Consider the following 144179-nt stretch of genomic DNA (forward strand, 5'->3'; position numbering starts at 1 on the left):
AAAATGAAGGGAGAAGGGGTGCTGTTGGACAGGGTGAGCAGGGAAGGGGTGCTGCTGGACACAGGGGAGGTAAAAGGAAGGGAGAAGGCCTACTGCTGGACAAGGGGAACAGGGAAGAGCTGCTGCTGGACAGGGAGTAGGTAAAATTAAGCGAGAAGGGCTGCTGCTGGACAGGAAGAGCAGGGAAGGGGTGCTGCTGGACAGGGGGAAGGTAAAAGGAAGGGAGAAGTCCTACAGCTGGACAGGGGGAGCAGGGAAGAGCTGCTGCTGGACAGGGGGGAGGTAAAAAGGAGAATGGGTGCTTCTGGACAGGGGAGGAGGGTAAAAGGAAGGGAGAAGGCCTACTGCTGGACAGGGGGAGCAGGGAAGAGGTGCTGCTTGACAGGGAGTAGGTAAAACAAAGGGAGAAGGGCTGCTGCTGGACAGGGGGAGCAGTGAAGGGGTGCTGCTGGACAGGGGAGGTAAAATGAAGGGAGAAGGGGTGCTGTTGGACAGGGTGAGCAGGGAAGGGGTGCTGCTGGACACAGGGGAGGTAAAAGGAAGGGAGAAGGCCTACTTCTGGACAAGGGGAACAGGGAAGAGCTGCTGCTGGACGGAGGGAGGTAAAAGGGAGAATGGGTGCTGCTGGACAGGGGAGGGGGTAAAAGGAAGGGAGAAGGCCTACTGCTGGACAGGGGGAGCAGGGAAGAGGTGCTGCTGGACAGGGAGTAGGTAAAATTAAGCGAGAAGGGCTGCTGCTGGACAGGGGGAACAGGGAAGAGCTGCTGCTGGACAGGGGGGAGGTAAAAGGGAGAATGGGTGCTTCTGGACAGGGGAAGGGGGTAAATGGAAGGGAGAAGACCTACTGCTGGACAGGGGGAGCAGGGAAGAGGTGCTGCTGGACATGGGGAGTTAAAAGAAAGGGCAAAGGGGTGCTGCTGGACAGGGGAGGGGATAAAAGGAAGGGAGAAGGCCTACTACTGGATAGGGGAGCAGGGAAGAGGTACTGCTGGACAGGGGGAAAGGGGTGCTTCTGGATAGGGGGAGCAGGGAAGGGGTGCTGCTGGACACAGGGGAGGTAAAAGGAAGGGAGAAGGGGTGCTGCTGGACAGGGGAGGGGATAAAAGGAAGGGAGAAGGCCTACTACTGGATAGGGGAGCAGGGAAGAGGTACTGCTGGACAGGGGGTAGGTAAAATTAAGGGAGAAGGACTGCTGCTGGACAGGGGGAGCAGGGAAGGGGTGCTGCTGGTCAGGGGGGAGGTAAAATGAAGGGATAAGGGGTGCTGCTGGACAGGGGGAGCAGGCAAGGTGGTGCGCAGCTGAGGAAAGAGAGAGACAGAAAGAAAGAAAGACAGAGAGACAGCGGCCAAGGAGAGAGAGAGACAGAAAGAAAGACAGACAGATAGAAAGTGGCCAAGGAGAGAGAGAAAGAAAGAAAGAAAGACACACACACACATCTATTCTAGCACCCGTTAATGTAACGGGCTTAAAGACTAGTTATAATATATTATAATACTAGTCTTTAAGCCCGTTACATTAACGGATGCTAGAATAGATGTGTCTGTCTGTCTTTCTTTCTGTCTCTCTCTCTCTCTCCTTGGCTGCTGTCTGTCTTTCTTTCTGTCTGTCTCTCTCTCTCTCTCTCTTTGGCCGCTGTCTGTCTTTCTTTCTTTCTTTCTGTGTTTCTCCTTGACCACTGTCTTGTGTGTGTGTGTGTGTGTCTTTCTGTCTCTCTCTCTCTTCTTCGCCGCTGTCTGTCTGTCTTTCTATCTCCCTCTGTCGCTCTCTGTGTGTGTCTATCTTTCTGTCTCTCTCTCCTTGGCTGCTGTCTGTGTGTCTTTCCGTCTCTCTCTCTCGTTGGCCGCTGTCTGTCTGTCTTTCTGTCTCTCTCTCTCTCTTCTTGGCTGCTATCTGTGTGTCTGTCTGTCTTTTTGTCTCTTTTCCTCCCTCCCGTTCCCCGCCTGTGCCTCACTCCCCTTCCTTTGGATGCCCCACCCCCACCCCACCCCCTCTCTGCAGCAGTGCCACCAGCCTCCAGCGCCATGGCAGAAAATAAACAAATCCTCATCCTTGACCCGCCCAACAAACTCAAATTCAGAGGTATGGGGTGTTGGTTCACCGTCAGGCGTGCAGAGAGCCCGGCTCCTGCGAGCTGCAACAGTGTTCTTACCCAGAGGGGAGAATGGAGGCAGAGGAGAAGGCCGTGCGACCAGGGAGCAGCAATGGTTGTGGCCTTCCCTCCCCTAGCTCCGTAGCTCGGTCGCCGCCGCCTGCTTCTCTCCTCGATGTCAGCTCCGAATGTGCGCACGTGCTGCATGCACTCTGAACATGCACACGTGCCACACCCCTTAACATTCTGCTGGCCACGGAACTACGGATCACGCAGGTAGGAGTGCACATGCGCGCGTAGGGTTTTATTATTAGTGATTTACATATTTTTATTAAAATGAATGTGTACAAAGAACCAAAAATGTCTGAACACAGTCCTGGAAAATATATAATTAAGTAACCAGGACCACTGCCAGTGAACATAGACCCAGATATGTAATGCTGCACTGAATATCTGGTGATGCCTAAACGTTATGCAGATATAGGCAATATTCAATATCATATCTATCTATCTAGCTAATAGGGCATAGTTAAGAGAGCTATTTATGTGGTCCTATATGCCTAGTTAGCCATAGGGGTAATTGTACTGAATACTGGTGATGCCTGAATCATTCTCAGCTCCTTCCCAACTCTGTTCCTTAGATTGATCTGGTACTAGCTAGCTACTACTAATAATAATTTCTATAACACTGCCAGATGTACACAGCCTATGACTTGGCTGCCCTGGGTAGGCCCACTTTTACCATATGAAGCTAAGCAGCATCAGGTCTGGCTAGTAGAGAATGACACAGGGATAATTTTTTCCCCATCTCCGCGGGAACTCATTTTCCTGTCCCTGCCCCATTCCTGTAAGCTCCATCCTCATCTGCACAAACCTCAAACACTTTAAAATAATAAGTGTTCGAGGCTTGTGCAGTTAAGGCAGAGCTTACAGGAATGGGGCAAGAACAGGGACAGCGACAAAACTCACGGGGACAGGGCGGGGAAATTGAGTTTCTGGATGGGAGACCACCTGGGAATACCAGGCGCTATAGACTGAGGGGCCCTATGTTGGGCAGCAGCGACACAGTGGAGCTACACACTTATGCAGGAGAAGGCAATGGCAAACTACTGCTGTGAAACATCACAGAGTAGATTCTTCACTTATCCATCCATCTACTAAATGTATACAGTGTGACTCTATATAATCAATCACCATAAACTGATAAAGGTGTATCTACATACTGGAAATAAATATATAAAATATATTAAAATAAAGTCACTAAAAGAGCAGATATCAATATTAAAAAAGGATGTAATTAAACCAAAGACAACTAACCCAGCAAACGTCAATATTAAAAAGGATATAAATAACTAGAATAATAGTAATAAGAACACTGCAGTACCTTAGAGATCTTTGGGTATGAAATAACCTGGTGTATGGACCACTCTAGAAAACTGTATTTATCTAAAAATGGAAAAGGTACATCTACTGAACGGTAGAACAAAAAAATATATATATATAAACTATGCCATTATAGAATTAAAAAAGAGTGAAACATATATCTATAGTACCACAATTCAATGTACATAAATCACAGAGATGAAAAAACAAAAATCATTTGTCAAAACGTCGTTGTATGAATGCTTGCACAACCAGTTGAAAACACGCATAGAAAAAGTGACTAAAGTGCCACAGCCCAAACGGTGCTGAAAGTAAAAAGCAAATAAAAACACAGTAAAAGTGGCTATAGAGCCACAGCCCGAACGGTGCTGTGATTGAAAATCGAAGGCAAATAAAAAGCACAGTTGAGGATAATACATGAAAAATATATAAGTGACTGTAGTACCCCAAACGCTACTGAAAGTGAAACTAAAAGGCAAAGTTGCAAACGATACTAAAAATAAAAAGCAAAGTAGAAAATGAAAATAAAGATAAAAAGAGGGACGCTTACCAAGACGCCGTCATGCGAATGCTGGCTGTAAAGTGAAATTGAAAATTGTACAGGTCGCAAAAAGGCAGTGAATAAAAAGCAGAAAAAACGTGATGACGTAAGAAACGTGATGACGTCATCAGTATCTAAAGAGAAACGTGCCATGAAGCAAAAAGATGCTATAAAGTCCTCAAAAGAGGTAAAAACAAAAAACAGAAGGAAAATTAAACATAAAAAAAGCAAATCAAATTCAAATCAATGTAAGAACATAAGAAAAAATATATATTGTATATATAAAATTGACAAAAAAGCACAAACATAAGAAAAAATGAAAATAAAAATAAAAATAAAAACAGATAAAAATGAAAAATGGCAAAATATAAAGAATAAAATGGCAAAATATAAAGAATAAAACCAATAAAAATAAAAATAATATGTAAAAATACAACTGCAAAAATACTCATCATAAAAAATATATATATATATAGGGGGCTCACATACAAGATCTCAAATCTAATTCCATGTTAAGACCTTGTGGACTGATGGTATTAAAATTGTGTATAAAGCGTTGTTCCTCCTTTATAAGGAAATTGTCCGAATTACCACCTCTCCATCTGGTTTTAACAACTTTTAAAACAAAAAACTTTAAATCCGTAATGCAGTGTCCTATGTTCAATTAATCTAGTTTTAATCATACGTTTTGTTTTTCCAATGTACCATTTATTACAAGGACAAATGATAGCATAAATCACTTGTGATGTCTGACAATCACTATATTCTGTCAAATTTATTTTGACCCCCGTCACTGGATGTTCATAACTAGTCACCGTCATACTATGCTTACATACAGAACAATGTCCGCAAGGTATGTGTCCTACGGGACCATCACTAACAACTGGGGCTCCTGGTAACGCAGATGGTACTAAAATGTCCCTTAAGTTTCTATTTCTTGAATATGCTATTACTGGTTTGATCCTTTCAAAACAAGCATGGGGCTGTAAAATGTGCCAATTTTTCCTAATGATATACTGAATATCACTAGAGAGGTATGAAAACCTCAAAGTACATACCAATTCAGGTTTTGATCTAACTGCAGCTTGATGTAACAGGTCATCTCTATGTTTTGTAAGAGCTTTTTGATAACATTCATCAACGCACTTTTCAGGATATCCCCTGGCTATAAAATTGTGTCGCATAGCCGGTGCCTGTTTCTCAAATTCTTCAATGTCTGTGCAAAGTCTGCGTAATCTTAAAAACTGTGAAAAAGGAAGATTCTTCTTAAGACTCCTATTGTGGAAACTTGTAAAATGCAGATAGGAGTTCCTATCAGTGTCTTTTCTAAAAATGGTGGTTTTTAAACCATAAACCGTTTTAAAAATTCTCATATCTAAAAAAGAAATGGATTCACTATTATGTTCAATCTTGAATCTCAGATTTTCATCACACGTGTTCAACCATTGGTGAAAATTATTGAGTTCTTCATTTGTTCCCCTCCACAATATAAAAATGTCATCAATGTATCTTTTGTACAGCACAACATTATTCTGAAAAGGATGTGTTTGTAAAAAAACATCCTCAAACTCTGCAACATAGAGGTTGGCAATGTCCGGAGCCATGGAAGATCCCATGGCTGTCCCCTTAATCTGTTGAAAAAATTGATTTTGAAAACAGAAATAATTATTCGTCAATGCTATGCTTGCTAATGTGAGTATAAAATGATTGGGTATCCTTTTATGTGTTTCTCTTTTCCTAAGTGTTCTTTCAATGATTTCCAATGCAGACAGTTGTGGAATATTTGTATATAGTGATTCGATGTCCATAGTGACTAATATAATATCATTCAGCAAACCTTCATATTCATCAATAATATTAATCATATGTGAAGAATCTCTAACATATGATTTAATACAAGGAATAAACGGTCTTAGAAAAAAATCTACAAATTTTGATAAAGGTTCTAAAATTGAACCATTTCCAGAAATGATAGGGCGACCTGGAGGATTAGTATTAGATTTGTGTATCTTCGGTAACATATAGATGGTGGGAATAATAGGATAATCAACAGTCAAAAAAGAACTCTCTTTCATGGTGATATAACCTGCTTCTTTCGCTATTTTAACTAGAGAATCGATCTCTATTTTAAGTTGTTCAGTAGGATCCATTTGCAGTAGTGCATAGTATATTTGGTCAAAGATTTGTCTTTCTACCTCAGAAATATATGACAAACGATCCATAATGACAATCCCACCACCTTTATCAGCGGGTTTGATAACAATGTTAGTATTTTCTTTTAGTTCTTTAACAGCAGATTGTTCTGTTTTTGAAAGATTAAAGAATATTTTCTTTTTGTGCTCTTTTTCTAAAATGGCAATATCATGACTGACACATGATTGAAATGCTTCAATAAGTGGGTCTGTAGGACCCGGAGGAAACCAATTTGATGCAGGTTTAAAAACAGACATATCTATATAAGAAGGACTATTTGAAAAAAAGTGCATAATCTGGAGTTTTCTCTGAAATCTAAAAAGATCAATTTTCGTTTGAAATGAATCATATGGACTTGATGGGACAAAAGATAGACCTTTACGCAAAACATCTGTTTGAACTTGAGAAAGACTAAAATGGGAGATATTAAATATAGGAATTTCATCTCTCTGATTTTGAGGTGGCATGAGTTGAGGATTATTTAATAACTCACGCTGCCTCTGCTTCTTCCTCTGCCTCTTCCTCTTCCTCTTCCATTGATTGATTATTTTGTTGTTATATCTAGATTGTGCTCTATTTTAAATTTATTTGCTATATATGGTTTATTTTAAATTTATATATGTTTTTATATGATACATTTATATGATATAAGTTATTTATACTTTTTTATGTTTGGTGTATTAAAATATATGGTGGTGTGCATTGGTTAATCAATATTGCTGTTTCTTTTATAATATATTTTTAGTAATTTGAATGTGTTAATATATATTTTGATAGTGTTTATATGTTTTCATATATGTTCATATGATTTTATACATTGCCTATAGACTCCTGACGCAGGCCGTAGGGCCGAAACATGTACATGTCGGGTCGAGTATTTTTGGAAGAATAAGGATTACCTGATTATTCAGATGAGTTGAAAGACATCTTTATTCATTGCACCTTTTCTTTATTGGACAATTCCACTTGTCCCTATTATTCTATCTGTTGTGGATTTGTTTCCCCTGTGTTTTGCGCGTACAGTGTGACTCTACACATTATATGCAGGCACTTTTTCTGTCCCTAGTGGGCTCACAATCTACCCCCCCCCCTCCTTTTAAAAAATTGGTTTCTACCGCGTCCCGGAGTGCTAAATGCTCCGACACTGCTCTGAGCATCAGAGCAGCATTTAGCGCTCCGAGCCAACCACAGCTTAATAAAAGGGGGGATACGTTTTTATACCTAGGGCAATGGAGGGTTCACAAGTTCACAAGAAACTGCATTGGGAGTCAAACTCAGTTCATTAGGATCAAAGGCTGCTGAACTAACTATTAGGCCACTCCTCCACTCCAGCACAGTGCAGTAAGAAGTCAAGAGTCAATATTCAGCAACACTATCTGGTTACAGGGCACTGAGCATGATTTAACTGAGCAAAAGCCTCTTCTGTCTCATTAAATGACTTTAACTGTTGACTGCCAAGGAAGCTATCTAGCTAGATCAGTACAGCTGGAAATTATCCTCTGTTAAGTAGTTCTTTAATAGAAATTATTGTGTTATTACTCAGCTGGCAGCAGTTAGCATTTCTTTAAATTCTGATTACTGCTGGCTAAATTAGACCCAGATATTCCACGCCAGAGGCCATATCCTGGCATCGGCATTGGATATCTAGGCCATTAGCGGTCTGGAAGTTATTTAATGCTGGTATCCACATATTGGAAAGATCAAAAACAGGACTGCTTTTTGTGCAGTCCTTTCTGCTTGGTTAGATTTGAATATCCATGGTACCCCCAAATCTTCTGGTTCTACCCTGGCTCAGCTTGGCACTGTCTAGATTGTCCAAAAAACAAAACTTGGGATTATAAATTAACACCATGTGGGTAATACGTGAAATATAAAATACAAAAAAAATTACCCACTACTATCTATTGTAACACTGCTTACTCCAAGTGTAAAAAGTGCTCAGGACCAATTGGATGGTAAAAAGATCACGAGCGGGTTTGATACCCCATAGGCTTTGCCTTTTTTCTTCAATCACTGCACTTTGATCACTTAAGAGGTCAGAGAACGATCCAAACTTCAACAAGTATATTAATGATTGTACTCATCTCAAAAAGGTGTCCAAAGTACAGTGATTGAATAAAAAAGGCACAGTCTATGGGATATCAAACCCTGCTCGTGATCTTTTTACCATCCATTTGGTCCTGAGCACTTTTTACACTTGGAATAAGCACTGTCTAGATCAGGGGTGGGCAACTCCAGTCAGGTTTTCAGGATTTCCCCAATGAATATGCATTGAAAGCAGTGCATGCATATAGATCTCCTGCACATTCAATGGGGAAATCCTGAAAACCCGACTGGATTCCAGCTCTCGAGGACCGGAGTTGCCCACCCCTGGGATGTCCAAGTACTGATAATCAAAACCCTTTTCCTGCATTTCTAGCGAGACGTTTCTCCTGCTGTGCATCCAGAATTCCAAGGGGTGTGCTGGGAGGTGTGTTATGGGCATGTTTTGGGCATATTTAACTTGGACGTCTTGCGGTGATAATTGAACCTTTTCCAGGATGTCCGAGACAGAACTTAGATGTATGGAGCTAGACCTGTTTTAGAAACGTCAAAATGCCACAAAGCGACCCAAACTGGCCAGATGACCACTGAATATATTAAGGCAGGGGTCTCAAAGTCCCTCCTCGAGGGCCGGAATCCAGTCGGCTTTTCAAGATTTCACCAATGAATATGCATGAGATCTATTTGCATGCATTGCTTTCATTGTATGCTAATAGATCTCATGCATATTCATTGGGGAAATCCTGAAAACCCGACTTGATTCTGGCCTTTGAGGAGGGACTTTGAGACCCCTGTATTAAGGCATGACCACCCCCCATACAAACACACTCCCCCATTGCTCACTAACCACCTCCCAACCCCTAAAAATCTGAATGAAAGAGTAGATACCTGTCTCTAGAAATTCAGCATTTAGTATAGAGATGAGTAGTAGAGCATCACACAGATGTCTTAAGAAACCTGGTGGATGGGCTAGTGAATCATAGAGAGGAGAACCCAGGTTCATAAGCTACTCTAACCACTACATTTATGGTGGAAAGTGTGAGGCTACCAAAACCCACCAAAATCCTACTATACTGCTATATAGGGCACCTTTAGCCTTGAGGGCTATTGAGATGGTAGACAGGTGGGTCTAGTAGGTTTGGGGGAGTTTTGAAGGGCTCAGCATAAATTATAAGGGACATATAAAATGTACTTCTGGCACTCTTTATGTGAAGTTCATAGCAGCATCCCTAAGGTGTCCTACTGCTCTATTGGCATGTCTTTGTGACCAGTCCATCACAATAATACCCCCTCCCATATCCAAATGGTCTGGATTTGGACGTTTTCAACTTGGACGTTTCTTTGGTCGGAAATGAGGTATACAGTTAGGTATCCTAAAGGTTGGGCATCCGGTTGGCCTAGATTTCCAAGTAGATGATTCTCAAAAAAATAAAAATGGGGGGGGGGGGGGGGAACGTCTATTGGTTCGACTTTCAAAAATAGATGTTTCTGTGCTTCTGACTTTGGACGTTTAGAAGGAAACATCCAAATCAAACCCAGATGCCCTTTTCGAAAATGCTCCTCCACTTCTGTAGAATGGAGATGTGCCACTTATTCCAGTGAAGCTTTGGAGCTACGCTCCCATCGCTATCCCTTCGCACTGAGGGTCTAAGTCTTGTAAAATTCTGATAGTTATTTACCTTATACACATTATTGTGTTGGTTATTGATTTAACTTTTGCTGGGGACACTGTTTCACTACCACTCTTGGGAACCTTTGACCTTTTTGCTTTTTTGTGGGTCTCTTTATAAGGTTCTTTGGCAATTCTGTTTTTGGAGTTTGTTGCCACTTATTCCAGTGACATACTGTGGGATTTATAAAACTGTGATAATGAATTTTTTAGCCCTCAGTTTTAAATCTATGTTCCACTATAAAAATTGGGCAGTCTTGAATATAACATCTTTACAATTTTGACATAATTTAACATATAAAACAAAAATGGTAAATCTGAAAATAGCTGTAATATACTACCATACCATAAACTGCATATTGTTAAACCTAGGACTTGATCTGTGGATCACAGGGGGCCTCATGCCTATAGCAACACTCATTATTGTACCTTTAAGATGCAGCAATTCATATGAAAATTACACTAGCCATACCTGGAATATAAGCAACATAATGTTATAAACTGGAACACTATGGAAGTCAAATGCCATCTTCATTTAAGGATAACGATGAATACTTATTGAGGCCTACTTGGTAATTTAGGCAATTTAATCACCTCAGCGTTTGAGCTGCAGTCTTCCAGCCTAATCACAGAGTGTGACTGACTCATAATGCTCTTTCTGAAAGGTGAGACAATGAGAGATAATGTGGCAGGCACATAGCCACATTCTGGATCATTCTTTCTGATCTTCATTTTGCCTGCCAATGTTAAAATTGCAGAGCTGACAAATCCCTGGCAAAAAAATAGTCATTAAAGGGAATGCACAGCATCAGGAACACCAAGGGGTACTCATTACATTATCAAAACATGATGGTTTAGGCAAAGCTGTTCAGGCTGTCCTAAAATTAATTATTGCTGTCTTTGCATGCACTGTGTGAGATGTAATCATTGTCCCCTCTGATTTGTGTATCTGCATGAGTATACAGACTTTAGAATATTGCTCCTGCCAGATGTGTCTATCTTCAGCGATCATTTTCATTTTGTAATGCTGAAAATATTATTGGTAAGGAAAACAGAGGAAGAGTACATACCTCTCAAAGGAATCAATAATTCTACAGGGTTAATAAGAAATAGAAACATGATGGCAGATAAAGGCCCAATGGCCCATCTAGTCTGCCCATCCACAGTAACCAGTAGGTTGATACTGAGCCAATAGTGGTCATAAGAGTTGCCATACTGGGACCAAAGGTCCATCAAGCCCAGTATCCTGTTTTCAAAAGTGCCCAACCCAGGTCATAAGTACCTGACAAGATCCCAAGGAGAAAAACAGAATTATACTGCTTATCCTAGAAATAAATAGTAGATTTCACCAAACCATCTTAAAAATGTCTTACAGACTTTTAGAAATTGTCCAAACCTTTTTTAAACCCTGCTAGGTTAACCACTTTCACTACATTCTCCGGCAATGAATTCCAAAGTTTAATTACCCATTGAATGAAGAAATATTTTATCTAGTTTGTTTTAAATCTACTACTTAGCAATTTCATTGGATGCCCGCTAGTTTTAGTATTTTTGGCATGAGTAAACTAATGATTCACATCTACCCTTTCCATTTCACTCCTTCCCAGCCCTCTTTCCCCCCCCTCCCCCGGTGTGCACGTGCACATTTCCTTCTCCCGTAGCTCTTTAACTTCCCTGGTACGTGCAGAATATCCAACTTGCTGCCCTCGCTGGCCTTGGTTCTCCCTCTGCTGTCACTTCCTGGTCCTTCGACCAGGAAGTGATGTTAGAGGTTGAACCAAGACCGGCGCAAGCAGCAAGTTGGAGCTGCTGATCACACAGGTGAAGAGCTAGAGGTATGAAGGAAGGGAAAGTGTGCACACGGTGGGGGAAGGGTAGGAAGGAGCAGGGAGTGGAGAGAAGGAGAGGTGCAGGCACCCACAGCAAGATGGCACACAGGGCGGTCCGCCCCCTGCCCCTCCTTACTACGTCACTGATGCTTAGAAAGCGGTGCACAAAAGTTCTAATTAGTGCCAGTTACTGCTATGAATTGCTTGTTAATTGGCAACTATCATTACGGATTGGCTTGTAAACTAATTCAATTGCATATGCAAATCTGGAATATATACAGTTTATAGGTATACAGAAGCTGGGGGTAAGTCCATACATTAGGCTGATAAATCTAGGCAAATGAATGTCAGGCCAATGAATGTCAGGCCTAAATCTTTATAATCTGCACAAAGCAGCAGTAGCAATGCTGCAGCGGTAAATCAAGTTTCAAGTTTATTATTAATAAACCAAAGTGCATTCAATTCCTATGGACATCGATGCATTTATCACAGCAACATCACTACTATATCTCTGTAAAAGGGGCCCTTAATGGGATGATTTAATTGACAAACGTACAATAATCTTTATTCCCAAAGTATACATTAAATGTTGAAACTTTTTAATTTTTAAGGCTAGGACCATCAGAGGTAAACTCCCACAAATTAATATGCACTAAAACCTTGGTTTGCCAACATAATTTGTTCCGGAAACATGCTTTTAATCCAAAGCACTCGTATATCAAAACAAATTTCCCCATAAGATATAATGGAAACTCAAACAATTTGTTCCACAACCCAAAAACTTTAATACAAAATACTAAACAAATTAACCTTCCCGCAGCATCAGAGAAAGAAGAACCATCAGCTCAGTTGTGATGACGTGATGCACGTATAATATATGTGCTTATACTGTACGTACTTGTACATACTCGCATTGCAAGACCTCACTTGGTTATCAAGTTAAAATTTAATAAAATATTTTGCTCATCTTGCAAAACACTCGCACACCAAGTTACTCGCAATCCAAGGTTTTACTGTACTTATTACAGGTGATTTCCACCAACCATCATCATCAGTCCAACATAGCCATAGTTATTTTAAAGTCCAACCAAGAAAATATACAATTTAGACTTTTTATCTTTGAACTCTTAAATTCAAACTTATCTGAAAAGCTTCCAGCAGGCATAAGACAAAACGACCACTACATGAATCTTTGTTTTGTCCTACACAGTTGTTTCAGGGAATAAAGTTGCCTAAAATATATCAATATTGTCAAGACATTCCTAGTAATTCAAAATACATTTGTTTTATATGCTTTCTGGAAGTTTTTCAGATGTCTACATTTACGAGTTAAAAGTTAAAAGAGTTCAATGTTTAAAAAATGAGAGGTTAGATATTAAATGTTAGATGTCAAGAAGTAGATTGTGGTTATGCATATTGTATTACTGATGCCTTTACTTTGAATGGTTCTCATAAAAAGCTCAATTATAAGATGTTAACGTCAACCTCTTTCCCATTTCTGATATTTCCTTCATTCCTTGTATAGGCTCTTTTCTTCTCTTCAGGAGTCTTCTTTCCTCTTTTCCTTCCCTTATGCGTTCTCCTGTCTTTGCCAGTCTCTACTCCCTATTACAGTTTATCCCTCTTCATTGCCCTTATTCTCTTCCTGCATGCAAGAAGGGAATAGGCTGCAAACTCAAGTCTATGTACACGAATGCAAGGAGCCTTAGAAATAAGATGGGTGAATTAGAAGCTGTGGCACAAAAGGATGACATCGACATCATCGGCATCATGGAAACATGGTGGACTGATGAAAATGTCTGGGACACGGTGCTACTGGGATACAAACTATACCGCAGAGACAGAGTGGCTCAAAAAGGAGGAGGCATTGCCATATATGTCAACGAGGGAATTGAATCTACTGGAGAGAACATGCCATAATGGATGGATAAGTTAGAGTCTCTATGGGTCAAAATTCTTGAAACAAATGGACCAGAAATGAGGATAGGCATCTACTACTGACCCCAGGGCAGTCCAAAGAAATTGATGATGAAATGACGGATGAGATTAAATGCAACTGCAAGGGAGGCAACACAATTATCATGGGCGACCAATTATCCAGGGATAGAATGGAACCTCAGCACCTCCAGCTTTGCTAGAGAGACCAAGTTCCTGAAAACTGTAGGCGATTGCTTCCTGGAACAACTTGTCAAGGAAAACATGAGAGGAAACGCAATTCTGGACTTAGTTCTAAATGGGCTACAAGGACTGGCACATGATGTAGAAGTAGAAGGGATGCTGGGAAACAGCAATCACAATATGATACGCTTCAACCTGGAAATAGGGGCGAAACGTCAGACCAGAATGACGGCCACAGCTCTAAACTTCCGAAAAGGAAATTACGAAGGGATGAGACGCATGGTGGGGAAGAAAATTAAGAAGAGGATAAATACTATAAAGACACTGGAGCAAGCTTGATCTCTTTTTAAGGATACGGTCACCGAGGTGCAAAATCTATATATACCACGTATCAACAAGGGATCAAAGAGGAAAAAGAATAAAGAACCGGTGTGGCTTCCTTAACCTCACTGTAGAGGTTAAGGAAGCGATCAAAGGAAAAAAAACCTTGTTTAAGGAATGGAAAAGATCAAAAGCGGATGAAAACTGGAATAAGCACAAACAACATCAACGCAAGTGCCATAAGGCGGTAAAAGTAGCAAAAATAGACTATGAGGAAAAAATAGCCAAGGCGGCGAAAAACTTCAAGCCATTATTTCGATATATTAAAGGGAAACGACCTGCGAAGGAAGCAGTTGGAATGTTGGATGACCAAGGAATAAAGGGAGCGCTAAAGGAGGACAAAGCAATCACCGATAGACTGAACACATTTTTTGCATATGTATTTACCAAAGAAGATATACACAGCATACCGGTACCCATCAGGCTCTCTACTGGAAGCGAAAACAGGAAACTGATAGGGTTTACGGTCAGTCCAGAAGAGATATACAGGCAGATCGATAGGCCTAAGAGTGATAAATCCCCGGGACCGGATGGCATCCATCTGAGGGTCATCAAGGAACTGAAAGGGACTATAGTTTAACTGCTTCAACTAATAGCCAATCTGTCAATCAAAACAGGAAAGATTCCGGAGGACTGGAGGGTGGCGAAAGTTATGTCGATCTTCAAAAAAGGTTAGAGGGGATACCCGGGAAACTATAGACCGGTGAGTCTGACCTTGGTACCTGGAAAGATGGTAGAGGCGCTGATAAAGGACCGCATCATTGATCACCTTGACGGACACGGTCTGATGAGGACCATCCAACACAGTTTCAGCAAAGACAGATCTTGTTTGACAAACTTGCTGCAATTCTTCGAGAGAGTAAACAGGCAGATAGACAAAGGCGACCCAGTCGACATTGTATATCTGGACTTTCAGAAGGCGTTCAACAAGGTTCCGCATGAACGACTACTTCGGAAAATTGCGAGCTATGGAATCGAGGGAGAAATACGTGGATTAAAAATTAGCTGGAGCATAGGAAACAGAGAGTGGGGGTAAATGGGCAATACTCAGATTGGAAGAGCGTCACCAATGGGGTGTCGCAGGGCTCGGTGCTTGGACCCATACTCTTCAATATCTTTATAAACAATCTGGACATAGGTACGACGAGCGAGGTGATTAAATTTGCGGATGACACGAAGTTATTCAGAGTAGTGATGATGCAGGGGGATTACGAAGATCTACAACGTGACATAATTAGGCTCAAGGAATGGGCATCGACATGGCAGATGAGGTTCAACGTGGATAAGTGTAAAGTGATGCATATCGGTAACAAAAATCTCAAGCACGAGTACAGGATGTCCAGGGCAGTACTTGGAGAGACCTTCCAGGAAAGGGACTTGGGAGTTCTGATCGACAAGTCGATTAAGCCGTCCATGCAATGTGCGGCGGCGGTGAAAAGAACGAACAAAATGCTAGGAGTGATAAAGAAGGGGATCATGAACAGATCGGAGAAAGTTATCATGTCGCTATACCGGGTCATGGTACGCCCTTACCTGGAGTACTGCGTACAGCACTGGTCGCCGTACATGAAGAAGGACACGGTACTACTCGAGAGGATCCAGAGAAGAGCAACTAAAATGGTTAAGGGGTTGGAGGAGCTGCCGTACATTGAAAGATTAGAGAAATTGGGCCTCTTCTCCCTCGAACAGAGGAGATTGAGAGGGGACATGATCGAAACATTCAACGTACTGAAGGGGATAGACTTAGTAGATAAGGACAGGTTGTTCACCCTCTCCAAGGTAGGGAGAATGAGAGGGCACTCTTTAAAGTTGAACGGGGATAGATTCCGTACAAACGTAAAGAAGTTCTTCTTCACCCAGAGAGTGGTGGAACACTAGAATGCTCTCCCGGAGGCTGTTATTGAGGAAAGCACCCTCCAGGAATTCAATACAAAGTTAGACAAATTCCTACTGAACAAGGACGTATGCTGGTAGGGCTAATCTCAGTTAGGGCGCTGGTCTTTGACCAAAGGGCGGCCGCGTGAGCAGACTGCTGGGCATGATGGACCACTGGGCTGACCCAGCAATGGCATTTCTTATGTTCTTATGTTTTCTTTCTGTTTTTCTTCCTCTTTAAATCTCCCCTTTTTTCCATCTAACAACATTATTCTCCTGCAGCTCTTTCTCTCCATTTATCTTCCCCCGCTTCTTCCTTTAATAGTCTGCCTCTCTTTTTCGCTTCTTTCTCTCTCCTCAGTTTTAAGCTCTCCCCTCCTCTTCCTTCTCCCTCTCCTATAATCACTCCTTTCTGCAGTTTCCCTTTTCCTTTCAATCTGTCTCCTTTTCCCCTCCTTCCATGCAATAATGGTTTTGGTTTATTCAGTGCATTTTTTTTCTTGGCAAAAATGGCACCAGTACTCAAATACCCAGGCCAGTAGCACTTAGGACTGGATTCAGCAAATGGTGCCTACACCAGCGGCTGTCTTAAAAATGCCGCCAATCGCATGTCAGTTAAGTGATGGCACCATTTGCAGAACTGGAAAAAACGAACAAGGCACCTCCTTATTTATACTTGTATTGTTAAATGTCCCCACAATCCCACTTTGTAACTATCCACTACTGTATCCACAATTGTATACTGTCTAGAACCGAAAAGGTTCATCATCTACTTTGTACTTTTCCACTATTGTATACAGTCTTGAACTGAACATAGAAACATAGAAAATGACGGCCCACCAAGTCTGCCCATTCCAAATACCCACCCCCCTGAATTCACTCCCTTAGAGATCCTACGTGAGTATCCCATTTTCTCTTAAAATCTGACACGCTGCTGTCCTCAATCACCTGCAGTGGGAGTTTGTTCCAATGATCCACCACTCTTTCGGTGAAGAAGTACTTTCTGGAGTCGCTATGAAACTTCCCTCCCCTGATTTTCAGCGGATGCCCTCTGGTGGTCGAGGGTCCCATGAGACAGAAGATATCATCTTCCAACTCGATACGTCCCGTGATGTACTTAAACGTTTCAATCATGTCTCCTCTCTCTCTTCGTTCCTCAAGTGAGTACAGCCGCAATTTATTCAGTCTTTCTTCATATGTGAGATCCTTGAGCCCCAAGACCATCCTGGTGGCCATTCGCTGGACCGACTCGATTCTCAGCACATCCTTCCGGTAGTGTGGTCTCCAGAATTGAACACAATACTCCAAATGAGGCCTCACCATGGATCTGTATAACGGCATCATGACTTCAGGTCTTCTGCTGACAAAACCCCTATGGATACGACCCATCATTTGTCTTGCCCTGGAGGAAGCCTTCTCCACTTGATTGGCAGCCTTCATGTCATCACTAATGATCACCCCTAGATCACGTTCCGCAGTGGTCCTGACCAAGGTCTCACCATTTAGTACATAAGTTCTGCGTGGGTTTCTCTTACCCAGGTGCATTACCTTACATTTTTTAGCATTGAAGCCTAGCTGCCAAGTTGCTGACCATCGTTCCAGTAGCAGTAGGTCCTGCATCATATTATCAGGTAAAATGTTTTTACCTACTATGTTGCAAAGTTTGGCGTCGTCGGCGAACAGTGATACCCTTCCTCTAAGTTCTTGCGTCATATCTCTTATGAACAAGTTGAAAAGAATCAGGTCCAAGACCGAGCCCTGCGGCACTCCACTGATCACGTCTGAACAGGTATGACGGGATATAAATAAAACTTTATTATTATTATTATTATAGCAAATTGTAACCAGTAAATGGTATATTATTATTAGACCCTAGCATGTATCAAGTTTGGATAAAAACTTATATCGTAAAGTTGTGCAAAAATTATGTATGTTAAACCTGTAACCCATTCTGAGCTCCTTGGGGACAAATGAATTACATAAATAAATAAACATAGGCACTGGTAATGTAGGCTGGGGTTCTGAAGGCTTATGTTTGATGAGAATTGCATCTAGGCATCTAGTGCGCCTAAGGCAGAGGTGGGCAACTCCGGTCCTCGAGAGCTGGAATCCAGTCGGATTTTCAGGATTTCTCCAATGAATATGCATGAGATCTATTTGCATGCACTGCTTTCAATACATATTCATTGGGGAAATTCTGAAAACCCGACTGGATTCCAGCCTTTGAGGACCGGAGTTGCCCACCCCTGGCCTTAGGCCATTTCTGACATAAACGAAGCCTAGTTTCACCTAGACATGATTACTGTGTCCTTTTTGGAGGTGCCTAAGGGCATTTACATTTTTTTTACAATGATATTTTAATCGGTTTTAAATAACACTGTCAATTACTGTGCCGATGTGCCGATTAACACCAGTTGAAGTGATTTGTTAGGTGGTAGAAAGGTGCCTATCGCCATCTAACTTGTGGCGCCATTTAGAGAATTTGGGCCTTCTGGGCAGAACTTGAGCTCTTTTATTAATACTCGGGGAGCATGGTTCATTTTTAATCTAGCAATAGAACAGATGCTGGTACTCAGCAGCTCCCATGGATAAAAATGAAAAATAAGTAAGGAAAGAAATGCCAATATAAGGGGAAAAAAAGCAAAAGAAAAGCTAGGAAGCAGGAGACATCAAATTGCCCCAGGTTATCTGCCCCAGGGTTACAGCACACTATAATCTTTCTGGTAAAGGTATGTTTTCAGCAGTGATTTGAATTTAGGGAACAAGTGGTCTGCACACAATGTTAAGGGGCTGCATAAAAGAATGCACTTTTTTTTTCATCCTCCAATCTCTCCTCTACTTCTGATTAGTTCCATCCTGGCTTGTGGGAAAAAATTGTAATCTTTCACTTAGAAGCTCTCTAGAGATAGACATTATCTTTCCTTGACTGTGAAGCTAACAGATTTTTAGGTCTTTCACGTATTGTAGATTTGCCCTGTTTGTCGAGATAGAAGGCTACAACTACAGGATACTATGGCTTTCAGTTGCTCAGATCTGAACATATTGGAGCTCCTCTTTACTTCAGTTTCCTAGAATACTTTCAAAATGATGGAATAGCTGACGTTGTTTATGAGTTCCCTCTAGTGGTCATCCCCTACTGTTGCTTGCTGCAGTGGGAAAGTAGTGACGGACTACATTTCTTGTTCATAAATCCCATCTGATAAAGCAGTGTGTCACAAACATTTTGAAGTCACTGCACACTAAATGTGGGGCATATGGAAGTGCACAGATGTTGACACAATGATGTCACGTCAACGTCCAAACATGCATGGATGTCCTCCTATTACCGCTGGTGGGGTTCGGGGGGGTGGGGGGTGGGGGGGTGCTGGAGAGGGAGAGGTGTGGAGAACAGGAGAGGCGCCGGCACCGGCTAACTGCCTATAGGCTATGGTAGTATAATTTAATACTGAGTAAGAATGCCAAGACTCAGCATGTTTAGGTGTGTATTATTATGCAGAGCATAATAAATCACAGAAAGCATTGCCTCAGTACCTGAAGGACAAGAGAAATGAAGTGCATGTGCCACATTTGGTTACAGCAGGAGGGATATGAATAAGTTCTGATAAAGAGATCACGGGTCAGTTTAAAAACTTTTATCGGTCTTTATATTTTTTGGAACAACCTTCAGTGCTATCACGGCAGGAGAGATGAGCCATCTATCCTGCAGCGATCCACCTCTCCCCCCGCCCAACAATGATCAGGGCAGGAGGGAGCCCAAGCCCTCCTGCCCAGCCGAAACCCCACCCGGCCGATCCAATCGGGCCAGGAGACAGCCCAAGCCCTCCTGGCCCGGCAACTCCCCAACCCCCGACAAAGATCGGAGCAAGAGGGAGCCCAAGCCCTCCTGCCCAGGCGGCACCCCCTACCCCCCCCCCCCACTAAGATACAGGCCGGAGGGATGCAAGGCCCTCCTATCCTTGACGCACCCCTCTCCCACGAATGCTCCCCTGAACCTCCGATCGGCCCCCCTGCTGACCCGTGAGACCCCCCGCTGACCCCTCGACCCCCCCAACCCCCAATCCCCCTTCCCGTACCGTAAAATCGTTGGCTGGACAGACGGGTGCCAAGCCCATCCGTCCAGCAGGCCAGCCATCCCAGGAATGGCTGGCCTTAGGGCCTGATTGGCCCAGGTGGCTCAAACCGTGCCCACAGGTGGGGCCTGAGGTGCCTGGTCAACCGGAATAGGCCCAGTAGCCTTAGGCCCCTCCTGTGGGCGAGGCCTTAGGCACATAGGCCCAAGTCAGGGGTTGGGAAGTCATTGGGGCAAGAGGGCTTGGGCTCCCTCTTGCCCCAATCGTAGTCGGGGGTTGGGGAGTCGCCAGGCAGGAGTGCTTGTATTCTCTCCTGCCAGGATCGTTGTTGGGGGGGGGGGGGGTGTGTGGATTCTGTAACCGGTGTTATTTTTGACAGACACCAGTTACAGAATCCAGCTTTTAGGTGATGGACTGGCTCCTCCGCCTAAAAGCCCTTGTTTTGGGTGTTTGGGACTTAGGCTTTTTTTAGGTTGATTATATGGTATAAGTTTAGACGTAGTGGTGGTCTGGGCGTTTAAACCCTCCTTTTGGACATTTTTTTTGATAATGGACATTTTCCCTGCTTCTACTTTCAATGTTTAAGGTCTTAGGCCAAAAGGGGACTTAGACGTTTTTTTAAATTATGCCCCTCTCTCTCTATATAGATGAAAGGTCACTTGGACACACAAAGTCAGAGGCGTGAAGAAAGTACAAGTTTTATTCACAGCATGCATGCTGGACCCCTGAGCTCCAAGCTGGCTCAGAAGTGCCGAAACCAGGAAGTTACAGAGATATTTATTCATTTTTCTGGCTATACAACTGAATTCTAGAAAAAGCTTTTCACGTGTTACTTTTCTTAACACTCATTGGTTCTAAGCTCACACTAGCAGGTCACTAGCAGGACACCTATCTAACTCTTACAGTTAAATGTACAGAAGGGCAGGGTACATCATGGCTCAAACTCTTATCTATTCAGCTTACAATGTGGTAAGGTAGGGACATACATTTTAGGCAGATGCAGTCAATAGATTAAACACTGTTTTCAGCTATGTAGACCAGAGCAATATTTTAAACAACAGTTAACCATTTCATGACCCTACATTCCCCCCTTTCAGGCTGGCGTACCTAAGGAGCCAAGCCTGACAAAATAAAGTTAGGGGTCAGGAAAGTCGGGGTCCCCAGTGAGTAAGGGACGATACTGGGAGAGGGCCAATGCAGCAGTGGAACGTTTGACAACCGAGTCCATAGTTCAGTGGAGCAGCTTTATGGCTATGGGGACCATACAGGGCAGGCAGCAAAGGAGCAGAGAAGACAGGGCGGCAACCAGCAAGATGATATTCAGTGCTGAACCAGAGGGCAACCAGGAGCTGAAGGTACCAGAGATCCAGTCTGCAGTAAGGTCACGTCAGGGAACATGAGCCAGTTTGGTGATACGATCCACATCGTTCTCAATCACTTTACTCAAGTTCAAGGCAGCAGTTGGAGAGGTTGAATTTACCACAGACACCACCTTCTGTCTAGAGCTAGGCAGTTCTGATAGATAGCAGTGTGCATTTTAGCATTCGAAGCTCAGGTGGTCTCATTAGTTATCAGTTTGAATATAGCTTGTAGACAAATAATGCAGTTCAGCATATAGATTGGGGTCCGATAGCCCCAGGTGTCATCCTCGGTCCATGTGGCAGGTCCATAAGCAGCAATGATCCGTTCTGCAGGCCAGTCATCACCCCATTCACCTATTTTAAGGGAATTGGTGGAAGTAGACCGCTTTTGGCGACCTCTGGTGTTGAATACAGGGGCTCCCAGGTGTTCACCATCGGGAAGAACCTGGGACGAATCATGCAAAGCACACATGTACCAGTCTAGTTAGCAGGCAATCAAGAGTAGGCAAACAGATCACAGAGCCAGTATCAACTATCAGGAGCTGACCATCATTCATAGGAAGTTCCATTAAGCAGTGTCTGAAGGGCTGAAGACAGTGGGAAGCAACAATGGAGGTTCACAAGGCCCATCGTGAAGGTCGTGGACCTAACGTAAAAGTGAGGGTCTGTGAAGTCAGGTTTAACATGTCCAGCTGCTTTGCCTCCCATAGCCACTGTTCTCCCATACCAGTCCCTCCTCATACAAAATAATTGCTAACATTAAGAGTCTGACCTATAGTTTCAGCAAACTATATAAACAGATTTCTAGTGATTACAGGATATTAGTATCTACTTTCATAATTTCATAAAACTGGGGAAACACCACAGAGTGATAGACAGGAGCACATGAGTGAGATACAATTCGGACATATACATCAGTACCTGAGTCTCACCTTTTACCATCAATATACAATGCCATGCAGTCTCTGGCCTTCTGGACTTGGACATTGGCATTCCAGTTATATGGGTCAGTGATAGTGAAAACCATGGGATTACAGTAGCCTGTAGTACACAAGGGGCCGGAGCTAGGACCTATAGTAAGGGAGGCAGACGGGGTATTCTTTCTCATAAAGGACAGGCTCCACCATTAGTGAAGGTTTCCTCATAGGGGCAGTTCTTAAAGGCATCAGGTTATACAGACCTATATACTTAGCACATTTGGTATAATAATGCTGTCAATCTAGGGAGCCACACAAAACTGAATTAGGGGTAGTACCATGACCTTGAGAAACATCAAATAGCACACATGTATCACAATACAAAGACACCGGGTGAGTGGGGTCTACAATAAGAGTCTAGTTGATAAGTGGACCCTCAACATCATCAATGCAGATTTCCGCCCACTTTTAAACTTTATCACCAGTAGGTTGGAAACAGAAAATACCCTCAAATGTTTGACACTTTCTGTACTTAACTCCTTCATGCAAACAAACATCAGGCAAAGGGGCTGCACTTGTTAAGTACAAAATACAGAAGAAAGAAACATAAGTGAGGGCAACACAAATATCATATCTATATATACTAACATAGGAAGCTCATTTTTCTTTCAGGCACAACTTAGAAAACTTCAAACAGTTATACTCAAGACACTTGCTAAAGGCAGTGTGAACCACAGGCAGTCAATTACCGTATTTTCACGCATATAACGCGCGCGTTATACGCGTTTTTACCTACCGCGCATACCCCTCGCGCGTTATATGCGTGAGCGCGGTATACCAAAGTTTTAAAACATAGTTCCCACCCCGCCCGACGCCCGATTCACCCCCCCAGCAGGACCGCTCGCACCCCCACCCCGAACGACCGCTCGCGCGCTCCCATCCGCACCCGCATCCACGATCGGAGCAAGAGGGAGCCCAAGCCCTCTTGCCCGGCCGACTCCCCGACGTCCGATACATCCCCCCCCCCCCCCCGGCAGGACCACTCGCACCCCCACCCCGAACGACCGCTCGCACGCGCTCCCACCCACACCCGCATCCACGATCGGAGCAAGAGGGAGCCCAAGCCCTCTTGCCCGGCCGACTCCCCGACGTCCGATACATCCCCCCCCCCCGACGTCCGATACATCCCTCCCCCCACCCCGAACGACCGCCGACTTCCCGACAATATCGGGCCAGAAGGGAGCCCAAACCCTCCTGGCCACGGCGACCCCCTAACCCCACCCCGCACTACATTACGGGCAGGAGGGATCCCAGGCCCTCCTGCCCTCGACGCAAACCCCCCTCCCTCCCAAGAACCTCCGACCGCCTCCCAGCCGACCCGCGATCCCCCTGGCGACCCCCACGACCCCCCCACCCCCCTTCCCCGTACCTTTAGTAGTTGGCCGGACAGACGGGAGCCAAACCCGCCTGTCCGGCAGGCAGCCAACGAAGGAATGAGGCCGGATTGGCCCATCCATCCTAAAGCTCCGCCTACTGGTGGGGCCTAAGGCGCGTGGGCCAATCAGAATAGGCCCTGGAGCCTTAGGTCCCACCTGGGGGCGCGGCCTGAGGCACATGGGCCCAACCCGACCATGTGCCTCAGGCCGCGCCCCCAGGGCCTATTCTGATTGGCCCACGCGCCTTAGGCCCCACCAGTAGGCGGAGCTTTAGGATGGATGGGCCAATCCGGCCTCATTCCTTCGTTGGCTGCCTGCCGGACAGGCGGGTTTGGCTCCCGTCTGTCCGGCCAACTACTAAAGGTACGGGGAAGGGGGGTGGGGGGGTCGTGGGGGTCGCCAGGGGGATCGCGGGTCGGCTGGGGGGCGGTCGGAGGTTCTTGGGGGGGAGGGGGGTTTGCGTCGAGGGCAGGAGGGCCTGGGATCCCTCCTGCCCGTAATGTAGTGCGGGGTGGGGTTAGGGGGTCGCCGTGGCCAGGAGGGTTTGGGCTCCCTTCTGGCCCAACTACCAAAGGTACGGGGAAGGGGGGTGGGGGGGTCGTGGGGGTCACCAGGGGGATCGCGGGTCGGCTGGGGGGCGGTCGGAGGTTCTTGGGGGGGAGGTGGGTTTGGCGTCGAGGGCAGGAGGGCCTGGGATCCCTCCTGCCCGTAATGTAGTGCGGGGTGGGGTTAGGGGGTCGCCGTGGCCAGGAGGATTTGGGCTCCCTCCTGGCCCGATATTGTTGGGGAGTCGGCGGTCCTTCGGGGGGGGGGGAGGGATGTATCGGACGTCGGGGGGGGCATCAGGCTTTCAGGATGGGGACAGACCTTCAAGGGGGGACAGTGCACGGAAGTCAGGGGGGGTGAACGGAGAGTCGGGACAGCGCACGGAAAGTCAGGGCGGGCGAAAGGAGCGTCGGGCAGCATGCGCGGTATACCCGTGAGCGCGGTATATCAAAGTTTTTGTGCAAATCATCGTGATTTCTGCGCGCTATATCCGTGTGCGCGTTTTATACGGGTGCGTGTTATTTGCGTGAAAATACGGTAAACTCAAACACTTATAAAGAATTATATTCAGAACACCTGCTAAGTACAGTGGTAAATATTCAGAACTTTTGAGGTCTTAGAAAGCTTCAGCTGAAGATCCGTGTTGTAGTGGAACCAAGTTTCATGTCCGGACACCTTGACAACTGTAAGAGAAGAAATTAGGACAGTAAAAGGACCTATCCACCTAGGTTTCAGGGGGTCTGACTTCCAAGTTTTAGCCATACTATATTTACAGGGACATACCCATGGACTTGTGTAGCTATCGATAGTGGGGCCCTTTCCAGGACCCATTTGTGGAGCTCTTAAAGGGCTTTAGCTAAAGACTGGACCTGACTCTGGAGGATATCTGATCCCAGAGTAGCAAAGGAACCAGGATCTGGGTTCACAATGGGTGGTGGCCGGCCGGACATGAGCTCAAATGGGGCTTAGATGGGATGCATCTAATCTGAAAAAGAACAGAAGGCAGCAGGACAGGCCAGGACAGATTAGTTTCTTCAATTCATTTTGTGAGAAGGGTCTTAAGAGTTCTGTTTATTCTTTCGACCTGACCAGAGCTCTCAGGATGGTAAGCAGCATATAATTTCTATTCAATTTGGAGGGCCTGAGCAATTTGTTGGACAACATCGGCAATGAAAGCAGGGCCATTGTCACTGCCTATAAAAACAGGGAGACCAAAGCACGGAATTATTCAGGAGGTGTTTGGTTACGTCTCTGGCGCGTTCAGTGCAAGTAAGGAAGGCTTTGACCCATCTAGTCAGGGTGTCTGTGAAGACTAGGAAGTGACTGAGGGAACGGGAAATGGGCATGTGGGTAAAATCTACAGACAGAACCTGCATCGGATTTGTTCCAATAGGTTGGTATCCAAGAGGTGGCAGTCATCTGATTGGGAATTTTATTCTAGAACCGTCAACACACTGTCGGACCATATTCCGGACTAGCTGATCAAGGTGATTGATAAAGAAATGTCTCTTGAGAGTCAATTTTCATAGCGGGTTCTCCAGAGTGTGCCAGATCATGGCATCTTTTGACAATCGTGAGGGCCAGGTGTTGAGGAATGAATATGAGGGTACCCGCTGTGCTTGCGTTTGAAGTATCAGTGTGTGGGTCTGGATTGGCACTTGAATTGGCGCATTTTGTATCCACCCCCCTTTCAGGACAGACTGGCCCAAAATAATGCATGCCCAAGTCTGTTCCTGAGAAGCGTACTGGGGTGTAAGGGAATCCAGAAAAGGAATGATTGTATACAGAGGAGCCGAAAGAGGGGGCAGAGACTGGCAGCTCGGGCTGTGCGGTCGGCAAGGGCATTGCCACGAGAGACAAGGTCCATCACGCGTCTGTAAGCATGGCAGTGCATAACAGAAACACGTGAGGGTAGTTGTACGGCCTCAAGAAGGTCAAGAATGAGGGGAGCATGATGGATCAGGCGGCCGGAGGCTATAATGAAACCTCGATGTTTCCAGATGGCCCTATGGGAATGCAAGTTAAGGAAAGCATATTTGGAGTCAGTATATATATATTGCAAGACTGAGAGGCAGAGTGGCGCAGGGCAAAAGTGAGAGCATAAAGCTCAGCTTCTTGGGCAGAAGGGCCAGAAGGCAGGGGCCTGAGTCAGAAGTTTTTGGAGGCAGCGAAAAGACCGCTCCTGAAGTTGGGTCCAGACAAAAGGGGCTGAGTCAGCGCCTTTGGTGGAATCATACAGAGGACGAGCAATAGTAGAGAAATCAGGGATCCAGATGGGACAGTATCCTGCAATACTGAGAAAGGTGCTCAGAGCCTTGCAGTTATCAGGGACAGGGAGACTACAGACAGCCTGGACCTCGGTGTAGGAAAGGACCTGGTACCCTTGGAGATTTGAAATCCAAGGTAGGTGACACGAGGAAGGCATACTTGAAATCAATGTAAATATGGCCACAGGAAAATTTAAAAGTCAGACCCACTATCTGAAAGACTCAGATAAATAATAATAACAGTTTATATACCGCAATACCGTGAAGAGCTATGTGGTTTACAAAAGATTAGAGAAGGTACAAAATAATTGAACTTAAGATGTGTACTAACACATAAGAATTGTTCTCAATCCCTATTCTATATCAGGTTCCTACCCCAAAGAGCTGACTTATAAAATTAAGCTAAATGCAGTTCTGGATCCACCCACTAAGCAGGGTAGTCTGACACAAGCGCTCTCTAAAGCAGCAGTCCCTTCACTATCAGCTGACTGGCAAAAATATTTACTTCAATACAAAAGCATTCCTAAAAATTACATTGTTATACCTAAACTTACATTTTTATATACAGAAATACAAAACAAAGATTGGAATATACAGTAAAACTTTGGATTGCAAATAACTTGGTTTGCAAGTGTTCTATAAGACAAGCAATGATTAAATTTTAACTTGCTATACCAGCAACGTCTTGCAATACACGTACATACAGTATAGAAGCATCACATTTTCACAACTGAGCCAATGGTTCCTCTCTATATGACGCTGCAGGAATGCAGTGACTGTTCCAAACGAGCAAGGGCTTGCAATACAAGTATGTATATTTTTGTACACTAGTGCCCTGGAATACAAGCATACTTCTGGAACAAATTATGTCCCAAACCAAAGTTTTACTGTACTCACAAGTTTAAACATTGTTCATTTTTATTTTTTTTTACAATCAACATGGGTCTCAGTAGAGACTTACTCCCCCTTCCTACAGAATTTCACAAAGGAGAGAGAGTTGCTTAAAGATCAAAGAGATCAAATTACAGATGTAGTCCTTTTCAGAACTTTTAAATTTAGACAAATAACTACTAAATTTGGACAAAGAACTTCTTTTTAGCATGGAATATAAGTTCCAGAAATCATATTTTTCGTTTATATGCATTTCTGAATATGCATATACATTTTATAACATAGCCAAAAACTTCAAATGCAAAACCACTTATCTGTTTCAGGAGAAACCACATTGGAAGTGCTACACACTTCATGGCCCTTATCAGCACAAAAGGAAAAGTACTCTTCTCTCATGCTGTGAACAACTGACAGTTTAAACTTCACTGATACATTTGAACAGACAGAAGTCATAAAGAACCCGGGATACTGCAGGACTTGGGAATCAGATGAAGGGAAGAATTTGGCAAGGTCTGAAGCAAGGGCAGTGCTGAATAGAGAGGGGCTAATTTTAAAGCCCTGGGGTAGAAGGGTCAAGGTTACTTAGGAGGTTTGTCCAGTGGAAGGGTTTTCCCATTGGAATGCAAAAATTGGCTGACTGGAAGAGGCACTGACAGCAAACGAATGCATAAAAACCTGACGAGTTATGTCCTCTTCCAGGGAGCCAGAGGGGGCCAGCCCACACCAAATATCTAACTGGCACAGACAAATAAGGGTTGATTTGTTAAGTATAATCAAAGACAAATTCCTTTTTTAAAATTAGCTAACATATCAAGGGATCCCCACAGGTAGACAGACATCCCCCCATTGTGCAATGGAGGACAAAAACACTTCCCTGAATTCCTGGCCCCGCCCGTCTCCGGACTAGGGAAACGCAGTACTAACAGGTCCACACTCGCTTCGTCCTCAAGGACGTCTCAGACACTCAAACACACAAAACACAACAGATTTCAGTTCAGTTACTCAACCAGAAAATAACAGTTCCTAGAATCCCTTTCTCACAACTTTTCAGCGACAGATCACGTGGCTTACTAGGCAGGAGACGAGAGACAGGATAGGGATGATCAATCCCCACTTACCAGATAGTGGCCACTCCAGGTACAGATACAGATACAGATACAGATACAGATTCTTGTACTTTAAACTGAGACTAGATAAGTCAGTTGAAGCGGTCCAACGTCCTGAGGTCTGCCAACCCCCCAAAAGGAAGGCAGCCGGCTAAGCAGACATATCAGCCGTAGGACCAGAAACAAGTGACCAATCGAGTAACCAGTGGTCAAGAGACCTTCAAGTCCCTGTTCGGAAGCCAAATGAAAGGTCACTTGGACACACAAAGTCAGAGGCGTGAAGAAAGTACAAGTTTTATTCACAGCATGCATGCTGGACCCCTGAGCTCCAAGCTGGCTCAGAAGTGCCGAAACCAGGAAGTTACAGAGATATTTATTCATTTTTCTGGCTATACAACTGAATTCTAGAAAAAGCTTTTCACGTGTTACTTTTCTTAACACTCATTGGTTCTAAGCTCACACTAGCAGGTCACTAGCAGGACACCTATCTAACTCTTACAGTTAAATGTACAGAAGGGCAGGGTACATCATGGCTCAAACTCTTATCTATTCAGCTTACAATGTGGTAAGGTAGGGACATACATTTTAGGCAGATGCAGTCAATAGATTAAACACTGTTTTCAGCTATGTAGACCAGAGCAATATTTTAAACAACAGTTAACCATTTCATGACCCTACATAGATACATATATATCATATTATGCCATCATGTTTCTATGTTTCTATATATACATTATCTATAATGAAAAAATGTTGATTTTTATTTCCTGCTACCAAATCAGCCTTTGTTCATCTTCTGAATTGCTTCCAAGGTATGGGCTGAGATATGGCTTTAATCCATTACTCAGCTGTGCGAGTGTGTGGCACAGTGGTTAGAGTTACAGCCTCAGCACCTGACATTTTGAGTTCAAATACCATGCTCCTCCTTGTGACCTGGACAAGTCACTTAATCCTCCATTGCCCCAGGTACATTAGATAGAGTATGAGCCCACCAGGACAGATAGGGAAAAATGCTTGAGTACCTGAAAGTAAACCACTTAAGCTATATAAATATCCTTTTGGTGTTTCCCTACTAGATCTGACACCTGTCCTTGCCTCATCTATCTGCTTTCAGTGTACCCATGAGAAAGGATATGCCTTTGTTGCATTCTGCCTGATCCAGATGACACTTGTTAATTAATTTATTTATTTTAAATATTGTTCTCCCAGGGGAGCTCAGAATAGTTTACATGAATTTATTTAGGTACTTGAGCATTTTTCTCTATCTGTCCCAGCAGGCTCACAATCTATCTGATGTACCTGGGGCAATGGGAGAAGTAAGTGACTTGCCCAGGGTCACAAGGAGTAGCACCCACAACCTCAATGTGCTGAGGCCGTAGCTTTAATCACTGTGCCACACACATCAGAGTAATGGATGCTTCTGCCTTGTCCAGCTGTGCCTTCATTCGGATGCAACACTGAATGACACGAGTGGGGATCACTGGTCTACTAAATTTTGTTCTGCTGGTTACTTTGTAATTGGAGGCTAACCAATGAAGCAGCCCATAGGCAGCGGGACACTTTTTTATTTGGGGGATGGGCATATGCTCTGCCCTAGCACCAGCAGGATCCTGTAGTGTAACCTCTTTCTCCAGCTCCCGACTCCTCCACCTACCTTCCTCGGTTGCTGTAATTTTAAATCTTACAGCAGCTGCCGCGCAGCATCAATGAGCAAAACTGCCCTGGAAGTCTTCATTCTGCAGCGATGCTGCACGGCGGCTGCTGGAAGATTTAAAATTACAACGACCAGGAGGAGGTGGGTAGGGGAGTAGAGCCATAACTGACTCTGACTACCGGTTTTTGGGGAGGCCACGGCCCCTGTGGTCTCCCCCGTTCTGACACCTATGAAACAGCCACTAACAACCCTCTCCCTCCTCAATCTCCACATCCTGTAGGAGCTAGTCATCCAAAATAATCATTTCACCTGTGTATTGTGTAACCACTTTGGATGCAGCCTGCCTTTTGACACACGACAGGGCAATAAGGCATCACCTCATTTACTCCTGCCCTTATGTTCGAGATAAAGCTTCCACTGCCATAACTAGTTGCAGGGGCTGGGGAACTGGACTAACTGGACCTGGGCTGTAGCTCACTGGTTGAGGTTGTGAGATCAAATCCTGGTGCTGCTCCTTGTGAGCCTGCATAAGTCACTTAAGTCTCCAGTGTCCACCACTTTGAATGTCAGCTTTGAAATGCCAAAGCAACAAAAAGGCTGTATGTAAGACCCCATTCCCTTTGCTGATATTACTGCTTTATTCCTCTGACTTCCAGCTTAACCTAACCCAACCAAATTAATTTTATGTGTCAAAGTGTTGTTACAGTTCGTTTGTATCAGCCAAGGATCCTGTTTACTACAGTTCTGAACTAGACAGATCTTGTTTGGAAGATTCATGAAATCCTTCACGAAGAGATATTGTTTACCTTTTGCCAGTTGCGTTTGAGTCTCACAACCTATTTTGGAATACCTGAAGATGATGGGGTGAGTACCTGCATGGTTGGCACCAATATTATCGATAATCACCAATCAGTCTTTCACAGTCTACTTTTCTGTCATGTTTTCATAGACATGACTGATAATAGGGATTTTGTGGTTTTATGCATTTATGAGTTCCTATTTAGGTACCATATATTTTATATGAGCATAGTTTGTTTATGTTTACTTATATTTATTTATTTATTAAATTTCTATACCGTTTTATTCTGAAATGGTTAACAAAAAGATTACATACATAAAATACTAAAATAGATCAGAACAAATAGGAGCAAAAGCAAAAAGATTCTATCCTTACAAAAGGTCAATGCTCAAAGAAATGCATCAACAAATAGTTGTGTTTTCAACAGTTTCCTAAATGAACTCCTGTCACTACATTTTCGAATTTGGCCAACAAGGCTATTCCACAACTTTACTTCTGCACATGAAAAAGATCATAGCATTCATTTCTACATATTTAGGATTGTCCTTTGTTTTGTAGGGGTGTTTCCGTATTTGCACCTGAAGGTTAGGCCTCTCTGACATCATCAAAGCCTGAACCATTGTCTACAAGAAATCATGGTCTGTAAGAAATCATTGTCTGCAAGAAAGCTTTCCAGCATGAACTTTGCAAGAAGAAAGAAGAAACATCTTTGCTGTTTCTGCCTGATGCATTCTGGGTATGTACCAGAATGTTATTCTACTCAAGGACATCCATCTGTGTCTTCATAATGGGACTGTGTGATTCTTGGGGGAGTTATACTCCTATCCTGTTCTTATCTGTCTAACGGCCCTGTGTCTACCAGCCTATATGATACCTTACACAGAAAGGCTATTCATCTAAGTTCTGTTTCTGGATTGGTCCGAGGAAGTCATCTGATGAGATCCAAGTGAGAAGGTGCTAATTATAATTAGTCTGTGTCGGGATGCGAGGAAGCTCACATCTTCCCACAGGTGTTTTGCACGCGACCTTTTTCTTTTAATAATTAGACCTGTAAAGTTACCTCGTGTGACTCTCTGCCTAAGAGATAGTGATTCAGACTCTATACAGATCTGAACTCCAGCACTAAAAGGGAACTTGTCTGCCAATGAATTATAGCCTTCCCCGGGACTGACGAACACATGTGCCTGTAACAAAGGATTCTTACATCTCCTGAAGCTCACAAGAAAGTTTTCCATTTCACCTAATTTTCGCCAGAGGCTAATCAAAGGATGAGAATACAGAATTTACTATCTTATCAGCTAGGTTAGATAAATAGATCCGATTGTGATATAGGACAAGGTTTGTGAAGCTACCTGTGTGATACTGTAATCATTTGCTTATAATCAGGGATTATTATTATTATAAGGAATTGTTTAGTGTGTGTAACAATTAGTTTACTTAGTTATCTAACAAATGTATTGTGATAATTATGTACTGAGTTTCATTTATGTAATCAGATATTTTATGAACAATATTTAGATATTGCAGCTGGCTTGTGAATTCTATTTTTCTATTTTCATAATAAAAATATTTATCATTAGCCTGGGTTTTGTGTCGTATAAATAGACCAAGAAATTTGGACCTGGCAGCGTTTATGGTTTTCCCTAGACAAAACTAACAGACACGTAATTTGTTTATGCAACTGCTTAGTGTACCATAAATCTTGCTACAGTTTTCAACAGTGCTGAACTTTCGGAACATAATGATCTTGATGGTTGATAACCAGACATCAAACTGTTAAAAAATTCAGGGATTGTGCCACATAGAAATTAATGATAACATAATTGCTTTATATTGGATTCTAAATACAACTGGCAGCCAATGCAGTTGTCAGAGATATGGAGTTTTATGCTCATATCTTGGCATTCAAGTTATCAATCTAGCCGCGGTGTTCTGGATCATCTGCAATGCCCTGCACCTGGTTTTAGTTATTCCCAGGTACAGGACATTGCAGTAGTCCAGCCGCGACAAAATCATTGCTTGTACAAAAGCATGAAAGTCAACTGGTAACAGCATTGGTTTTAAGTGATACAATAAATGTATCTGTGCAAAGCATACTTGCACTGTCTTTACCACTTGACAACTCATTGTAAGTCCTGGGTCCAGTTTTACTCCCAGGACTATCATTGACTCCCTCATCGGCAATACCTCATCTAGCACTTTTAATATTTTTGGCCAATTGACCCAGTCAGATTTCCCCACAAACATTATCTCTGTCTTTTCTACATTCAATCTCAAACCTTGCCTTTCCATTCATCCAGTAATTTCACTCGAATAATTACTCATCAATTTCTCTAACCCATCTCCCCATATACACACTGGGAAGAAGAAGCTGATATCCTCATATATGCGGTATTCAGCCCCTAAAGACTAGAACAACTGACCAATTGTGACCATATAAATATTGAATAATAACGCTGAAAGCGCCGATCCCTGGGAGACTCCGCTCTCACCTGAAATTTACTCGAGATCTTATTCCCATTCCTTACTTGAAAAGATCCAATCCAAAACATAAGGTGTCTAATAGTGATGTCAATAATAGCTCTACACTATGAGCTTTCCAAAAACCAAATTGGTTACAATCCAAGCAACCAGTTTCCTGCGCAAAATCATCTAACTGAGGCAAAACAATTTTCTCCAAAATTTTACCTATAAAAGTTACTATCGAAATTGGTCTAAAATTTTTCATAACATTCATATCCAGGCCTTTCCGTTACTCATATGATTTGCATTTTATGATTCTATATATTATTTATAAGTTATGTTTTATGATTAATATTTACAGTATTATAAGAACATAAGAATAGTCGTACTAGATCAGACCAATGGTCCATCAAACCCAGTAGCCCGTTCTCCCGATGGCCAACCCAGGTCACTAGTACCTGGCCAAAACTCAAGGAGTAGCAATATTCCATGCTACTGATCTAAGGCAAGCAGTGGCTTCCCCCATGTCTTTCTCAATAACAGTCTATGGACTTTTCCTCCAGGAACTTGTCCAAATCTTTCTTAAAACCAGCTACGCTATCCGCTCTTACCACAACCTCTGGCAACGCGGTCTAGAGCTTAACTATTCTTTGAGTGAAAAAATATTTCCTCCTGTTGGTTTTTAAAGTATTACTCTGTAACTTCATCGAGTGTCCCCTAGTCTTTGTAAATCTTGAAGCAGTAAAAAAATCGATCCACTTGTACCCGTTCTACACCACTCAGGATTTTGTAGATTTCAATCATATCTCCCCTCAGCCGTCTTTTTTCCAAGCTGAAGAACCCAAACCTTTTTAGTCTTTCCTCATATGAGAGGAGTTCCATCTCCTTTATCATCTTGGTCGCTCTTCTTTGAAGCCTTTCTAGTGCCCCTATAACTTTCTTGAGTTAAGGAGACCAGAACTGAATGTAATACTTCAGATCAGGTCACACCATGGTGCGATACAGGGGCATTGTAACATTCTTAGTCTTTTAACCATCCATTTCGCTAACACATATTTGATTTGAGTATGGTATTTATGTCTATTCATATGTTTCACATTTCTGATTTACTGTGGCTCATTTATGATTTAGAGTTTATGATTATTTATTATAACAACCATTAATTATTTATTTGTTTTAACAGTACTTGAATTGACCATGAAGCAACTCCTGGTGGGTGAAATCTCAGAGCTATACATATGTTACTAAAAATTATTATTAATCTCCACCAATAAAATATATCACTCTCATAGAGAAATATTAATTGGGGGGAGTTAGACGCTTGATTAACACTCAGCTCTGTAATAACAATTAAATATATGTGAACTAGTCTTTAAGCCCGTTATATTAACGGGTGCTAGAAAGCAGCCCCTTTTCCCTCTCACCCTCCAGTTCCTCCCTGACTCTCTCTCCATTAACGGATGCTAGAGTAGATGTCTGTATGTCTGTTTTTTTTTTTTAATTTGTCTCTCTCCTTGGACGCTCTCTGTCTGTGTGTCATTCTTTCTGTCTGTGTCTGTCCCTGGCCCCCTGTCTGTCTATCTTTATTTCTAACTCTATGCTCTTCCCTCAATCCTGCATGTGACCTTTTTTCTTTCTCCTCCTCACTTCCTTCCAACGTCTGCCCCCTGTCCCCCACACTTCCATTCAGTGTCTTTCTCCCTCTCTCTACCCATTCCATCTACCCATTCCATCTACTACTCTTGCCCCTTCCATTCACTGCCCTCTCTTCTCTTTCTATCCATTGTCTGTTCTCTCTCTATCTGTTCCATATGGCATCTCCTCCTTCCTTTCCCCTTGGTCTGGCATACCTTCCTCCGTCCCTCCATGCCCTGCCATGTCTTCTTCCCTCCAAGCCATTCTCTCCCCCTCTGCTCCCTTTCCTCTTGGCAGCAGCAGTAGCATTCACAATTCATTGCTGTTGCCGGCTTCAGGTCTTCCTCTCTGGCGAGTTCTGTCTTCATGAAAACAGGAAGTAGGCAGGACCCGCCAGAGAAGAAGGCCTGAAGCCGGTAACAGCAGCAAATTGTAAACGCTGCTGCTGCCTGAATCGCCTGAGGCAGATCGCTTCTCTCCCCTCCCAGCCCAACCCTCGGTAACTCTCTTATGTCTCCCTCCCAGCAAGATGACCTTAACAAACCTCCAATACGCAGATAGGAATGCGCATGTGCGAGTTAGCCTTTTATTATATAGGATACTTCAAGAACTAAGACTCAGAACATTTATAAGCAAACTGAAACTTTAATCAAGCAGGTAGACAGTTGTTACAGATGGGACCTTTTGTGCAAAGATAATAGGATTGCACAAGACAAGTGTTGCTAAAGCAGAAGGAATAATTTATCTGGATTCAAAAAGTTACTCACAATGTGAATAGTCCTTAAAATGGAGCAGAGGCCACATGGCCTAGTGAAGCAGCATGGTGATCCATGGAGGATAAGAATTGTAGTTTGATCCAGGATGGTTCCAGAGGGAGAGTGAGCATCTTCCCTCCTGAGAACGGATTCCACTTTATAGGGTTGAGACCCTTTCTAAAAATAGATTCCATTCTCTGTTCCTAGGTGAATGATGATTGAATTACAATGGCTTGAAAGGATGTCCCAATACAGAGTATTGTTACTTGTCCTTGCTGAATGTGGTGTGAATCTATGTCTGAGTGGTTTAAAATGGTGTGATGAGCTTCTATTGTTCTTGCTGACTGGAGTAGCCCAGAGATGAATTTGGTGTAAAGGGCTCTTGTTTGATCTTGTAGTCTACAGATGACTTTGGTGTGGAGGCTTCTATTGATCTTGCAGACAAGAGATGAATTTAAAGTTCTGTTTAGCTCTGGTATCTGAATAGGTGTACTAAACACTTTCCTGAAGGTGATGACTCAGTCCTTTCTTTTGTAATATGTGTATTTAACACAAAAATGAGCTTCTATTGTTCAGACTGGGGTAGTTCAGAGATGAATTTGGTCTTCTGGCATACATCCTCTTATCTACCCTGGCCAGGTACTTAACACTTTCTGAAGGCTATACTGGCTCAAAGACCACATCAGAAATTCACTTTTAAATCCATCAAATTAATAATTATAAAACCATCTTAAATTATAAAAACCATATCATTTTTACTCTAAGTCCCTCAGAATAAATGATCGTTTGGGTCAGGCAATAATTCAAATTCACAATTCATAACCCCAGCAACATTAACTATAACATGCTACATATTTTAAGATCATATCAGAATTATAAAATAATTTCATGCTACACATAGATTCCGTGGAGAGGAGTATGCCCACAGATATACACTGCTGTCCCTGACACAGCTACTTCAGCACACTGAGGCAGGCTTGACACACACAGAAAGAATGGATCTTTCACTGAAAACTTAAAGTCACACTGATTGCCTCTTTTGCCAGTCAGTCACTCACTAAGCTGTAAACAGTGAAACAAACAGTGCATCAGACCCTGAATATTAGGGGATTAGGGGCAGAGCTGGCCACGAATATTGAAATATTGTAGATAACTTTCAGGGCCAGCTCTGACCCACCCCCGTGTCCCGGACCTTCCCCAGACCTTCCTTGGTGGTCTATCAGCGATGCGGGGCAGGATCGTTCGTCCTACGCTCCTGCATCGTGCAGAGCCATCATCAAAATGGCTGCCGTGAGTTCCCATTTTAGTCTCGAGACTACAACGGGAACTCATGGCAACCATTTTGATGATGGCTCTGCATGGGGATCAATCCTGCCCCGCGTCGCCGCTAGACCACCAGGTAAGGTCTGGGGAAGGTCCGGGATGCAGCATTTCTTATAAAAAAAATTGTGAACAACTGAATCTGCGGGTACTGAAACCGTGGATTCGGAGGGGGTACTATACTAGTAACCAGTGGCGTAGTAAGGGGGTGGGGTGGTGGTCCGCCCCAGGCACAGTCTTGGTAAGGGCACTGGCACCCATCCTCCTCTCCGCTGCCCACTCCTTCTCAAATCCCCCTGCTGCCCGTATGCGCCCCCTTCCCTTCCCTCTTACCTTTTCTCTGTGCGAGCAGCATTATGAACTTGCTGCCCATGTCGGTGTCGCCTCTTTCTGATATCACTTCCATGCCCCGTGCCTCAGAAGTGACATCAGAGGGATGCAAGTTCGTGATGTTGCTCGCATCTAGAAAATGAAAAAGGTATGCGGGAAGGGAAGAGGGGACTATGCGTGGGGTGGATGGAAAGGAGCGGGGGGGAGGGGGGGAGAAGGAGCAGGGGGAGTGCGTGGGGAGGAGGAGAAGAGGGCGAGGGGGCGCAACCATCCCAGGTGCCACTCACCCTTGTTACACCTAGTAGCACCCTAGTACCCGCCTCTTCTCTTTTCACTCCTAAAGTTTGTAGTATACCTGCTTGAATATCTCCTCCTGGGTACTGTGTGTGCCCACAGACACACACTTCTGGCACAACTATTCCAGCAAACTGAGGCAGGTTTGACATACACAGAGTGAGTCTAAACTAAACTAAAACTAAAACTTAGCTTTATATATCGGGTCATCAACCAAAGGAAGCTCGACTCGGTTAACAAAAATTAAAAAATACTGAAAAGGCAAACAATCAAGAATTTCAATGGGACTAATTTTCATAGTGTTTAGCAAATAGGAAAGTTTTTAAAGATCTGCGGAAAGATTGAAAATGACTAGGACCACTCAAAATTAGTCTCTCAATAAAAACTCGCCTCTTCTGTCAATTAGTCACTCACTGAAATCTGTTTTGCTTTTTTTTTAAAGAATAATTATCTCCCTCACTTATATCTGTCTCGTCACATGCCCACTGTTTTGTGACAACTTGAAGTTATGTGTTGCAGCCGGAGCACCCTCTCATGACAGTGGACAAGAGCACTTGAAAAGCAGTTTTATAAACTGGCACTTATAGATAGGTGACAATTGGGTACATAAATTATAGGATAATAGCACTTGTACATGTGATTGGTGCCACAGTTCGGCAATTACACTTGTAAGTATTTTGCACGGTTCTATAAGATATAAGATACCAAATCACTAACTGGCAAATTCAATAAAGTCCGCCTAAAAGCAACTACATCAGCGTGCTTACCTGATGTAGGCACCTAACTTACCCTCCCCCCCTTTTACAAAACTGCAATAGCGGTGTTTAGCGCAGGCCGACATGCTAAATGCGCTGCTCCCGATGCTCATAGGAACTCTGAGTGTCGGGGGCAGCACAGAGCATTCAATGCGCCGGCCTGTGCTAAAAAACGCTATTGCGGTTTTGTAAAAGGGGGGAGGCACTGATAAAAGGCTTAATTGGCACTGATAACAGCATTTAACACTTCATAATTGCTGTTAATTGGATTCAATTGAAAGTTAGGTGACTAACTTGAAAAACATGATTCTGTAACAAGAAGGTGCTAGTCCAAAGCACCTACCTAAAAGTGGGCGTGCTTAAGTGTAGAGCACAGGCATATTTTCCAGTTAGGCATCTACCTTAGGTGCAGGTATTTAGGCAAACGAAACCCTGACATAAATACAATGTGCCTATAGCTAGGATGCCTAGCGACAACTGACGTCGCTTAAGTGGCGCTAAGTGTGATTCTATACAGTGAGCCTAACGTTTATAGAATCATGCTTAGTCCCACACTAGTCGGAGCCAATTTTTTAGGCTATATAGAATCGGGGACTTAACGTGTAGGGTTTTTTTTTTTTTTTTGGGGGGGGGGGTGCACAGGCAAGCACAGGCCTGCTTTGTGTTCCAAATAACACAAAGCAGGCCAGCAGGTGTAGAATGTGCAGTTTTATTATAACCAAATATCTGGCATGGCCACATTTTGGCTTAAAAGTCTGAGTCACAGGGAGAGCTAAAGGGAAATAAAGTTTGCTTCCCCCAATAGCAAAAAAATAAGATCCAATAATCTCAGCACTCAGTGAGAAGTGCTGCTGTTCTGCTCACATACATGGCGCTTTGAGTTGCATGCGCCCAATTTGCACATGCAACTTATAAGATTATTGAGCCAATCAGCACTTATAATTGTCCACTAACTAGTAATTATTGGCATAATTGTCAGTAATTAGAATTTGCATACACATCTTATAAGGCATATGCTATAAAGAGATGCGCACAAATTCTAGTGTGCAGAACCAAAAAGGGGACATGGCCGTGGGAGGGGCACGGGAGGGTCATAGGCATTCCTAAATGTTAGGCACAATCAGTGGCATAGTGAGGGAGGTTGGCGCCCAGCATCACCACACCGTGTGCCTCCCCCCATTCTTCCCTGCTACTTGAGCACCCCTTGGCCTCCCCATACCTCTTGAAATGTTCTCTGTCGCAAACGGCATCTTCGACCTGCTGCTCGCACCAGCCTCAGCTCCCTTCTGATGTCATAGATTGTGAACCTTCGGGACAGTAAGGGAATTTTTCAAGTACCTTTCTTATTTCTAATCTTAATGTATATTTTCTGTAAATCGCTTAGAACCTAACGGATGTAGCGGTATATAAGAAATAAATTACATTACATTACATTACATATGCTGGTCCCCCGACCAGGAAGTGAGATCAGAAGAAAGCTGAGGCCAGTTCAGACAGAAAGTGGAAGATGCTTCTTGCAGCGTCAAACATTTAAAGAGGTACATTTGGAGGTAGAGAGAAGGAGAAGGGCCGGCACTGGCACCCCCCACAAAGATGGCCCCCAGGGCGATCATCCCCCCTTGCTACACCACTGTGGACAATGTTATGATTCGTACACAACTTAGGTACAGTCATTTAGGCCTGGTTGTCATTGGCATAAATACCTGTGCCTAAATGCTAATTGTGTAGATGGGCCTAATTCTTGGAGGCGGTTTATAGAACAGTGCTAAGCGCTGATATTTCAACTCTGAATTTTTTAGGCAACTGTAACAGCCTGGCTTGAATTGCCAAGAGAGGTCTGAACACATGTCCAGCCAGGACAGTTGCCTCACATGCATGGTTAATCAAGCCCATTTAACACAGGCCCTATCCAGAGCTGGAACAAGAATCCCCACTTCAATAAACAAACCTCATCCACGCCATCAGTAACTGTCTCACCTGACAGTCAGTCTCTCTCTCTCTCAGCTCAACTTCAGTCAGCTTCCATAAGCCAGAACTTCTGCCTCAGCTCAGCTCACATCTAGGGAAAATGGAATTCCTCTCTCTCTCTGGGACCTCTTGAATGATTCCATTCTGGGGCAGAAGTATTCCTCCCTCCCTGAGTCCCATTCCTCTGACCCAGTAAGGCTGTATTCCTTTCCTAAGGGATCTCAGCACTGAATGCAAAGCTCAGGGCATTCTGGGACATGTAGTTTTCCTTGATTTGCCTAACACCCCCTGCTGTCCAGGGGGATAACTGCAGCTTCAGTTAGGGAAAACCCCTTAATCTCTCACAGTGACATATATAGAATTTACTCAAGAGTGCTGAGAAAGTTGGATGATAGAATTTTGCCACTGGAGAGGGTGAACTACTCTCCTTTAGTTCTACCCCTGATGCAGCCTTTTAAGGTGAACTGTGCCCACTTTGGGTATTTGGTTATAATAAAATTGTACATTTCTACACCCGCTGATCTGCTTTGTGTTTTGTTTGCTGCTTTGGTTGTCTCTGGCATAACTTGCTACAATGCATGCACTTCAAGATACACTGAAGTGACAACTGTTACAACTGTCAATTGACTTGAAGTAACTATTGGCACCTAACTTTAGGAACATAAATACCAGCTTATGATCATATTGTATAACGGATGTTGGTGGGGTACTTGAATCTTGGTGCCAGTCCAAGTCACAAGGACCTGGCAAAAACCCAAATAGTAGCAGCATTCTATGCCATCAATCCAGGACAAGCAGTGGCTTCTCCCATGTCTGTCTCAACAGCAGTTTATGGACTTTTTCTCCCAAAACTTGTCCAAACTTTTTTTTAAACCAGTTACATTAACCGCTCTTACCACATCCTCTGGCAACGCATTCCAGAGCTTAACTATTCTCTGAGTGAAAAAATATTTCCTCCTGTTGGTTTTAAAGTATTACTCTGTAACTTCATCGAGTGTCCCCTAGTCTTTGTAAATCTTGATGCAGTAAAAAATCGATCCACTTGTACCCGTTCTACACCACTCAGGATTTTGTAGATTTTGATCATATCGCCCCTCAGCCATCTGTTTTCCAAGCTCAAAAGCCTTAACCTCTTTAGTCTTTCCTCATACGAGAGGAGTTCCATCTCCTTTATTATCTTGGTCGCTCTTCTTTGAACCTTTTCTAGTGCCGCTATATCTTTCCTGAGATAAGAAGAGAAGAACTGAACGCAATACTCAAGGTGAGATCACACCATTGAGCGATACAGAGGCATTAGACTGGAACCTTCTTCCCCAGCTCTCCCCAATTCAGTTAAAGATGTAGATAGAGACTTTCAAGATTCCAAATGCTCTAATAGTCCCCACATCAGTACCATGATTCCCCCTTATCTCCAGGCATGAGTAACCAAAACTCTTGGTTAACTCTTCAATCCTGTTTTTTTGACATAGCATGGTTACTCCTAGTAGAGTATTAAAACAACCCGTTACTGATTTGATATACTTAAAAACACCTCCTGCTTTATGCTTAGGAATAATCCTTTGGGGAGAGTGTGGTGTAGTGGTTAAATCCTCAGCACCCTGAGGTTGTGGGTTCAAGCCCTGAACTGCTGTTTGTGACCATGGGCAAGTCACTTAGGCCCAATTTATATAACCAGCGCCTAAAGTTAGGCACCTATTTCGGAGGCGCCCAACTAGATAGGCGCCTATCTAAATCGAATAACAAGCTCAATTAAGCTTTTTAATCAGCACTGATTGAAACATAGGTGCCTATCAAGAAAGCGCGATTCTGTATCAAGGCGCCTCTAAAAATTTAGGCAGCCTTCAAAAAAATAGGCGCTATGCATGTTAGGCGTGGGCGTGGCTACATGTCAGGCACCTTGTTGCAGAATCACTGCTCTTAAGCGTGCTTAAGCGCTCAGCTAGGCGCCTACCTTTTAGTTATTCCTAGAGCTGGCCTATTTCTTGGGCCACTGAGGTTCCGCTCAGTGTGATTCATTAAACAGCATCCAATTTTACTTGAATTGTGCTGAACAGTGCCTAATTAGGCATCTAACTTTTGGGCGCTTCTTATAGAATTTGCCCTGTAATCCTCCATTGCCCCAGATGCATTAGATCCGTTTCTCCATTGCTGGACCTGCCTTATGGAATGCTTTGACAGGCACTCTGAGACTCTGTGGAAATTTATTATACTTTAGAAAACTGCTGACGACTTTATGCCCAAGCATTTCTTTGCTAGTCGCACTTAATTTCAGTTAAGACGATATTATCTTCTTCTAAGATTAGCATGTTAAGATGCTCACATTATGACAATTGGTTTTTGTTACGTGGATTTCTACATTGTGCATGTGTTGAAGGCTGTGTATGTTAATTGTAAGCCGCTTTAGCTTAAAGCGGATTATAAATGTTTTAAATAAATAGATTGTGAGCCTGCTGGGACAGAAAGGGAAAATCCTTGAGTACCTGTATGTAAACCACTTTGAGTGTGGTTTTAAAAAGTACAAAAAGGTGGTATACAAGTCCCAATCCCCCTTTGCCTCTAAAGGGTTACAGCCTAATATTGTTCTAACAAAAGTCCCCTTAGTTTTCCCTCTCTTGCACATGAGCAGCATGGGTTCTTCAATAATATCTGAGGAAGACAACTGAAATAAGGTGCCTTGCAAAGCAAAGGATGTCATCCTGCAGGTGAAGATAAGCGTTCATGTTGCTCACGTTACAAGCCTGAGCAGTGCCTGCGGCCTACAAATTGAGAATGGACCTTAATCATCACAGAGAAGATTTTGGACTGTTTAAACAAATTGTCACAGGAATTTTCAAAGAAATTCTTAGGATCGAGTAACCCTAATACTCACTATTGTGTGAAGACTGGTAATGGTCTATAAGAGCAATTAATGATTGGCTGTGTGTAACGTGTATTTACAGTACACATTTACTAGTGTGCTCCGAGGGATCCTCACACATTATTCTATATTACCACATCCATCATTGTTAACAATATGGGCTCCTTTTACGAAGGTGCGCTAGGGTTTTTATCACACGGACAAAATTACCGCGCGCTATAGCGTGCGGTAGCCAAAAATCTACTGTCTCCTAAAAAGGAGGCGGTAGTGGCTAGCGCGCTCGGGAATTTAACGCGTGCTATTGCGCGCGTTAAGGCCCTAGTGCACCTTTGTAAAAGGAGCCCTATATGTTGGATATATTACTCTTGAGTTTCACTCAAGTATTAAGGGAGTTTTTTAAAAAAAATTTATTTGGTTATATATCTACTCTCTATTTTTTTAAATTTGGGGCTCTTTTTACAAAGCTGCGTTAGGCTTTTTTATTGCTGGCCCCGGCAGTATTAGCTCCGACGCAAATAGAATTCCTATGAGCGTTACAGGTAATACCACTGCAGCCAGTGGTAAAAAAGCCTAACCCATCTTCATAAAAAAGGAGGGGGGGGGAGTTAGTGAATTAGGGGCATTGTTATTAGCATGTTATTTTACCACTAACTTGTGCTATTTTAGCTATTTTATGCAATAAGCCCCAGTTCCTAATAACTGGGGTTAACAGTAAAATAACACATCTTAAAAGTAGCTTACATTTAAAAAAATCCCCCCCTAGTTTCACATGAATGCAGTTCCCTAGAAATTTATGAACTTCTAAACCATTAGCCTTTCATAATTATTCTAAATCAAACAATTGTTCTAGAAGATAGCTTTCAGGCTAGGGATTTTTAGCGCAGGCCGGCAAGGTAAGTGGCCCGACACTCATAGGAATTATATGAGCATCAGAGCATTTAGTGTGCCGACTTATGCTAAAAATCTGTAGTGCAGCTTGATAAAAGGGGTCCTGAGTAATTTAGAAATACATTTGATTTTACACTTTGCATTTGGCTACCATGAAAGAGTGATTCATACATCAAACCATCTCGTAAAAGAAATATTTTGTCACTCGTCGAATCTGAATATACTGTACATTATGGCCAGTTAGAACACGGGAAAGATGTGATGACATTGACATGTAGGGTTTTTCTTGTGACTAGTACCCAATGGAAATGATGGTGATGAAAGTCTTTACAGCAGCAATAAATCTTCATAACTTATGATGGTAAAAATCTAAATTCTTCTTCTTTATTTTTATACATACATACCAACAGTACAAAAGGAAACCTCAGCGTATACATAGTGTATGTACAAAAACCACATTAAATACATTCTGTAATGAGGTAATACTGCAACGATTGTGTAGCGACCAAAATGAAGTCCACATTAAAAAGTACAACGAGGGCTTGTTTATTATGTGCTGTTCAAAGTGCATCGAAGCTGGCGTACATTAAGAGAGAAAACCCTGCTTTAACAGAACTTGCTCCGAGCTTCTTTCATATGCTTTACCTTACAAAACTGTTTTGAATTTATATAGACCTCTTCCCTCAGAGTGTTAAATAAATGTCAGTGTTTGTAATAGACAGGCCTATTTTCAAAGTTTTCTTTCCCCATTCATACAGGGATGAAAGAAATCTTTCTAAAGCTAAGGCCTAGGCTTGTTTTACGTTTATGATTTATATATTTGTGGTCTCGATTTGCTCTTCATCTCAAACATTCCTGGAAAAAAAATGTCACTAGGCTAGAACTGCAATGTCCAAAGCAGATTATCTTCAGCTTGTGGCTGTCATAGCTTCAAAAGGATGAATAAATTAAGACATACATTTTCTATTGCAAATATCACACCTACAGTTTTTAATAGATATTTTAATATCCATCTTGGCACTCATTGTCATCAGCATCTCCAATTGGTCTATTATGGTAAATTTCGATTATTAGTTTTCTGCTTTTAATTTCATTACTTTTTGACACACTACTAGTATCTTCGTCACTTTTTGACTCACTTGATTTACTTTTTTTCTTTTGTTTAGAATTGCTGTTTGATTCTTCTGTAGATTTACTGTCATTGTCCTCTAAAGATTCGCTACTTGTGTCCATTGTCTCTACAGATTTGCTGTTTTGTTCATCTGATTTACTGGAAGACTGTTCTTCAGATGTACTACCACTCTCGGTTGAATTGCTCTGTGAATTGCTGTCGTCATATTCAGAACTGCTCTTATTTTCTGTTCTCATTTGGTGATCTTCAGAGGAATTGCTGTCCTCTTCTGATTTGCTGTCATCCTCTTCTTCTGTTGATTTACTGTTTTGTTGTATTGATTTGATGCCATCCTCAGCTGATTCACTGTCTATGTTATCTTCTTTGGATGTATTTTCACTGCTCTCTGTTGATTTGCTATTATCCTCTATGGATTTAGAGCTATTGCTTTGATTGGATTCATGGCTATCTACTTTGGATTCTTTGCTATCTTCTCTAGAGTTGCTGACATCATCTTGTTTGGAATTGCTGACATGTTCCTTGGAATTGCTGACATCTTCATGAGAGTTGCTGACATGTTCCTTGGAACTGCTGATACCTTCCTTGGAGTTGCTGACATCATCTTGTTTGGAGTTGCTGACATCTTGTTCTTTGGAATTGCTGATATTGTCTTCTTTAGATCTGCTGGTATTTTCTTTGGAGTTGCTGACATTGCTTTCTTTGGATTTGCTAATATCATCTTCATTAGATTTGACTTTCTCACTCTCCTTAGATGCGCTTTTTGTGACTGGTGTAGACTTATTGTCATCATCATTTGATTTGCTGACATCATCATATGGGGAATTCGTGTTATCATCATTGCTATGATCTTCCTTAGACAGCACGGCTTCCTTGGATATGCTCCTGTGTTCAGCAGAAACAGAGCTATCATCGTCTTTCAAGATGTCATCCACAATTTTGGCAAGCTGGGTCTCATTCTGTACCATCTGTCTGCTACCATCTTGAAGCTTCCTAATGCCTGTCTTCCGACTCATTTCTTGACTGCTTTCTTTTGATTGAGTGGTAGAACTACCACTGTTCGTGCTGGAAATCTTGCTTTCGCTTGCAAATGAACTTGGGTCATCGCCTTGAATTCGATTATTGTCAAACTCATAGCTGCTGTCTTGGCTGCTGCTTTCATCCTCAGACTGATTGTTATTCCAGCCATCACTGGAAAGTGCTTTGGTTTGTATATTAACATTTTGATCAACATTGATATCATGCTGTTCTTCTGATTCCGTGCTGTCACTGGTTGTCTCAGCACTGTGTTTATCACTGATGTCTCCACTGTCGCTATTAGCAGACCTTCCAGGAAGCACATCGAAATGATCCTATGAATAATTATAAATATAAGGAAAACTGAGGTTTTCAATTAAATTTAATATAGTATTTCTATACCAGCTTTACATAGGCACCTCATTTGATACTGTTTATAACAAATAATATGCAATCATTTATTAACACAGACATTGCATGCCATGATAAAAAAAATAAAATGAATAAAATATAATAAAGATTAAAAAATACTAGAATATGAGAGGAAAAACATCAAACATCAGTTAAAACCTTCTCTTAAAGGCTAGAAACCTCGATAGAATATTCTCCAAAGCAATCACTAAAAAAATTGAAGAATAGGACCTCAGAATATAAATTTACTCTCTTAACATTCAAACTATCACTGGTCCTAAAAAGCTCTATTTATCAGCCTCCCACAGAGAGAAACCAGATATTGTTCAACATGGTGTTATATATCAATTTTAACAGTTCACATCCCACCCTCCCTTTTACTAAATGCTCAGATGCTGCTCCATCACTCTTAGAATTCATATGAGCATTGGAGCAATGTGGGAGTATTTAGTGCTCCAGGCTACAGTATAAACCCCTACCATAGGAGGGGGGGGGAGGGAAGGATTAGGAAATGTTTTCATCATTAGCAAAAGACTCTCTTCAACTCTTAAGAGAAGGATTTAGCTAATATTTAAAATTTAATAAAACCATAATTTAATAATGCTCAACAAATTGTTAAAAATACCTGGGTCAACATTGAAAAGCATTTACCTTGATACAGATACCTGCTATAAGTGCTACTGATTGGGATATTCAGAAGCACCATCTGGCTAGTGTTTCTGAATCTTCTTACACTATCCCCCTTTTATCAAAGTCTATAAACTTGTGCACATAATTTTGTGCTTAGGGCTAGATTCACAAAGCAAACCGATCGTGTACCGATCGGTTTGTGACCCCTTTGTGATCCAATTTTACTCCAGCCTGATTCACTTACCTCTCTGCTGATCCGATTCCGATCCACGCATGCAAATGAGGGGAACGGCATGCAAAGTAGGCAGGGATGTGATTCACAAAACAAATTTTGCGAACCGACTGCTGGGGAACAGTCGCAAATGTCCTTTTCTGACTTTCCAGCTCCATTGCCGCCCTGCTCTCTGCCCTTTTCCTGCCTTTTAGCCCCACCGCCCCGACTCTCCTCTTGCCGCCCTGCTTTCTACCCTGACTCGTCACCCTGCTTTCTGCCTCAAATACAAACTCCCCCTGCTCTCTGCCGCCCTAACTGTCCTGCTCTCTGCCTCCTTCTCCGCAGTGCGAGCCTGCGTGTTTAAAGTAGGGCTGCACTATGCAGTACCGCCCCGCTTTAAACCTGGGGGCTCGCACTGCAGAAAAGGTGGCAGAGAGCAGGAGAGTCAGGGCCAGTGAGTTTAAGGCTGCTGCCGCCGGGGATCGCCCTTCAAGAGAGTCGGGGCCCCAAAAAACAAAACAAAAAAAACGGAGCAGAAACGAACAAGAATGCATGTGCAGACCATTTGCAGGGAAAGCAGATGGTCTGCGCATGCGTCTAGATCGCACACTTGCGATCCATGTCGGCGGATGGGGGCGTTCCTCCGATCGCCCCCATTTCAATATTGCTGGTTTGTGAATCCATTGGACCAGCCCGGATCAGACATGGATTGGTCACGATGGGGCATGTTAGTAAATCTAGCAAATGCAAGTTATAGAGTAGTGTCAGTTGCATGCACAACTTAATTTAATAATTAGCTGCTGTCATTAACAGCCAATTATTGGCTTTACTTGGTGTTAATTGGTGCTAATTGGCACTAATTAGCACTTACATGTGCAGCTGTCCTTAGATTCTACAAAAGTGTACTCACAAAATGCATTTCAAGGGGGGGAAGTGAATGTGGGAGGGGCATGGGCAGATTCTAGAATACTAGCAGTTGCACTCTTAACTGCCGATAGATATGAGCAGTTACACCAGCAATTTGGCTAACATAAGTTCTCACACCTAAAGTTAGGCACGCAACTGCAGACTTACAGGACAAACATTGGAGCAATTCTTGATAATTAAAAGAAATTATATTACATATATATTTGATATGTTGCTGCACTGAGCTATATTGAAAAAACATGGATTACACAGTAATGGACCTGTAATTAAAATGAAGAGATAAGTCAAAAATAAGGCATCCTATGTTATGTGATTTATGATCTCCTTGATATGATGGTTCATCATAAATACATATATTCTGTATGAGAGTTCTTTAGGTTGTGTCTTTTGATACTTCCCTCACCTTTGGTTTGGATGGCTTTGACCTTTATGGAATATTTTATAAAGTATACATGTACATTACACCTGCCCCTGATCTGCCTAAACTGCACCCTCCCAGGAACACCTATGTGTAGTCTTCTTGCAATATGTCCCAGTCCCGCTAAACTGTCTGGCAATAATGAAGCCAGATGCCGTGAGGCCTTCCCTTTTGCCAAATCGCTATAGGCTCTGCCGGTCTCATTCCCACCCCCCTCTGAAGTTACTTCCTGATTTTGAGGGGTGGGATTGAGACCCGCATAGCCTAAAGCGATTTGGCAAAAATGAAGGCACCCGCCTTCCTACTGTGGCATAGTGGTTAGAGCTACAAGCTCTACACCCTGAGGCTGTGAGTTCAAATCCCATGCTGCTCCATTTGACCCTGGGCAAGGCACTTAATTCTCCACTGCCTCAGATACATTAGATAGATTGTGAGCCCATCGGGAAAGATAGAAGAAATGCTTGAAGTACCTGCATGTAAATTGCTTTAAATGTGGTTGTAAAACTACAAAAAGGCGGTATACAAGTCCCAATTTTTTAAGACCCATTTTTACCCAACAGTGTGGTAAAAATTTACAGGTGTGGAATATTAGTTGCAAAATTTAATGTGCAGTACAGGGGAATAGAAAACTATTAGTTGCACACATTGCATATGCATGCAGGCACATCATTTGACAATTAACACCTCATAATTGGCACTAATTAGAAATTAAGTGTAGTGCTTGGAAGGTGCACTCTCTAAAGTTGTGCCTGTCAGTTCTAGTGTGTGAATCTGAAAAGGAGGCATGGCCAGGGGAGGAGCAAAGGCAGATTTATTTTATTTATTCAGCCACCAAATTTATAGAATAAGAACATAAGAATAGCCTTACTGGGTCAGACCAATGGTCCATCAAACCCAGTAGCCAATCCTCACGGTGGCCAATCCAGGTCACTAGTACCTGGCTAAACCCAAGGAGTAGCACTATTCCATGCTACCAATAAAGGGCAAGCAGTGGCTTCCCCATGTCTTTCTCAATAACAGACTATGGACTTTTCCTCCAGGAACTTGCCCAAAGCTTTCTTAAAACCAGCTACGCTATCTGTTCTTACCACAACCTCTGGCAACGCGTTCCAGAGCGTAACTATTCTCTGAGTGAAAAAAAATTTCCTCCTATTGGTTTTAAAAGTATTTCCGTGTAACTTCATCGAGTGTCCCCCTAGCCTTTGTAATTTTTGACGGAGCAAAAAATCGATCCACTTGTACCCGTTTTACTACACTCAGGATTTTGTAGACTTCAAGCAGAAAATTGAGAAAGATCCCCTAAGCCAGGGGTGTCCAATGTCGGTCCTCGAGGGCCGCAATCCAGTCGGGTTTTCAGGATTTCCCCAATGAATATGCATTGAAAGCAGTGCATGCACATAGATCTCATGCATATTCATTGGGGAAATCCTGAAACCCGACTGGATTGCGGCCCTCGAGGACCGACATTGGACACCCCTGCCCTAAGCTCACTGGCAAGCTGTATTTCCTTTATCTTTGATCAGGCTTGAGACCCTCTGTAGCATTGGAGCTCAATACAATTGCCTAGTTGTTACTCTCTAATACTGGCACAGATGAGCCCTACTGGCACAGATGGCTCTATTATAGTTTGTAACAGGGGCAAGAAAGACACTCTTAGTACTTTGGTTGCCATAGTCTCATGTCCATGACCAGCATTTATCCTCCCTTCATTAATTATTAAAATATACATATCAGACATATTTATGAAATTTTATTGATATATTATTAATTTATATCTAATATTGTTTAACTAGTTTGCTCTCCAGTATTAAGAGGCTCAAAATAAGCAAGGGTGTGAAGCTTAAAAAGAGTCTGAATAAAATAAGGACATATTCCTTCATAGAATGGGTGGTGCATCCATGAAACAGCCTCCCACTGGAAGTGGTAAAGACAAAAATAGTCTCAGAATTCAAGGAAGCAGGGGATAAGCACAGAGGATCCTTAGTTGAGAGGAAATAAATGTAGTGCCAGGGATCAACTGTGGTTTGTGGCATTGTACCAGGATGGGAAAATGGACAGACAAAATTGGCCTTGTGGTCTTTATCAGCACTTATAGTCTGTATTTCAATGTTGCTAAGTTACAAAAGCAGGCAGTATTAGGAAACTATTTTGGATTACTGAGTTGTCAGCTTAACTATGGATGGATAGACCTCCCCCAGCCTGATTTGAATCCAGGCTCAGATCTGCAAATGTTTGTATCAAATGTACTCATATAATTGGAGTCAGATTTGACCTGGTTTTTAAACCTATAGATGTTTTTATATATGGTAAATCACAATTTACTCTGGTCCAGAACAATGCAGTTTTTCATAGATTTATGCAAAAAGTAATACATTGTTTGTGTGCTTTGCTAAAAGTGAGAATCCTAAAAAAAAAAAAGATCACATCTGATATGGGTAAACAGAGAGAGATAAAGATTAAAGTTCACTTAAGGCAGCATCTGATTTATTCAAGTTAGAACTTGCCCTGTTCTGTCTCTGATTCCTCAACTATTTTTTCCCATTCTCCACTCTTTTTAGGCTTCTGAATCTAGGAATCAAGTGGAACTAGGAGCGTAATTGTGGACCTGCAACCCTAGCAACTTTTCAAAGAGGCCAGTTTAGATAAGAGTCTAAACCTCTGGAATATCAGTCTCTATGCCTTCAAAGCAGTTACTGTAGAACTACACAGATCCTTTTGAAAACCAATTAACAAAACAACAAGAATAAGACTTCATAAGTACCCCTTCCTCAGGACTATCTTCTGGTGATTCACAGCTCACTGACAGAAATATAGCAAGCTGAAAATGAATATATTGTATTTGTTCTTACAGTTTAAGTTGACCCAGTAATTCCTCTTTTCCTGCTTATCTTCAATCACTGTAGCCATGAGCATTCATTCATTTGTACCCAAGGCTTTCCCCACTGTTTCTAGTCTCTCATTGCAGTGACCATCCCAAGAAAGTACCTGGGCTTAAAGAGATAAATCTAGATAGTGGCTAGACACTTGGGGGAGTAGGTAAGGGAGAGGGATGATGCTGGAATACATATGGGAGGAAGTAGAGAAGGGAAGGGACAATGCTGGACTTAAGGGTAGGAGGGAGGGATTTAGCTGTATCTGGGGGAAAAGAGCTATGACTGAAAGTTTACCTAAGGCAGTGGTGGGCAAATACGATCCTCGAGGGCCGGAATCCAGTGGGGTTTTCAGGATTTCCCCAATGACTATGCATGAGATCTATTTGCATGCACTGCTTTCAATGCATAGTCATTGGGGAAATCCTGAAAACCCAACTGGATTCCGGCCCTCAAGGGAGTTGCCCACCCCTGGCCTAAGGCATTGGATACCCTTGGACCAGCTCTTAGTTGTACTCTTCTCTGTGAGTAAGTTTCTTACCATTAATGATGTTGATATCTCAGTTGAATAAACATTTTCTACCTGCAACCAAAACAAAGAGTTGTGGTTTAAAAACCATACAATAAAAATCCTTGTTCTTTTAGGCTACCATGGCTGGAGTCGTGATTGTTGCTGTTGTCCAGGTCTACCTATCCCGATGCAACAAGACCCGTTTAACAGCAACAATCAATAAAAATCCTCTTACACCACACTCTTATTTTTCAAGAGAAATACATGCGCATCTGTTAGACAAAGAGGTGCAAATTGCTTATGTGACCTTCCCGAAGAATGCCTCTCCTATAGAGTAGGAGGCGCAGGATTTGTCAGAGAGTCACTGAGTATGTGTGAGTGTTGATAAAAGAACTATGTGGGAGGAGCTCAAGTTTCAGGTATATAAAAAAAAAATTTTATACCGCTTAATCAAATTTCTAGGCAGTGTACAGAATTAAAAAAATATGTCTTAAAATAAGAAATAAAACAAGTTAGAATTAGAATACTAAACAGAACCAGGTTGGGTTAGTAGACACATACAAAAACATATATACTAACTATACACAGTTAGGAAAGAAGGGTATAACTACAATCTTTGAGGAAAAAAAAGCACACTTAGGGGAGAAAATAATAGGTGGGGGTAAAAGCTATAATTTGTTTTAGTCCTTAAAAGGACAGTTGTTATCCAAAAACATCTTGGAATAAGAATGTTTTTAGTTTTACTTTAAATTGCTTTAGCGCGGATTCGATCCGTAAATGATTAGGCAGTGAATTCCAGAGAAAAGCTGTAGTGACAGCAAAATTGTTGGATCTCAACGTGCTAATTAATTTTAATGATGGAACGACAAGGAGATTCTGTGACATAGATCGAAGAGATTTAGTGGGATTATAGGGAATTAGGAGTCTATCAATAAACTCTGGTTGATTGTTTGAGTGAGTGCCACACATAGGAAGTGACATCAGAGGGAGAGCCGATGGGGTTTCAAAGAGCACATTGAAGTTAATGTTGCTCGCACCAGTGAACTAGAGGTACAGGGGAAGGGAAGGGAGGAACGTGTGAGGCAGGGAGATCATGGAAAGAGTGTAGTGGGGTGGAGATAAGGGCAGGGGGGTGCGCTTCAGTAGCCACTTTGCAGTAGCTAGTCCAGGTGCAGCAAATACGATGCAGCCCGTAGGAATTGAATGGGCTGTGTCACATTTGCCGCGTGGGACTCGCTACCACAGCTTTATAAAAGGGGTTCACAGTTTGACCAGGCAAAAAATAGCTTATTGAGGTTTTATTCAGAGTTTTTCCATAGGCATGAAATGGAAAAGTCATTTTTAAATTAAGAAAAAAAAATTGCTATACAGTGTCCTGGTCATTTGCAGTATTTTTGGACCACGAACCGCCGACAAGGAGAGGGCAGTGGGAGAGGCAGGAGAGAGCAACCGGAGCACTACGAGTGCAGGAAATCATTCATGGTACGCTCCGACCGCCTCTTCCTGCACTAAGTCGGGCCTTATCTAATCAGTAGCTGCTTTGACATGGAAGTGTTCTGCTAATAGAGTGGCTGAGGGTAGTGGTCAGGTAGGGTTTGGTGTCAGTTAGGTTTTTTAGAATTTGGAATAGTTTTTTGGTATCTTGGGCTTCAGTGCCTATTTGGTTGGTGTAGTGTGCTTTTCTCTTGTTCTTTAATTGTGATTTGTATTGTTTGTTGACTTTTTTCAGGCGGATCTTCTATGATCCGATTTTCTCCATTTTCTTTCTAGTCGTCTACATTGTCTTTTGAGTTGTAGCAGTTCGGTGTCGAACCATTGATCTGATCTTCTGGTTCTGGGTTTAGTTTGCAATGGGGCTAGTTCATCCAGGGTGTTGGTGCATAATCTTTCCCATTGTGAGATGAAGTCCTCGGGGTTGTTTTGTTGGATTGTTTCATCTATTTTAGTCTAGAATTTGGTGAGGTTGATGTGTTTGCGTGAGGTGTATGTTACTTTATTGGGTTTTGTTATGGTTTTTTTGTTTTTGGTCCAGTTGATGTTGATGGTGTAAGTGTAGTGGTCTGAACAGATGGTTCTGGACCATGTTCTGTTAGATGTATGAATTTCTGTTAGGGATGGTTGGTGGGTCATGAAAGCTGCGATGTCAAGTTGGTGGCCTTTTTCATGAGTTGTTTGTGGATTTAGCATTTGGAAGGATAAGGCTTTAAGAAATGAGAGAAAGTAGTCTACTTGTTTGGATGATTGGTCTTCCAGGTGTAGGTTTAGGTCTCCTAGGAGTACGGTAGGTTGTAGGTTGCTATTAGTGAGTTTTGGTATATGAAGTCTTCAACTTCAGTTCTTGATATAGACCAGTTTCTCGGCGTTATATAACAGAGCATGCAGTTTAGTATGTCTTTTAGTGTGGTGCTTGAGAGCTGGCAGGTTAATAGGTCCATGTATGGGTTAGATGTTTTTTTAGTTATATTAAGGGTTAGGTGTTGTTTGATTAAGATTGCTAGTTCTCCGCCTCTTTTTTTTCTGTCTGCAGACCACCATTATTTTGTATCCTTGTGGGCATACTTCAGTTATTCTGGGATCTGTGTCAGAAGTTAGCCAGGTTTCTGTGAGGAAAAGACAGTCCATAAGAACATAAGAAATGCCTCCGCTGGGTCAGACCCGAGGTCCATCGCGCCCAGCAGTCCACTCACGCGGCGGCCCAACAGGTCCAGGACCTGTGCAGTAAATTTCTATCTATACCCCTCTATCCCCTTTTCCAGCAGGAATTTGTCCAAACCTTTCTTAAACCCCAGTACTGTACTCTGCCCTATAACTTCCTCTGGAATTGTATTCCAGGTGTCCACCACACGTTGTGTAAAGAAGAACTTCCTAGCATTAGTTTTGAATTTGCCTCCTTTCAACTTTTCCGAATGCCCTCTTGTTTTTTTATTTTCTGAAAGTTTGAAGAATCTGTCCCTCTCTACTCTCTCTATGCCCTTCATGATCTTGTAAGTCTCTATCATATCCCCTCTTAATCTTCTCTTTTCTAGGGAAAAGAGTCCCAGTTTTTCCAATCTCTCAGCATATGAAAGGCTTTCCATCCCCTTAATCAGTCGTGTTGCTCTCTTCTGAACTCTCTCAAGCAATGCCATATCCTTCTTAAGGTACGGTGACCAATACTGGACGCAGTACTCAAGATGTGGACGCACCATTGCCCGATACAGCGGCAGGATAACTTCTTTCGTTCTGGTTGTAATACCTTTCTTGATTATACCTAGCATTCTATTCGCTCTCTTAGCGGCAGCTGCGCACTGTGCTGTCGGCTTCATTGTCATGTCCACCATCACCCCCAAGTCCCTTTCTTGGGTACTCTCATTCAAAAACATCCCTCCCATCGCATAATTATACCTCGAGTTTTTGCTTCCCACATGCAATACTTTACACTTCCCACATTGAATTTCATCTGCCATCTCTCTGCCCATTCCCCTAGTTTGTCCAAGTCTCTTTGCAATTCTTCGCAGTCCTCCTTTGTCCGAGCTCTACTAAATAGTTTGGTGTCGTCCGCAAATTTTATTATCTCACACTTCGTCCCTGTTTCTAGATCATTTATGAATATGTTAAAAAGCAGTGGCCCGAGCACCGAGCCCTGCGGAACACCACTCGTGACCTTTCTCCAGTCTGAGTAGTGGCCCTTCACCCCTACCCTCTGTTTCCTACCTTCTAACCAGTTTCTGATCCATCTATGCACGTCTCCGTCCACCCCATGGTTCTTCAGTTTCCGGAGTAGACGTTCATGAGGCACCTTGTCAAAGGCTTTCTGGAAATCTAGGTATATGATGTCAATGGGGTCTCCTCTGTCCATTTGTTTGTTAATTCCTTCAAAGAAGTGCAGTAAGTTAGTCAGGCACGATCTTCCCCTGCAGAAACCATGTTGGCTGGTTTTCAGAAGTTCGTTTCTTTCAAAATGTTCATCAATGTTTTCTTTTATCAGTGCTTCCGCCATTTTCCCCGGAACCGAGGTCAGACTCACCGGTCTGTAGTTTCCCGGGTCCCCTCTTGATCCCTTTTTAAAGATGGGCGTAACGTTGGCTATCTTCCAATCCTCCGGAATCACACCCGTTTTCAGAGATAGGTTGCAAATTTGCTGCAGTAGTTCTGCTATTTCCTCCTTTAGTTCCTTCAGAACCCTTGGATGGATTCCATCCGGACCCGGCGATTTGTCAGTTTTTAGTTTTTCTATCTGCCTGCGCACCTCATCAAGGCTCACTTCCATGGATGTTAACTTTTGTGCTTGATTTCCCTTGAAGATTTGTTCAGGTTCCGGTATGTTGGTTGTGTCTTCGCTTGTAAATACCGATGAAAAGAACATGTTAAGTCTTTCTGCGACCTCTTTCTCTTCCTTCACCGCTCCCTTCCGGTCTCCGTCGTCCAGTGGTCCCACCTCCTCCCTAGCCGGCTGTTTCCCTTTAATATATCTAAAGAACGGCTTGAAATTTCGTGCTTCCCTGGCTAGCCTCTCTTCATACTCTTTTTTGGCTTTGCGAACCACACGGTGACATTCTTTTTGATACTTTCTGTGATCTTTCCAGTTTCCCTCAGATTTGTCCTTCTTCCATTTTCTGAATGAGTTTTTCTTATTGCCTTTCGCTTCCTTCACTATTTTAGTTATCCACGCCGGGTCTTTTGTTCGACTCTTGTTGCACCCTTTTCTGAATTTGGGGATATACAGATTTTGTGCCTCGCTCACTGTATTCTTGAAAAAGGACCAGGCATGTTCTACTGTATGCCATTTTTTGGAAGTGTTCCTAAGTTTCTTCTTTACCATTCCTCTCATTGCTTCGTAGTTTCCCTTCCTGAAGTTAAAAGTTGTCGCTATGGTTCTCTTTCCTTTCAGTATTCCTATTTCCACCTTGAACTTGATCATATTATGATCGCTGTTTCCCAACGGTCCCACTACTTCCACTTCCTTTGCAGGTTCAGGTTTTCATATGTTTTCCAGGTTTTTATAAATTCTTTTTTTGGTCCTCGGGCTTTGATGTTTAAGTAGGCGCATTTGAGTGTGATTATCTCTGTGTGGTAGTTATGAGTTGTATTTGGGTATATAAGTGATTTAGGGTGCTGATGTAGTTTAGTCTTAGAGTGTGTTGGTCTTCTTCCCCATGCTGTGGTAATGGGATGTTGAGTGTTAGATTGTAGGTTTGAATTTCTGTCAATTGAGGTTCTCTTATTTGAGAAGAGAGTTTTGTTTGTATCTGTAGCGGGTGTTGGGAGGAGGTTGTTTGCTGCTGTCTTCCAGCTGGTTAAAAGAAGGATTTTCAGTAGGAAGTGCTGGGATCATGAGGTTAGCTTCATTTTTTTTTCTTTGGTGGTTGGAGGTAGATGATAGTTGGTAGAGGGTTCTTTGGGGAATTTGGCTGTTGTTTTACTATTGGTTTTACTTCTGGTAGTGTTGCGGAGGTGGGTCACTTCACAAAGGCGCTCGCTAAGGTGCCGTTGATATGCGCCTTCGACAGCAAGCTGAACGGCTGTGCACCGTTAGGCACTGAGCCTTTTAACTGGCTCAGCATAGTCACGTCGGGTGGGGGGAGGGGCAGAGTGCGCTCCCACACCGGCAAGCCTCCCTGTCTGCTCCCGGTTCCAACGGTGGCAGGGCCAACGAAAAGAAATTAAATTAAATTTAGAAAAAGCAAGGTGCTGGGAGACTCGCTGAGCCTTCCAATTGACTCAGCGTAGTCACGTCAAAAGCTTTAAAATACCTCTGTGATAACGAAATGTTTTGATGTCATGTTTATTAGTGGGGCTTCCTACAGAGTAACTGGCTGTATAAAATCTGCTGGTTAATATTTAAGAGCATTTTTGCAGTTGGTGGCAGTGCTGCAATAACATAGGTACATTTGGGCCCCTTTTATCAAACCACCGTAGAGCTTTTTACCACAGGCCGGCATGGTAAATGCTCCAACGCTCATCCAGTTCCTATGAGCATCGGAGCGTTTACCTCGACGGCCTGTGGTAAAAAGCTCTATCGCAGTTTGATAAAAGGGGGCCTTAGTTTTATAATCTGCAACACTTATACAGATACTTTTGAGCAAATTTGTACAGTAGCCAGACGTTCTCAAAAATTAAAACTTACATTTCTCTCTTTCAGTGGTAAAAACAGAACCTTTATGAGATTTACCCCCTCTTTTATTAAGGTGCGCTAACCGATTAGCGCGCGCTAAATACATCCACAGCCTAACATGCACGTATTAGCATTTAGTGCACGCTAATCGGTTAGCGCACCTTAGTAAAAGAGGGCCTTAGTCATTCTTTTGCTTTTAAATTAACCAAATTCTGGAATGCTTTACCGCTTACATTAAAGAAGTTTAGGTCCTTTTGCTTTATTCCGGAAAGTTCTGAAAACTTTTTTGTTTGCTAAACATTTTGGAAATTAATTATTTCAGTCTAGTTTTCCTTGTCAAGTTTATGTATTATGTATTACGTTATTGTTAACCAAGTCGAGCTCCTCTTGGTTGATGACTCGGTCTATAAAACTAAGTTTTAGTTTAGTTTTAGTTTATAAAATGCAAAATGATCCAAATTGTGCTGAAGCCTATTATCAGAAGATGTTTTTATTTTGGAACAGGAAATCCTGTCTGAAGAGTCTTTGCTTGTACATAGGTGGTATGCTAACACAGACTTGCTTATATGCATGTATATGCACATCTCATATGCAAGTATTTACGAAATGTATTTGTGTAAATGTTAGTGCCTAGTGTAAAGTATAGAACTGCCCCTTATCTGGTCAACTACATCATTCAGCTGGGCTTACAATTAATTGCTTACCATAAGTTCCTTTGAATCTTCAAATTGCAAATTTTGATGCTTGTATACCTGATCAAACACAACAAACATATATTATACATTAAAAATACACTCAGAGTCGAACACTGCTCCCTCTAAGCCAATGGTCTTAAACTCGCAGCCCGGGGACCACATGCGGCCCGCCAGGTACTATTTTGAGGCCATCGGTATGTTTATCATAATCACAAAAGTAAAATAAAACAGGTTCTTGATCATATGTCTCTTTAGCTATAAATGACAAAATTATTATTAAGGGCTCCTTTTACTAAGCCGCGTTAGGGCTTTAACGCGCAGAATAGCGCACGCTAAATTGCCACGCAAGCTAGACCTTAACGCCAACATTGAGCTGGTATTAGTTCTAGCCGCTTAGCGCGGGTTTAGCACGCACTAAAATGCTGCGTGCACTAAAAACACTAACGCAGCTTAGTAAAAGGAGCCCTAAGACTTAGCCAAAAGGAAAGATTTATAAACTATAAAGAGTTTAACCTCATGCATAATTGTCATTTCTTTAATAAGACCTTAACTATTTTTTTCTGAGGCCCTCCAAGTACCTACAAATCCAAAATGTGGCCCTGCAAAGGGTTTGAGTTTGAGACCACTGCTCTAAGCTGAGCGGGAGTCTTTCAACTATATTGCTGCCAGTGTGTGTGTGTGGGGGGGGGGAGAGGGGGTGCTGCTACAATATTGTGTTTTCAGTGACTAGGGACAGGCAGGTTCCCTGGAGGCCTACAAAGCTTGTTTATGCCTCACTATTGAAAACATAATAGTGAAACAGCGCCCCTTACTGGCAGGACTATAAGCGGAAGTCTCCCGCTCAGCTTACAGGGAACAATTAAGTTGAACAATGTGTTTTGGCAGCTTACATCTTTGTTTCATGGGGTGATGTTTCAATGTGAAAAGTTCAGTTTCTAAGCAATATAAAAGTACCATACTCACAGGTAGAGCAAAACTCAATCTGCAGAGCCAGATGAATGTGAGTGCAACCTGCATACTGCAGCCGACAGTGATATCTACAAGCATAATAGGGAGAGGCATTACTGTAGGAACCAATGGGTAGGGATAAATATACATGCAGTACAATTGTCTGTTCCTTTTATGGGCTGTTAACAACACTAATGCATTTTGAATCTAAAAGCAATATTAAAAAACCCTCAATGAGATCAATATTCAAAATGATTTATCTAGCTAGAAATTACTGTGGACTGGTTAAATTGCTCGCTCGGGGCTATCTGCTAATTCTTAGTGGCATGTAACCAGTTTACGCCGCTGAAAATTAGCACTTGGGCCCTGATTTTATAAAAGATGCCTTTTTGATTATTGCAATGCTCTGTTAGTGAATCTTCCTAATAAGGACTTGTGTGCTCAGAACTTAGCAGTTTGAATGTTTACTGGAAGTTCCTCATTTAATGATGTTACTAGTGGTATAGTAAGGAGGGATGGGGGGGAATGTGTAGGCGGATCGCCCTGGGCACCATCTTGGTAGGGGGCCAGCACCTCTCTGCCTCCATGCCACACTCAAGCCCTCCCCTCTTTTAATATTTGCCAGCACGAGCAACTTCTCCGGTCTGCTGCTCACTCCGGCGTGGCTCCCCTCTGAAATCACTTCTGGGTCGCAGGGCCAGGAAGTACATTAGAGGGAAAGCCAATTCCAGCGTGAGCAGCAGGCGGGAGAAGCTGCTCATGCTGGTGAAGATTTAAGGAGGGAAGGGGGGAAGGGAGGGCCTGAGTGTGATGGGGCGGGGAAGGCGCGGGGGGGGGGGAGGTCTGGAAGGAGTGAAGAGGGCAGAGAGGAGGGCATGGGTAGGAGGTGCCCAGTGTGGAGGCACCTCCCTTACCATCACTACACCACCGCATGTTACATCATGCGATGGTGTAGTGAGCTTAAGAGCAACTTCACAGGCTGCCAATTGTTTGGCATATTCAATTTAAAAATTTTAACTGGATCGGTAGCATGGCATTTTGCTACTATTTGGGTTTTTGCCAGATATTAGTGACCTGGATCGGCCTCTGTGAGGACGGGCTACTGGGCTAGATGGACCCAGTAAAGCTATGCTTATATTCTTATGTTTTAAAATTTTATCTGATAAGCAACCCTTATAAGAGAGTGTGCCATAGTGGTTAGAGCAACAGTCTCAGTCGCCAGAGGTTGTGCGTTCAAATCCTACACTGCTCCTTGTGACCTTGGACAAGTCACTTTATCCTCCACTGCCTCAGATACATTAGATAGATTGTGAGCCCACCAGGACAGATAGGGAAAATGCTTGAAGTACTACTTTGAGTGTGGTTGTAAAAATTACAAAAAGGCAGTATATAGGTCCCAATCCCTTTATGTTTAACTGCTTCCCTGGTGTTCATTATGCTCTGGTAACCAGGCTTTACTTGATGTTATGAGTTTCAGACAAATCAAACAAAGAAACATAATGGCACATAAAGGCCAAACGGCCCATCCCATCTGCCCATCCACAGCATCTACTATCTCCTCTGTCCAAGAGATCCCATGTGCCTGTCCCATGCTTTCTTGAATTCAGACACAGTTCTTTTACTGTTTATTGTTTGCTTCTATACCATTGACTGCGATGTCAATTAAGAACATAAGAACATAAGCAGTGCCTCCGCCGGGTCAGACCATAGGTCCATCATGCCCAGCAGTCCGCTCCCGCGGCGGCCCAAACCTGTCTGAATCACCAGAAGGGGCCCCCTTGCCACCTTGGTTTCCCATTTAAGTCCTATCTTCCATCGAAGTCCTAACCCTCCGGTCTTGCACATGCACGACCTGGTCGGGTTTCTATACTTATTTCTGGATACTTCTCTCAGTATCCCACGATCCCTTTATCCCTCAGGAATCCGTCCAATCCTGTTTGAATTCCTGTACCGTACTCTGCCTGACCACTTCCTCCGGTAGCGCATTCCAAGTGTCCACGACCCTTTGGGTGAAAAAAAAACTTCCTTGCATTTGTCTTGAACCTATCTCCCTTCAGTTTCTCGAATGCCCCCTCGTACCTGTTGTCCCTTCAGTCTGAAGAATCTGTCCCTATCCACCCTCTCTATGCCCCTCATGATCTTGAAGGTCTCTATCATATCTCCCCTGAGCCTCCTTTTTTCCAGAGAGAAGAGCCCCAGCCTATCCAACCTCTCGGTGTATGGGCAGTGTTCCAGCCCTCTTACCAATTTCGTTGCTCTCCTTTGGACTCTCTCAAGTACCGCCATGTCCTTCTTGAGGTATGGCGACCAATACTGAACGCAGTATTCCAGATGTGGACGCACCATTGCTCGATACAATGGCATGATGACTTCCCGCGTCCTGGTTGTGATGCCCCTCTTTATGATGCCCAGCATCCTGTTGGCTTTTTTCGAGGCTGCCGCGCACTGTGCAGATGACTTCAGTGATGCATCCACCAGCACACCCAAGTCTCTCTCAAGTCTGCTATCTCCCAACATTGCCCCCCCCAATTTGTAGTTGAACAACAGGTTTTTTTTCCCTATATGCATGACCTTGCATTTTTCCACGTTAAAGCGCATTTGCCATTTGTTTGCCCAGTCTTCCAGCTTCTCCAGGTCCCTTTGCAGGTCCTCACACTCCTCCCTGGACCTAACTCTGCCGCACAGTTTGGTATCATCTGCAAATTTTATAACCTCGCACTTTGCCTCCGTTTCCAGGTCATTGATAAATATGTTGAAGAGTAACGGCCCCAGCACCGATCCCTGTGGCACACCGCTTGTGACTCCCCGCCAGTCAGAATATTGACCCTTTACTCCAACCCTCTGCAGTCTACCCGACAACCAGTGCTTGATCCATCTGTGCACATCCCCATCCCCCTGTGGTTCCACAGCTTCCTAAGCAGCCTTTCATGTGGCACCTTGTCGAAAGCCTTTTGAAAATCGAGGTAAATGATGTCAATGGGTTCCCCATTGTCCACCCGACCGTTTATTCCCTCAAAGAAGTACAGAGAGGTTTGCATGAGCTTCTGTAAAAGGTGTTACAATACTTGAGTTTCTGTGGAGGTGTTATAATACAGAGTTACAAAGGCCCAGATTCACTAAGGGCATGGATCGGATCCAATCCGATCTGTGTCCAGGGGGCTGATTCATGAATCACCCTTATGCAAATGAGTGCGATCGGAATCACATCTGCAACCGACCGCCCGGATTGCTTTGTAGCGATCCTGACGATTGCACAGACCATTTGTAGATGGTCTGCGCATAATTAAAGAGCAGCAACCTTTTTTTTAACTTTAGCCTAGTGAGCCCTTGGTTTAAACCTGCTTTAAACCCGCAGGTTAAAACCACGGGCTCACACTGCGGGGGAAGCCTGGGAGAGAAACATGGCAGTGCTTGGTACACAGAGCAAGAGAGTTGGGGGCAGAAAGTGCAGGAGATTCGGGGCAGAGCAGGGCGTCAGGAGAATCGTGGCAGAGTTGGGGCAGAAGAGAGCAGGGTGGCAAGAGAGCTGGAGAATTGTGGCAGAGAGCAGGAGATGCAGTCAGAAACCACGTGAATGACTGGTCCTCAGCAGTCGCTTGTTTGTTGTTCGGCCAGCCCAATCGGTATTGCAGGTTATTTTTTTTAGCGAATCGCTGCCTGCCTACTTTTGAATGCCGTTCCCCCTCATTTGCATGCGCGGATCAGAGGATGATTGGGACAGAGGTTAGTGAATCAGGTCGGAGGGAAATCAGGGCACAAAGGGGTCGCTAAGTTGTCAGAACTTGATCGGTGGGCTTAGTGAATCTAGCCCATAGAGCTTCTGTGAGGTGTTACAATACATGGGCTCTATACAGAGTTACAGGGGCTTCTGTAGCGGTGTTACAATACAGAGTTATTAATAGCACTATAAATATGCCTCTTTTACAAAAATTATGCCCCCTTTTACAAACCTTGTTTTTAGCACTGGCTATGGTGGTATCAGTTCCGATGCTCATAGAATTCCTATGAGCACTGGAGCTGTTACCACCATGGCCAGCGCTAAAAACCAGGCTACGGTTTTGTAAAATGGGGGCGGGAGTAATTTTTTAATTGGTTCAATCAGTGCTGTTAATTGAACAGCACCATTAAAAAGCAATTTAAAAAATTATTCTTGGTGTAGGTGCCTAATTTGGTAAGAATCTACACCGAGGCACCTACCCGAAAAGTAGGTGTGACTAGAGCCAGAGTTTGGACATGGAATGAGTTAGGTGCAGGTAGGCACTGGCATTTTAGGCTTAGAAAACCATGGTCTAATTTAATATACTAGTGTCTAAGTTTCTGATGCCTACTGGTGCCAATCTATAAACAGCATCTAACTTTGAATGACATGTGGCAAGTGCTGTTTCCATAGGCGCCTACTGATTTAGATGTGATTTATAGAATCGGGCCTTTAGGCACCATAAGTTAAGCGGTGGTAGACACCCTGCTGCTGTCTAACTTACAACAAACTTTCACAGTCTGAATCCTGCAAAGGAGATGGTTTGGATTGGCTAGAGAGAGCTTCAACAACAATTCCAGTAGTTGGAACTCCAGTAGTTGGAACCAAGGGTCTAGGGTTAACATAGGGCTCCAGAAAAAAGAGAACGGACCGAGATATCTGGGTTTTACTTCCATTGAAAGCAGCCAGTGCTAAAAACCACACTACGGTTTTGTAAAAAAGGGGGGGGGGGGCAGGGAGGGGTAATTACAGGGCAGACTGGATAAGAACATAAGAACTACCATCTCCGGATCAGACCTTCAGTCCATCAAGTCCGGTGATCCGCACACACGGAGGCCCAGCCAGGTGTACACCTGGTGTAATTTTAGTCACCCATATCCTTCTATGCCTCTCGTAAGGAGATGTGCATCTTGTTTGCTTTTAAATCCTAGAATGGTGGATTCCGCAATAACCTCCTCTGGGAGAGCATTCCAGGTGTCCACCACTCGTTGCGTGAAGCAGAACTTCCTGATATTTGTCCTGGACTTGTCCCCCCTTAGCTTCAGTCCATGTCCTCTTGTCCGTGTCACATTGGACATTGTACATAATTTTTTTCCTGCTCTATTTTGTCAATTCCTTTCAGTATTTTGAAAGTCTCGATCATATCCCCTCACAGTCTCCTTTTCTCAAGGGAGAACAATCCCAGTCTCTTAAGTTGTTCCTCGTATTCCAAGTTCTCCATACCTTTTATGAGCTTCGTTGCTTGTCTCTGCACCCTCTCCAGCAGTTTTATATCCTTCTTTAGGTTGGGAGACCAATGTTGGACACAGTATTCCAAATGTGGTCTGACCATTGCTCTATAAAGCGGCATTATAACTTTCTCCGATCTACTCGTGATTCCTTTCTTTATCAGGCCTAACATTCTATTTGCTTTCTTTGCTGCTGCCGCGCATTGTGCCGACGGCATCAGGGTACTATCTATCAGTACACCCAGGTCCTTTTCCTGTTCGCTCTTACCCAGAGGTGCACCTGACATTCTATACTCGTGTTCCTTGTTCTTTCTGCCTAAATGCATTACTTTGCACTTTTCCATATTAAACTTCATCTGCTATTTCTCCGCCCATTTCTCTAACTGACACCAGTCACTCTGGAGTTCCTCGCTATCCTTCTACGATCTGATTGCCCGGCATAGCTTTGTGTCGTCTGCAAACTGGATGTTCCTTCTTCTAGGTCATTGATGAAAATATTAAATAAGATGGGACCATTCAAGTCTTTATCTGCTGTCATTTACTGTATTACTATGTTTAATTGGTTTTTAATTGGCATGATAATTGACTGCACTGTTAAAAAACGATTAAAAGCTCATCAAAAAATGTAGGCGCTGGGATCGTGTCTAAGCAAGACACCTAACAGTATCTAAGGTCAAAGTAGACGTGGTCAGGGGCGGAGAACACCGTAGGTGCCATTAGCCGTGATTCTCAGTCAAACTTAGACACTGGTTAATGTAGGCCTTTAAAACCCTGGCGTACATTACCAGCAACTAAGTTTTTCTGTAGCCGTAATTCTGTTAACAGCGCCTACATGTGATTGACTTGCGAACGATGCCATGTTTTTTAGTCGCTGCCTTATGTATGTGCCGTTTACAGAATCTGGCCCTTGTTACTGCCTAAGGGAAAACCGGCTATTTGGGGGGTGGAGGTGACACATTGCTGGCCAACTGCTGATAATCACACGTGGAACTGAGTGTTTGTGCCTGCCACGTTTAACAAGCTTTCATCTAAATAGAATACCACGTCCTGAAGCAGTGATTTGCATACAAAACATGTATGTCGGCAGCAGTGCAATTTAAAAGACTGCAGATGGCTATTAAGATCTACACTACGCCGTACTGTTCAAATAATCAAATATATATGCATAGGTTAGATAAAAAAGAGAAAAAAAACCTAAGGATTTTGTATAAGATAAATGAGAGAGCCGATGAGGAAGCTTAGCGGCAAAAAGTTTTATATTTTAGAGTGCAGCCTCTGATGGCTCTAGAAATACAATCAATTGACTGATGTGATAAGAACTATGAGAAATGAGAAATGAGCAGTGTTACTCTGTATATTAGATATGAGAAAGTTGATGCATAGGTAGGTCTATTGGTGGTTGATGTTAATAGATAATTACACTTCAGCAGCCAGGTTAACTGCATAAATGGGATTGTATAAAACTTAAAATTCGGAATATTGACTTAGCAGGCTCCACATAAACCAGCAAAATGCTCACCACTACCATCCAAATATTTGCCCCAATATTTATAATGTGCAACGTTGAAAAATATAGGCCCAGGAAACCTAAGGACCTCGCTCCTAAACCCTGTTAAAACTTGATATTACTAACAGCTGGTGTTAACATGGATTACCGTATTTTCACGCATATAACGCGCGCGTTATACGCGTTTTTACCTACCGCGCATACCCCTCGCGCGCTATATGCGTGAGCGCGGTATATAAAAGTTTTAAAACATAGTTCCCACCCCGCCCGACGCCCGATTCACCCCCCCAGCAGGACCGCTCGCACCCCCACCCCGAACGACCGCTCGCACGCGCTCCCACCCGCACCCGCATCCACGATCGGAGCAAGAGGGAGCCCAAGCCCTCTTGCCCGGCCGACTCCCCGACATCCGATACATCCCCCCCCCCGGCAGGACCACTCGCACCCCCACCCCGAAGGACCGCCGACTTCCCGACAATATCGGGCCAGAAGGGAGCCCAAACCCTCCTGGCCACGGCGACCCCCTAACCCCACCCCGCACTACATTACGGGCAGGAGGGATCCCAGGCCCTCCTGCCCTCGACGCAAACCCCCCCCCAGCCGACCCGCGACCCCCCTGGCGACCCCCCCACCCCCCTTCCCCGTACCTTTGGTAGTTGGCCGGACAGACGGGAGCCAAACCCGCCTGTCCGGCAGGCAGCCAACGAAGGAATGAGGCCGGATTGGCCCATCCATCCTAAAGCTCCGCCTACTGGTGGGGCCTAAGGCGCGTGGGCCAATCAGAATAGGCCCTGGAGCCTTAGGTCCCACCTGGGGGCGCGGCCTGAGGCACATGGTCAGGTTGGGCCCATGTGCCTCAGGCCGCGCCCCCAGGTGGGACCTAAGGCTCCAGGGCCTATTCTGATTGGCCCACGCGCCTTAGGCCCCACCAGTAGGCGGAGCTTTAGGATGGATGGGCCAATCCGGCCTCATTCCTTCGTTGGCTGCCTGCCGGACAGGCGGGGTTGGCTCCCGTCTGTCCGGCCAACTACCAAAGGTACGGGGAAGGGGGGTGGGGGGGTCGCCAGGGGGGGTCGCGGGTCGGCTGGGGGGGGGTTTGCGTCGAGGGCAGGAGGGCCTGGGATCCCTCCTGCCCGTAATGTAGTGCGGGGTGGGGTTAGGGGGTCGCCGTGGCCAGGAGGGTTTGGGCTCCCTTCTGGCCCAACTACCAAAGGTACGGGGAAGGGGGGTGGGGGGGTCGTGGGGGTCGCGGGTCGGCTGGGGGGGCGGTCGGAGGTTCTTGGGGGGGGGCGGTCGTTGGGGGGAGGGGGGTTTGCGTCGAGGGCAGGAGGGCCTGGGATCCCTCCTGCCCGTAATGTAGTGCGGGGTGGGGTTAGGGGGTCGCCGTGGCCAGGAGGATTTGGGCTCCCTCCTGGCCCGATATTGTTGGGGAGTCGGCGGTCCTTCGGGGGGAGGGATGTATCGGACGTCGGGGGGGGGCATCAGGCTTTCAGGATGGGGACAGACCTTCAAGGGGGGACAGTGCACGGAAGTCAGGGGGGGTGAACGGAGAGTCGGGACAGCGCACGGAAAGTCAGGGCGGGCGAAAGGAGCGTCGGGCAGCATGCGCGGTATACCCGTGAGCGCGGTATACCAAAGTTTTTGTACATATCATCGTGATTTCTGCGCGCTATACCCGTGTGCGCGTTTTATACGGGTGCGCGTTATTTGCGTGAAAATACGGTAGTTCCAGCAGTAGTTACTTTGGTTCGGTTTAATTGCCGGTTTAACAGCCTTTCATTATTGACCACAAAGCAGTGTGTAACATTCTGTACATAAGAACAGCAGTTTATTGAATACTCTGGTATGGGTTCTTCTTGTGACCTGGAAAACACAGTACTGCTCATCAGAACATGCTTAAAGGGACTACAGTACTGACTTAAAACAGCTGTCCTCCTTGCAGTATTGACAGCATTGAGCACCCCACTTCATGCCAAGTCCTTGCACAAAAAGATACCCACCCACCAGCCATTGTTAACATAGCATAGCATAACATAACATAACATCATACTTCTTAACCATGTAACCATGAATTCTACACGGTTTACAAAAGATTATAAACTAAAAACAATTTAAGGATGACAAAAAAAATAAATTATTTGACCAAGTATTTCGAAAAGAGATAAGTTTTCAGTTGAGTTCTGAAATATTTATAAGAATAAGCTCCAAGCAATAACAATTGAAATTCTCTGTCTTGTGAAGCTACCAGTAGAGGGTGGTGCTTCAATATTATGTTTTCACCAGTCTCTAGGGTTAGGCAAGTTCCCTGGAATCCTGCAGAACTTGCCTGTCCCTCATTATTGAAAAACGTGATAGGGAAACAGCACCCCCCACTGGCAAGACTGTAGCTGGAGGACTCCCACTCAGTTTAGAGTGAACAGTGCCGGCAGGTCCTACCAATTTCCCAAAAGTGTACAGGGGAAAGGGGGGGGGGCAAGTTATCAAGCTGTGGTAAAAGCTGCTGTTTTATTGCAGCATAGTTCACTGTGGGAGTCATTAACCTATGGTATGGTATCTCAGCAGTGGCATAGACAGAAGGCAATTTTTGGGTGGACCAATGGGTGGAATGAGTAAGCCCAATGAATTTCCTCTGTACTCTCCACTACCTCCTCCACTCCATCAGACATAAAAATTAAATACCTTACCTGGTAGGAATCCCCAAGTCCTGACAACTGAAGATATTCTTAGCTTGTCAGTGGCAATGCTCACATCCTGTGCATACTACTACTACTATTAATTATTTCTATAGTGCTACCAGCCATATGCAGCAATGTACAGAGTCACTGAGAAGACAGTCCCTGCTTGAAAGAGCTTACAATCTAAACAGACAGACAAACAAAATGTCACGGATACAGTTAAGGGGAACGGTTAATCTGCTGGCTGGGTTGGTTGGCAGTAGGGAGTAGGGTTATGGATTGAAGGCTATATTAAAAAAGGTGGGTTTTCAGTTGGCTTTTAAACAAGGGAAGGGGTGTGGCAGACAAATTCAGGTAATTTATTCCAGGCATAGGGGGCAGCTAGATGAAAGGAATTGGCAGTGGAGGAGAATGATAAAGCTAAGAGCGGCTTCTCTGAGGAATGGAAGTGTATAAGGAGAGAGAAGAGAGGAGAGATATTGAGGGGCAGCAGAATGATTGCCGTGATATTCTGATAGCCCAGGGCAGTGGCGTAGCAAAGGTGAGAGGCGCTCGGGGCGGTGGTGCCCCTCTCCCACCCTCATCTCTGCCTCCCCACTCCTTCCCCAATCCCCCCCCTGCCCCGCTCCTTCCCTTCCCTTGTACCTCTAGTTGAAGTTGTTGCTCGAGGCAGTCAACAACGTGCTCCTCACGCCCCCATCAGCTCTCCCTCTGACATCACTTCCTATCTGTGGCACTCAGAAGTGACATCAGTGGGAGAACTGACGGGATCGCGAATAGTACGTTGTTGACCGCCACAAACAACTTGTTCAATTAGAGGTATGGGGGAAGGGAAGGGGGCGCACAGAGGGGAGGAATGGGAAGAGGCGTGTGAGGGCGGAGAGGAGGAGGGATGTCGGCACCCCCACCAACATGGTACCCAGGGTGGACTGCCCCCCTTGTGCCCCCCTTACTATGCTACTGCCCAGGGGTTTAACAAGTTGAGGATGTCATCAGCTGTTGGGGGCTTGGGAATCTTCTCTAACTTTATCAATGGTTCATGCTACTGTTGGGTGCTTTTTAACATATTTATCAATGATCTAGCGATGGGAATAACTAGTGAGGTAATTAAATTTGTAAATGACATAAAGTTACTTAAAATTGTTAAATCACAACAGGATTATGAAAAATTTCATGAGGACCTTCTTACTTCTGGAATACTTCATGTGGTGTTCCTCAGTGTTCTCCACTTTCACCTATACTATTCAATGTTTATCTTTCATCATTGGGCTCATGTTTGAGCAACCTGGATGTAGAACTGTTTAGTTACGCTGACGACATTACTATTTTCATACCTTTTACTTCAGCCCTATCCCAGATTACCACTAAAGTTGAAATCGTAATGAAACGGATGGATTCCTGGATGCAAAAATTTAAACTCAAGCTAAACTCTGGCAAAACAAAGTTTTTCGTGGCGACTGCTAGTAATATTTCTTCTGAACCTTCTATTAGTATAAATTCAACTCAGTATATAATTTATCCAACGATTAAAATTTTGGGAGTTATTTTAGACCAGCATCTTACAATGCATGCTCAGATAGATGCTGTAGTGCGTAAATGCCACTTCACGTTATGGAAATTGCGAACAATTAGATCTTATTTTGAATTTACTGCTTTTAGATTACTGGTTCAATCGTTACTATTGAGTCTTCTCGATTATTGTAATATTATCTATCTGACAGTCAGCAAGAAAGAATTAGCAAGACGTACAATAATACAGAATACAACGGTCAGAATGATTTATGGCCTGAAGAAATTTGATCATCTTATACCCTTTTATCGCGAATTGCATTGGCTGCCAATGGAGGCCCGGGTATTGTTTAAACTAGGCTGTTTCTGTTACAAGGCTGTTTATGGTACAGCTCCTTCTTACTTAGTCAATAGATTTTCTTTATCATCATACAGACATAGTAGAAGAACTCATCCTTTCTTTAATTTTCCATCTGTCCAGGGTTGCAGGAGTAAGAAATTTCTAGATCATACTTTGGCATCTCAGGCAGCTCTTCATGACAACGAATTCCGAATATTGTTGCTTACTACCCATTCCTATGGCCATTTTAGAAAACAATTGAAAACCTATCTTTTTTCTAAATATTTGACTGTTTAATGAATCATCTTATTTCATGTAACATGTTTACTTTTATAACTTTTAGTAAACCGCGTTGAACTTCTGGTTATACGGTCAATAAGCACAATGTTATGTTATGACCTTACAAGATGTGTAGACAGGTCATCAAAATAGCAGATGACATTTATTGTGAGCAAGTGATGTATGTGGGAAGAAGGAACCCAAACTACACTTCTCCCTCCGTATTCGCTGTGTTAGGGAATTAACAGACCTGCGAATACAGAAAAACCGCGAATAACTTTTCATATGTTATTCGCTGTTTTCTATTAAAAACCATCGTGAATATGGTGAAACTGTGAATAACTCTGCTCAGTGCGCAGTAGTGGCTAAGAAAGCAAATAGATAGGAGTCATTAGGAAAGGAATGGAAACCAAATATTATAATACCTTTGCATAACTCCATAGTGCGACCATCCCTCAATTACTGTGCATAATTCTGGTCACAGCATCTCATAAAGGACATAACGGAATTAGCAAAGGTACAGAGAAGTGCAATGAAAATGATAATGGGGGAATGGGACAAATTCCTTATGAGGAAAGGCTAAAGAGGTTAGGTCTCTTCAGCTTGGTGAAGAAATGAATGAGGGGAGATGGTGCTAGAGGTCTATAAAATAATGAGTGGAGTGAAATGGGTAGATGTGAATCGCTTGTTTACTCTTTCCAAAAATACAAGGACTAGGGGGCACACAATGAAGCTACTAAGTAGTAAATTTACAGCAAAACAAATCAGATAAAATATGTCTTTAGTCAACATGTAATTAAACTCTGGAATTCTTTGCTAGAGAATGTGGTAAATGTGGTTAGCATAGTAATGTTTAAAAAAAAGGTTTTTGACACGTTCCTAAGAGAGTCTATAAACCATGATTAAGATGGAGAACAAAATCCACTCCATATACCTGGAATAAACAGCATAAAATCTGTTTTTAATGGTTTTGGATCTTGCCAGGTACCTAACATCTGCATTGACCACTGCTGGAAACAGGATGCTGGGCGAGAAGGGCCTTCAGGCTGTCCTATCAGGGCAATGTTTATGTTCTTACGTTCTAAAGTAGAAGCATGCCCCTTCCCCTGCATTTCTGGCTGTTTTAATAAGGAGAGAAATTACGAATGTGTATTTTAAAGTTCAATTTTGGCAGGGCTAGGGGGGTGGGTATGTGATGGTAGAGGGTTCCTTCTTCTCTCTGGAGGACATGGAGGTGGAGATGCAGTGCTGGGGTGTTCTCTTGCCTCCAGTGGTGCAGGTGGAGGATCGTATGTGAGTCGATCGCTTTGGCACTGCTCACTTTATGAATGCACCAGGGAGGAAAACAATGTCAGTTTTGAGTTGGCATTATGTTGTTCTGTTGGAGAGTTTACCATAAGCTGTATTGTTTGATGTATATAATAGTGAGCTGTTCTGTATTTGCATGCTTGGCATATCATTATTATGTAACCCTCGGCAACTTAAACTCACATATGTTATTGGAAATATACTGCTTGACATTGCTGTTGAACCCATGTGAAGAACACATATCGTATGTTGTTACCGTAACACGCTTTAGTAACTACCCCCATAAATGTATATGCTCATTCCCTCCTCACCGAAACCTATACCCGACTGCCCCAAAAGACAACTTTCTCCCTTTCTGGCTGCCCCTCAAGTTTCTTCATTCTCCAGACTCCTCACTGTCAGGACATTCCAAATCTTTAGTGGGGCATGAGCAGTTTCTAGTAGCTCTTGCGTTGCTATTGCCATCATCTAAAGTGGGAAGAGCTGACATGGCTTCCCTATGCCCTACTTGCGGTGGGTGAGGCTAAGCACTATCACGTGCTAGTGTGCGGTAACTACAGTTCTTGAGCGATGAACTTGTGCTCCTTGGCAAAAAAGTTGTTTTCACTCGCTAGTTGACTCATTAGCATGATTATGATCTCATTTGCATTTTGGTTAGGCTTGAATTTACCCCCACTCCTCCTCCATTTACAAAACCGTAGCATGTTCTTTAGCGCTGGCCACGGTGGTAACAGCTCTGACGCTCATAGGAATTCTATGAGCGATGGAGCCATTACTGCTGAGGCCAGCACTATAAACTGCGCTACGGTTTTGTAAAGGGGTGGGGGGGATTAATGTGCATTAAAACCTGCAATGGTAATAAGGCGGTTTATTAAATAGACCTCCTAGTGTAGAATATTCAAGATTCAAAATTCCCTTCTTCTTCAGTGGCATACACTTATTTTGTGGGATTCACAAGGGATCAAGGCCCATATACTAAACATTGCAGATACCCGATATAAATTTTGACAGAAAACCCATCACAGGTCATAATTAAACGTGTTCCTTTGATATACCATTCTAATCTGCCAAAACATTGTCTTTATATATTACTTTCCTGCAGTTCAGACATTTTTAAGAAGCAAATTTAAGGGCTCCTTTTACAAAGCCTCGCTAGGGCCTTAATGTGCGGAATAGCGTGCGGTAAATTGCCAGGCGCACTAACCGCTACCGCCTCCTTTTGAGCAGGTGGTAGATTTCTGGGTAGAACATAAGAACATAAGCAATGCCTCCGCTGGGTCAGACCCGAGGTCCATCGTGCCCAGCAGTCTGCGCACGCAGCGGCCCAACAGGTCCAGGACCTGTGCAGTAATCCTCAATCTATACCCCTCTATTTCCTTTTCCAGCAAGAAGTTGTCCAATCCTTTCTTAAACCCCAGTACTGTGCTCTGCCCTATTACGTCCTCTGGAAGTGCATTCCAGGCGTCCACCACACGTTGGGTAAAGAAGAACTTCCTGGCATTTGTTTTGAATCTGTCCCCTTTCAACTTTTCCGAATGCCCTCTTGTTCTTTTATTCTTTGAAAGTTTGAAGTATCGGTCCTTCTCTACTCTCTCTATGCCCTTCATGATCTTGTAAGTTTCTATCATATCCCCTCTAAGTCTCCTCTTCTCCAGGGAAAAGAGACCCAGTTTCTCCAATCTCTCAGCGTATGACAGGTTTTCCATCCCTTTTATCAGACGCGTCGCTCTCCTCTGAATCCTTTCGAGTAACGCCATATCTTCTTAAGGTACGGCGACCAATATTGGATGCAGTACTCCTGATGCGGACGCACCATCGCCCGATACAACAGCAGGATAACTTCTTTCGTTCTGGTTGTAATACCCTTCTTGATTATGCCTAGCATTCTATTTGCCTTCTTAGCGGCCGCTGTGCACTGTGCCGTCGGCTTCATTGTCATGTCCACCATAACCCCCAAGTTCCTTTCTTGGATACTCTCATTCAATAACATCCCTCCCATCGTATAGTTGTATCTCGGGTTTCTGCTTCCCACTAGCGCGCACTTATCTGGTGCATGCGTTAAAACCGCTAGCGCAGCTTTGTAAAAGGAGCCCTAAGTTTCAGGTAAAGGCAGAACAAAAACGTGTTAAGTCTACAAGTCAATTTGGGGCCTTTTTACTAAGCTGCGCTAGTATATGGGCTTAGCACATCCTAATGCGGGACTTTCCTGCACGGTAAGCCCATTTCTAGCAAGGCCATAAATTCAATTATATCTTTTTCTGGCTGTGCATTAATTTAGCATTAGTATATGGTAGTGTCTCACAAACTCTGCCACGGCACACTAGACTCGGAGCTGTGTCTACAGGGCCTCTGAGCATGTGCGGATGTGGACCGGTGATGCCACATGCATGTGCGTGATGTTATATCTTCATCATCCTCGAATACTCAGAGGTCCTGTAGAATGGCTCTGAGCTCGGGGCCTTCCAAATCCCGGACAAACTGCCAGGTCTTGGAAATCCATCCCATCGCTGGTGGAGGGGAGGGGGGCAGAGAGGAGGAGAGGTGCCAGTGCTGGCAGTGACTGACTCGTCTCTTTCGCAGCACACCTGGAATCTTGCCACAACACACAGTTTGCAATATACTGGAATGTGGCCACTGAAAAAAAATAGCACAGAAGCACTTGGGTCCTGATTCCATAAGCTGCATCTAACTCCTAGGCACTGTTTGGCATGGTTGTCAATCATCCGCTAAGCTCCATTTATAGAATCATGCCTAGTGGCGCCGGATCCTTAGGTGCACTATCAGGTAGGCCAAGGTTTTCTTGGTCAAAATAAGTGCACCTAAGGTAGGCGCCTACCAGCACCTAAGTCAATCCATGACCAAACTCTGCCTCAGATCCACCCCAAATCTATCCCTAACCACGCCTACTGGCCGTTATGCACCTCGGTGTAGATGCCTGCCGAGTTAGGTGTCTACCAGCAAATTAACCCCCCCCTCTTCCTTTTCCAAAACTGTAGTGTGGTTTTTAGCGCTGGACGCTCATAGGAATTCTATGAGCATCGGAGCTGTTCCCGCCATAGTCGGCGCTAAAACCTACATTACAGTTTTGTAAAATGGTGGCAGTAGGGGGCTAAATTTTGTAAAATGTTTTAAAAATTGGTTTTAAATGGCACTTTCAATTATCAGTGCTGATTAAGCTAATGAAAAAAAATGAAGTTGGGCACCTAGACTGGCTAGGAGCGTTGATCTAAGCACCTAACGTTTGATGCCATTTATAGAATCGAGGCCTTACTGCCTATATAGGAGGCATTAAAGGCTCCCATGTTAAGTCAGTGTTATTCAATCACCCTCCCCCCCCCCCCATTTTACATAACTGCAGTAGTGGATGATGTGCAGCAAAAGCTCTGACACCCGTTTAATCCCTATGGGTGTCGGAGCAATTGCTTCAACAGCAGTTGCTACCGCGGCTTTGTATAACAAGGCCTTAGTGTGCGCTAATGTCAATGCACTAGCTGAATAGCATTTCCATGCCCATTCTTCACCCCTGAAATAGCAAAAGCAACAAAACACATTGTGGTGGCCTGCATTAGGCTATGTTAAGTTTGAATTAGTGCTTAACATAGCGTAATGCTAAGGCCCCTTTGTTAACACTGTTTTCCAGCTGGCTTTGTTGTTTTTTTTTTTAAGTTTCTGGAAGGGAAAAAGATCGTCAGAAGAAACTGTGCTCAAAACCTCGAGCAGAAACAAAACACCACAAAACACTGGAGAATTTCTGCCTGGCTTTCCATTGTACCTTGGGGCAAAGATTCTAAAGTATGGTTGCATACAATTTTTCTCACATTTTTTAAATTTTTTTTTTTTTTTTTTCTGTGGAACTCTGTCACTTCCAGAATCTTAAGGAAATGTAAGCCCCCGGGCAAAAGATAAGCTGTTTCCAAATGCTGCAAATACATGCTGACTGGCAATTTACACTTTTTAAAATCCTCCTTTAATGTCTGGTCTTAAACCTGGCTCACGTTCTTGGCAACAGGAGATGAGATGTTTTGCTGGTCTCCCTCATGCTAAGGCATAAATCATACATTATTATCCTAAATTTCTTTCAAATGCTACTTAAAGAACTTCTGAGGATCAGGTTTATTACAGGTTGGAGCTAAACAGTACTACATAAGTACTGGGTGGCTGTTATACAAAGCCAGCCTGTAACGCAATTGCATTGTGAAACCGATCAATGAAGGCACCTTGGCAAATTCAGATATGGGGAAAAGCTGGAGCAATGGATCTTCTTAGAGACAACAAAAAACCACAGTCACTTGGTCCAAAAAGAACATCAGGAGTTACACCTGCTTCTAAAACATCTGAACTTTCCTACAGGTCAAGAGGCGATGGCATTCTCTGACTGGAGGGCAGGGGGCTGTAGATATTTGAGTCAACTACACAACCTGGGGTAGGGGGTGGTTTGCTCCTTTCAACAAGCCCAGCAGAAATGGGGACTCCTGGCTCATTATTATTATTTTTTTCAATATCTCCAACTCTGCCCCTATTATTTAGCCCTTAGGGGTGAGCCAGGGGGGGGGCCATGTCTCTTTCACAACCTTGGATAAGCTCTTCATGCTTACTTCTGTCCCTCATAATAAGTTGGCTGTGTGGTATGCCCTGGGTAGGGAGTTCTAGCAGCATTCTGCTTTTGTTCCACTAGCGGCAGTCTGGGCTCCTTTGGTGGGGGAGACGGTCACGGCAGAGGAACTGGCTAATGGCTTTGTTTTGGCTTTTCATGTCACCCCTAATGTAGGTCTTCACGAGATACAATTTAAGATCTTCCACTAGGCCTATATCACTAGAAGCAAGGGTAAACAGATGGGACTTTGGGCTGATGCCACGTGCGATAAATGTAAACTTGCTAGTGGCACTATAATGCATCATTTTATGGAGTGTCCCCAGCTGAAAGCTTTCTGGCTGGGTATTTTCTCTGCTTTAGAGACTATGCTGGGGACTTCCCTTGAGTGGTCTTTTAAGGTGCTGCTACTGGGTATAGGGGTGATTTATGCAACCAAGGCTTAGGCTAGTATCAAATTCAATTTGTTCTTTTGGCACTCTTGCTGGCTAAGAAATTCATTTTGCAATACTGGTTGGGGGAATGCGTCCCTTCTCTTCATCACTGGCAGAATCTAATGGTACAGATGGTTCAGTGGGAACAATCTCGCTTCTCACACAGTCAGAGAGATGATCGCAGGGCTTACTGTTACCTCTGGAAGAAGTACTCCTCGACATTAGCTGGAGCGTCAGGGTCCTAGAGGGGAGTGGGGGATGGCACGTGGTGGGTTGGGGGAGTCTCCTTTTCTTTTCTTTGGGTTTGGGGGAGTTTGGGATCGGATTGGGTGAAAATGTAAAATCATTGGTATGCAGTCTCTGCTGTCTTTGGGTCTTTTATGCATATTTTGTATCGCAAATATGCCATTTGTTGGGTTTTTGAGGATTTCTATTTCTCTTTGTGCTTTGATGTACTACATTGCTGCTTTTCAGCCTTTGCACTGTTTTCTATTCTCAGCTGTGCATTTCTTGCAGTGTTTTTGCTTGCCAATAAAAAAATATACAAAAAAAAAAAAAAGATTAGGTAAACAGCTGCTACTGAGCAGCACTGCACTGGAGCGATTAGGGGAGATTGTTCCCTTAATTCCTAGGGGCTTTTTGTCTCTCCAAAAGCCAAACTGGCAAGGGATACCAGTGTCTCTGTGACAGAGCTTGGAAATTACACATTTGATTTTCTAAAAAAAAAAAAAAAAATGACAAAGATAAAAGTGCATACCAGTATATGCACATTTTCATCATCAGCGTTCAACCCTCTAATGCAATCCTTGGGAACCAACTTAGATCTCGCATGAATAAAATATTTCATCTATGCAGATGACATAACGATCATGGTACCTATAATGGCTGCATTAGCCAATACCCTCACCAGTGCCATAAAATGTGTCCACCTCATAGAAAACTGGACCTCATCCCACCGCCTCAAACTAAATAAGAACAAAACCAAATCCCTTTGGCTAGGACCCTTGACTGACCCACGCTACACTCCAAAGATTACAGTAGACAACACAGACTTTCCATTAGAACTACAATCCTGAATTTTAGGAGTACATATTGAGAATCACCTATCCATGAAGAGCCACATACAATCAATAATAAAACAATCTTTCCTTGTGATGAGAAAGCTACGATCCATCCGAAAATACTATGAAACTGAGGCTTTCAGAATTTTAGTGCAATCCCTAATCCTATCTTGGCTAGTCTACTATAGTGTGACACTAGTTCTTTGCTCGAAAAAGCTATCGCATCTAAAACTAGTTCAAAATGCAGCAGTAAGACTCATATATGAACTATGGAAATTGGAACACCTGCAGCCCTGTTGTATGAGACTACATTGACTTCCCATAACCACAAAGACCAAGATTAAATTAGACATCACTGCCTATAAGATCCTGAGAGGGAATGCCCCGACAGCCTAATAGAGCCGGCCACCCTGCTCCAGGGTACCTCCAACAGATATTCCACCAGAAATCTTTTCCATTTAAAATTCCCAGCATGCAACAATACAAAGTCTACCAGGCAAATTACCTTATCCATCCAATATCAATTAGCAGAATGCTGGAACCAACTACCACTTACACTATGATCTTGTGCCTACTATTTCAGGTTCAGAAAACTTTTTTTTTTTTTTTTAGTCAAGGTTTGTTTATTAGTTTTTTATAAAATACAGAACAAGGAAGGAACAAACACATGAAGTGAATAGCATTAGATATGCTCAGCGTTAAACAATTAGCTTTCTAAGTGGTTCAGCACAGTGAGCGCAATTAAACAATTAATAATATCAATCATCCAAACAAATTGTATATAACAAAATTGGATGTCCATCCATGTGTGTGCAAGCATGAGAACAGTGGAAAAGAATGTAATGACAAGGGGTGGAGGGAAGGAGGAGGAGTAAGAAGTGAGAAATAGGAAAGTATGTGTGGATGGTGTGAATGGTGGAAGCAAGTAGCTGTCCTATTGGTGAGAAGTGGTATGTAAATAGGACCTTAATAAAGACCATTTCAGATGAAATTTCAGAGATTTGTTGGAAGATTTGGCCAAATAGGCTTCAGTTCAGTAAGTAAGACATACTAGGTTCCACCATTGAGAGCAAGAGGCTTGAGACAAGTCCTTCCAGCATGTAAGAAGGACTTTCAAGGCTAGGGATAGCAACAAGTCAAATAGAAAAGCATCTGAGTCAGAGATTAGGGTGGAAACAGAAAAGGATTTCAAAAGTAACATTTGATACGTCAAAGGGATATTTATGTGGAAGATGGAACAGACAGTATCCCAAAGGGTGGACCAAAATGAGGAAATAGCTGGACAGGAGAAGAGAAGATGCTTGAGAGAGCCCACCTCTGAGTGGCAAGTCCAACATTGGTTAGAATAAGCGGGGTTAATCTTATGGGATTTGAGGGGAGTCCAGGGCGCTCTATGAAGTAGGAAGACCATATGTTGAAGATTCGAGGCTGAACGAGTTGTGTGAAAAGTGGAAAAATAAATGTGAGACCAAGCTTCTTCAGATATGGGGGTACCCAGGTCATTCTCCCATGAGGATTGTAATTGAGTTAGGGGGTCAGGGAGGAGCGATTTAAGTAATTTGTAAAAGTGTGAGGCAGAGTGACCTAGGGATAGAAATTGGTGTGAGAGAGTAAAAAGGGAAGGAGCAGTAGTGTGTAAGATCGGATATAGACCTGATTTTTTGAGTGAGGATCGAAGTTGAAGCCATCTATAAAAGTGGGAAGCATTGACAGAGAAGGAACTCATCAGCTCTTGGAACGTGAGTAAGGTCCCATTTGGGTGACATAAGGATCCAATGTCCCAGATACCTAGATGAAACCAGGAGGGCCATGATATATGCTTCTTATCTATTAAAAGCAACTTATTATGCCAAATAGGGCAAAGTGAGGATTGAATCCAGGGGATATCGAGTCGTGCGTCAAGGTCAGCAAGAACTTTGTGGGTCGTAGATATGATGGGATGATTGAGAAGGTTGGGTATGTTCCTAGTGCCCATCAAGCGTAAAAGAGGGAAGGGGCTCATGACAGAGGATTCAAGTCTTAACCAGTTGGGTATGTCCGAAGATAGAGGGGAGGAAAGCCACTCAGCACCTTGTCTCAAAATAAAGGCCTTATGGTAGCAGTAAAGATCTGGGAAGTTAACACCACCCTGTTGAGTAGAAGCTTTTAATTTTTGAAGTTAGATCCTGTGGGGTTTGTTATTCCACAGGAAGTGAGACATTTTTGATTCCAGATGTTTGTATGTAGACGGTGGGAACAATAATGGGAACATGTTGAAAATATAAGTAATTTTAGGGACCACCATCATTTTTAAGGTATCCAATCGACCCCACCATGAGAGGTGTAGGGGAGACCATTTAGAGAGAGTGGTGGTTAGTTGTGTAAATAGTTTAGAGGAGATTAGTTGCATGGATGATCGAAGATCTCTATCAAATGGCAAACCTAAGTACAGTGGTGCCTCACACAACGAACTTAATTCGTTCCAGGAGCAAGTTTGTTATGCGAAAAGTTCGTTATGTGAAACGCGTTTTCCCATAACAATACATGTAAAAAAAAATAATTCGTTCTGTAGCATAAAATATGCTAAGATGACATAAAAAAAGATAAATTTTTGGTTATTATTTTTATTTAGATACATCTAAAAACATAATTGTTTTTTAAAACAACACACATTTTTTAAATTTAAAGACAGACTAAGTAGAGTCTAATTTTACAGTGAGAGAGGGCAGAGTCTCAGCGGCAAAAACTGGGACTTAACTGTTCATTTTTATTTTTTTTTCTACCGTGTTTCCCCGATAAGGCAGGGCCATCAAATAAGACAGCCCCCCCTTTTTAGAAAAAAATGTAAAATAAGGCACCCCCCCGCAAATAAGCCACCCACCGATACCTGCGCTTACCCGAATCGGGTGGTACGGTGGGTGACTCCGTGTGGTCCCTGGCACCCCGACGCGATCGGGGCAAGAGGGAGCTCAAGCCCTCTTGCCCCCCGACTCCCCGACACGATCGGGGCAAGAGGGAGCTCAAGCCCTCTTGCCCCCCCGACTCCCCGACACGATCGGGGCAAGAGGGAGCTCAAGCCCTCTTGCCCCCCCGACTCCCCGACACGATCGGGGCAAGAGGGAGCTCAAGCCCTCTTGCCCCCCAACTCCCCGACACGATCGGGGCAAAAGGGAGCCCAAGCCCTCTTGCCCCGCCGATTCCCCAACTCCCCGACAATATCGGGCCAGGAGGGAGCCCAAGTCCTCCTGGCCACGGCGACCCCCTAACCCCACCCTGCACTACATTACGGGCAGGAGGGATCCCAGGCCCTCCTGCCCTCGACGCAAACCCCCCTCCCCCCAACGACCGCCCCCCCCAAGAACCTCCGACCGCCCTCCCAGCCGACCCGCGACCCCCCTGGCCGACCCCCACGACACCCCCAACCCCCTTCCCCGTACCTTTCTGTAGTTGGCCGGACAGACGGGAGCCAAACCCGCCTGTCCGGCAGGCAGCCATCGACGGAATGAGGCCGGATTGGCCCATCCGTCCCAAAGCTCCGCCTACTGGTGGGGCCTAAGGCGCCTGGGCCAATCAGAATAGGCCCGGGAGCCTTAGGTCCCTCCTGGGGGCGGGGCCTGAGGCACATGGGCCCAACCCGACCATGTGCCTCAGGCCCTGCCCCCAGGAGGGACCTAAGGCTCCCGGGCCTATTCTGATTGGCCCAGGCGCCTTAGGCCCCACCAGTAGGCGGAGCTTTGGGACGGATGGGCCAATCCGGCCTCATTCCGTCGATGGCTGCCTGCCGGACAGGCGGGTTTGGCTCCCGTCTGTCCGGCCAACTACAGAAAGGTACGGGGAAGGGGGTTGGGGGTGTCGTGGGGGTCGGCCAGGGGGGTCGCGGGTCGGCTGGGAGGGCGGTCGGAGGTTCTTGGGGGGGGCGGTCGTTGGGGGGAGGGGGGTTTGCGTCGAGGGCAGGAGGGCCTGGGATCCCTCCTGCCCGTAATGTAGTGCAGGGTGGGGTTAGGGGGTCGCCGTGGCCAGGAGGACTTGGGCTCCCTCCTGGCCCGATATTGTCGGGGAGTTGGGGAATCGGCGGGGCAAGAGGGCTTGGGCTCCCTTTTGCCCCGATCGTGTCGGGGAGTCGGGGGGCAAGAGGGCTTGAGCTCCCTCTTGCCCCGATCGTGTCGGGGAGTCGGGGGGGCAAGAGGGAGCCAGGCGGAGAGAGGGCAGTTAAGCGCAGTGCCTGCGCGGAAGGATGCAGCTCGGGCGACTTCGTTGTGTGAAACGAAGTTCGTTGTACGGATCAAGACATAAAGTTCGTTGTGCGCAGCGTTCGCTGTGCGAGGCGTCCGTTATGCGAGGCACCACTGTATTTAATTCCAGAGGAGACCCACTTGAAGGGCTGAGAGGAGACATTGAAAGGGATACACGAATCATTAAGAGGCATAATTTCCGTTTTGTCCCAGTTGATTTTGTATCCCGAGATCAGAGAGAAGGAGGAGATCAAGCGAATTAGGGAAGTTAAGGAAGGTTCTGGGTCGGAGAGATATAATAGGACGTCGTCAGCATAAGCGGAGATTTTGAATTCGTTGTTGGATATAGATACTCCCTTGATATCTAAGGATTGCCTAATAGCTACAAGAAGGGGCTCTAAGGCCAGATTAAACAATAAAGGGGATATGGGGCATCCTTGCCTTGTGCCTCTGTGTAGTGTAAAGGGGGAGGAGGCAGAATCATTAACAATTAGCCTAGCAGTAGGGTTATTGTAGAGAAGGGAGATCATGTGGATAAACATAGGAGGTAATCCAAATGCAGAAAGAACAGCAAATAAATATTTCCATTCCACCCTGTCGAACGCCTTCTCGGCATCAAGAGAAACGAGAATGGTTAGTTCGGGGTTCGACGAGGTGGAATGGAGCATATGACATAACAATCTGGTATTATCTGCCCCATATCGACCCTTCATAAAACCAACTTGGTCCCTGTGAATCAGAGCAGGCATAACTTTCTCTAGTCGAAACACTAATATTTTGGTAAAGATTTTATAGTCCAGGTTGAGTAGGGAAATAGGACGATAGTTCTTAACAAACTGGGGGTCTCTGTCCGGTTTGGGCAGAACAATAATGTTGGCTTCAAGAAATCGATGAAGGTTAGCTGAGGTGGACATCAGACCTTGATAGTATGATAGTAGATGTGGTGACAGGAAGGAGGAGAATGATTTGAAGAATTCAGAAGTCAAACCATCAGGACCGGGAGTCTTAGCAGAGGGCATAGAGGAGATGGCATGAAGAATTTCTTCTGAAGATAATGGCTGTTGTAAGGGTTGTTGTTGAAGAGCTGATAGAGTGGGTAATTTGAGAGAGCAAAGAAAGTCCGATATGGAGTTATCATCAGAGGAAGACTCAGAGGAGTAGAGTTGATTGTAGAAAACGCAGAATTCCTCAAGGATATCTTGGGTAGAGGTGCGCAGGAGACCGTTAGAGGATTTGATGTGAGAGATCCTTTGTTTGGAGCGCCGACCTTTGAGATAATTAGCAAGGAGACGGCCCGATTTATTAGAAGAAGAATAGTAAGTAGCAGATCTTCTAAATATGGATGCTGAGGCCATGGAGCTGAAGATTTCATTGTACTGGAACTTTAGCGATTGCAGTGTTTTGTATAGGGAAGGATCATGACGACGATAAAGCTGTGTCTCGTAGATATGAATGTCCGATTCCAATTGGTTCAAAGTAGATTTGCGTTGTTTGAGTTGATAGGCTGAGTAGCTGATGACTTCCCCTCTGAGCCAGGCTTTATAGGATTCCCAAACAAGGGAAAAGTCCGATACTGAAAAAGTATTTGTGTCGAAGAAAGCTTGCGATTCAGTCCTGATGTGAGAGAGGAAGGTCTCGTCTTGCAAAAGAAAATTGTTGAGGCGCCAGTGACGAGAAGTAGGATAAGCAGACCATTGAATAGTACAGGATACAGCTGCATGATCCGATATAGTGATGTCATGTATTTTTGCAGAAGAAACTAGACTCATCAGGTCTTTAGAGCCCAATATATAATCAATCCTTGAGTGAGATTTATGAGGAGCAGAATAAAAGGTATAGTCCCTAGTAGTAGGATGTAAAATTCTCCAGAAGTCAATCCATCCAAATGAATCCATTAATCGGCGAAGTGCAGAGCGGACTCCCAGTTTAGCTGGGCGGCAGGTGGAGGATCTGTCAATGAAGGGGTCGAAGGGGAAATTGAAATCCCCTGCAAATATGGTGTGGGATGATAGTGAAGTTGTGCTGATCGTATGAAATGATTGGAAGAAAGCGGAGTCATCAGTGTTGGGGGCGTAGATATTGAAGAGATTCAGAGGTTGACCTGCTATAGAGCCCTCAACATACGACCATCTGCCAGCAGGATCATATTTATGGGAGGATAGCTGGAAATTTAGAGATCTTTTCAAGAGGGTAATAACACCATTTTTCTTTCCTTGAGCCGGAGCAGAAAAGCAATGTTGGACCCAGCCACCAGACATCTTCTGTGCCTCTTCGGAGGAGAGATGAGATTCTTGGAGCATACAAATATCAGCATTGAGATGTTTAAGGTAGTGCAGAATTTTCTTCCTTTTAATTGGGTTATTTATCCCTTTAACATTCAGAGATATAATATTTAGTTTAGCCATGTATAAAAAAGGACCTGAGTGTAGACCATAATAAGCTGAGAGCGGTCAAATTCAATAAATGTAGAAAAGGAGAGAGGTATCCACACCAATGAGCCAAGTGAGGGAGAAAGTGTAAGGGGAAAATGACGGACTCATGTTTGCAATGAACTAATATGATAAAACAAACAAAGCACAAGAAATGGGGTCGCATACTGTTAAGAGGAGCTCAGTGAACCGCTCCATCGCTCGCCCCTAGAGAAACCATGAAAAGAATAAGATTCAGCCCTTTCAGAGCCTGCGCATACGGAGAAAAGCAGAGCTTATGAGTCAAGACATAGCTCCCACTGAGTCATCAAGGTATTTTTGGAGATCCGTCGGAGAGTCAAAATTTTTAGTAGTGTTATGGTAGGTTATACGCATCCTGGCGGGGTAATAGAGCCCATATTGTGCTCCAATGCTCTTAAGCTGAGGTCGCATGGATAGGAAGGCCTTTCTTTTTTGAGCAGTGGCTTTGGAGACATCAAGGACAAATAGGATCCTTTTACCATCCACTGAAAGACTCTGAACAGATTTTGCAGCTTGTAATATTTGAAGAGCTTGTGGGTACCGTAGAAGCTTGAAAACAATGTGACGTGGAGGTTTAGAGAGTGATGGAGGACCCGATGGGACCCTGTGCGCTCTTTCAATTTCCAATGGGGGAGAGAAATGGAGGTTAAGGATGTCAGGAATGAAAGAATGTAGAAATTGGAGCATATCTTTCCCCTCTTTGGATTCAGGCGCACATTGCTCCGGCGCATACGATTAGATAAATCCTCCATATTAGATTGAAGAACAGTGAGTTTTTGCAGGTCGCGGTTTATGTCCCTGTACTGGGAATCATGGGCCGCCAAGCGTTCTTCCACAAGTTCTAAGCGGGCATTGTGTTGTTTTAACTGCACAACTATAGTGCTCATTTCAGACTTGATATCTGCGGTTGCAGCCAAATTCTCCTGCATAAGTTCGCGCAGGACTTGCAAGTCGCGCGCGATCGAGGCTCCGCTATCAGCGGTGTCAGAGGTCAGGGCCTTACCGGGAGACGGCGGCTCATGCTTGGACCGTTTGGGAGCCGGGTGCGTCGTGGCTGAGCTCGTGGTGGGAGCGGAGTCGGTCTTACCAGATTTGCTGGCCATCTTCGAAAGCACAGGTAGTGATTTGCAGCTTTAACGTGCGCTTTTTCGGGCTGAAAAAATGTTAAATAGGCGAGGCTGCAGCGGAGACGAAGCACTAAGCGGCCATCTTATTTGCAGGCACGTGACGCCCCGCCATTTGCAGGCACGTGACGCCCCGCCATTTGCAGGCACGTGACGCCCCGCCATTTGCAGGCACGTGATGCCCCGCCAGAAAACTTTTAAAAGCATGTCTGTACCATGACAGGGAGCCAGCCCTGAATTAACTAAAAAGGCAATTGTAAAAGCCCATTCTAAACTGTCTAATGCAACTGCTGGGACATAACGATGAACCAACAATGACCTACTTGAATTTGTAACTATGTGTGTTTGTAACTATGACCTAACTGTATTAATAACTGTATTGATCTACCTGTATTAGCAACCTCTTATAATATAATCCGACCTTGAACTAAATAGATAAAGGCAGAATAGAAAACATAACATTGCATTTAGGTTGCTATTCTACACCATAACCATGTATGTGCCAGTTGAAACATGTTTTCCCCCTGATTCTAGATTTGGGTGTCTAAAGTTGGACCTGCTTTCAAGATGCACGTGCAACTTATTGCCTATTGATTTATTGCACCTGATTGATGCCTCTGTATAAGAGTTTAGTGAGACCTCATTTAGAATATTGTGTGCAATTCTGGAGGCCACATCGTCAAAAAGATATAAAAAGGATGGAGTCTGTCCAGAGGAAGGCTACTAAAATGGTGCATGGTCTTCATCATAAGGAGTATGGGAACAACTTAAAGATCTCAATCGGTATACTTTGGAGGAAAGGTGGGCGAGGGGAGATTTTATAGAGACGTTTCAATACCTATATTATGTAAATGCGCATAAGTCGAGTCTCTTGCATTTGAAAAGAAACTCTGGAATGAGAGGGCATAGGATGAAGTTAAAAGGTGATAGGCTCCTCTAGACAAAAGAAAGTATAAAGTATAATTTTCTTTTCAGGTATAAGTGCTAAACTAGTTTCTTACTTTTAAAAATGTTCAGTACAACTCAACTTCTCTTAGACCACATGGATACTACTACAGTGACTAATTTTTTTTTCCTCTGCTTATTCTGTGAAGAGCTGTATGTTCTTCTAACCTGACAGGGAAACTTGTTTCTTAGGACATAAGAACAGGGGCTGATGAGCTGGGCAGCAAAATTTCAATTTCAGATAACCAGGACGACCATAAAATCTAACATACCAGCTGCAGAGGGCTTCTAGCTCTATAATATGTACTATGGGTAGCATGGCTACCTCTGTTATCTTAAGTCCTATTATCCCACTGCATCTTCCTCAAATGGTTTACAAGTCATGTTTAATGTTCCTGTCAAGTCACTGCAGCTTCTCAAATGGAAACGAGAGGGGTGGAAATACTTTATGATTTCTTATGCTTAAAAACAATTGTTGGGTATAAGGGAGGCGGGATATTTGATGTGAGTTATACTTTGATGGTATATTAAGTGATGTTAAAGTATAAAATGATTGTATATTATGTTACACTTATTGAAAGTTCTAAAAATGAATAAAGATTAAAAAAAAAAGAGGTAATAGGCTCTGGAGTAATCTAAGGAAATACTTTCTTACAGTGGAACAGTCTCCCGGAAGAAGTGGTGGAGACAGACTGTGTCTGAATTCAAGATGGCCTGGGATAGGCACATGGGATCTCTCAGAGAGAGAAAGAGATAATGGTTACTGTGGACGGGCAAACTAGATGGGCCATTTGGCCTTTATCTGTCATTATGTTTCTAATGAGCTGTTAACCTTCAATTATTGAAATTAAATTGGCACCAATTAGGATTTGTGCGTGCATCTGGCCACATGCCATGCTACATTGCTGGAAGCCTAAATCCCATAGTGTGGAACTCGAATGGGGGCAAGGCCAAGGAAAGAGCATTTCAAAAAGTTACGTGCAGTGTTATAAAATAATAGGTCTCCATGTCCAACTTGTGTGCCGGTATTTACATCAGATTTCAGTACAAATGTTAAGTCTAACATCGAGGGTTGGGCACAGGATTTGGTGCTGCTACCACTACTATTTATCATTGTTAAGTGCTATTCTTTTTTGGCACCTGATTTTGAGTGTTGTTTATAGAATTCTCCCCTTTATGTGCTGGTTTTACAGCCTGTTGAAATTTTCAATGTCTTTGCAGATTAACACCCATTTCTCCTGTATTTTAGATCAGCCTCTGCGTCAGTAGGTTCTTTTCTAAAATACTAGTGAAGCTTGAAACTTTCTGACCTCTGCATCTCAATTCCAGCTTCTACATCCTTTCTAAAATGGGGCTATATACATAATAAAGGTGACATATATACCTATGTGCCTTCATACGAGTGGGTGCTGAAAAGTTCTCAGCCCAACCAACCAACTTCCTAAATTCTGAGTGTTATTTTGCCACTGTAGCTGAAAAGGGTGTTAAGTGGCAATTTGCAGAAACAAAATTCCATGGGTTTATTTTTTTTTTTTTGCATTGTTTCAGATCATTGATTGAACCATATCCACGTCATTCTCTTCTTGGTTGGACTGAGAACTTTTCAGCACACCCTCGTAAAAGTATCACAGGGAAAGTGGGCTTCAAGGCAGGTGTAATTATGTGGCTGTATGACAGTAAGCACAAGTATTTATAAAATACTTGTCTAAGTACCAATCTTGACCCTGCTTCACTCATTCTCCATCTCCCAGAATGCCTACATGTATAGTGCACTGTATACTGTAGAAAAGTGTCATTTTGTTTCACTGCATCTAATTTTTGCTCATGTCTGCCCCTGGATAATAACAGCCTATTTAACTGCATAAAATGCTGTTCTTCAGGTTTAATCCAATATGTAAGAACATAAGAATAGCCATACTGGGTCAGACTAGTAGTCCATCTAGCCCAGTATCCTGTTTTCACAGTGGCCAATTCAGGTCACAAGTATCTGGCAGAAACCCAAGTAGCAGCAACATTCCATGCTACCAATTCCAGGGCAAGAAGTGGCTTCCCCCATGTCTATTTCAATAGTAGACTATGGACTTTTCCTCCAAGAACTTGTCTAAACATTTTTTAAACCCAGCCATGCTAACCGCAGTTACCACATCCTCTGGCAATGAGTTTCAGAACTTAACTATTATCTCCAAAGTTGTAAAGAGTACTGCATACCAATTTATTTATTTATTAACTGTTCTGTTGTGCAGTTTACAATACACTGAATAGTAATCAGGCTTGGAGGGTTAAGTGACTTGACCAGGGTGTTGAGACAGCAAAGAGAAACTGTTTATAATATTTGTTACAGGCGTATGAGTGTAACAGTAACTGCATACTCTGCTCATGCCGTGTCTGTGGATGGGAGACAAAGTATATATATATATTTATTTATATACATATACATAAACTGCAAATCAATTAATCATGATTAATCGCAATTAAAATTTTTAATCGCATTAAGCAATAAAGCATCCTTCCTCATATTTCCTTTTATACTTGTACAGTGGCAAATATAGACAGCAGAAGTAAATTCTTAGAACTGTCATATTTTAATTACTAAAATAAAAAATGAATCATTTTTCTCAACTTTGTTGCTTAGTGATTTTATTTTTCTAATCATTTTGTTCTGTCTTTAAAATCGCCAGGCAGCAAAGGTGAGAAAAATGATTTATTTTCATTTTAGTCAGTGGCGTACCTAGGGTATGTGGCACCCGGGGCCCATCATTTTTTGACCCCCCCCCATGTAAAAAAATTTTTTTTTTTTTTTTGCAATAACCATGAAATGGAATAAATGGTCAGAATAGAAACAGGCAGTGAAAATTTTCTTTTATTGAACCTCATATATGTAACCATTATTCCAAACATAACATAACATAAATTATGTCTAAATTGTCATGACATTAGAAGTACATATGGAGTAGTTGCAGGTGATGCTTGGGACAGTTCTGATTGTGTTAGTTCGGTTTTATGTGTTTTTTGAATAGAAGGGTTTTTATTTCTTTTTGAAGGTTTTGCAGTCTGTGGTTGATATCAATTGGTTGTAGAGTTGGGGGTCGAGTGTTGCAGCTCGAATGGCTAGGAGGTTGTCGAACAGTTTTTTTTCTTTTGACGTTTTTGGTTGGAGGGTGTGTGAATGGTGCAGAAGTTCTCCTATGTCTGTTTGAAGTGGATTGAATTATTTAGCTGAAGAAATTAGTTACCCCCCATTCCACACACATTAATTCTCTTCCATTTTTGTTCCCATTATAAAAAACACTGATAAGTTCCCAGAAAAAAAATACATTAAAATAAGAAGTGAAAACAAAGGCCCCTACAGATGAGAACATAACATAAGAATAGCCTAACTGGGTCAGACCAATGGTCCATCATGCCCAGTAGCCCATTCTCATGGTAGCCAATCCAGGACACTAATACCTGGTCAAAACCCAAAGAGTAGCAACATTCCATGCTACCGATCCAGGGCAAGCAGACACTTCCCCCATGTCTTAATAACAGATTATGGACTTTTCCTCCAGGAATTTGTCCAAATCTTTCTTAAAACCAGCTACACTATCTGCTTTTACCATAACTTCTGGCCACTTCATTTTTAAGTTTAGATCTTTCCTTTCAAACAGAGACCTTGCTAGATGTCAAATACAGCACAAGGTAACTTCACATGGACTTAGCTGTGCAGGAAATGTGAATCTCCTCATACACCCACCATATAGTGCAAAAATGTGCAAAGGTCTGTTTTTTTCTTTCGATCACTACATAGCCTAATGCCACACAAGCAGCGCTGTTACAAACATATTCTGTAGGTCAATGCTAAGGATAACAAAGTTTCCTTCCTTGGACCAGAAGGAGATAAACCACTGGAAGAGATCCCAAAACAACACCCAAAGACCCACTCAGTGTGTGAATCAGTTGAGTGGAGTGGACTAACTGGGGGGTGGAAATGGGCCCGGAGTTTGCTCAGCAGAATTTCCCAGACCACCTCTTCCTCTCAACACATTGACACGCTGCCACCATCACCACTAGGAACACCTCACTGGGTAGGCCAGCTATGCTATAAACTTTATAAAACACATTATTATATTTTCTTATAAAGCACATATTTTAACTGACCTCTCTGACATCCTCAGCCTTTCCATTCACAAAAATAGAAGGAAGAAAAGTTCCCATTTCCTGCTGTCTCATGTCCCCGGCCTATACAATATTTTTTTTCTGCAGACCCTTCAAAAGTCTGACCAAATCCTCGTTTCACTTGCATTATAAAGTACTGAGGATGCCATCTCTCCCCAATCCCAGGTCCTAAAGTCTAAGACAGTAGCGCAAACTAATGCTGCCAGATACAGGAAAAAAAAAATTTGATTCGATTCAGCCCTATTGAATTGGTTTTTCAATTCGATTTTCCTGCCCAGTTGGGTGATTTTTTTCAAAACTCCTGGTGGGTTTTATAGCTTTTTCACCCCCTTTGGCTTCTCCTAACCACACTGGCGCTGTGGTGTAAATAAAATAAAGAAACAAAAAGGACTTTTCCTCTTTCTGTTAAATCCTAGCTCACGTTTGCAGTCCAACACCAGCTCTGGCAGGATACACATTTCAAATCTGACATGTTATAATCACAAAACAGAAAATAAAATTCATTTTTCTACCTTTTGTTGTCTGGTTATATTTCAAATCTTGTTGGTCCAAGGCTCTGGTTTTCTTCTGATAACTTGCTTGCCAGGGTCTCCTTCTTTCTGCATGCTAACCATCCATCTGCCAACTCTGTCCTCCCTTTCCATTTCCCTTCCCAGGAAGTCTGGTATCTTTCCTTTTTTTCATCTCCCTCCACAGATCCACCTTTTCTTAAATACCCTTTCATCCGGCATCTCTCCCTCCTTCCCCACCATCCCAGAGTCCACCATCTCTCCGTTTCTTTTCCTAATTACCCTCCTATCCAGTATCTCTATCCCTCCTCCACACCATCCCTTGTGTCCAATTTCTCTCCCTTTCTGTTCCTTCCCTCCCTAAATCCCATGGTCCATCATCTCTCTCCCTCTCCTCTATTTTCAGACCCATTATTTCTTCCCCCCCCCCCAAAGCTTGGCATATGCATGTCTTTTTGAACACCCCCTTCCCTCCGTGTACTTCTAAATCATGGTCCCCCCCCAAAGGCCTGTCCCCCCTTAAAGGTCTGCCTGTCCCACCTTGAAGGCCTGCACCCCCCTTGAAGGCCTGTCCCTTCCCCTTGTAGGCCTGTCCCCCCCTTGAAGGCCTGCCTGCCTGTCCCCCCCTTGAAGGTCTGCACCCCCCGAAGGCCTGCACCCCCCCCGAAGGCCTGTCCCCCACTTGAAGGCCTGTCCCACCCCCTTGTAGCTTCTCCCCCCCCTTGTAGGCCTGTCCCCCCTTGAAGGCCTGCCTGCCTTTCCCCCCTTGAAGGCCTGTCCCCCCTTGAAGGCCTGCCTGCCTTTCCCCCCTTGAAGGCCTGTCCCCCCTTGAAGGCCTGCACCACCCCCCTCGAAGGCCTGTACTCCCTTGAAGGTCTGCACCCCCCCCGAAGGCCTGTCCCCCACTTGAAGGCTTGTACCACCCCCTTGTAGCTTCTCCCCCCCTTGTAGGCCTGTCCCCCCCTTGAAGGCCTGCCTGCCTGCCTTTCCCCCCCTTGAAGGCCTGCACCCTCTTGAAGGACTGCACCCCCCCCCGAAGAACTGCACTCCCTTGAAGGTCTGCACCCCCCTGAAGGCCTGTCCCACCCCCTTGTAGGCCTGTCCCCCCCTTGTAGGCCTGTCCCCCCCTTGTAGGCCTGTCCCCCCCTTGTAGGCCTGCCTGCCTGCCTTTCCCCCCCTTGAAGGCCTGTCTCCCCCTTGAAGGCCTGCACCCCCCTTGAAGGCCTGCACCCCCCCTTGAAGGCCTGTCCCCCCCCCCTTGTAGGCCTGTCCCCCCCCTTGTAGGCCTGTCCCCCCCCTTGTAGGCCTGCCTGCCTTCCCCCCCTTGAAGGCCTGCACCCCCTTGAAGGTCTGCACCCCCCCAAAGGCCTACACCCCCCCCGAAGGCCTGCACCCCCCCCGAAGGCCTGCCTGCCCCCCTTGAAGGCCTGCACCCCTTGAAGGTCTGCACCCCCCCCCCGAAGGCCTGTCCCCCCTTGAAGGCCTGCCTGCCTGCCTGTCACCCCCTCCCCCTTGAAAGCCTGCTTGCCTGCCCGCCCGCCCCACCCTGAAGCCTGATGCACCGACCCACCCCGAAGGACCGCTCGCCCCCCTGGCCTCCCCGCACCACCTATGAACAGCCGCAGCAGGATCGCGAAGTCAGCGTCAGCGATCCCTGCGCTGCTTCCTGCGCCACGGTCCCGCCCCTCCTCTGACGTCAGAGGAGGGGCGGGATCGCGGCGCAGGAAGCAGCGCAGGGATGCTGACGCTGACTTCGCGATCCTGCTGCGGGCTGCTTCACAGGTGGTGCAGGAAGGTCAGTGGGGCGAGCGGTCCTTCGGGGGTGGCGGGGGACTGAACGGCAAGGCCGGGAACACCCCCTTAGGGCTGGTACCCGGGGCGGCCCGCCCCCCCGCCCCCCCCTAGGTACGCCACTGATTTTAGTAACTAAAATATGTCGGTTCTGAGAATTTATTTCTGCTGTCTTTATTTGCCACTGTAGGAAATGTGAGGGTGGATGGACGCAGTTTATGTGATTAAAAATTTTAATCACAATTAATTGATGTGCAACCCTAATATATATATATATATACACATATACATACATATATATATTTGAAAGTCCAATTATAAGGGCAAGTCTATAATTTGACACCAAGAAGTAAGCACCAAAATGGGGCATGCGTATTACCAATTCACTTAGGCACACCTTTCATTATAGAATGCTAGCGCAAACCTGCTTTGGCACACCAAAAATTAGGTGTAATCACATTTACAAGGTCAATGGCTGTTGTAAGTGGGTATACCTAGGTGCACCAATCAATGCGCACAGCTAATATTCTATGAGTTGTACATGTTGCTTGGTGACACACCCATGGCCTGCTTAGTCTCTGCTATGCTCCCTTATAGTTACGCACTATAGCACTTAGGCACTACCTTCTGGAATAGCACCTAGTACATATATGCACATCAATATCGATTATCAGGACAGATGAATTATGCCAAGTGGTGAGTACTTATAAGCATTCATTTATAGAATTGCCCTATATAATGATTCCAGTAATGGGTATTTAAAAAAATATTCCCATATAGATTCAATGGTTGTTGCTGATATTTTACCTGCCTTCCTGATATTTATTTAAATATTCAAAATATTTTACTAGGGGGGGATGGTGGTTTAAGACTAATGATAGCTCGCTATAGGGTGACTGAGCAAGTTCAATCTAATGTTTGGCACCCTCAAGCTCTTGAAGTCTTTCCCCCCCTAGTAAAAGATTTTGAACATTCCAAGTTTATTAAAATTTGATATAGCACTTAAAAAATTGTAAAAGCGGTGTACAAACCAGACCAAGACACATAGGAAAGCGGGGTAGAACTACAGTCGTAATAGGAAAGAAAAACAAAGAGGTTGACACAATGGATTTAAATAAATATGAAGAAGGGAGGTAAAATATTAGCAATAAACATTGATTCTATATTGGAGCATCTTACCCCTTCTTCTATTAAACTGCGCTAGCGGTTTGTAGTGCAGAAATCCGCGCTGAATGGCCCGCACTGCTCCCGATGCTCATAGAGTTCCTATGAGCATCGGGAGCAGCACGGGTCATTCAGCACGGCTCTCTGCGCAAAAAACTGCTAGCGCAGTTTAATAGAAGAGGGGGTTAGTCAGACATATTCACAAGAGCAGTGTTATATTTAAAAAACAGCCATTGTTCATATATCCTCCTAGTAAAACTAGATGACGCCTAAATTTAAATGTACGTTTATAGAATACTAGCACTTAATGCAGGTGAAAGTATACTTACATATGAACTGGGAGAGTGCTCAGTGGTATTCTATAAAATACATGCACAACTGCCTTAGCATGTATATGCAAGGTTCATAGTCTTAAGCGCAAGAGACAGATGTACGCTGACAAACGAGCGCCAACAATTCAGCGCAGGACTTCATCGCGCCAAATAAAAACCTTCTTTTAAAGGGCTCCGATAGGGGGTGTATGGGGAACCTCTAACTTTACTTAATAGTGATCGCGCTGGCGTGAGGGGGGTTGGGGGGATTGTAACCCCACATTATACTCAATTTTTCTCTATTTTTAGGGAAAAAGTTAAGTTTTCAGTATAATGTGGGGGGTTACACTCCCCCACACTCCCCCAATGCCAGCACGATCCCCCCAATGCCAGCACCCCAACGCCAGCACCCTAACGCCAGCACCCCCTAACACCAGCACACCCCCCGTCGGAGCCCTTTAAAAGAAGGTTTTTCTTCGGCGCGATGAAGTCCTGCGCTGAATTGTCAGCACTCATTTGTCGGCGCGTGTCTGTCTCGCGCGCTTAAGACCCGTCATCATAAGCAAGGGGGAGTCACCGGGGAGGAGCTTGGGCGGGGCCGACAGTTACATACATAACTTACAGAATACTGTAAGTTATATGCTTAAGTGCCACATTTCGGTTGGCCCATTTCTGCCAGACATAGACTTACTGTAAGAAGGCACTCCTTAATGTAGACACATTAATTTTGGCTTATGCTAGTATTTTATAAAATCACTTCTACACATGTGTTATGGAATAGACTCAATACCTGCACTGGAAGGAAGTTATCAATGTAGGCTACTGTTAAAACGTGTTATTTTACTGTTAACCCCATCTATTAATAACTACTGTAGGACTCACTTCATAAAATGGGACAAATGCTAAAACAGCACGAGTTAGTGGAAAAAAAAAGTATGTCTTAACGGTAGCCCACATTAATAACTTCCTTTTTTAGTATGAAGAGTTTCAGTCTCTGGTAACCAGAAATTGTGTTGTGATGTCATAATGCCTCATTCCACCAGTGTCTAAGAACCAGCCTCATCAGTGATGTCACAATGACTACATTGCACTATCTATCTCTCCCTTTTACTCTGGAATGCCCTTCCAATCTACTTCCGCAAAGAAGAGGCTTTGAAAAATTTTAAGTTCCAATTGAAAACTCATTTTCTCCACCCAGGAGCTGGAAATTCAGGTTAAAATTATTTCCCTGGGGGGAGCACATTCTGTGAGAGACTTTTATTGCCTTTTAATTTTTAATATGAGTGCCTTGACTGGTTGTTAATTTTCCTGTTTTAAAGTGAAGTTCTTTTCCTGACTTTTGTTCTTATTGATATGTATGTTCACCACTCTGGCCTATATTCTCAGTAAGGGTGGTATATCAAATGCAAAATAAACATAAACTTTTATTGCATATGACACTGATTTTGATTTCTAGAGACATTTCTTTTTTCTTTAAGGGGGGGAGTTATGAATGTAGACTACTGTTAAAACATGTTATTTTACTGTTAACCTCAGTTATTAGTAATCAATTAACATAGGGGTCCTTTTACTAGGGCGTGCTAACCGATTTTGCACTCGCTAAAGGTTAGCGCACGCTAAATACTAAGGTGCCCATTATATTCTATGGGCGCGTTAGCATCTAGTGTGCGCTAAATCGATTAGCATGCCTTAGTAAAAGGCCCCCATAGTAACATAGTAAATGACAGATAAAGATCCGAATGGTCCATCCAGTCTGCCCAACCATGCATGCTCCATAAATTAATCATTTAATTTAAATGGTCCTTTTTCTTAGTTATTTCTGGGCCAGAAACCCAGAGTTCTGCCCTGTAGTGTGCTTAGGTTCTATCTACTGTCAAAGCTTACTCCAGCCCATCTTAACCATCCCAGCCATCGAAGCCCTCATTGCATACAATGGGACATTTGCCTGTATACTGTTCTATAACACTGTGCAACTCAAAGGAAAGGGGGCGTGGCTGAGGAGGGACATGGGCAGGTCAGAGTCAATTTCCACCAGCTGGCATAAGTACTGACTGTCAACTTTAGGTGTGGGAATCATCTCTAAACGCTATTCCATAAATAGTGCTCATGCCAGAGCTCCCTTTTTAGAAGTTTTTTGTAGCATCAATTTTTTACACTGCTGATTTTTGAGTGCCATTTACATAGCGGTTATAATATTCAAACTCAGGGACCTAGGCACTTAAGCAGTTAGATTTCTTTTGGAAATTACCCTTCCTTCTTCATTTATTAACCTGAAGCATTTTGCAGACTCCGCCTCAGAATGACCCCAAAATAGTTGATTTTGATTTAACCCCAACAGGATATTTTCAGTGGCATTATCCAGTCAAGTGCTGCTGAATAAGCCCAGTTTTACCCCGAACAAGCAATTTAAATGCCCAAGAGCTTCTTCTGGACTGTTTATAAACATGCAAAATATTGGGCCCTAGGATACCAAAGCTGAGCCATACAAAAACAATTAAATGTAAGAACATAACATATGAAAAGCCATGCTATACTTTGTTCCCTGTAAGCAAAATGCGTGAGCAATTGCTCATACATTATAGGAGCATCGTTCACAGATAGTTGCTCACAAAAATACTTGCAAATCTGAAACATTATTGGTTTTTAGAACTTGTTCACACAAAAATTTTTTTTTTTAAATAATTTGTCGCTAACACACACAAAAAAATGTGCACACACCTGGCAAATCCTTAGAGTGTTTGGAAAACAAACAGGAGAAACCGCCTTCACACCAGTGAACAGCAAGAAACAACAGTCTCTTTTATTGTGATAGACTCGACACGATCGTGTTTCGGCCCAAAGGGGCCTGCCTCAGGAGTCTGGTAGTTGAATCATAATAGATTACGGTATATATACACTTTGTTGCGGTTAGCAGTACACACTGTCTTTTCAATGTGGTGGTGTTTCTCATGGTTCAATGTCCACTCAAAGAATGAAAAGAGTAGGTGAATCTGCACACTTCTCCCTCTGTATCCATGGGGGTTAGGTGCAAAACTGGACCGTGAAGTGTGAAAAACCACTAATAACTTTTCAGCTGGCTCTGACCCACCCCTGCCTCCCTCCCGCCATCCCAGACCTTACCTGGTGGTCTAGCAGGCTTTCAGGCCAGGAGTGATCTTCCTACGCTCCTGCCCCATGCAGATCACTCATACAAAATGGCTACCATGAGTTCCCGTAGTCTTTCGAGACTACGATGGGAGCTCACGGCAGCCATTTCCTATGAATGATCTGCACAGGGCAGGAAGGTAGGAAGATCGCTCCTGCCCCGAAAGTCCACTAGACCACCATGTAAAGTCCAGGATGGCGGGAGGAAGGCGGGGAAGGCCGGAATGCAGCTTTTATTTTTTTTCAAAAAAAATTGCGAATAATCCGAATCCACGGATACTGAAACCGCGGATTTGGAGGGAGAAATGTACATATAATCTATTATGATTAGAAACATATAGAAACATAGAAAGGTGACGGCAGAAAAGGGCTACAGCCCATCAAGTCTGCCCACTCTACTGACCCACCCCATTAAGTCTGAGTGCTGCTTGACCCACGTAGGGATCCCACGTGGATGTCCCATTTATTCTTAAAGTCGAGCACGCTTGTGGCCTTGATTACCTGCGTCGGAAGTTTGTTCCAGTGATCTACCACCCTTTCTGTGAAGAAATACTTCCTGATGTCACCTCTAAATTTCCCTCCCTTGAGTTTGAGCGGGTGCCCCCTTGTGACCGAGGGTCCCTTGGGAAGGAATATATCGTTTTCTACCTCGACACGACCTGTGACGTACTTAAAAGTCTCAATCATGTCACCCCTTTCCCTGCGCTCCTCTAGAGAGTACAGCTGCAATTTGCCCAGTCTTTCCTTGTATGAGAGACCCTTGAGTCCAGAGACCTTCCTAGTGGCCATTCGCTGGACCGACTCAGCTCGAAGCACATCTTTACAGTAATGTGGCCTCCAGAATTGCACACAGTACTCTAGATGAGGTCTCACCATGGTTCTATACAGTGGCATTATGACTTCAGGTTTGCGGCTGACGAAGCTTCTATTGATACATCCCATCATTTGCCTCGCCTTGGATGAGGCCTTCTCCACTTGTTTGGCAGCCTTCATGTCTGCACTGATGATCACTCCCAAGTCCCGTTCCTCTGAAGTCCTAGCTAGTGTTTCTCCATTCAAGGTGTATGTTCTGCATGGATTTCTGCTGCCGAGATGCATGACCTTACACTTCTTAGCGTTGAAGCCCAGCTGCCATGTCGTGGACCATTTTTCCAACTTGATCAGATCCTGCGTCATACCATCCGTGGGATTGCTTCCACCCACTATATTACACAGTTTGGCGTCGTCGGCGAACAGCGCTACTTTACCCTGAAGCCCTCGGGTCAAGTCCCTTATGAATATGTTAAAAAGGGATGGTCCCAGGACTGAGCCCTGAGGCACACCGCTAGTCACCTCCGATGTCTCAGAGAGGGTGCCATTGACCACCACTTTCTGAAGTCTTCCACTCAGCCAATCGTTGACCCACGCCATTAGTTTCTCACCTAACCCCATCGATTTCATCTTGTTTAATAGTCTACGGTGTGGGACACTGTCAAAAGCTTTACTGAAATCCAAGTATACTATGTCCAGAGACTCTCCCGAGTCCAGCTTTCCTGTCACCCAATCAAAGAAGCTGATGAGATTGGACTGGCATGACCTCCCCCTAGTGAATCCATGTTGACAGGGATCCCTCAGATTCCCCTCATCCAATATTGTGTCTAATTTCTCTTTAAGTAGAGTTTCCATGAGTTTACACACTATTGATGTGAGACTTACTGGTCTGTAATTTGCGGCCTCCGCTCTGCAACCCTTTTTGTGCAGAGGAACCACGTTGGCAGTTTTCCAGTCCAGGGGGACTCTCCCCGTATTTAGGGAGAGATTGAAGAGTATTGCTAATGGTTCCGCCAAAACATCGCATAGCTCTCTGAGCACTCTTGGGTGCAGATTGTCCGGTCCCATGGCTTTGTTCACCTTGAGTCTTGACAGTTCTTTGTAAACATCAGCTGGTGTGAACTCAAACTTCTGAAATGGGTCTTCCATGCTTTGCTTTGCTGCTAGCCGAGGCCCGTGCCCTGGTGCTTCGCAGGTAAAGACTGAACAGAAGTAATCATTCAGTAGTTTGGCTTTATCGGAGTCTGTTTCTACATAATTCCTGTCTGGTGTTCTAAGGCGTACTATCCCGTTTGCGTTCTTTTTCCTGTCGCTAATGTATCTGAAGAAGGATTTGTCCCCTTTCTTGATTTTCTTTGCTAGAGTTTCTTCCATACGAATTTTGGCCTCCCTGACTGCTGTTTTGACCGCTGCAGACTTTTTCCTGTATTCAATGTTTGCTTCTTTTTCCCCCGTGCGTTTGTATGAGAGAAATGCTCTTTTCTTCTCCTTGACGAGGCACGATACCTCATCTGTGAACCATTGGGGTTTCTTTTTTCTTTGTTGTTTGGTTACCGATTTTATGTAGCAGATAGTTGCCTCATGAAGGATCGATTTCAAGCTTGACCACATAGCCTCCACATTAGTAGTTACTTCTTGAACCTGCAGCGTCTGATAGACGAAATCTCCCATGCGTGCGAAGTCAGTGCCCCGGAAATTGAGTACCTTTGTTTTTGTTTGTGATCTAGGAAAGCCTTTCTTAAGGTTAAACCATACCATGTTATGGTCACTGGTGGCTAGCGTCTCTCCCACCGAGACCTCTGAGACGCTTTCCCCATTCGTAAATACCAGGTCCAGGATGGCCTGGGCCCTAGTGGGCTCTAGTACCATTTGTTTGAGCCGTACTCCCTTCATGGACGTTAATATCCTCCTGCTATCACAAGTTGTCGCTGATAGTGTGTTCCAGTCTACATCAGGCATGTTGAAGTCTCCTAATAGTACAGCCTCCCCCCGTAAGGTGATATTCTCAATGTCTTCAATTAGTTCTGCGTCCTTGTCCTCCGATTGTCTTGGAGGTCTGTATATCACACCAAGGTACAGGCATTTTTCTCCGCCTCTGGCCAGGTTTACCCAGATAGATTCCCCAGTATACTTGACATCCGTGATCCTGGTTGTCTTAATGTTTTCTTTGATGTATAGTGCTACCCCACCTCCTAACTTACCCTCTCTGTCTTGTCGAATCAGGTTGTACCCTGGTATAGTTATATCCCACCCATGAGAGTCTGTGAACCATGTTTCGGATATTGCTACTATGTCTAGATCTGCATTAACTATTTCTGTTTCTAGTTGTAGAAATTTATTCCCTAGGCTGTGTGCGTTAACATACATAGCTCTCCACTCTTTCTGTTTACTAACCTTCTGTAGTGAGCCTCCCATTTGAGTCAAGGTGTCTCCTAGCAATTCTTTTGCAATAAGGGTACTTACCTCAGACTTAGAAGCGTAGTGTTGGTTCTCCACATCAGGATAGTTACTTACTGCTCCGGTGTAAAAGTGGGTACCCACCCCCGACTTACCTAGTTTAAAGCCCTTCGAAGTAGGCGGGCTAGTCTGTGTCCGAAGACATTCTTACCTCTGTTGGTCAGGTGGAGTCCGTCTGGTCCCTGTAGTCCCTGCAGTGTCTCTCCGTGATTCAGGAATCCGAAGTTCATCTCCCGGCACCATCGTTGTAGCCACTCATTCGTCTTCAGGATGCGTTCGTCCCTGTCCCTTCCTCTGCCCCTAACAGGAAGAATGGAAGAGAATACTACCTGTGCTCCTGTCTGCTTCAGCCTCTTTCCCAGAGCTCCGAAGTCTCTAGCTATGTCCTCCAGGGTGTTCTTAGCAGTGTCATTCGTTCCGACGTGGATGAGCAGCATGGGGAAGTGGTCCTGGGGCCTGAGAAGTCTATCGAGACAGGTGGTCACATCTTTTATTCTGGCTCCGGGTAGACAGCAGACCTCCCTCGACTGCATATCCGGTCTGCATATTGGTCCCTCAGTGCCTCTCAACATGGAGTCCCCAATGGTTATTACTCTACGCTTCTTTTGGGGGTGTCGATCCATCGTCCCTGGAGATGGAGATATGCATTGATCCTGGTCCATCTCCCCGTCGGTAGTCTCTTCCTGCAAGACCTGGAATCTGTTCTTTAGGCTCAGCTGTGGAGTTGATGTGGAGCTGCCCTGTTGAGAGAAAGAGAGAGAAGGTGAGTATATTGTAAATTGGGGTGGGGGTCTCCTACGTTTACCTGTGGAGGAGGTCACTAACTGCCAGGAATCAGTGTCTCCATCCATCTCCTGAACTGCAACAGTTGGTTTCTTTGTCGGCGGCCCCGGAGTCATCATGAGAGATCCATCACAGGTCCGTTCTGTGACTTGAGATAGTTCCTGCACTATCCCATCGATGTAGGCCTCATCCTCTCTAATGCCTCTCAGACGTTTCACCTCCTCCCTGAGGTTTCTTAGTTCCTGCATGATGTCTTCATCCCTCTGATCGACCTCCTCCGTCTGTGTAGAGGCCGTAATGTACTGCTGTGGGATGGCCTCTTGTCTGCACGGAGGCGTCCATTCCTGGGGCTGTGTTCTCCTCTGTCTGCGTGTAGGCTGAGTTCAACTCCCGGATCACCTCAGGGCAGGGGTTGCCACTCTTGCTTGTAGGCTTCACACTCCTTGTCCGCCCTGCCATAACAAAATGAGAGAGAGTAAATGTAAGAGAGAGTAAATGAGAGAGAGTAAATGAGAGAGAGTAAATGAGAGAGTATGAGAGATAGTATGAGAGTATAAGAGAATATAAGAGAAGAATGAGAAGAGGAGAAAGTACTTTTTTTTTTTTTAGTTAGGTTTTTTTAAAAGAAAGAAAGAAAAAAATGTGAAAATTTAAAAAGAATTTGAAACTTAGGTTTGCTGCCTTCGTCGCGTGCCGAACGGCTGAGCGCCGTTGGCTCCCTTCCTCTTAAGGGGGAGCCCGGGCGATGACGCTACGCTGACGCGGTGCAGTGGGCGGAGCCTCCTCGCCACTAGCCGCCGCTGGAAACGCCGGTTCTCCTCCTTCCTGCACCGGTTCTCCTGCCCTCCTGTTCCTCTCGCCGGCTCCCCTGCCTCTTCGCCGCTGCTACATGATTCAACTACAAGACTCCTGAGGCAGGCCCCTTTGGGCCAAAACACGATCGTGTCGCATCTATCACAATAAAAGAGATTGAGTACCTTCGTTGTTGATTCTTGCAAGTCCTTAGAGGGTGTCAGATCAAAACCCATTGAGACCAGATCAAATCACAAGTACCTGGCAGATCACAGAAAGTTCTCATAGGTCATTTCCAGAGATAAGCAATAGCTTCTCCAAGTCTACCTGGTTAATAATAATTTTTAATGGACTTTTCCTTCAGGAATGGGTCCAAACATCTTTTAAATCTCATGATGTTTTTTTTTTTCTTTACCACATACTCCGGCAACCGCTGTCCCAATTTGATATGAACCTAAGAACTGCCTTAATGGGTCAAACCTAAAATCCATCTAGCCCAGTATCCCTTTATCAAATAGTAGCTAATTCAAGTTACAAGTACCTGGCAGGACCCCCAAAGTAGCGAAAACTCCAAGCGACTTACCCCTAGGGTAAGTTCCTTCCCCAGGTCTACCTTAATAATGGTTTATAGACTTTTGTCCCAGGAATTTGTCCACTTATTTTATTTTTTTAAATCCAGCTTTATTACCTGATCTATCCCATCTCTAGCAACAAGTTCCAGAGCTTATCTATACATCATGTGAAAAAATATCCGTGGTGTGAAAAGAATTCTTCAATTTGTTTTCAATCTGCTGCTTATTATTGTCTCCTTGTTGTGGTGGTGTTTGGAAAGTTCAACAACCATTCCCTATTAACTGTTCCACCCTATTCATTACTTTATAAACTACTCTCACTGAAGAGCCTTAATCTATTTAGCCTTTCTTGATAAGGGAGACAGGCATTCTATCTATCTCCTTAATACTATATTCTTTTTTAGGTGAGGCAACCAGAACCTCACACATTACAGCTACATCTAACTCCTTTTTTTAGAAGTTTGAGTGTCTTCAGGTTTTAGGGCTTAAAAATAATCCAGAATCTGAAACTATTGCTGTTCTCCCATTATATTTTCCTAACAGTTGGCTTTCACAGCAGCTAGGCTGACTGTAGCTCACCAATGGTGCAGTACCGCTACACCTACTTTGACTCTAGTGCGAGAGAAATTGGGGTGGGTATGTGAGAGATACCGGCTCTCGGCCCTGTTGACTAGAAAATGGCAGCAATATTACGATATTTGGGGGAGATACCTGGCAGTGGAGGGATTGGATGTGGAGAGTTCTGTTGTAAGTTGAAGTAATGGACATGGAATGGATTGGAACTTTGGGAGTTAATATTATTCTGGTTCTGTGCTTCTTTTTCTTTTTTCTGTTCTTTCTTCTCTTTCCTCTCCTTGGGGTGCTAAGGTGCCAATTGTGGTGCACTATGGTTCATGGGGGGTGAAGGGTGCTATATGCTGTTACTAGGGGGAGGAGGGTGGTGGGGGAGGGGATGACATCAGGGGTCTTGCTGTTCTGCAGATTGTCTGTACTGTTTTTGTATTTTCCTGATGTTTTGCTGTGCTGTTTTTCTGTCATAAATAAACAATTGCAAAACAACAACAACAAAAAAATGGTTTGAAAGTATGTGCCAAATAAGTTGGGTAAAAAAAAAAAAAAGCTGGATGCCTATTTTATTGTGCTTTTCATAACAAATCATGAAAAGAGAAAGTGCCAGGGCCAACTGAAGAAGTGGGTGAAACGAACACCTCCTCCAGCCTTGGGTCACACTGCCTTTGATATCACTGTTTGCTCACAATAGAACTTAACTTTTGTGCGGTCACTTCTGTGAGACCCCAGGACTGTCTAGAGCTCCATCATCTCCAAGGCACTCTACCCTCTCATGTTACTGAAGGGGAAATGTGACCCTTGTCTGGATCACCCTACCTGGGATACTGAGAACCTCTGAAATGCAACGTGTTAGCATCATAGTCCTAGAGAGAGGAAAAATATCTTGATTGAATAATGCTATGAAACATATATGTGTTCCTGGGATCTTGACACCATGAGCCTTCATTTGCAACTACATGGGGATTTTTCCCTATTTATATGCCCCCTTCCCAACACATCTAGTTTGGTCATTTCAGTGGGATTCCTAGATTGAGGGCACTAGGAATGCTTCAAGAAGCCTGAAATCATGGGCCCTGAATCCAGTCACAAGGGTCAATTCTATAATTGGGTGCCTCCATTTAGATGCCCCAGAGTTGCAGGGGTGAACCTATTCTATGATCACATCTGGAAGCCCAGATTCCACTATATTGGTGACCCAGTATTGACACTCCTTACATTTACATGCCTGTAGTTATATCAGCCATAGACTTGGCAAAATATATAAGAAGCAGGTAAATATAGGTGTCCAGTTATAGAATTGCTCTTTAATGGAGTAATTTTATAATGAGTTGTGTAGGCTGGGAAAGCAAGTAGGCTTCTATTTGGGCCTATTTTATATAAAGGCAACCCGGCATTCGTGTTATTTAACAAGCCAGGAAAGACTCTTGGTTGGTTAAATAGCATTTGACCATCTCTTCTGAATATTCATGGCTGGAGGCTAAAACTTAGCTGGCCATATTGCGCAATAGCTGCCGACATTGGACACTGACCAGCCAAGTTTAGCGGAAAAATCAGGCTGGCCAAATACTCATAGCAGTTCTATCTTTGGCGGCTATAAACTTAACTGGCTTACGCTGAATATTGACTTGGCCAGCTAAGTTTAAGATGGCCAGAAATAGACCAGATATTAAATGCTGGACACCAGAAATAGCCCGGTATTGAATATCTGCAGTTAGCTCCAACTTCAGGGGAGGGGGGGGGGGGAGGGCAATTTCCTCCCAATATTGGTGCTGCAGCCATCAGCATTTTTTAAAATGCTGATCATTGTGGGGTAAAATAAATCTGATATTCAGTGACAGTATGGTGCTGATTCATTGTGCTATCCAGTTAGTGATATTCAGACTGAAGAGCGGATAGATATCTGGTTAAATGCTGGCTTTTACAAAGCTGAGGTAGAGGTTTCGACCACGGGCTGATGAGGTAAATATTCTAACACTCATAGAATTCCTTTGTAAAAGGAGCCCAAAGTTAGAGCAACCTTTTCATTTATGAAACAATATAAAAAAGCTAAGCATAGGCGTAGTTTTCCCTTCCTCTCCTGATTATTGAATCAGATGACTATAACTGTCAAACATGTAGGTCTATGACATATATATCTCTGTATATTTCATGTTATCTATGCCATATTCTAAATACTGAAACTCAAAGAATAATTATCTGAAATTAGAATAATTTACTGAAATTAAATGTTGAGTATTTCCTCAATGTTTGTAAAATATTGTATAGTAATTTTTACAGTTATCATGAAGTGGATTATGGGAATTTTGGGAAAAGGCCCAGAATTGTACCTAGGAAAAAAATATCTTCTGACTGATGATACACACAGTTCTGTGTAACTAAAAGCTATAATTAAAAACATTCATCTGAATTCTTCAATTTCAGCAAGCTAGACAAACAGCGCAAACTGCTGTGACTTGAGCTGACTACTTATCAACACACATGTATCAGACTCTCAGACTTACAACGGGTACATATTTGGGGTTCATTTGATCGTGATGTATAATTCTGAATTCAATAAATAAAAAAATTACATGGCAATAGGCTTCAAGCAAAGAATCAAAAGGCTAAATTTTATATTCAATAAGCAAGACTATCCATAATTTCTAAAAAAGAAACAGACCAAAAATCAATAAATTGTTAAACAGTTTAAACCTTTGAGCTACTGGGACAATTCATTCTAAATTTGATATTGCCTGAGAAAGGGAATTGAGTCATCCTGAACACTTGCATTAAAAAAAAATATTCATTAGCTCAATAAAAGTGATATTCAGACCCATGCAACTATTTGGTTGATTTTCATTAACAAATGTTTTAAGTGGGTTAACCCTCTGCTTCTTTTCATCATGCTAAATGTGCATAAAAACCTCTCAATCCCATGCTAGAATAAAAATCAAAATCAGCTAAAAGATGTCTATATTTGTATCTATCTATAGAGAGAGAGAGAAATGAATAGATTACCTGTGCTGTTGTATTCAGGTTTGGTTTAGGCCGCCTGGCTAAAGAAGAAGAGACCGGTTTCTGCTGGCCACTGCTTTTTCAATAACTCACTCTTTCAGCTGCACCTCATGCAGCCAATCAATGCGCATTCTCAGGGTGTGATGTCACTCACCACGTGGACTCTCACCACAAAACCCAAAGTATCAACACTTTCTCTGGTCACACAGGTCACACAGGTTTGTGTCTATTTTTTTTTAAGATGAAACATTGCTCTATTGCCAACAAGTTTGTGTCATTCAATTTAATTAAAGGCCTAGGCTTAGATGAATGGTTTGACTACTCCATCTAATATAATAAAATGCTAGGCTGCGCATGCGCACTAAAAAAAACGTGTTCCCTGAGCTGTCCCGTTTTTTTTAGTGCGCATGCGCGCGTTTTACGTCATCACCTGCTCTCCACCTTGCGCCACCAATCACTGTCATCACCTGCTCTCTACCTCGCGCCACCGATCACTCCTCCTGCACTATGCCACGCCAGGCATGTCCGCAACCGGCCTCGAGCTCCTGGGGGCCGGCGGCGTGAGCCGCCCGGCGGTGGAGTGCTGAGGTCCCGCCTCCGCCCTACACGGCGCCGCCAGACCCGGCCCTACACTGAGATCCGCGATCGGGTTGCCATGGAAACCCCGCCGCAGCCTCGCGGCTAGGTAAGGGGACAACAATCGCGCTTATGTTCAAGCCGCCGCCACGACTCCTCTCTCGAACCGCACCAGGATCGAGAGAGGAGCTGCGGCGGGGGCTTGAGCATAAGCGCCATTGTTGTCCCCCTACCTAGCAGGCGGCCTTCCTCACCCGGCCCCACCGTTCCTTCCCTTCAGTTCAACTCCGCCTATGTTAAAAGGAGCTGCTTTGAAATTGGAGCCCTGCCGCCACCGTAACACGATATGTCAGAGAAAGAGCGGGACCAAGGCAGAGGGGAATGTGCTACGGCAGTGGCAGGCCTCCGATTTCGACGCGGCTCCTTTTAACATTGGTGGAGCTGCACTGCACTTGATGGAGGGAGGGAAGGAAAGGTAGTTGTGCGCTGTTGAGCCCCTCTTTGCCCTCAGACCCTCTCCTACTTGCTCCCTCCTGTCTCAGACCACTGGGGGGAGGTGCCTGTCTTCAGCTGCCGGGATGGAGGGAGGGAAGAAGAAAGAAGGGGCCCTGGCAAGCGAGTTATCAAAAGCCAACCATAGCCTGGGACCCCTACATGATATGAATAATGACCAGACAACAAAAGGTAAGAAAAATAATTTTATTTTCTGTTTTGTGATTACAATATGTCAGATTTGAAATGTGTCTTGAGGGAGGCTGCTGCCACAGCTTTGGACAGAAGGGTACCATTTTCGTGGGAGCCGGTCTTCGGAGAGGCTTGGGACGTGGGGACGGATGCGGGAGGGGCTGCCGCTGCAAAGGGCTTTGGTGGGGGAGCCAGCCAGACCGCAAGTGTGGGGACGTTGTAAGCGCGGATTGGTCAAGGAGCCGCCGCTGCTGAGGCTTTGAAATTGCTCTCCCACCGTCACTCCCTCCCGCCCCGGCTCTGCCTCTGCCCCTGCCCAAGTTCAAAAGCAGGAGACATCTAGCACCCGTTAATCTAACGGGCTTAAACACTAGTGTTATAATAATGTCCTGGATTTTGTTTCAATCAAATAAAACCTCAGAATACAAAAAAAATCACTGCACACAGTTAGTGCCTTCCAAGATGCGATGGATTTCACTAAGGGCTCCATTTACAAAAGTGCATTAGGGCCTTAACGCGCAGAATAACGCGCACTAAAATGCTGCGTGCGCTCAAAACGCTAGCGCACCTTAGTAAAAGGAGTCCTGAATGTTGGCTTTCATTCTTATTTTAAGCTTGGTGTATTTACTAAAGTATTTCTATATCTTCTCGCTCATCAGATATTGTGCATAACTTTTCTAGTCATAATTAATTGTTATATAATTTTTTTATAAATGAAAACCAAAAGAGTTAGTGAAAACCAAAAGGAGATAGAAAGTTGAAGGCCCCGGTGTTATTGCTCATCTATACCCCCCGCCAGCATGGTCTTTTTTTGAATTCGTAAGATAAAAGGCAGTGTATTAATTTACGGTCCTTATTTTCAACCCTATTCATACATACCCATTTAAAACCTGATTGTAAAGAGCCAAAGGTGGTCGTTTAGAGCTGTTATTCATGCTTTAAACATCGCAATCCTGGCACTTTATCCCCCCATTTTATATATGGCACTCAAAATTGAATAACAAAGCCAATTAGCATACACAACTGGGCAATAACTGGCAAGAATTTGAATTTACATGTGCATCTCCCTAATTGGTATTCTATAAAGAGGCACATGTTAAGTTTTAACTGCAGATCTGAAAAGGGGGTAAGGCCATGGCATTCCTAGAATTTGAGTGCAGCGTGTGAAAATTTACACCAGGTTCAATTGGGGTGAATCCTTGTGCCCCAAACTGGACATAGATCTCGGCACTAACTGGGAAATCCTATAAACTGCATCCTAATTGTGGCCACCTAGCAATGCCTAAGTTCAGGATCTGCGCCAAATGTAATTTTTTAATTGGCTTAATCAGCGTGGTAATTTACCAGACTTTTAGGATGTCTAGCAAAGAAGCAGTGGCAGGTACAAATCACCCTCTAGCCACCACGCGGCAGCTGGTCCTGACAACACCTCCTTTCGGCTTCCAAAGCAGCAAGCAGCTGGTCCTGGCATCTCACCCTCCTCCCTCCCCTCACCCAAAGCAGCTGAGGCAACCCCAGCAAAGTCTTTCCTCTGCCACGTCACTTCCAACGCAGCAGAGGAAAGACTCTGTAAGGGCTGGCCGGAAGCAGCCTGTTTATGGCACTACCTCTTCTCACTGACTGCTATTACGTGGATTAATGAGAGAAAGCCAACATGGTTTTAGTCCAGGGAATTCTTGCCTCACCAATCTACTGTATTTCTTTGAAGGAGGAAATGAACATGTGTGAGTGTGGTGCAGTGGTTAAAGCTACAGCCTCAGCACCCTAGAGTTGTGGGTTCAAACCCACGCTGCTCCTTGTGACCCTGGGCAAGTCACTTAATCCACAAACAAGTACAGTGGTGCCTCACACAACGAACTTAATTGGTTCCAGGAGCAAGTTTGTTATGCGAAACGTTCGTTATGTGAAACGCGTTTTCCCATAAGAATACATGTAAAAAAAAATAATTCGTTCTGCAGCATAAAATATGCTAAGATGACATAAAAAAAGATAAATTTTTGGTTATTATTTTTATTTAGATACATCTAAAAACATAATTGTTTTTTAAAACAACACACATTTTTTAAATTTAAAGACAGACTAAGTAGAGTCTAATTTTACAGTGAGAGAGGGCAGAGTCTCAGCGGCAAAAACTGGGACTTAACTGTTCATTTTTTTTTTTTTTCTACCGTGTTTCCCCGATGATAAGGCAGGGCCATCAAATAAGACAGCCCCCCCTTTTTAGAAAAAAATGTAAAATAAGGCACCCCCCCGCAAATAAGCCACCCACCGATACCTGCGCTTACCCGAATCGGGTGGTACTGGTGGGTGACTCCGTGTGGTCCCTGGCACCCCCGACACGATCGGGGCAAGAGGGAGCTCAAGCCCTCTTGCCCCCCCGACTCCCCGACACGATCGGGGCAAGAGGGAGCCCAAGCCCTCTTGCCCCCCGACTCCCCGACACGATCGGGGCAAGAGGGAGCCCAAGCCCTCTTGCCCCCCCGACTCCCCGACACGATCGGGGCAAGAGGGAGCCCAAGCCCTCTTGCCCCCCCCCGACTCCCCGACACGATCGGGGCAAGAGGGAGCCCAAGCCCTCTTGCCCCCCGGCTCCCCGACACGATCGGGGCAAGAGGGAGCCCAAGCCCTCTTGCCCCCCCGACTCCCCGACACGATCGGGGCAAGAGGGAGTCCAAGCCCTCTTGCCCCCCCGACTCCCCGACACGATCGGGGCAAGAGGGAGCCCAAGCCCTCTTGCCCCGCCGATTCCCCAACTCCCCGACAATATCGGGCCAGGAGGGAGCCCAAGTCCTCCTGGCCACGGCGACCCCCTAACCCCACCCTGCACTACATTACGGGCAGGAGGGATCCCAGGCCCTCCTGCCCTCGACGCAAACCCCCACTCCCCCCAACGACCGCCCCCCCCAAGAACCTCCGACCGGCCCCCCAGCCGACCCGCGATCCCCCTGGCCGACCCACACGACACCCCCAACCCCCTTCCCCGTACCTTTCTGTAGTTGGCCGGACAGACGGGAGCCAAACCCGCCTGTCCGGCAGGCAGCCAACGACGGAATGAGGCCGGATTGGCCCATCCGTCCCAAAGCTCCGCCTACTGGTGGGGCCTAAGGCGCCTGGGCCAATCAGAATAGGCCCGGGAGCCTTAGGTCCCTCCTGGGGGCAGGGCCTGAGGCACATGGTCGGGTTGGGCCCATGTGCCTCAGGCCCCGCCCCCAGGAGGGACCTAAGGCTCCCGGGCCTATTCTGATTGGCCCAGGCGCCTTAGGCCCCACCAGTAGGCGGAGCTTTGGGACGGATGGGCCAATCCGGCCTCATTCCGTCGTTGGCTGCCTGCCGGACAGGCGGGTTTGGCTCCCGTCTGTCCGGCCAACTACAGAAAGGTACGGGGAAGGGGGTTGGGGGTGTCGTGGGGGTCGGCCAGGGGGGTCGCGGGTCGGCTGGGGGGCGGTCGGAGGTTCTTGGGGGGGGCGGTCGTTGGGGGGAGGGGGGGTTTGCGTCGAGGGCAGGAGGGCCTGGGATCCCTCCTGCCCGTAATGTAGTGCAGGGTGGGGTTAGGGGGTCGCCGTGGCCAGGAGGACTTGGGCTCCCTCCTGGCCCGAACGTGTCGGGGAGTCGAGGGGGCAAGAGGGCTTGGGCTCCCTCTTGCCCCGATCGTGTCGGGGAGTCGGGGGGGCAAGAGGGCTTGAGCTCCCTCTTGCCCCGATCGTGTCGGGGAGTCGGGGGGGCAAGAGGGCTTGGGCTCCCTCTTGCCCCGATCGTGTCGGGGAGTCGGGGGGGCAAGAGGGCTTGAGCTCCCTCTTGCCCCGATCGTGTCGGGGAGTCGGGGGGGCAAGAGGGCTTGGGCTCCCTCTTGCCCCGATCGTGTCGGGGAGTCGGGGGGGGGGGGCAAGAGGGAGCCAGGCGGAGAGAGGGCAGTTAAGCGCAGTGCCTGCGCGGAAGGATGCAGCTCGGGCGACTTCGTTGTGTGAAACGAAGTTCGTTGTACGAATCAAGACATAAAGTTCGTTGTGCGCAGCGTTCGCTGTGCGAGGCGTCCGTTATGCGAGGCACCACTGTACTGCTGGAAGTATCAAATAAATTCACTGGATACAAAATTACTTCCTATTGGTAATGCAACAACTTAGCCGTGCCTCAGTGACCGTATCATCCAGTACAATGTTCCTGTACATTTATTTCAAGTCAACGGTCTGGTCTCAATCATAGGCCACTGGCTGTTAGAAATTTTAAATATTTTAAATGTATTTTTTTATAAACTTTTTTAGACTTTTTTTAAGAAATACTGTCTTTTGCTCAATTTAAATGCAAAAAAACCTTGATACGATAGTGCAAAACTTAAATAGCACTTATCTTTCTTTCTGGAGCACTGTGAATCCCAACGGGGCCACCGTTTCACCCGTTGTGGCTTCGTCAGGGGATCATATGACAGTGCCTGAAACAACATACATTAGTTAGCTTTAAAGTCTTTAAACATACTTAGTTTTGAATAATTTATATGGCAAAATCAAAATAGCAACTTACGTTGTACTTTTGTCTGTGCTCCTCACATTTGTGCTGCTTAGTGCAAATGGCGGCGACCCATGGGAACGCCGAGATTTTAAACTCATTTACACTGCCTATTGGAACTCACGTGATTTGCGTGAACCACGCAAAAAACGTGATGAGTAAACACCTTTACGGAGACCAGGTGATACTAAAAGAAACATCACCCCTCCGGCCAGGCAGTACAAAATCCCTCTCCGGAGGTACCCACAGAAAACTACTCCAGACAAAGGACCCTGCATGGATAACCAGTGAAGTAAAGAAAGTGATAGGAGACAAGAAAAAATCATTTCGGAAGTGGAAAAAGGACAAAACTGAAGGAAACTGGAGAGAGCACAGGAAGCAACAAAAAGAATGTCACCGAGTAGTCAGGAAAGCCAAGAAAGAGTATGAGGAGAGACTAGCCAAGGAAGCAAAAAATTTCAAACCATTTTTCCGATATGTGAAAGGGAAACAGCCAGCGAGGGAGGAGGTGGGGCCCCTGGACGAGGGTGACCGGAAGGGAGTGGTGAAAGAGGAAAAAGAGGTGGCTGGTAGGCTAAACAAGTTCTTCTCGTCGGTCTTTACAATAGAGGACACATCCAGTGTGCCAGAACCGGAAAAAATCTTCAGGGGAGATCAGGAGGGGAAACTATCATGCATGGAGGTAAGCCTCGAAGACGTTCTCAGGCAGATAGATAGATTAAGAACGGACAAAGCTCCGGGCCCAGATGGGATCCACCCGAGAATACTGAAAGAGCTTAGAGACGAAACAGCAGAATTACTGCAGCATATTTGCAACCTGTCCTTGAGAACAGGGGTAATCCCGGAGGACTGGAGGATAGCGAATGTTACACCGATCTTCAAAAAAGGATCGAGAGGCGACCCGGGAAACTACAGACCGGTGAGTTTAACCTCTGTTCCGGGGAAGATGGTCGAATCAATGATCAGGGAAGGTATCAACGAGCATATAGAAAAAAATAATCTGATGAGATCGAGTCAGCATGGTTTCTGTAAAGGCCGATCATGCCAGACAAATCTACTGCATTTCTTTGAGGGGATAAGTAAGCAATTGGACCAAGGTGACCCAGTAGACATTATATATCTGGATTTCCAAAAAGCCTTTGACAAGGTGCCCCATGAACGCTTACTGAAGAAGCTGTGGAGTCACGGGGTGGAAGGGAACGTGTACAGATGGATCAAAAATTGGCTGGCGGACAGGAAACAGAGGGTAGTAGTAAAGGGGCACTACTCTGACTGGATAGGGGTCACAAGTGGTGTTCCGCAAGGGTCAGTGCTGGGACCATTGCTGTTCAATATATTTATTAATGATCTAGAAACGGGGACAAAGTGCGAAGTTATCAAATTCGCGGATGACACAAAACTCTCCAGCAGGGCCGGAACTGTTGAAGAATGCAAAGAACTGCAGAGCGACCTGAACAAACTGAGTGAGTGGGCAAAAAAATGGCAGATGAGCTTCAATGTGGAGAAATGTAAGGTCTTGCACATAGGGAAGGGGAACTACATGTACAGCTATACGATGGGAGGGAGGGTACTCGGGGAAGGAAGCCAAGAAAAAGATCTGGGGGTATTGGTGGATAACACAATGAAGCAGGCGGCGTAATGTGCAGCGGCCTCAAAAAAAGCGAACAGAATGCTGGGCATTATCAAAAAAGGTATCACTACCAGAACAAAAGAAGTTATCCTGCCACTGTATCGAGCAATGGTGCGCCCACATCTGGAATACTGCGTCCAATACTGGTCACCATACCTCAAGAAGGACATGGCAATACTCGAGAGGGTCCAGAGGAGGGCAACGAGGATGATAAAGGGTATGGAGAACCTTTCATATGCCGAACGGTTGGACAGGCTGGGGCTCTTTACCCTGGAGAAGCGGAGACTGAGAGGGGACATGATAGAAACCTATAAAATCATGAAAGGCATAGAGAAGGTGGAGAGGGACAGATTTTTTAGACTAGCAGGGACAACTAAAACAAGAGGTCATTCAGAAAAACTGAGAGGAGACAGATTCATAACAAATGCAAGGAGGTTCTTCTTCACTCAGAGGGTGGTGGACACCTGGAACGCGCTTCCCGGAGAGGTGATAGGACAGAGTACAATTCTGGGGTTCAAAAAGGGACTGGATGACTTCCTGGAAGCGAAAGGGATAACAGGGTACAGATAGAGATTTACCTTACAGGACATTGAGTGAACAGGGTATGGGTATTTTAAGTTAGGTAGGGAACACTTTCAGGTCATGGAACTGGGGGGGCCGCCGCGGGAGCGGACTGCCGGGCACGATGGACCCCTGGTCTGACCCGGCAGAGGCAACGCTTATGTTCTTATGCTTATGTTCTTATGTTCTCTCGGCCTCTTTCGAAGTGGCCGCAGCAGCAGCAGCAGCAGTGCCAAGCTAAAGTCCAGCCGCCGTCCCCAGCGGCTTTTTGAGAATTCCGGTATGATCCTGCAGGCTCCCTTCCTCCTGGAGCCTTCCCCCCTTCCCATCGGGGGCTGCCTCCATCATTTCTATCCTCAGTGGGAAAGTCTTACCACCGACAGTTGGGTACTTTCCATTGTCCGGGAGGGGTACTCCCTTCACTTCAGTTGCATGCCCCCGGACTTACCACCAAGAGAGTTTCTTTCTGCCCCGTCTCAGTTGCCTCTCCTTTTGCGGGAAGCTCAGGCCCTCCTTCGCCTTCGAGCGGTTGAGGTGGTTCCTCCGGACCAGTGGAACAAGGGTTTTATTCCTGGTACTTTCTGGTACCCAAGAAGACGGGGGACCTGTGTCCGATCCTGGACCTCCTGGCCCTGAACAAGTTTCTGGTCAAGGAAAGGTTCAGAATGCTCACCCTTCCAACGTTGTACCCCCTCCTGGATGAGGGGGACTGGCTGTGCTCGTTGGACCTCAAGGAGGCGTACACGCACATTCTGATCCATCCAGCCTCTCACTGGTATCTGAGATTCAGGGTGGGGGATCTCCACCTCCAGTATCGTGTTCTTCCCTTCGGCCTGGCAGCCTCTACAAGGGTTTTCACAAAATGCCTTGTAGTGGTAGCTGTGGCTCTGTGTCTCCACGGCCTGCAGGTGTTTCCCTAACTCAACGACTGGTTGATCAAGTTGTCCTCTCGCCAGGAAGTCCTGCGAGCGATGAATCAATCCATCTTGCTCCTTCAGAGTCTCGGCTTCGAGGTGAACTTCCCCAAGTCTCTAGAGTTCATCGGAGCGGTCCCTGGACACAGTTTGTCTACGCTCCTTCATGCCTCGGCCTCAGCAGGAGGCCCTTGTCCGTTTATGTCAGACGGTGAACCATCTGTCTTTGTCCCCGGCTCGGCTCCTGATGGTCCTCGATCACATGGCCTCTATGGTTCATGTGACTCCTTTTGCCAGACATCACCTCCGTATTCCTCAGTGGACTCTTGTGTCCCAATGGAACCAGGATCGGGATTCTCTCTTTCGATGCAGTTGTGACTCCTTTGTTGAGGAAGTCTCTCCATTGGTGGATGCTCTCTTCCAATCTTTCCAGAGGTTTTCTGTTTCATGCCCCTCATCCGCAAAAGGTCCTCATGACGGACTCGTCGGCCTATGCTTGAGGGGCTCATCTGGACGGTCTTCACACTCAGGGTCTTTGGTCCAGTGCTGACCGCCTTTGTCACATCAATCTGCTGGAGCTTCGAGCGATTTTCCTCGCTCTGAAAGCTTTTTGCCACCTGCTTCGCGACCGAGTGGTGTTGATCCGCACGGACATCCAGGTCGCCATGTATTATTTCAACAAACAGGGGGGCAAGGGGTCCTGGTCCCTTTGCCATGAGGCATTGCGGCTCTGGGATTGGGCCATTCACCGCAACATGTTCCTTCAAGCGGTCTTCATTCAGGGCAAGCACAATTTTCTGGCGGACTGGTTGAATCATCTTCTACAGCCTCACGAGTGGTCCATCCATTCCTTGACTCTGCTTCAGGTCTTTGCTCGTTGGGGGACTCCGGATGTCGATCTATTCGTGTCCCCCCTCAATCACAAGTTGCCCCGTTTCTGCTCCAGGGTTTACACCCCTCTCAGGCTCAAGGCGGATGCCTTTCTGCTGGATTGGACAAACCTTTTTCTGTATGCGTTACCTCCATTCACTCTGATTATGAAGACTCTCGTCAGGTTCAAGTCCTCGCGTGCCACCATGATTCTGATAGCTCTTCGTTGGCCCCGGCAGCCCTGGTTCTCCCTTCTGTTACAACTCAGTTCCAGGGAGCCTCTTCTTCTGCCTGTTTTTCCTTCTCTGCTTATGCAGAGTCGGGGTTCTCTTCTTCATTCCAACCTGCAGTCTCTGCACTTGACGGCTTGGTTCCTCAAGACTTAATGTCCTCGTTCCAGTTCTACCAGCCTGTGCTGGACGTCCTAGAGGTGTCTCGGAAGGAGTTCACTCACCAATGTTACCATCAGAAGTGGACCCGATTTTCTTCCTGATGTGCTACTCGGCAGCTGGAGCCCATCTCTACCTCCCTCCCTATCTGCTGTCCTGGATTATCTGTTGCACTTGTCTGGCACTGGTCTCAAGTCCTCTTCGGTTCGAGTCCATCTTAGCGCCATTACTGCTTTTCATCAGCTGATTGACGGGAAGCCTCTCTCTGTTCATCCTGTGGTTTCCCACTTCATGAAAGGCCTTTTCCACGTTCACCCGCCCCTTAAACCTCCTCTGGTGGTTTGGAATATTAACATGGTCCTTGCTCGTTTGATGAAACCCCCGTTCGAGCCACTAGCGTGGGCTCACTTGAAGTATCTTACTTGGAAGGTTGTGTTTCTTATTGCTCTCATTTCTGCCCGTTGGGTCAGTGAGCTTCAGGCCTTGGTAGCGGACCCATCTTTCACTGTCTTCCATTATGATAAGGTGGTTCTCTGTACCCATCCTAAGTTCTTGCCTAAGGTTGTTTCTGAGTTTCACATCAACCAATCCATTGTTCTTCCTGTGCTTTTTCTGAAGCCCCATTCTCACCCTGGAGAAGCGGCTCTGCATTCTTTTGATTGTAAGTGTGCACTGGCCTTCTACTTGAAGTGCACCGCTCCTCATCGTTCTGCTCCCCAGCTGTTCCTCTCTTTCAATCCTAATCGCTTGGGTCACTCTGTTTCTAAGTGAACTATTTCTAACTGGTTGGCCCCTTGCATCTCTTTCTGTTACACTCAGGCTGGCCTCTCCCTGCCGGGTCGAGTCACAGGCCACAAGGTCCGAGCGATGGTGGCGTCTGTTGCTTTCCTCCGCTCAACTCCCATTGGTTCATACATTCACTTCTCACTACTGTCTGGATGCTTTCTGCAGGCGTGATGGCCATTTTGGCCAGTTTGTTTTGCAAAACCTGTTCTCCTAATTTGCCAACTCTCCCTCCATCCCATTCTAGTTAGCTTGGAGGTCACACACATATAGAGAATATGCTGCCTGCTTGTCCTGGGATAAAGCACAATTACTTACCGTAACAGGTGTTATCCAGGGACAGCAGACAGATATTCTTGCAACCTACCCACCTCCCTGTGGTTGGCTTCTTTGCTTGCTATCTGAACTGAGGCCACGCTGAGGAGACGCACGCCCTAGGTTGGGCAGGAGGGGCACGCGCGCATGGCAGAACAGGGGAGTGTCAACAGTGGCCCTGAGCCAGCAACATCTATCCCTGATTCTAGATAGCATGCTGATGCACATCCAGATGAATGTTGGGACTTAGACCAGTGTTCGTCAACCACCGGTCCATGGACCAGTGCCGGTCCACAGAAATTTTCTGCCGGTCCACAGGGTTAGCACATGCATCAGGCCCAAAACAGTGTTCTTCAACCGCCGGTACACGGTGTGATCGATGCGGCGTTATCTTCGAGCCAGCTCCCTCTTCCTAACTGATTCAGTGCACAAAGCCACGGGCAGTGGCTCCTACGGGCATCCTGTGCCTGAACCGGAGCCTTCTCTCTGACGTTGCAACGTCAGAGGGAAGGCTTCCAGATGAGGCACGGGATGTGCAAGGTGCAATAAGTACTATTATATGGGCGGGGTCTGGGGTGGAGATTGGGTAGAGATGGGCGAGGTCTGGCCCACGACTTAGCCCCGTGTTCTTCAACCGCCGGTCCACAGAATAATTCTTTTATTTTTGCCGGTCCATAGGTGTAAAAAGGTTGAAAAACACTGACTTAGACCATCTTTAAATCATGAATAAGTGCTGCCACAACATGTCCCTCTGATTCTGTTGGTATTGATTGCAAGAGAACTACAAGAGAGAATCGATGAGTCCATTTGCTAGGTCAGTCATCTGAAATCCCTCTGTCTCCATACCTGCTATCTCCCCCCACCTTCCAATACCATGCCAAATACCTCTTTCCCATCATTTGTCCCCTTTCCTTCCTTCTCCCCCTCTGGGATGCAGCAGGTCCCTTCTATGACCATGTTTAGCTCTCCGCATGTTCATCATTTTGCCCACAGCTACTTGTGCCATCACCATGACAGATCTCAACCTATGCCTTTTGTGTGCCCTGCCACAATAAAAAGATATTTTCAGTGTCTCCCCTTCACACAACATATACATATGTCTATCTTTTCTGAGGTGAGATTTCCATTGTTGGACAAGAACTGCTATTTTGCAGCCAATGCAAATCTCCCCATGTAGCTTCTGCCAGAGATTGTAAAATGGTATGCATAATGTTTAGATATGTCTTACAAAAATGTCTACTTGGGAGGGTTGTAGACTTTAATACATCCAAATTTCAGAAATTGCCGATATCTCTAAATATTCAGGGCTTTAAAATGTCTATGCCTACCATCTTACAAAACCAGTAGCTTTTCTGGCTCAGTATCCGTGTGCACCACTGGGGAGTCTAACATGTTAAAATGTGGGTTAGAGTTGTTTTCTGAAGACATGGCTGGTGCAACATTCTTTTTATGTCAACTGCTTTTTGTGATTTGGTGCCATTTATATGTATTTATTAATGGTTTATGTACCTTGTTCTGGTTCTGTGCACTGCTGATTAAGTAAAGGTTTAAAAAAAACTGGCTGCAAAATATTTTGCACTACTCTGAGAGGGATTTGAATCTTAGACTAAGCAGCCCTGATTGTCTAGCCTGCTGCCTTAACCACTAAACTACTCCTCCACTCCATTTCTAGGTGCAAAACATTTTGTATCTTGAAGCAGTGCTAACCATATTTTACCCCAGGGTAGTGCAAAATATTTTGGGGTGCAAAACATTTAGCTCTTCGGAGCAGTGCTAATCACTGCTATCCAGGGGTATCCAGGGGTACCCAGTTCAAATCCCACTGTGGCTTCTTGTGAACTTGGGCAAGTCACTTAACCTGCAACTGCCTCAAGTACAAAATTAGATTACAAGCCCCCCTCCCCCCCGGGAAAAGGAAATATTTAGTATAACTGAATGTAACTCATCTTGAGCTACTATAGTGCTATACACTTTACCAAAGAGTAGTAAGATCTTGCACTACATTTTAAAGGTAACAATTAACATTTGATAAGTGCAAATCCTTAGTGATAAACACAGAGGGTGTGCCCAGCATCTGGCTTGTGTTTACTGCACAGGGCAAAGCCATAGTGCATGGCAGTCAGTACATGCAGATTACATGGTGTAGCCCAGGGGTGCCCAAATGGTCGATTGCAATTAACCAGTAGATCGCAAAGGCAACGCAAGTCAATCACATTGCCTTTGCGATCTTTTTCTCCCTGCTGCTTCCCCAAGCCAGACCTGGCGCGTACAAGCACCGGACTTACAAAAAACTTCACCTCCGATGTCAATTCTGATGTTGGAGAGGAAGTTCTGGGCCAGCCAATCGCTGCCTGGCTGGCCTGGAACTTCCTCCCTGACGTTAGAATTGACGTCGGAGGTGAAGTCTTGTGGGCCTGGCGCTTGTACACACCAGGCCTGGCTCGGGGAAGCAGCAGGGAGAAATTGCGTTGGTGGCTTGGGGTGGGGGTAGGGAAAGAATCAGGGAAGTGGAGAAGTTAGCAGCTTGGGGGGCAGAGGTAGAGAGAAAGAAAGGCAGAAATAAAGAGGGGGCAGGGGGTAGAGAGAAAGAATGAGAAGCAGGCAGGGGTAGAGAGAAAGAAAGGCAGAAATAAATACAGTGAAACGTTGGTTTACGAGCATAATTAGTTCCAGAAGCATGCTCGTAAACCAATTTACTCGTATATCAAAGAGTTTCCCCATAGGAAGTAAGGGAAACTCGCTTGATTCGTTCCCCCCCCCTCCGAAGCCAATGGTGCTGCTCCACCTTACCCCCCACCCCCGAGGCTACCGGCACTGCTCCACTCCCCCGCTATTCGGCATCCCACCCCATGATCCGGCATCCCCCCGCTCATGTCGCCCCCCCCCCCACCGCGATCCGGCATCCCCCACTCACCCAAACACAATGTCTTACCCTTATCTGGCACCGACACCAGCACCAACACACAGGACATGCCGGTGCCCAAAAATGCTCCCTCTTGCTTGCACTGGGCCTTGAGCATCTGCGCATGCTCAAGGCCTTCTAGTTCCTCTCCAAGTTTCTCTGCGTACAGTGTGCTTTGTGTTTTTTAAAATTTTGTTGCTGGTAGATCATTTTGACTTGGTCATTTTAAAAGTAGCTCGTAAGCCCAAAAAGTGTGGGCACCCCTGATGTAGCCTTAACTAAAATAAATAAATAACAAACACAGCCAATTGGTGTGGCAGTGTTTCCCACACACACATTCCCTCCCCACTGGAATCCCTTCAGGGTGGCTTTTTTTTCTCTCCCATGGACATTTTCCCAAGATACTAAAAAGAATAAAAGAAGAATGAATTAAAAATCAATGAAAATTAAAAAATATTAAAAATTCAAGGGTTTTTGACCGGTGATGATACCTAACCCCAAAATATTTGTGACTTCATTGATCACACTTTAGGGGTATTTTGAGGTCTTTTTTTCCCTTGATTTTAATCACGTTATATACACTATAAGTGTTCCATCAATCTTGTTATAGTGTTTCCCACACACACATTCCCTCCCCACTGGAATCCCTTCAGGGTGGCTTTTTTTTCTCTCCCATGGACATTTTCCCAAGATACTAAAAAGAATTCTGCTGAGGACATTTAATTTAGAATTGTATTGCCCAGTGAGATTCTTGCACCCCTAACCACATGTAGCTACGCCTCAGTGCCACAGTTTTTAGAAGTAACCCTCACTCAGTTTATAGATCTAAATGCAGCCAAACAAACACAGAAACTTAAAAACATTGGGTAGTGCCAGAAAAAACAAATGCATTCTCAATCCCATAATCAGTTAGCCCAAAGAACAGCTAGGAACTGAAGATCAGATTAATTTTTCTATCTTCAAAGAATCTTCCACTAGACACTTTGTCGGCTGAAGAGCATCACGATATAATGCTAGTGTGGAAATCCCATCATCACAACCTAAGTGGAAATATTGCTGATTCTTTATCTTTGTGGTGAACAACATACAATGAAGAAAACTTCCTTTTAAGGGCTCCTTTTACTAAGCTGCGGTAGCGTTTTTAGCGCACGCTGCAGATTCGCGCCAAAAACTAACGCCAGCTCAATGGTGGCATTAGCATTTAGCGCGCGGGGCAATTTAGCATGCACTAAACGCACGCTAATACCGCTAGCACAGCTTAGTAAAAGGAGCCCTAAGTGTCTGCTTGAGTATGTGTATCCCTCTTTCTGGTTATTTAAAATATTTTTAGCAGGGTAAAACTGCCCCATGTTTGGTGTCAGCAGGCTTGCTACTCTTTTATTTTACTACAATTTTAAAAATTTACAATCACTTCGTAAAATCCATGATTCAGGAAAAGGAAGAAAATACAGCATAAGGAAATACAATCAAATTGAAAACCAATATAATATAAGAGACCACAAAATAAGGATATATGAATCCAAGATTAAAAAGTAAATGAAAGAGAAAAAAAGGGAGATTGAGACAAAGTTAACACCACATGTCCATCTGAGCCCACCTTATTAACAGTGGATCACATAACTCTGTGAAATCAATTCCATAACCTTAAGTTCCTCTTTTGCAGAAATAAATTCCCAAAACTGTTTAGGATCGAAGAAATTATACGTTGTACCTCCAAAGACTATCATGTAAACTCAAAGAAATTTCAACATAAAATTGGCTCCCAAAGCTACCACTCGACTAATAGGCCAAGAAAGCACAGTTACTTACCGTAACAGGTGTTATCCAGGGACAGCAGGCAGATATTCTTGACTGATGGGTGACGGCACCGACGGAGCCCCGGTACGGACAATTTTAGAGTGATTGCACTCTAAGAACTTGGAAAGTTCTGGCATGCTGCACCGCGCACGCGCGAGTGCCTTCCCGCCCGACAGAGGCGCGCGGTCCCCAGTTATGATAAGCCAGCTAAGAAGCCAACCCGGGGAGGTGGGAGGGACGCAAGAATATCTGCCTGCTGTCCCTGGATAACACCTGTTACGGTAAGTAACTGTGCTTTATCCCAGGACAAGCAGGCAGCATATTCTTGACTGATGGGTGACCTCCAAGCTAACAAAAAGAGGGATGGAGGGAAGGTTGGCCATTAGGAAAACAAATTTTGCAAAACAGATTGGCCGAAGTGTCCATCCCGTCTGGAGAATGCATCCAGACAATAATGAGATGTAAAAGTATGAACTGAGGACCAAGTAGCAGCCTTGCAGATTTCCTCAATAGGAGTGGAACGGAGGAAAGCTACAGATGCTGCCATTGCTCGGACTTTATGGGCCGTGACAGAACCTTCCAGTGTCAGTCCGGTCTGAGCATAACAGAATGAAATGCACGCTGCCAGCCAATTAGACAACGTACGTTTAGAAACAGGACGTCCCAATTTATTGGGATCAAAGGACAGAAAGAGTTGGGGAACTGATCTGTGGGGTTTCGTACGCTCTAGATAGTAAGCTAGAGCCCTTTTACAATCCAAAGTATGTAGAGCTTGTTCCCCAGAATGAGAATGAGGTTTTGGAAAGAAAACAGGCAGAACAATGGATTGGTTGAGATGGAATTCAGAGACAACCTTAGGGAGAAACTTTGGATGTGTACGCAGAACCACCTTGTCATGGTGAAAGACCGTAAAAGGTGGATCTGCAACCAGTGCATGAAGCTCACTGACCCTCCTGGCAGAGGTAAGAGCAATAAGGAAAAGTACCTTCCAAGTGAGAAAACTTGAAAGAAGCGGTAGCCAAAGGTTCAAATGGAGGCTTCATTAAGGCGGAAAGAACCACATTGAGATCCCAGATAACAGGAGGGGCTTTAATAGGTGGTTTCACATTGAAAAGACCCCGCATGAACCTGGACACCAGGGGATGAGCTGATAGAAGTTTTCCATGGATCGGCTCATGAAAAGCAGCAATGGCACTGAGGTGGACTCTGATGGAAGAGGACTTAAGGCCAGAGTCAGACAAAGAAAGCAAATAATCCAACAACGTCTCCACTGCCAGGGAAGTTGGATCAAGATGATGAAGAAGACACCAGGAAGAAAATCTCGTCCACTTCTGATGGTAACATTGCAGAGTGGCTGGTTTCCTGGAGGCATCTAGAATGGAACGAACAGGCTGAGACAAAAGCGTATCATGAGAAGTCAGCCCGAGAGATACCAAGCCGTCAGGTGCAGAGACTGGAGGTTGGGATGTAGAAGGGTCTCCTGATGCTGTGTAAGCAGAGAAGGATACAGTGGAAGAAGAAAAGGTTCCCTGGAACTGAGTTGAAGTAGAAGGGAGAACCAATGTTGCCTGGGCCACCTCGGAGCAATCAGAATCATGGTGGCTCGTTCCCTCTTGAGCTTGAATAAGGTTCTCAACATGAGAGGCAGAGGAGGGAAAGCATACAGGAACAGATTTGACCAGTCGAGGAGAAATGCATCCGCTGCCAGACGGTGAGGGGAGTAGAGTCTGGAGCAGAATAGGGGCAGCTGGTGATTGTGAGGAGCTGCAAAGAGGTCTATCTGAGGAGTGCTCCATTGAGCGAAGATAGACTGTAGAGTTACAGGATCGAGTGTCCACTCGTGAGGCTGTAGAATTCTGCTGAGCTTGTCCACTAAGGAATTCTGTTCTCCCTGAATATAGATAGCTTTCAGGAAGAGATGGTGATCTATGGCCCAAGTCCAGATCTTCTGTGCTTCCTGGCACAAGAGGCGAGAGCCTGTCCCCCCTTGCTTGTTGATGTAGTACATGGCCACTTGATTGTCTGTGCACAGCAGAAGGACCTGAGGAAAGAGAAGATGTTGGAAGGCCTTGAGGGCATAAAACATCGCTCTGAGTTCCAGGAAATTGATATGATGCTTCTTTTCCTGGGCTGTCCAAAGACCTTGAGTCTGGAACTCGTTCAAATGAGCTCCCCATGCATAAGGAGAGGCGTCGGTGGTGATGACTAGTTGATGAGGAGGTTGATGGAACAGAAGACCTCTGGATAGATTTGAGGATACCAACCACCATTGTAGAGATTGACGAAGAGATGATGTCACAGAGATGTGTCGTGAGCAAGGATCCGTCGCTTGGGACCACTGAGTAGCAAGGGTCCATTGAGGAGTTCGCAGGTGAAGACGTACGAGGGGTGCGACATGAACTGTGGATGCCATGTGACCCAAGAATATCATCATTTGTTTGGCAGAGATAGAATGTTGAGGAAGCACCTGCTGACATAGAGACTGAAGAGTCTGAAGACGGTTGGATGGTAGGAATGCTCTCATGAGGAGTGTGTCCAATATCGCTCCAATGAATTGGAGTCTTTGAGTGGGAATGAGATGAGACTTGGGTAGATTGATCTCGAATCCCAATATTTGTAGAAACTGGATGGTTTGGTTGGTGGCCAGGAGAACTGCTGGAGCGGATGTGGCCTTGATTAACCAGTCGTCCAGGTAAGGAAATACCTGAAGGTGGTGAGAGCGTAGAAAAGCAGCTACCACGATGAAGACATTTGGTGAACACCCTTGGAGAGGAAGCAAGACCGAAGGGCCAGCACCTTGTACTGGTAATGACAATGATTGATCATGAAACGGAGATACTGTCTTGAGGTTACATTGATTGGTATGTGAGTGTATGCTTCTTTGAGATCGAGGGAGCATAGCCAGTCGTCTTGGTTGAGAAGAGGATAAAGAATGGCTAAGGAAAGCATCTTGAATTTTTCCTTTACCAGATGTTTGTTGAGATCGCGAAGATCTAGAATTGGTCTGAGATCTCCTGTTTTTTTGGGGACTAGAAAATAACGGGAGTAGAATCCCTGCCCCTTTTGATCTAGAGGAACTTCTTCTATAGCGTTTAGAAGAAGGAGGGATTGAAACTTCCTGAATAAGGAGGGCAGATTGAGGACTGTTCAAAGCAGACTCTTTTGGCAGGTTTTGGGACGGAAGAGTCTGAAAGTTGAGAGAGTAGCCGTGGCGGATGATATTGAGGACCCATTGGTCCGAAGTGATAACTTCCCACCGGCTGAGAAATAGAGAGAGACGACCTCCTATAGGTTGAGGCAGGAGAGCAGATATAGGAGTACTGGCTATACTTTGGAGAAGTAAGTCAAAAGGGCTGTGTCTTCTGCTGTGGAGTTGGCTTCACAGGCTGCTGTTGCTGTTGTTGTCTGGGAGGCTGACGCTGTTGCTGTCGTTGACGCCTGGGTTGCTGAGCAGTTGTTGGCAATGGCCGAGCTGTGAAGCGGCGTTGATAGGCTGACTGTTGTCTAAAAGGCCTTGTTGGGGGAGGCTTTTTCTTATTTTTAAGAAGGGTATCCCAACGTGTCTCATGAGCAGACAGCTTTTGAGTAGTCGAATCCATGGATTCCCCAAAAAGCTCATCCCCTAGGCACGGGGCGTTGGCTAACTGATCTTGATGATTAACATCAAGTTCAGATACCCGAAGCCAGGCCAGGCGACGCATTGCCACAGACATTGCTGTCGCTCTGGAAGTAAGTTCGAAGGTGTCGTAAATGAACTTACGTAGTTGAAACAGAGAAGACAAGCAATGGTGGAAAGATTGTTGTTTCCGTTGAGGAAGGTATTTCTCAAAGGAAGCCATGGTGGTAAGGAGATGTTTTCAGATAGAAAGAAAAATGAAAGCCATAATTTCCAGCTCTATTGCCAACATTGCATTTTGGTAGAGCCTCTTACCAAATTTGTCCATGGCTTTACCCTCTCTGCCAGGAGGTACAGAAGCATATACACTGGCTCCTGAAGATTTTTTAAGGGTGGATTCGACAAGTAAAGATTCATGAGGAAGTTGTGGTTTGTCGAACCCAGGAATGGGAATTACTTTGTACAGAGAGTCTAACTTACGTGGGGCCCCTGGAACCGTTAAGGGAGTCTCTAAATTCTTGTAAAAAGCCTCCCTCAAGATGTCATGAAGAGGGAGCTTCAAAAATTCCTTTGGAGGTTGGTCAAAGTCCAGGGCGTCCAAAAAAGCTTTAGACTTTTTGGACTCAGCCTCCAAAGGAATGGACAGAGAATCACACATATCTTTCAGGAAACTGGAGAAAGATGAAGTGTCATGCTTAGAAGACGGGTCATGTACGGCAGACTCCTCCTCATCTGAGGAACATTCTCCTTCAGAGAGAAAAGGCTCTTCTGAATCTCCCCACAGATCAGGATCCCTGACATGGGAAGAGCGATCCCGAGACTCAGGGGTAGATGGGTCCACATGTCGGGTCTTGCGCACTGACTTACCCGATCTCATCGACATCGACCCAGGCGATGTAATCGGTTGCACCGGAGCCGAAGTCTGCACCGATTGATGTTGAGCTCTCGGCTCCGGCGCAAGGACTGGCATCGATACCGATGAGGTGGAGTGAATCGGTACCGAGGGAGTGGATACCGACAGCACAGGTTGTTCCACTATCGGTACTGGCTCAGTGCGGACCGGCACCGGAAGGTTCGGGTGCCAGGATAGTTGGAAGGAGCTGTTGCAATTGCTGCTTGAGCTGTGCCTGGAGAATGGCCGTAATACAGTCATCAAGGGATGGCACCGGTACCGCTTTTTTCTTCTGCGGTACCTGCGGTGCCGCTCGACGCCCCGGAGATGAGGAGCCCGATGTCGAGGGACTCACCTCGATAGGGGCGGAGCGCTTCCGCTGGCGCCTCACAGTCGGCAGGATTGGACTCACTGCACTCGAGACCGGAAGACGCTCCAGCGGGGAAGGCTTCTTAGCCGGCTTACCTGCATGTTGGGACGCCGGCGCGGAGTCTCGCGGCGTCGAAGAAGAGGGTGCCGACTGAACTGGTGCCGAAGCCGGAGTCGATGGAACGGGATCGGACATCTCGGCACCGAACAGTAATCGCTGTTGGATTTGGCGATTTTTTAATGTTCGTTTTTTAAGTGTGGCACAGCGGGTGCAGGTGGAGGCCTGATGCTCAGGACCCAAACACTGTAAGCACCAGTTGTGTGGGTCCGTGAGAGATATGGGCCGAGCACACCGCTGGCACTTTTTAAAACCTGGCTGAGGGGGCATGAACGTGAATACCGCTTCAGCCAAATCGAAGGCCGAGGCTTCGATGGTGGCAGAAGGCCCCGCAGGGGAAAAGCCAAATTGAATCAAAAACAAAAGAATTTTTTTTTTTACAAAAATGAAAGAAAAAAGAAAGAGGCAAAAGCCAAAAAGGTTTACGCGAGCGGGAAGGCAAGTCAAAAAAATTTTCAACAGCCGTTGAAAAAACGCGTCTTCTTAGCTCCGCGGAAACTAAGAAACTGGGGACCGCGCGCCTCTGTCGGGCGGGAAGGCACTCGCGCGTGCGCGGTGCGGCATGCCAGAACTTTCCAAGTTCTTAGAGTGCAATCACTCTAAAATTGTCCGTACCGGGGCTCCGTCGGTGCCGTCACCCATCAGTCAAGAATATGCTGCCTGCTTGTCCTGGGATAATGCCTAGCACCTCTATCTGCATATCTCAAGAAGATCAGGAAAAATGAGTATATTTGAACCCGTAAACTGCTGATTAATAGTGCATAATACAAACTTAACATATTGTAATGGTCCAATTCCAGGGCAACTCTGCTGAGACCTCATTTAGAATATTTTGTACAATTCTGGAGACTGTACCTTTAAAAAAGATATAAACAGGATGGTGTTGGTCCAGAAGAAGGCTACTAAAATGGTCGGTGGTCCTCATCATAAGATGTATGGGGACAGACTTAAAGATTTCAATATGTATACTTTGGAAGAAAGATGGGAGAGAGGAGATATGATAGGGATGATTAAATAGCTACGGGACATAAATGCATATGAGGTGATTCTCTTTCAATTCAGAGGAAGCTCTGGAATGAAGGGGCATAGGATAAAGATGAAAGGGGCTAGATTGAGAAGTAACATGCTTGGAATGGTCTCCTGGTGGAGGTGGTGGAGATGAAGAGTGAAATATCAAAATATAGAACATTAAAACCTAAGTACATAAAGACATATACCTTAACAATCTATTTAAAAAAAAAGAAATGAAGAGTGCATCTGGGTTCAAGACAGCTTGGGACAAGTAAGTTGAATCTCTAATGGAGCGGAGGGGATAGTGCATGGCATATTTGGGAAGACTAGATAGGCTATATGGTCTTTATCTGCCTTAATATTTCTATGTTTTTGTTATTCACAGGAAGTTGAATCAGAAAGGTGGTGCCCAGCAAAGGAAAAGCCCTGCTTGTCAGAGAGGGGCAGCTTTCATCATTCTCAGCAGTGGCCTTTGGAGAACGGAATATGGGTGAGAGGTATCAGAGCTGGGTGTGTGTGGGTGAGGGAGGAGGGCAAAGAGAAGAAGGGAGGGTTAAGCTAAATGTGGCCCTTACCATTGGACAGCCCTGGGTATTTTATTGGGCTCGGTCGATGGAAGCAATGCCCCTGTCTATGTTGATTAACTCTCCTCCTTATCTGGTTAATTAGGAGCTGACTGGTTAATTAAAATTTCCTTGGAAGCCTAAACTCATAACTTTCAGCTGACATCTCAATATATGGCCAAAGAATAATTCAAACATTTAAAATGAGGTAATGTTGAAGAAGGGGAGGCAGGATTAAACTTTAGTTGGATATCGGTGTTATCTAGCCACTATCTGGTTAAAGTTAGTAGGATAAATTGGCCAATGGCCATAGCTGTAGCAGGTCTGAAATATCTTTATACCTTTAATCAGTTCTTTCAGATAACTTTTGTACATATCTGCCTAAGTGTATCTTAACAGAATGTTGTTGGCTGAATAATGGCCCCTCGGAGTCAGTTCACAGGGTGACTACTAGCATAGTCAGCAGTCTTCATCAGAAAGTAAATATAAACATAAACAAAAGAAGGATGGGAAAAGGATATGATTGAGACATTTGTGACCCGCTGAGCGAAAAGGTAGCCTAAGTGGGGCATGTGACTGATTTAAATCACAAGATAGAGGGATGTCAACTGCCTAATCTTGCAAAATATTGACCTCAGGTATGGACCAGTTGCATCTTTAAAATATGAGAAACTTTTATCAATAAAAACAATACTTAACCCCAGAAATCACATACCTCACTTTAGGTACTTACAGTTTTTAGGCTATAATAATAATAATCATAATTTATTTTTAGAACATGAAAAACATCAAAAGTTGTGAAGAAAAATGGCATAGTCCCATTCAGGGGTGTAGTCAGCCCTCTGATTTTGGGGGTGCCCAGGAGTAGACTTGGAGGGGGTTAACACATTCTCACCCCTTGCGCATGCTATAAAGATACTTTTGCTGGAGGGGATGTCAGCCAATTCTTGAATCACTCCCCTCCTCCTGGCATTACTTTTTAAACTCACACTGCAAAAAAGGGAGTCAAAATGGTGTATAGCCCCAGGGTGAATGTTGATATATTCATATAGACTTAGAACAACATAACCTCCACTACATCTTATTACATCTGTATACAGATCAAAAATATATTCAGAAAATCAAACCATAAAATTGAAAACCATTTTTTGTATTTAGTGCTCAGAAAACGGCTACCTCCTCGGTAGCCCGTGCCCATTTTCCCAACAATTGTGAAAGACCCCCCTTTTCGATCATCACACTCTTGTTTTCTAAGAAATAGATCACACAAAAGACATGCACCTAAAAATTTCAAATTCAGTTTACAAATGCTTATCTTCTCAAGAAACCTTCAATCAAATCCAGTCCTCAGTTGACAAGTTATTTGTGATAACTATTCAGGGTGGTCCAATATTAGTCTTTAACCCCCCTTCCGGATGATATGAATAACATGAAGAAAGACCTGGCGAAGCTTGAAGAATAGTCTGAAATTTGGCAGCTAAAATTTAATGCTAAGAAATACAAGTTCATGCATTTGGGCTGCAAAAACCCAAGGGTTTAGAACTTATGTGCAGAACTTATGTGCACGATGGAAGAGCGGGATTTGGGTGTGATTGTATGTGATGATCTTTAGGTGGCGAAACAGGTTGAAAAGGTGACGGTGAAAGCTAGAAAGATGCTAGGTTGCATAGGGAGAGGTATGGCCAGTAGGAAAAGGAGGTATTGATGCCTCTGTATAAGACTTTGGTGAGACCTCATTTAGAATATTGTGTACAGTTCTAGAGGCCGCACCTCCAAAAAGATATAAAAAGGATGGAGTCGGTCCAGAAGAAGGCTACCAAAATGGTGTGTGGTCTTCGTCATAAGGCATATGGGGACAGACTTAAAAATCTCAATCTGTATACTTTGGAGGAAAGGTGGGAGAGGGGAGATTTGATAGAGATATTTAAATACCTACGCAATATATATGTACATGAGTCAAGTCTCTTTCATTTGAAAGGAAACTCTGCAATAAGAGGGCATAGGATGAAGTTAAGAGGTGATAGGCTTCAGAGTAATCTAAGGAAAAACTTTTTTACAGAAAGGGTGGTAGATGCATGGAACAATCTCCTAGAAGAGGTGGTGGAGACAGAGACTGTGTCTGGATTCAAAAGGGTTTGGGATAGACACATGGGATCTCTCGGAGAGAGAAAGAGATAATGGTTACTGCGGATGGGCAGACTAGATAGGCCATTTGGCCTTTATCTGCCATCATGTTTCTATGTTTCTCCCCCCTTTAACAAAAGTGTAGCATGGTTTCTAGTGCTGGCCACAGTGACAGGGCTGGATTAATGAATAGGCAAAGTAGGTAGATGCCTTGGGCCCAAGGGGATCAGGGGGGCCTGGTGTGCTGATCTAATGATGTCGCATCCAGGTCTCACTCTTGCAGCAATGCTTTGGACGTTGTCCGCGAAGAGGTGATCTTTGTTGTTTGTTTAGAATTTTAAAATAAAGAGGAAAAAAAAAAATCAAGTGAAAATAAACAAAGAAGTAAATAAGCAAGCAATCAAGAGGGGTAGGACCAGGGGGCCCAGTGTACTTGTGTTCCTGGGGCCTACTGAAAGATTAATCCTGCCCTGCACGGCGATAACAGCTCCTACGCTCATAGGAATTCTATGAGTATCGAAGCTGTTACGGCCCTGGCTGGTGGTAAAAACTGTGCTACGCTTTTGCAAAATGGGGAGAGGAGGAGAGGGGGAGGGAGGGAGTAAATGTTCATATTCTCTTTACACCAGTTTTATATTACATAAAAATATTCTAGGTCTACATGAATATGTTAGCTACTTTTTAAACACAAAATTCACCAGCATGACTCCACTGGTGCATGTCCAGTTCATAAAGAGAAGGGAAGCAGCTCAGGAATTGACAGGCAGAGCTTTGGCAGCTCTGCCAGTCATTTAAAAGGGGTGCTGCAGTTCTGGAGGGGGCCCAAACCTGAAATGGGGAGACCTAGACTCCCAAGCCCCCCCCCTGTGGCTCTGCTACTGGACCCTTTCTACTGACCGTATAGTACACAAAACTTTCAAAAACAGAGTTGATCCTACAAATATTGTAGCCTTTATCTCTATTACTGCATTTGTAATTTCACTTTTGGTACCTTTTCACTCACTAGGTTCCATTTAAATGCCTCTAAATTAGGTTTGTCCAAGTTCAGAAAATCGAGAGCTACAAGATATCCCTAATGAATAAGTATGAAAGAGATTGCATGCACATTATACCCATTATATGCAGATCTTTCTCATACATATTCAGGAATATCCTGAATATGAAAATGCCCCTGACCCATTTATACCCCTCCCATAACCATGGCCTGTTTGGATGTGTGTGAGATTTATAAGAATAAAATTATTATTATTATTATTATTATTAAGAGTGCAATTTTATAGAATAGCAAGTAGGCAGAAACACAAACATAGCCAAATAATTGCCAATTAATGCCAATTGTTAGGTTATGTTATACAGGTTTTTCTATTTTGTCTTTCTCTCTACAGTACAAGAAGGACAAGTTCCAAAAAGGCTCGGACAATTAATCTAGGAATTATGAGACAAAATTTACATTTATAAAGTTAGAACTGTAGGGTAGGCAAAGTTCTGATGTGACTGATCAGTCCATAATAGTCTCGATTTTCGTGGCACAAATACAATTTGAGCAATTTTCTGAATCTCAAATAGTAATGATATGAATGTAGACATAGTCAGGCTCATAATCAAAAAACATAGACGTCCAGAAAGCATCCTAAATCGGCACTTGGATGTCCAAATTGCCAGGACGTCCAAGTGCTGATAATCAAAACCATCTTTCTGGATGTCTAGTGAGGTGTTCCAGCCTCTGCATGTCCAGAGTATGAGACGGACATGGTGGAGGCGTGTTAAGGGTGGGCTTTGGGCGGTCTCAAGGCTGGGTTAGATATGAACGTTTGCAGCGATAATCAAACATTCTGCAAGACATTCTAGGCGGAACTTATTCGTTTGGAACTAAACCTGTTTTAGAAGGGACTAAGTGCCTCAAAGGTGCCCAAACTGACAAGATGACCACTGCATGCATCATGGTAACACACCATCATACTTCCCCAGTGCTCACTGACTCCCTTCCATCACACAAAAATGAGAACAAAAAGGTACATATCTGGCTCTAGAGCAGCAGCATCTGGTATGGGGAAGCTTAGTAGAGCTGCATATAGGTGTTTTAAGTAGCCTGGTGGGTGAACCATAGAGAGGAGGACCCAGGCCCATAAATCATTCTAACCACTGCATTTATGGTAGAATGTGTGATCCCACCCAAACCCTAAGATACTGCCATATAAGGGCCACTTGCAGCCATAAGTGCTATTGGGGTGATACACAGGAGGTTATAGCAGGGTTTGGGTAGGTTTTGGTGGGCTCACCCTAAATTATAAGGGAGTTATAGTGAGATATACAGCTGTCACTCTTTATGTAAAGTTCACAGCAGTGCCTTCTAAGGTGTCCCATTGCTCTGTCGAGATGTATATGTGGCCAGTCCATTATTATGCAGGCCCCACCTACGCCCAAATGGTCAAGATTAGGATATTTCAACCTGGATGTTTTTCTGATCAACAGTGGGGTATAAAGTTGGATAGACGATTTTTCCCCAAAATTATATTTGGATATCGAGCAGTTTGCCTTCGAAAATGGCCAATTTTGTACCTCCAACTTTAGACATTCATTTTTTTTTTTTTATAATTTTTATTCGTTTTCAAATTTTGCATAAAGTGTACAAATTATTAAAATACAATTGATGAATACACAATATCACTTTTATATCTAATACATCATATTTTAAATATATTTTTATCCCCTCTCCCTTCCCCCACCCTTCTAGTACTTTTTAATCCTACATTACATACTGTATATCATGTTATATCATATTATATAAAAATTATTTTCACTACCCTCCCCTTCATGTGTGTCACCAAGAAGATATTGAAAAGAAGAAAAGAAATCTTACTATTTATTCATTGCAATATTTTGTCAATGGCCCCCATATTTTTATAAATTTAGTATATGTCCCTCTTTGTATTGTTATTGCTCTTTCCATTTTGAATATATGACATATTGTATTCCACCAAAATGTATAATTTAGGTTATTATAATTCTTCCAATTGTTGGTTATATGCTGAATGGCAACCCCTGTCATGATTAATAAAAGCTTGTTATTTTCTGTTGAAATTTGACTTTTTTTTCTCATCATCATTCCAAATAACACTGTATCATATGATATTGCTATATGATTTTCCATCAATTTATTAATTTGTGGCCAAATTGCATTCCAAAAACTTTTAATGTAGGGACAATGATACAGTAAGTGATCTAACGTCCCTGGTTCCAGATTACAGTGCCAGCATTTATTGGACTTAGAACTATCTAATTTCTGTAAACGTGTAGGGGTCCAAAAAGCTCTATGTAATAAAAAGAACCAAGTTTGTCTCATAGATGCTGACACTGTACATCTCATTCTCCAAGACCAAATTAGTGGCCATTGAGATGCATTAATTTGATGCTTAATCTCAATGCTCCAAATGTCTCTTAGACCATTTTTTGGTTTTTTATTCAAATATCCAGATATTAATTTATACCACAATGCGACTTGATGTCCTAGGAAGTCTGCTTGAAAACATAAGAACTTTAAACTATATTGATTATTTAATGTTTTCCATTCAGGGAACCCAACCTGAATGGCCTGCTTCAATTGCAACCATTTAAAACTTTGTGTTTTACTAAGACCAAATCTATGTTGCAATTGTGAAAATTCCAGCAGTTTACCTTCTGAAATAACATCATCTAGAGATCTAATGCCTGCAATAATCCAGTTCTTCCAAAGGATTTGAACTCCGCCAATTTTGATCTTGGAGTTTATCCATAGAGACTGATTAGTTGATTTGTTTATTGGGATAGGTGTTAATTTACTAATAAACCTCAATGTTTTCCAAGTATCCATTAATATTTTATTTTCTCTGTATCTTCTAGGTATATTAATACTTGGAAGGTGAACTAAATTTAGGGGAAACATAAGGCGCCATTCTAAATACAACCAATCTGGTGCATTATCTATAAGTTCTGGGAGGATCCAATACATACCCTGACGTAGAATATAGGCTTGATGGTACCTATAAAAATTTGGAAAATTTACCCCTCCCTCCTTAATTGATTTTTGCAAAGTTACTAAAGCTATTCTAGGTGTTTTACCAAGCCAAAGAAATTTTGTTAAAATGCTATTAAGCTTTTTATAAAAGGACCCCTGAAAATAAATAGGTATCATACTCATTTGGTAGCAAACTACAGGCAACATCATCATTTTGATAGTTTGAACTCTCCCCCACCAAGAAATATGTAATGGGTTCCATTGTTCGCATAACTCCGTAACTTTTTTTAATACAAATTTTTCATTCTCTTTTACGGTATCTTCAATTGTATTTTTAACTTGAATGCCAAGATATTTAAATCCTTCTTCTTTCCATATGAATGGAAAAGCGTCAAATAGTCCTTTTACACAATGAACATTTAAAGGTATAATTTCAGATTTATTCCAATTAATTTTATAACCTGAAAATTTGCCAAACATATTAATTAATTCTAATAGAGAAGATAAGGTAGACTCTGGATTCCTCAAATAAAGCAAAATATCATCCGCATAAGCTGAAATTTTATATTCCATATCAGAATATGGTATACCCTGTATCCCCCTTGCTTGTTGTATTGCTAACAATAAGGGTTCTAATACAACATCAAATAACAAAGGAGATAAAGGACAACCCTGCCTAACTCCTTTCTGCAATTGAAAACCATCAGATATCATATTATTAATATTTAATCTTGCAATCGGGAAGCTATACAAAGTTTTTACCATTTGTATAAATCCAGAACCTATACCAAACCATTCTAAAGCCTGATACATAAAATTCCACTCTACCCTATCAAACGCTTTTTCTGCATCCAAGGAAACTGTAAAAACCGGTTCATCTATTTTTTTTGATAAATTTAACATATGAAACAATAATCTAGAGTTATTAGAGGAATGTCTTTTAGCAATGAAACCCGTCTGATGCATGTCTATAATATATGGGAGAGCTTTAGCTAATCTCAAAGCCAAAATTTTCGCCAAAAGTTTATTATCCACATTTATTAAAGATATAGGCCTGTAGTTTGAAACCAAAGTAGGATCTTTATTTGGCTTAGGCAAAACAATTATTATTGATTCAGCCATAGTACCTTTAATATCACCTTTTATAAGTTGTGTCTGATATAAATTTAGTAAAATTGGGGAAAGGACATTTTGAAATGTTTTATAAAATTCTACTGTATATCCATCACCACCTGGAGCGGATCCAACTCTAAGAGATCTCAATGCTGTTTCTAATTCTTTTATTGATATAGGTCCATCTAAACTCCGTTTTATATGATCAGGAATCTTAAGTCCAGTAATAGAATCTAAAAAATTTTTACCATCTTTTTGTCTCTCCAAATAAGGCTCGGAAGAATACAGGTCTTTATAAAATTTTAGAAATTGTTTTAAAATTATATTTGTTTGATTTGTTATTATACCATTATCATCTTTTATCCCATTTATATTAGTTCTTCTTTTTTTTGCTTTAAGATAATTTGCCAATAATCTTCCCGCCTTATTAGAATTTCCATAATACATTGCTTGTTTGAAAAACAAATCTCTTCTTATCATTTTTGAAGTTAATTCATTATATTTTCCTTTTGCTTTCAAAAGAGCTTGCAATATCTCATTTTCCCATTTACTTACCAATTTAGCTTCTAATATTTTAATTTCTTTTTCTAATTCTATATATTGCATTTTAATCTGTTTCCTAATAAAAGCTGAATATGATATAATATTACCCCTCATAGTTGCTTTAAATGCATCCCATACATTCTCAATAGATGTATCCTCCACTAAATTCATTTGAAAGAAATCATTAATTTGTATTTTAAAATTTTCCAAAAATTTGTCATCCACAAGCAATGCATTATCAAATCTCCAAAGAGGTCTACCCTTTTCCAATTGATCCAATTGTAATTCTATCCATACTCCCGCATGATCCGAAATAATAATAGGATCTATGGAAGCTTTAATCACTTGTTGCACCTTATTTGTTGAAACAAAAATATAATCTATTCTTGAAAATGATTTATGAACCTGTGAACAAAATGAAAATTCCTGATCATTAAAATGAAGGATACGCCATATATCTTTCAAATCACATGATTGAGCCAAATTATCTAAACCTAAAGATTTTATGCTTTTACCTGGTTTTTTATCCAATAATGGATCCATTACAGCATTAAAATCTCCAGCCACCACTAAATTAGAAGCAGCCAGTGGTAACAACATACTCTGTAATTTTTTAAAAAATTCTGATTGATTCGAATTAGGGGCATATATATTAAACAACGTCAGGGCATTATTTCCCATACTTATATCAATATGTATCCATCTTCCATGTGGATCTGAATTTATTACCTTAAAATTGGCCATACATTTTTTATTTATAAGAATTGCTACCCCTGCTTTTTTACCCTCTGCTGGAGCAAAAAAACATTCCTTTACCCACCCACCCGTTAATTTCTGTGATTCCTTTATATTAAGATGGGTCTCCTGCAGACAGTAAACATCCGCGTTTTGCTTTTTTAAAAATGCTAATACCTTTTTCCTTTTGATTACATGATTCAGGCCATTGACATTAATAGAATATATCTTAAAAGACATTATATATTTTAAAACTTATCATCATAATCTTTTTCTTTTCTTTCTTCATATTTAAAATCCAAAAAATTTTCTCAATGACACACATTTTTACCCCTAAATTATTCAGTCCCTTATTAACCTTTTCCTTAATCATTCTAGTATATCCCATCTTTTTCCCTCCCTTTCCCACCCAATATAATGACTGCTTAAGGACACACATTGGAACAGCAACCCGAACATCCCCCTCCCCTCTAGGCAACAAATATTTAATTAATATCCCCTTTATCATTTCTTTTTTACTATTTTTGAAATAATTATATTTTCTATCTATCTATCTATATTAACCTTTGATATCTTTAATCATATTTTACTCCTAACATTTCATTAATGTATCTTTATCTATTCATCAATCTTTAATTTATAGTTCCCCAATATTTTAGTTATATCATAAAATTCTATCATAAACATATATTTAATATAGTAATGTTATTTTTCCTATATCTTGTACATTCTATTAAATCAATTCTTTTCATCCTTTTAATATCTAAAAACAAATATACATATCTTCATATATTTCTTTAAAAGTTTTTAATATACTTTTTTTTTTTTCCTTTTTGCATTCTTCTTTTACCCAATTTTTATTTTTATCTGGTGCATTCTTCTTCTTTCTGATCACTCTTTACTCCAGCATCCATATTTTACTCTTCTAAGTTTAGTCTCTTAAGATTCCAGTCTATCTTTCTTGTCTATTTCTTCTTTTATATTTATTATTGTCTTTTTCTTTAGTTCATTTTATTTCCAGTTCTTTATTTCATATTCTTCTTTCTTCAGTATTCCAAAAGTCTCACAGTTTTATATTAAAATTTTTTTTTTTTTTTTCCACAATGTCATCAAAACCAGTCTTCTTATTTTATGATCATTTCAACTTCCATTATGTTAAAATGACATAGGTTCTGATTTTGAAAGAAAGGTTTTTAGCTTTTCTGGATCTTCAAAATACAAAGATTTATCTCCGGAAGATACCCTCATTTTTGCTGGGTAATATAATCCATATTTATATCCCTTTTCTTTTAGTTGAGGTCTCAAGTCTAAGAATCTCTTTCTTTTATTTGCTGTGTTTTTAGCAAAATCCGGCAAAAACCATATTTTGGATCCTTTGTAATTTAAATTTTTGTCTTTCTTGGCTGCGTTTAAAATTTCTATTGCTTGCTGGTATCTTAACATTTTAAATATTAATGGTCTTGGTCTGCCTTGATTTTCCATATTTTTTACTGGGATCCTGTGCGCTCTTTCTATTTCTATTGGTTGTTTGAAATCCAATTGTAGTATTTTGGGAATTAAATTTTCTAAAAATTGTATGGCATTTTTCCCTTCCAAATTTTCCTGCATTCCAAAAAGTTTTATATTCTTTCTTCTTCCTCGGTTTTCATAATCTTCCAGCTGATTTTTTAATTGAATTAGTTCCAAACTGTCATTTTTACATCTATTTCCTTCACATTCCAAAGCCTCCATTTTAGTTTCTAAGTCAGTTGTTCTTTTATTATTTATTTCCATCTGTCTATGGATGTTTAGTATTTCTTCCTTCATTTCGGCCATATTACTCACAGTTTCTTTAAGCATTTGTTTAATTTGTCTCAGTTCCTCCATAACTTCTGCTTTACTTAGCATATCTGTTTCTTCAGCAGGAAGTGGGACCTTACTTGGTGTAATTTGATCCTGCTTTTGCCTTTTTGCTGACATACTAAGTTCATTTTTATTTTGTCGGGTACTTGCCATGCTCTTGCTCTTCTTTTTCGTGGATTTTATTTTCTCTACAGTCTTTAGGAGACACAAAGACTTCTGTCAGTCACTATATTCAGTAGTTTGTCTTTGATATCTTGCTACACCAGCTCTGAAGAAAAAACGGTGAGGAAATATCAGATCTTTTTTAGCTCTTTTTCCTTAGGGTATTTGTCTCAGTCTCGGCGGCACAAGTTTTTCTCCACAGTGATCTTCTTATCCTGTATATCTCTGTGACTCACACCGTTAGCAACTTGTCTTGATGCCGCGCTGCTCCAGCACAGAGAAGTCTGTAAATCTCTGTCAGTCACACCGTCAGCAACTTGCCCAGAGATAAAAACCGACAAAAGAGAAACAAACCCCCCTTTTATTTTTTGACTCTCCTCCCTCAGGTTTCCGTTATAGCCTCGGCGGCACCAGTCTTCAAATTCTGTCAGTTATCTGCCCCCGATGTCTCGCCTGACATCGCTGATGTTCCAGCGCTGAGAAAAAAAACCGGCGATCTTACTTTTTTGTCTCTCTTCTCTCAGGCCCTGTCTCAGTTTCATCGGAGGAGATCAAAATCAATCTGGCACAAGTTCAGCTTTAAATACATTTGTTTTTAGCCGAAATCAGCAATAAAGGGATAATTTATTTTTATAACCGTTGCCTAGTAGAAGAGGAGCGTCGCGATCACACGTCCATTTGTGTTCGCGTTAAGCCACGCCCCCTTAGACATTCAGCTGGAAATCTCCAAGTTGGACTTAGATGTTTTTTTTTTTAAATGTCCCTCAGTGGGAGACTATTCTAGAGTTCCACAAGTTGATATTGAATGGACAGGTGCAATTTTATAAATTTGGTGCTAATTGGCTCTCTAAGTCAGTGGCTCCCTATTCTGTCCTGGAGGACCACCAGCCAGTCAGGTTTCAGGATAGCCCTAATGAATATGCATGAAAGAGATTTGCAGATTTGCATGTAATGAAGATGATAGGAGTGAAGATCTGCCCCATGCGTATTAATTAGGGCTATCTCGAAAACCCGACTGGCTAGTGGTCCTCTAGGACAGGGTTGAGAACCACTGCTTTAAGTAATTATGTTGTGCACATATCTCAAGATCGCATCCAAAATTTGGAGTGCAAATTTGGTGGCCTTTATATAATCTGGGAGATAATGGGCAGTAATGAAATGATATTGGGAGGAAGATGTTTTGATTGGGATTTATATATGTTTGTGCTTTGATAAATATTTATTATATTTTATGTGAATTTTTTAAAATGTGTGTTTATTGTAATCTGTGTAGTGTAAAGGTGGACTAGAAATGTGCAGTAAGCAAGGCCCTCTTTTACTAAGTATTTTATCGCAGCCCGGGGCGCTAAATGTTCCAATGCTTATGGGAATTCTATGCATGGAGTACTAGCACTTATGCACAGAAATGCACATTTACCTATGAATGTGCCAGTAGAGCACCTATGCACTATTCTGTATTGGCCTGAGTAATTGACATAGAGGGGCATTTTCGATATGTCTAAATCCGAGTTTGGATGTTTTGTGGAAAATGTTCACAAATCTAGTAGCAGACATGACCATTTTCAAAACAGGATAATGTCTTTTTGTTTCAAAAACAGCCATTTCTTGAATGTGTTTATGCTCAGTGCATCTATCTTTTTGAACCATTAAAAAAAAAAAAAAAGTCCAAAAGAAAAATGCGCACAAACAATCCAGCAGAGCACTGGGCAACATAGGGGGCACTTCAGTGAACATCACATAAAAGATTCCAGGTACACATCTCACCATAACCCCCCTTATATTGTATGGTGACCCCTCCAAAACCTACCTAAAACCTACTGGACCCAACTGTATACTGCAACAATAGCCCTTATGCATGTAGGTACAGTAGGTTCTGAGTGGGTTTTGGAGGGCTCACATGTTCCACCATAGTTATAATAGATATGGGCTTGGATCCCCTTCTCTGGAGTCCACTGCATTGACTACCGGGTTGCTCCAGAGACCTGCTTGTTGCTCTAATACAGTGTCTCGCACACCAAACCCAGTGCCCCGGCTGGAAGGAACCCGGACGTGCACGGTCATCAACATGATGATGTCACACGCATCTGTGATGTCATTGCATCGATATCCATGCATGTGCAGAGGCCCACCTGGCTGCGACCCGCTTTGGTGGAGGGATCCCGGAGGAGGGGAGGTTCGGGGAGAGGAGGAGAGACGCTGGCAAGCAGGAGAGTCATCCGCACTGGCTGACTGCCTACAGGATGTGCCTCTTGAGAGGCACATTCTGTAGGCAATCAGCTGGCACGGATATTTGTCCTCCTCGCCAGTGTGTCGCAGTACACCTAAAATCTCAGGAGGCACACAGTTTGCAATATCTTCTCTAATGGGACTGACTGTAACATTTGAAGCTGTCATACAGGGTGGCATGTACTGTTTCATTCACAACTTTGCAGGATGGGAAGAGTTCAGTGACCACTGGGGGAGTAAAGGGGAGTCATGCCTTCATGTCTTCAGTGGTCATCTGGTCACTGGTCACCTTTTTGCTTTTTATTTGTTGTCGAAACAGGTCTAGCCTCAAACGTCCAATTTTTGCCGTAGACGTTGTCTGCAGACAACGTCCAAATCATAAGCCTACCCTAACTCTGCCCAAAACACAAGTCCAACGTGCCCCCTTGAGATTTAGATGCACTGCAGACAAACAACATAGAAAACCCATCCATAAAATGTGTTTTGAAGGGCAATTTGGATGTTTTAGCAAATAAAACATCCAAATGCCACTTTATGCCATTTTGGGGGGATGTTTTTCTGTTTTGAAAATGAATCCTATAGTGTGGAAATGCAAGGGAGTGTATGCATGAGGAGACTATGGGTGGGGCAAGGGTAAAGTTCCCACACATGTAACTTGCAGAATATTTTAACTTAAATGCATCTCTGCTGCATTTATGTGCCTATATTTACATCAGGTCTCTGGCTGGCTAAACTGCGGGCACTTACGTGTAAGATGCAGAAATCCTGGGTAACACTAGTATTGTGTAATGGAATCTGGGCATCCTGATGCATCTATTGAATAGGTTCCCACTGTAAGATTTCAGGGTGCTTAAATGCAGATGTCTAGTTGCAGAATTGCCATCTCAGTGAATTATGTGGGACCTTTGCAGAGATAGGAGCTACAGAGAGGCAGAGAGAGGCGCAGGGCCACGTGGGAGAG

At 43.9% G+C, this 144179-nt stretch overlaps 1 protein-coding gene across 1 annotated transcript; it reads right to left on the minus strand.

The window, feature by feature from the left end:
- Nucleotides 1–44787: 44787 nt before the first annotated feature.
- On the minus strand, nt 44788–108324 carry LOC117367402 (dentin matrix acidic phosphoprotein 1-like). Its single transcript, XM_033959899.1, has 5 exons — nt 107993–108324; nt 60314–60387; nt 59360–59407; nt 52592–52633; nt 44788–46915 (listed from the first exon to the last, which is right to left on the minus strand). Exons 2-5 carry the CDS (start codon nt 60365–60367, stop codon nt 45437–45439), a joined length of 1623 nt encoding a protein of 540 aa, XP_033815790.1. The 5' UTR covers nt 60368–60387; nt 107993–108324; the 3' UTR covers nt 44788–45436.
- Nucleotides 108325–144179: the final 35855 nt, after the last annotated feature.

Source organism: Geotrypetes seraphini, chromosome 1, assembly GCF_902459505.1.
Source record: "Geotrypetes seraphini chromosome 1, aGeoSer1.1, whole genome shotgun sequence".
NCBI classification, from domain to species: Eukaryota; Metazoa; Chordata; class Amphibia; order Gymnophiona; family Dermophiidae; genus Geotrypetes; species Geotrypetes seraphini.

Coding starts and splice junctions, on each gene's coding strand:
- LOC117367402 (XM_033959899.1), bottom strand. CDS start 60,367: ATGCAGGTTGCACTCACATTCATCTGGCTCTGCAGATTGAGTTTTGCT. Junction 59,408..60,313: donor GATTGAGTTTTGCTCTACCT/GTGAGTATGGTA, acceptor GTGTTTGATCAG/GTATACAAGCATCAAAATTT. Junction 52,634..59,359: donor AAGATTCAAAGGAACTTATG/GTAAGCAATTAA, acceptor TTTTGGTTGCAG/GTAGAAAATGTTTATTCAAC.